Source organism: Mus musculus, chromosome 15 (genome assembly GCF_000001635.26).
Source record: "Mus musculus strain C57BL/6J chromosome 15, GRCm38.p6 C57BL/6J".
Classification (NCBI taxonomy): Eukaryota; Metazoa; Chordata; class Mammalia; order Rodentia; family Muridae; genus Mus; species Mus musculus.
This window is the reverse complement of record NC_000081.6, coordinates 88,400,056-88,544,234: the sequence shown is the minus strand read 5'-3', so window position 1 is coordinate 88,544,234 and position 144,179 is coordinate 88,400,056. Positions and strand designations below refer to the sequence as shown.

The 144,179-nt window shown below is 46.3% G+C and overlaps 1 long non-coding RNA gene across 3 annotated transcripts; it reads left to right on the top strand.

The window, feature by feature from the left end:
• Positions 1–29,815: 29,815 nt before the first annotated feature.
• On the top strand, positions 29,816–123,003 carry Gm35831. Of its 3 annotated transcripts, XR_001781737.1 has the most exons (7): positions 29,816–30,016; positions 83,637–83,714; positions 114,177–114,229; positions 117,278–117,404; positions 117,617–117,682; positions 122,006–122,153; positions 122,634–123,003. It is a non-coding gene; the product is annotated as a predicted gene, 35831 (long non-coding RNA). The 3 variants fall into 3 exon arrangements; XR_875559.2 differs by lacking the exon at positions 122,634–123,003 and having other exon boundaries at positions 122,006–122,210; XR_384327.2 differs by lacking the exons at positions 29,816–30,016; positions 83,637–83,714; positions 122,634–123,003 and having other exon boundaries at positions 114,088–114,229; positions 122,006–122,210.
• Positions 123,004–144,179: the final 21,176 nt, after the last annotated feature.

The window sequence follows — 144,179 nt, the reverse complement described above, 5'->3', positions numbered from 1 at the left end:
TGCAGCTCTTGTGCTTTGTGGTTATTGATGTATTTTCTTTGGAGGAATTACTGTTTGGATGTGCTGGTTTGAATGTGTTTGGCGCAGGGAGTGGCACTATTAGGAGGTGTGACTTTGTGGAGTAGGTGTGGCCTTGTTGGGGGAAGTATGTCATTGTGGGCATGAGCATTAAGACCCTCATGGTAGCTTCCTGGAAGCCAGTATTCTCCTGTTTGCCTTTGGAACAAGATGTAGAACTCTCAGCTACCCCTGCACCATACCTGCCTGGATGCTGCCATGCTCCCGCCTTGATTAATGAGCTGAATCTCTGAACCTGTAAGCCAGCCCCAATTAAACATCCTTATAAGAGTTGTCTTGGTCATGGAGTCTCTTCAGCAGTAAAACCCTAAGACATTGGGTCTGCCATAGTCTTCTTGGGCCTCTGTACCAAAGCCCTATGGCCCTACAGGCTGAAGCTACTGATAGTCATTTTTTCATAGCTCCGGAAACTGAACTCTGAGGTCAGGCACCACCAGTACAATGATGCTGCTTGTCTGTAGATGGTTGCCTTCACAGAGTCTTCATGAGAAGCAAACGTCTGGGCATCTCTTCTTCCAAGAACACGGGTCCCATTTGAGAGCCTGGCTCTCATGTGTTTGTCTCACCTGAGTCACCTTCCAAAGGCCTATCTCCAAATATTGTCCCATGGGAACTGTGGCACGAGGGTTTGGGTCTGCAGCAAGACCCTCTGCCCATGTCTGAGTCGGGATGTCAGTCATTCTAAACTGGAGTTCCTGGTGTAGTCAGGATGTGAGCCCCAGGAGACATGCACATGACTTAACCTTTCATCTTTCACCCTGTTGGCAGTGCTCTTTGATGCACAAAAGATTTTAAACTTTGGTGATATCTAATTCAACTAATTTTTCTTTTGCTTTTGGACTTTTGGTGGGTGTTCCAACTGAGAAACCGTATCCTGTTCCATGGTCACAAGGCTATCTATTCCGTTTACTCCTGAGTTTTGAGCTTGGGGCCCTTTGAGTTTGGATCATTGGTCACTTTGGGTTAATTTTGCTGTGATACCAGTGAGAAGGGTTTTAAAGAAAACCAAGAATCTCTAACAGACATTTCACCCTGGAAGTGTAGTCAGGGCAGGACTGTCACTACTTTTTGCTGAGATCCAGGGAGCCTGCTGATCTTCGGGGTACAGGATGCAGGGAGCCAGACTCCTGTGAGAATGGTTGTTTCTCTTAAAGCCAGGGGCCTTTCAGACCACAAATGCCTAATATTCTCATCCTAACCCTGGCTGTTCCAGGCGGCCATTCACCTCAGAGCACAGCTGGAGCCAGGTGGGGCCTGGATACTTCCAGGGATGTTCAGAGCAGCAGACTCAGCAACTTTTACATGAGCAGGCCCCAGACATGACTGTTGCCAATGGAGACCAGTGTTACAGCTGCTTTCAGCCAGGGCTTGAGGGATACAGGACACTGTGGCAGATGGACATCTCATTGGCAGGAAGCCATGACACAGATGGCTGGTTCCCAGGGCCCATCAAGTGAGTTTCATGTCCTCCACTCCCATTTTCCTCTCTTCTAGGAATCTGATCTCAGATTCCAGCTCAGGCAATGATGCAAATGATCGATCACTCCATCCATCCATCCATCCATCCATCCATAGAGCCTATAAGCAGATGTCTAGATGCTAGAGTTGCTAAGAGAGAGACTCCTCTCCCCTACTCCTGACACAGAAAATGATCAGAGAAAGTTTTAAGACTGAATCTACAGACAGATATGGTGGTTTACTAGTCTCAGGACTTGTCAGAGTGAGGCAGGAGGATTGTTATGAGTTCCAGGTCAACTTGGAGTACATTTGTGGCTGTGTTTTTTTTTTTTGTTTGTTTGTTTGTTTTTGTTTTTGTTTTTGTTTTGAGACAGTCTCTCTGTGTTTCTCAGACAGCTTTTAAACTCTTGGTTTAAGCTACCCTCTGCTACAGCCTCCCATGAGAGTGAATTTGTAAACAGATTTTTAACAGGTGAATCCTTCCGTATGAGGAAGCCAGAAGTTCTGCCTGGGGGCTGATACAGAACTTGAGCTCAGAGGGCCTTTCATGGTAAATCCTTGTACCTGTGTCTTAATCAGGGTTTCTATTCCTGCACAAACATCATGACCAAGAAGCAAGTTGGGGAGGAAAGGGTTTATTCAGCTTATACTTCCAAATTGCTGTTCATCACCAAAAGTCAGAACTGGAACTCAAGCAGGTCAGGACGTAGGAGCCATGGAGGGATGTTACTTACTGGCTTGCTTCCCTTGGCTTGCTCAGCTTGCTTTCTTATAGAACCCAAGACTACCAGCCCAGGGTTGGCACCACCCACAATGGGCTCTCCCAACCTTGATCACTAATTGAGAAAATGCCTTACAGCTGGATCTCATGGAGGCATTTCCTCAAGGGAGGTTCATTTCTCTGTGATAACTCCAGTTTGTGTCAAGTTGACACAGAAAACCAGCCAGTACAACCTGGAATGAGAGCCTGGTCACTGGGTACTGGCCTCAGGCTGGCCATAGAGCTATAAGAGGAGAGAAATCGGAGCTGTCCTGTAGGGAGGAGACTGGGTTATATGAAGCCCTCAGCATGGTCTTCATTTATTAGATGGGGCTTGGGGGTGGGTAGGGCTTGCTGTGACCCCAGGCTGGGGCTCTGAATCCGTGGATGGAATGATGCTGGCCTGTTGCTGGGTATGCTCACTGAGGCATGGCCAGGAAGTGCCCCCCTTCCCTACTGTCTCTACCTCTAGGTGCTGTTTCCCTGGTGAAAGTCATTACCCTTGTTCTATTCAGAGTGAGAAGGCAGACCCTCAGGGAAACAGCTGGCTTACATGAGACACTGGGTCTATTTGTTTTTTGGAGGTCCCCTAGCTCTTCTAGTCCTGAATTTTTTGCACCCCCCCCCATTCCAGCAGCTTGATGCCTGAGAAATAAAGCAGAAAGCCCATCATTTCTTTGACTGGGGTGTGTATTTGTGGAGGGGCAAGGTTGGCTGGCTGTTTCCTCTTGGGTAGATCTTCTATAACCTCCTGGTGTCCACCACTAATACACGGGGCAGCTTCTCTTGTCTGTAGTTGGCAGCCCTGTCTAAGGTTTTTCTGCTTCAGTGAGGGACCCCTGGAAGCAGCTCATATGTCACTGAGCACAATGCAGCTCTCAAACAGGCCATTCTTCTACAGCTGCCTTGTAACTCTTGACTTTTCTTCTTCTGTCAGGGTACTTGGTTTTGCAGGCAGGTCTAGGCATTGGGTTGTGGGCTGTCTCCCAATGGTCCACATTCAATATGGGTGTTGGAATTCTGCCATCCCCGTCTCCAGCTGCACTTAGGGCAACTTCCTCTGCAGGTCAGAGAAACAAGGCCAGAATGGGACTGGGGAAAGAAACTGGGTAGGACATGAGAATTCGTCCTGACCATGATCCCTCCAGAGACAGTACCACTCTCAGCTCAGCCCAGTCCTGGCTCTGTACCATTGACTGGCCTCTTCTTGCTGAAACCTAGAAGTGAGATTCCTCACTGTCCATTTAGTGACAAGAACTTTAGGGCTCAGAGTGTAGCTCATCTACTCAAGGTCACCTCTGTAACAGTCATGTGGTGAGTTTGAAATTAGATTACTTACTCTGGCTTTGGGATTCTAAACACACTCCAGTAGGACCATATGTTACTACTCCACACTCACTCTGCCTGGGGTACTTCCATGGCAAGTGCCTTTTTGAAAGCAATACATGGATGGATATGAGGATGGTTGGAAGGGGAAATGGAGTAAGGATGAAGTAGGTGGGTGAAAAGATGGAAGGGCAGATAGATGGATGAGTTGAAGGATGAAGGGTTGGGGTTGATGGGAGGATGGGTGGATTGAATGAGGGAGCAAAGGACAGAGAGATAAAAGGATGGATGGGTATTGTAGATGGTTGGATTATGGAAGGCAGGATGAAGAAATGGAGTGAATGGAGGGTGGGTGGGTGGGTGGCAGGGTGGGGTAGATGGATGGATGACATGTGGTGGGATGGGTGAGTGTGTAAGTGTCAGGATGAGAGATGTGGTGCTGGAAGGTGGAGAGGTGGGGTGGATGGACGGATGGGAGGGTGATGGAGGTGTGTAGATGGCATGATGAAGGGACGGGATGGATGGAATGATGGGTAGATAAATGTCAGGATGGAGTGGATGCCTGACAGAGTGGATGGAGGCATGGCTGGGTAGGTGGGTGGCAGAACTGAGGGGTGGGGTAGGTTGGATGGAGAGATGGGCATGGAAATGCCCACGTTCCTCTGTCTTTAGTGTTTGGCTGCGGCCTTGTCCTTAGGACCTGCAGAGCACCTTCCTTGAGAAGCTGTGCCATCTGCCACCTTGTCACTATTTTACATGAGGGCATGGAGGCTTATTTACGGAACTGAATGATGGGTGAGCCACAAGGGCCAGCGCTAAGGTTTGCAAAAGGCATGGATGAGGGAGGATTCCAGTTGTGTGTTGTCTTTTCCTTTAGGCATGTCCCAGTTACACTCAAGAACCCATTAAAATTGAAGACTTGGATTTTGGGGTGGCACTGTTGGTGGGTTCTTTGGATCCTTTGGGAGAAGAGGCCTGGTGAGAAGTGCTTAGGTTACTGGGGGGCCACTCTCTCCCTTGGAAGGTGATCCCAGAAGTTCTGTAGAGGCCAAGCTTGCCTCTACATTCTCTTTCTGTTCCTGGATCAAGATGAGTCACCTGTTCTTACCACATGCCTCCCCCTCTGCCATCCACCATGAGCCATGATGTAATGCACTCAAGTGGTAGTGGCCATCACTAAGCCTGCACTGTGCCACGTGGGCCTTGAACCTTTTTCAGTGGGAGGAAAAAAAAACCAAACCAAACCTCTCTTCTTTTTATAACTTGGATTCTCCTCTACCATTGGCCATGAAGATCTGGCTGGAACACTCGGCTTTCTTACACCTTGGAAGACCTTGACTTGCTCTCATGGGCCTTCTATCTAGAGCACATTACAGGTGAGGGTGGGGGTCATCTCCATGAGTAGTATGGCTTACTCCATCACTTTGTGTCCCTGGACCTCCCAGCTCCCTGCCTGTATGTGCTGTTTGTTAATAGGGAACAAGGACAGGAAAGAGAAAGAGAAAGAAGCAGAGAGAACCCAAGGACAGGAAATGAGTCAAGAGTGAACCACCGTGTTTGCACGTAGAGTCTTAAGATGGGAAGCAACCGGTGATCAGGAGACAGGATGCACGTACACTTGATCAACCACAGGCCCTGAGGGTTGTTTTTGGAAGCGAAGAAACAAGGCTGGGAGAAGGAGGAATGAACCCATGGGTCTATGCCACTGTTTGCTCTAGAACAATATCTAACTAGGTGTATGGTGGGCAGGCTTTGTTTTGTTTGAGACGGGATCTTTAACTTGCTATATAGTTGAAGATAAACTTGAACTTGTGGTCTTCTGGCATCCACCTCCTGAGTGCTGGGATCACAGCAAGTGTCATTTTGCCTTGTCACTGTGTGCTGATTGAACCCAGGGCATTGTGTTCATTGGCTAGGCAAACACTCTTCCATCTCCTGACCATGTTTGTTTGTTTGTTCGAGACAGGGTCTTGTCAACCCAAGGTGACCATGAACTCAAGATCCTTTCCCCTCAATTTCCTTAGTGCTGGCTTCTCTGGATACTTTTAATTGGTGGGTCTGCATCAGGCAGGCAGAGTTCCCAGAGATCATACAGCAATAAGAGGTGGGCAGTCTTGCTTGTCTGCATAGTCTGGAGAGTTGTGAGGGTCAGTAGGGCCAGCCATGCAGACTGTATCTAGGTGTGTCACAGGGAGATGGTCACTTGGGGAGCAGCTGAATAGGATAGAGCACTGGGAGAGCCGAGACCCGGAAGCTGTGGAGGGCAGCTGTAAGAATATTCTGCTTCTGCTGTGAGAAGGTCCATCTTGCATTTGGATGGACAGAGAGACAGTGGAGAGTCATCAGAGTGCAGTACCGTTTGCTCTCCGTAAAACTGCCTCCTGTCTTAACTGTCAGGCGGCCACAGTCTAGAGGTGGCAGTCTAGAGACTGAAGGTGTGGCTGGTGAGGTGACAGGTTGGGCTAGAACCTGAAAGATGTCAGGATGGGGCCTTTATCCTCCTAGGGGCTGGTTGATAGGTGGGTACCTTCTGGTAAAGCAGTTTTCACTACTGACTTTGTTTGGAAGGCTGTTTTCATGTTCCCATGAGGTGTAATGTGTGGCATGCTCGCTTCAGCAGAGAGCAGGCAGAAAGGACACCGACGTGACCTACCAGAGGGCAACTTCAGGAAGAAAAGGAGATTGACCTTCTTCCTATCCCCCCCCGCACCCCCCCCAGAAGGGTGTTCATCAGAGAGAGCCTGTGGCCTTGGAGGAGGTCATCTCCCAGGTCAAGGCCTTGTGGAGGATCCTGGGGCCTGTGTGTCCTCGGACAAATTAGAATCTTTGCAAGTCTTTGTGGAGTTTGCAAGGACTGGAAAGAGACAGCCAGGAAAGCCGTTAGGATCTGTGTCTTTGTCCCAGCATGGACTCTTCTAGTTTCAGTCGGAATGGCCGAAGCTTCTGCTTAGGGAAGACTGGGTGGGGTGGCAGTACTCAACTTCCACACTACCCCTTTGAACACAGTCCCTTGGACCTGCAGGGTCTGTCTGTCCTCACTAGCTACTGAGGCTGCATTCTCCTAAACGAAGAAGTAGCTATTCTCAGAGGAGATTCTCACTGGTAAATCCTATTAATTTCTCACATTTGTGTGAGATCCTCGGGAACTGCGTGGTGGTTCTGCCCTGCCACCAAGGCTCCAGGCCCCATCCGGGCTGGTGACTTAGGTGTTACAGTCGTAGACCTGCAGGTGGCGCCGAACCACTGCCTTTTTCTCCGGCCTCTTCCTGACCTGTGTTCTCAGGCTTTGATTTTCCTCTTATATATACAAGGATCCACAGAAACCACTGTTGATTTAAGGATCTGGGAAGCCTAACTTAAAATTAAGTAAATGCACAAACACAGGCGTCATTGTCTTCCACGTATGAGCTGCTCTCTGGGACAAGTGGCTTGGTGGCAGCTGGAGTTTAGCTGCTGCTCAGTGATCATTTTTAAATATTTCATCTTACTTCAGAAGAACAGGGTCCCTTCTGTCCCTAGCCTGGGCTGGGGACGATGGACTGGGCAACCCGCAGCCAGAGCTTCCTCTAGATTGTCCCTATTGTGTTGCTGTGCTTGGACATGCAACCTGGAGCTCAAGGACACATGTGTTGTGTGCCTTTTGGGAACTGAGCTCATGGAATATGCTGGAATATGCCCTGCAGTTTGTAGAGACTGATGTACTAGGATGCACGTAAGATGATTGGGCAGGGTCCTGGCTGTGTGTTTGGCTGGGGACATGCTGCTGTGACCTAGGGGTCCCTGTGTAATAGCTAGTGAAGAAGTGTGCTCTCATACCATGCCTCCCTCTCCAGGTTTGTGCTGACCGTGGGGTGGTGGTGGGGGGAACACTTGGCTTTGATATGGCACCAAGCTTCTGGGAGACTTTCTCTGGGCACATATGCCAGCTCTCAATAGACAAGCATGTGTGGAGTCTGACAGAGTGCACAAGTTAGTTTATTAAGGTTCTAGAATGGCTAATTACAAGGGCATTTGGTCATGAGAAGCAGTTGTTTATATTTGAAGTTAGCATGTCCTGGAGACCCCCTGGTCTTCACTGTGACAGTGGGCATGATGCTATGCTAGGAGAGGTAAGTCTTGATGGGCACTGTTCAGACCCATGGCTATAGCCCAAAAGATAGGAACAATGTACTATCTGTCTATGGGCTATATCTTACCCAAGAGACACCATACAGGGGTCAGGGGTGGGAGGGGGTGACCATCCACAGGTCATAGAGCTAAGGGATTCAGATCCTAGCCTCCTAGACTGGCTTCCTCCCCAGAGCTGTGCCAGGATATAGAGGTGTCTCTCACCCCTACTTCCCAGAAAGCTCTGGGAAGAAAAGTAGGTAGGGTTAGGCCCCACCTAGCTTCTCCCTGAGATGAAGCCCACACTTCTGAGACTCACAGCCATCTACCATGGAGCTGAGGGAACGCCAGGCATTTCAGAGATGCCGTACTCTTCCTTGAGCCACGACTCTTCCTTGGCAATCATCTATAGGAGACCCAATGGGATGCTCTAGGAAGAGTCCAGAACCCCATCCAAGGGAGCCTGAAATACTCAGGACCCCTCTTACCATCCCTTGTCAACCTCTAATGTCATTTCCTCACCTCTATTTTCACTCTAAGCCAGTGTCTTCCTCCTTCGGCCACGGTCTTCTCCTGTCATCAGTCACTTCAGAGGGAGTGTTCAGTGGCTGCCCATCCCTGGAATCTCTCTCCTGCCATGGAGTGATCAACTCTAACTCCACACAGCCTTCTTCCTGGTGAGGTTCCTGGTGCTCTTTCGTGCTGCCTGTACTCTCTGGCCTTGCCCCATGGCCTTCTCCCACACAGCTGGGCAGCCATCCAGACTGGAGTCCTCAGCCCCCTTGGAGGTTCCAGTTACATATGAGGCTGGCCAGGTGCCCCCATTTCTCTGTGAGCTCAGCAGTGCCCTCTAGGGCTCGGCTTGGCCCTGTCCTCATGGGTGGTGGGTTACAGTGGCCTGAGAAGAATGTTTTTGTGTGTTCCCTGATGGGGTTGACCTGCCCTTGGCCCTTCCTACTTCTATCTGTCACCTGTATCTTTCTCAGCTGTAGTGCGGAGACGTTCAGCAAGACTTCCTTACACACTGGGAGCACAGCTATGAAGTTCTGGTGATGTATTTGGGGTCCGAGATGTGGCTGCTGGGGAGTCCCCGGGTTTTTATCTGGACAGGTATCTTTTTGTTTCATGTTGTGCACTGTGGGACACAAACACGATGAGACTCCAGTGTCTACCCTAGCTCTATGTTCTGGAAATGTCCAGCTAGGTGGCTCTCCCTAGGGATATTAAGAGTGTGCCTTTCTCCCTGAGGGAAGGACCCCCATGGCTCCAGCTGTGTGCTGTGGCTAGTTATCTGTCTTGCTCTTATGCTCCCAGGCCTGCCCAGGGCAAAATGGGGGACACTGTGCTGTGTGCAAACAGGACAGAGCTCAAGGCATCTAGAGGGTGCTACTGTCTACCCCCTCTGTCTGGAGGTCCTGGGCTCCATCCTTCCTGGCCACGAAAGTATAGGAGATGTGTCTTCACAACTTGACTATGCTCTGGACATGTTCCTGCCCAAGTGAGGTCATCTGCTATCAGGACGAAAGAGAAGAAGAAAAGAAAGAAAGTATAGGCCATCATTAACATTGGAATGGCCATCTTGGATGTGGCTGTTTCCAGGGGAACCTGGCCCGAGTCAATGGCTCTTCATGCTGAGGGCAGGGGGTTGGTTAAGAGTATCTTTAGGACACCCAGAAACTTTGGTGTTAAAGGTGGAAGGCCATTCTGTGCTGGTGGCCTTCATGGATCTACCTAACAGCTCTGTAGCTCCTGCTTATTGCTCCGGAGGACCCCCACCTCCTCCATGTTCTCGTTACTTCTCATTTTAGATTGAGCCACCAGGACCAGATTGAGGGAACTAACACAGAATCGTCTGCATAATGGGCAGGGCACCGCCTGAAACTGCCCAGGTCTCCCTTTGCTTCCCGAGGTTGGAGAAATCCCTGTATTCTTGGCTCTCAAAAACTTTCCTGATCTGTCAAATGGGATTGAAGATGCAATTACTTATTTATGAACGAAATTTAAAAAGGCACATTAATAAATTATGTGAATCCATTTTTTTCTAAAAATACGATGGCAAAATTAGTTGACATATTAGAAATGCTGTGGTTTTTATATTGTGATTGCTTGTTCTTTTAAAGCGGGATGCATTTTAAATAGCCCAATGGATTGTCTAATTAACCACTTTGTTTACATAGAGATCATGCCTTGGAGAGCAGGGAGGGCCCCTCCACAATCAATGGGAAAGCTCTCCATGTCTGTGAAAGTGATTCCTGGCAACAGGAGCTGTGAGCTACAACTGAGTTCAGCCTGAGTGCAGACTGTGGGCCGAGTCTCACCAGGTGCTGAAGAGCCTAGGAGAGTGACCTGAGTTAGGATGTTTTTATTCTCCTTTGGGAAAAATGGTTAGACCAATGCTTCCAGTCAACATCACCGTTACAGCTCCTGTGGTGAGCACTGCACTGCCAGGAGCCTCCATTGTCTAGTTCTTTAATTCTTGTGCCTGTATGTGTGTATGTGTGTATGTATGTATGTATGTATGTATGTATGTATGTATGTGCACATGCATGCTGTATAGGGCTGCTTATAATTCCCCCAACACAACCTGTAAGGAGTGAAGAGACCACTCTTCAGAGAAGCCGAGCAAAGTGTCAACATGTCAAGGTACCAAGAAATCCCCAGGAAGCCAGCCAGCTGGCTTGTCTATGGATAGATGAAGGAAATATGCTATATATTCACAATGGAATACTACAGAGCCCCCAGAAGAAGGGAATCTTGCTGTGTGTGACCGTGGGTGAAGCTGGAGGCCTTTGAGCTCTGTGAACCAACTTGGCAAGGAGAAATGAATGCAGCGCCGTCCTCTTTATCCAAGGAAGCACAGCAGCCAGATATGCGCATGCAGAGAGCAGAAGGATGGCTCTCCTAGCTGGGGAGGGGCTGAGTGATGCTGGGTAAAGGGTACGGGCACTGGTCACAGGTGGCTGAGTGCCAGTGACAAGCCCTGCAGCACGCTGAGCCCAGCTGGGAATAGCACCCTGCAGCCTGGACATTTTCACACCGAGCTCAACTGTGTGACATCAAGTGTGTTAATTACTTCCCTGTGACCATTTAACAGTTACTCATGTAAAAAAAAAAAAAAAAAAAACCCAGAGATGTAACCCTTGAACAGAAAAAAACAAAAAAACAAAAAAAACAACCCACGTCGCTGACAGTACCCTATAAACTTGAAGAAATAAAAAACAAAACAAAACCAAAAAACATCTGGGTGAAACTTGCCCTACCACAAGGAGTTATTGCTGTTTGTTTGAGGGAAGTTGGCCCTAAAGCCTTTCTACTTGGCTCTCTATTGCTCTATGAGGAGGACCTAGACAAGCTGTGGAGGTCTGTTTAAGACCAGCCCTTCCATCTGCCCCTCTTCCGATGGCATAAGAATTGAGTGCTCACCTACCTCAGCTGGACTGTGCTCTACATCCAGGGCTGCTGGCACCAGAAGGGTCCTCTCCCTCCACTTGCCAGGCCTGGAAGAGGCCACATAGGATGTGCCCATGGGCTTGCTGTCCTTCTGGAGCCACACTCAAGGCTCAGGCCCAGCCTCCACAGAGCCAGGGGATAGTTCCTGCAACTCAGCATGCCGAAGTTGTATGTCTTGTACCTGCTCAGACTCCAAACGAGTGCCCAGGGGTCCGGGTAGAGACACTTCGGCATTTGACAGGCCCTGAAAGATATGTATAGGATAACAGCTAGTCTCACTGGGCCCAGAGCATTTCAATTAACAGACTTCAGTGATGACGTAGTCTCTAGTTTAAAACAAGGCTTTATTATAAAACAAAAACTCGTTCATTATAGAAGGTTTGGAAGAAGAAGAAGAAGAAGGAAAAAACGAATTGAAATGCACAAAGGAGAAAACTAAATCCAAGCCATCCATCATGACTGTCCAGAGACAATCCTGTTAATTTTTTTGATGGATTTCCTCCGCAAATTTCTACCTTCTTGGGATTGTTATGCGGCAAACGCAGGACTCACGTCTGGGTCTGCTCTGGATCTGCAAATAGGGATGGTAGACTTCCAATTAAAGGTTTGTTCATCATGAGAAGTAATAAATTTTAAGCAGGTTGCACATGTGGATTGTCTGTTCTGTTCTCTCCTTACTGAATTATTGATGCTGTGAATACAGATGCACGGCCGAGCGCTCCTCCATTGTCCCCTAATTAAAACAGAGCACAAAGCAGGTCCAATGTGCTGAGTGGTGGGACTTGTAAGTTTAACTTTTGAAGGATGAGAGGGAGGAGCCAAGGAGCCCCTGGGGAAGGGGGGTTGCTACAGTGAGTGTTTAATAAGGAGCTTCTGTGCTCTGAGAGATCCCAGTGGATGCTGGGAAGCCTCTTGGAAGAGGCACATTAATTATTTAAGTGTAGGCCCAGAGCTACAGGGTTGCCTTAGCAGGAGGGTAATTAGTGAGACGTGGCTCATAAGGCCCATTCCAAGATTCTTCTCGCTCCTTTTTTTCCCCCATAAGGCCACCTACCAGGAGTCAGTCCAGTTCTGGTAGCTGTAGTGAGCCCTCACTCTTGGCTATGGATTCCCAGTGAGTTGTCTGAGAGCACTGTCACTTGGTAAGGGCTTGGGACCTGAGGCTCCATCTGCTCTGAGGTCCTCCAGGTTCCCCTTCTTCCCAGTTTTGCTAATCACCTCTCATCAGCTGTCCACAGAGGACTCACCTGGAGGAGAGTTGCTACATGCACATCTGATCCTGGCTGACTCTTGTGCAGCCACACCTTTGTGGCCCAGCTTGATGTTGAGATACTGAAGAACTCTGGATCAGTTGGATGATAACATGCTCATAGAAGCTAGGGTGACTGTCAGAATTCATCAGCAACACAGATCTTATTAAACATGATCTTATTTAAGTGAGTTGTAGGTATGATGATGACCTTGGTAAATGGGACATTTCAAGGGGCTAAAAATGTGTTAATTCTAACTTCAAAAGTCACCACTGTACTTTCAAACCCAACACCACTCAAATCCAAAGTCTCTTTTGAGTCTTTTAATTATAAGCTCCTACAAAATGAAAGCAAATTAGCCATTTCCAATATGTAATGGTGCTGAGTCAGCATTCCTATACAAAAGGGGCAAAAACAGGGCATAGCAATGAATGATCTGACTAAAGCAAGACCAAGACCCAGTAGGGAAAATACCAGCTCCATGTCCAGCATCTGAGACTCATAACGTAATCACCTGGGCTCTATCTCTGTTGCCTGCAGCACACATAGCCTTCCTTCTCTTAGGCTGGCTCCATACTATGCTTGCAGCTTTCCTCAGTGGACATCCCCATGGTCCTTGCATCTCCAGCCTTCTTGAATCTCCACTGCAACTCAAGCATTAGCCTTTGTAGCTCCACATTATTGGCATCTCCTTATAGGCACTCCAATTCTTCTGCACACTGCCTGGACTCAGCTGTAGTTTGAAATCATGGAACAAGCCTCCATGACCCTCAGCCTTGTATCTTTCATGTCCAAAAAACCAGTACGACAGGAATTCTGCTGCTAAGTTTTGTTGACAGCTTAAGGTGCTTCCTAGTCCATTTGATCAACAGCTACACCAGCTTTTGTGTGTAGACCCTGAGGAAACATGTGCCTGGGCATGTACTTTTGAGGAGCAGGGCCCCACTTCCAACTACCCTGATGCTTTCTCCCTTCAAGTACATTTGGATCCTCACAAAATTAAGATGACAGTTGGGAGTTTTGCCCTCAAGATAACTTTCTTATGGTTTCAGGACAGCACATGAAATTTCTCTTCAGTGGAGCTGACTTCTCTTATAATTACAGTTGCTTTTTCAGCACCAGTCCAAATGCCCTTCTGTCTTAAAATTTCCCCATCAAACAAATCAGTCCATTGTTTTAAAGTTCAAATTCACAGAAGTTCTTAAGACATGGGCAGGATGAAGCCAGATTCTTGGTCAAAATATCACATTAATGTCCCCCATTCTAATTCTTGTTCTCCTTTAAAACCTTATGAACAAGCTTCCATTATTCACTTTTCTGCCGTCATTCTTGTTTTATAAGCTCTCATCAGAACTGCCCATTAAGGTCTGTGACCGTCATGACTGGGGGTGGGGTGGGGTGTGGGGGGTGTGGGGTTGGGGGGAACGGTTTCTAGCCCAAAGTACCAAAATCTTCCATATCCAGTCATAAAACAGTTCCAAGGACTAAGTGTTATCACAGCAACAACCCCACTTCTGACACCAATTCTGCCTTATTTCTTTTTCCTACAGCTGACAAAGACCACTGAATGGAGAAAGATTTATTTTAGATCACAGTTTAAGAATGTAGTCCATTATGGCAGGGAAGTAAAAATGGCAGGAACTTGATCATAGTTGGTCACGTTATATTCGTTATCAGGAAGCAGATGGAGCTGAATGAATGTGCTTAGCTCACTTTCTCTTTTTACACAGTCTAGGATTTCAGTCTAGGGAATGGAGCTACCCACTGTGGGTTGATCTCTCACCCAAACCAACCTAACCAAGATAATATCTCTTATGCATGCCCAGAGCTATTTCCTGGATGTTTCATCAAATTGACAACTGAGTTCTACATATGGATTGGCAGGCAACAGGCAGGCAAGAGAGAGTCACTTGACCTGGCTTGAGTATTTGAAACCTCAAAACCCACCCCCAGTGACACACTTCTTCCAACAAGGCCATAGCTGCTCCAACAAGGACACAGTTCTTTTATGTTTTTAATTAATTAATTAATTAACATCCCAAATTTGCCTCCCTCCCAGTCCCCCCTTACAAAGCTCCTCCCCTTCCCCTCCCCTCTGAGAGGGCAATCCCCCATATCCCCCCACCCTGGTGCATCAAATCTTTGTAGGATTAGGTGCATCCTTTCCCATTGAGATCAGGGGCCTCAGATCAGCCCCTGTGTGTACTTTGGTAGGTAGTTCAGTCTCTGGGAGCTCCCAGAGGTCCATGTTAGTTGACACTGTTGGTCTTCCTGTGGGATTGCCATCTCCTTGAGGGCTTTCAATCCTTCCCCTAACTCTTCTACAGGGTCCCTGACCTTCAGCCAATGTATGTCTGGGTATCTGCATCTGTCTCAGTCAGCTTCTGACTTCTCAGAGGGCTGCTATGCCAGGCTCCTGTCTGCAAGCACAACATAGCAATATTAATAGTGTGAGGGATTGGTGCCTGTCCATTGGATGGGTCTCAAAATGGGCTGGTCAACTGGCCAGCTATTCCTTCAGTCTATGCTCCATCTTTGTCTCTGCATTTCTTTTAGACAGGACCAGTTTTGGGTCAAAAGTTTTATAGGTGGGTTGGTGTCCCCATCTCTCCACTGTCAGTCCTGACTGGCTACTGGAGCTGGTCTCTTCAGGTTCCATATCCCAACTGTTGAGCATTTCTTCTAAGGTCACCTTCACTGACCCCCCCAGGAGCATCCTCAGGCCAGGTCTCTGGGACTTCTTAGAGAATCTCCCCATCTCCAATCCCCGGCAGCTGCATATTTCCATGAGTTCTTTTGTCCCTCTGTGACTCACTCCTGTCTCTCCCCATGCCTGATCCTGACCCCATTATTCCCTTAATCCTGCTTCCACCCACCCAGGTCTCTCCCTTCCTCTACCACCCATGACTATTTTGTTCCCCCTTCTAAGTGGGATTCAAGCATCCTCACTTGGGCCTTCCTTCTTGTTTAACTTCTTTGAGTCTGTGGGTGTATATCATGGATATTCTGAGGTTTTTGGCTAGTATGTACTTATCAGTGAGTGCATACCATGCATGTCCTTTTAAAACGACCATTTCACCAAAAGCAATCTGCAGATTCAATGCAATCGCCATCAAAATTCCAACACAATTCTTCACAGGCCTTGAAAGAACAATTCTCAACTTCATATGGAAAAACAAAAAAACACAGGATAGCTAAAACAATACTGAACAATAAAAGAACTTTTGGAGGTGTCAATATCCCTGACCTCAAGCTGGACTAGAGAGCAATAGTAATAAAAGCTGCATTGTATTGGTATAGAAACAGACAGGCTGATCAATGGAATTGAATGGAAGATCCAGAAATAAACCCACATATCTACGGACACTTGGCTTTTGACAAAGAAGCCAAAACCATTCATTGGAACAAGGAGAGCATCTTCAACAAATGGTGCTGGTCTAACTGGATGTTTGCACGTAGAAGAATGCAAATAGATCCATATTTACCATCCTGCACAAAACTCAAGTCCAAATTAATTAAAGACCTCATCGTAAAACCAGGTACACTGAATCTAATAGAAGAGAAAGTGGAAAACAACCTTGAACTCATTGACACAGAAGAAAATTTCCTGAACAGAACACTAATGGCTCAGGTACTAAGATCAAGAATTAATAAATAGGGGGCTGGTGAGATGATTCAGCGGTTAAGAGCTCCAACTGCTCTTCCAAAGGTCCTGAGTTCCAATCCCAGCAACCACATGGTGGCTCACAACCATCCGTAATGAAATCTGGTGCCCTCTTCTGGAGTGTCTGAAGACAGCTACAGTGTACTTAGAAATAATAAATGAATAAATAAATAAATATTAAATAAAAGAGAAAGATTGTTATAAAAAAGAATTAATAAATAGGACCTCATAAAACTGAAAAGCTTCTGTAAGGCAAAGGACACTGTCAATAGTCCAGAACAGCAGCCTACAGATTGGGAAAAGATCTTCACTAACCCTACATCTGATAGAGGACTAATATCCAAAGTATATAAAGAACTCAAGAAGTTAGACTCCAAAAGACCAAACAACCCACTAAAAAAAATTGGGTACTGAACTAAACAGAGAATTCATAACAAAGGAATCTTGAATGGCTGAGAAGAAATGTTTGACATCCTTAGTCATCAGGAAGATGCATATCAAAATGACCCTGAGATTTCCACCTTACACCAATCAGAATAGTTAAGATAAAAAAACAAAACAAAACAAAAAACTCAAGTGATAGCACATGCTGATAAGGATGTGTTGAAAGGGGAATATTTCTCCACTGATGGTGGGATTGCAAACGTGTAAAACCACTCTGGAAATCAACCTGGCGATTTCTCAGAAAATTGGAAATAGTTCTGCCTGAAGACCCATCTATACCACTCCTGGGCATATACCCAAAAGATGCTCTACCCTACTCCAAGGACACGTACTCAACTATGTTCATAGCAGTCTTATTCATAATAGCCAGAAACTGGAAGCAACCCAGATGTCCATCAACTGAAAAATGGGTACAGAAAAATGTGGTTCACTTACACAATGAAATACTATTCAGCTATTAAAAACAAAGACATCATGAATTTTGCGGGCAAATGGATGGAACTAGAAAATATCCTGAGTAAGGCCACATTTCTTAATAGTGCCCACCCCCTATGAGCCTATGGGGGCTATTTTCATTCAAACTGCCACTTTTTACTTAAGAAGTTGCATATTTGCAAACAGCAACCAGAGCCATGCCCTGATGAATAATCCACCTTGGCTTATGAAGAAGCAGAGTACCAGATTCACACAGAGAGATTTGTGTTTAATATCAAAGCTCTCCAAGGAGAGACTAGAAGGACCACGCCACACTGTTTTTGCTTGGGGACAGATAACTTCCATGTTATCCTGTGATTTTTCTTCTTATGCAGTTAACTGCCTATAAACATTATCTGTTTTTTTTCCATTAAAAGGAAAGTGTCTCGGATTCTAGATTGAGTCTCCCAACCAATCAACATTACTTTTTGGAGGCTTCCCCATCTTGGCATCTGTGCACACACAGATGCTAGGGCCACACATGGTGCTGGCCTGCCCAGCAAGGAGGGGTTGAGTGCGTGTGGGACAAGGACTCACAAATCTCTAGGCTGACTGGTTGCTGGAATGGGTGGGGCCTTTGTGTCTCAGGCTGAGTTGAGGAGCAGTTGCCCACCTGGAAGGAAGCTTCATGATTCTGTGCTGCACACCGAGGTCCTGGGCCTGACCAGAGAACAGAAAGAACTACTCCAGCCCCAGCCTCACCTGCACCTGTCCTGGGCATTCTCAGCTTTCTGCAAGGGCAGTAGGTGTTTTGGGGGCTGCTCACGGAAGCATTGTGGGGCATTGGCTAGTCTGAGTCACACCAGGGAAATAGCACCTAACCGATAAACCAATCTTACTCACCTGTGTGACACTAGAGAATGCTAATGTTTAATGTGATTGTACTAGAAAGAAAAAGTATATATACATGCATGTGCATGCACATGTGTGTGTTTGTGTGTGTGTGCGCGCGTGCCTGTTTTTCCATGGTCCCCTTGTGCTTGCCAGTCACCCCTTTGTGATAAAAATAACTGCAAGCTCCTTATGCTATGGCGTAGATGTCTAGGGATCATCTTGCTGATCATCTTGCTGCTTTCTCAGTTCTCACCACTTTTGGGGATGTTGCTGCAAAGAAGATGCTAAGTGCTGGTCTTTACTTAGCTTCTTTTAAAAATTATTTTATTTTATTTTTATTCTCCTATCATACATTTTGACTGCAGCATTCCGCCCAGTCTTCTTTCCTCCTCCTCCTCCTCCTCCTCCTCCTCCTCCTCCTCCTCCTCCTCCTCTTCTTCTTCTTCTTCTTCTTCTTCTTCTTCTTCTTCTTCTTCTTCTCCTTCTTCTCCTCCTCCTTCTCCTCCTCCTCCTCCTCCTCCTCCTCCTCCTCCTCCTCCTCCTCCTCCTCCTCTTCTTCTTCTTCTTCTTCTTCTTCTTCTTCTTCTTCTTCTTCTTCTTCTTCTTCTTCTCCTTCTTCTCCTCCTCCTTCTCCTCCTCCTCCTCCTCCTCCTCCTCCTCCTCCTCCTCCTCCTCCTCCTCTTCTTCTTCTTCTTCTTCTTCTTCTTCTTCTTCTTCTTCTTCTTCTTCTTCTTCTTCTTCTTCTTCTTCTTCTTCTTCTCCTTCTTCTCCTCCTCCTTCTCCTCCTCCTCCTCCTCCTCCTCCTCCTCCTCCTCCTCGTCTTCTTCTTCTTCTTCTTCTTCTTCTTCTTCTTCTTCTTCTTCTTCTTCTTCTTCTTCTTCTTCTTCTTCTTCTTCTTCTTCTCCTTCTTCTCCTCCTCCTTCTCCTCCTCCTCCTCCTCCTCCTCCTCCTCCTCCTCCTCCTCTCCGACTCCGACTCTGTTGTCTGCCTTTGGATCACTTTCCCCTAATTTGGCTGCCTTGTGTACCCTCAATAGAAGATGTGCCTTGTCTTACTACAACCTGATGTGCCAAGGCTGGCTGATCTTCATGGAAGGCCTCCCCTTTACTGAGAAGGGGTGGATGATGCAGAAAGGGGAGGTGAGAGCAACGGACTGGGAAGAGAGGAGGGAGGGGAAGCTGCAATCCAGATGTGTGTATATATATATATATATATAATCAAAAAGAACGATTCACTTCTGAAAGTGAGCTTTCAGGAGTATGGTTGAAACATTGAACACATAAAACCCTCTAAAGATTTAGATAAACAACCATTCACTGTGGAAATCACTGGAAGGAAAACAGAGTTGTTGAGCCCATCAGTGTAAGGAAATCTGGAAGTTCATGAGGGCCACGACCTCATGCATGAGTGCTGGTCACAAGGACCATCATGGGGACTCTGATGGGCCATAGCCTGCACAGAGCCCCCTGGGCACTTCCTCAGCCCATAGGGCACCCGCCCAGTAACTTTTTGTCTCATCTTGGTCAGACACTGTCCCGTTCTAATTCTGCTGCTGTGACAAACCATTCTGACCAATAGCAGCTTGGGGAGAAAAGGGTTTATTTGGCCTTTACTTCCAGGTCACAGATCATCATTGAGGGAATTCAGGGTAGGAGCTCAAGTGAGGACTCGAGGCTTGGAGGAACGTTACTTTCTGGCTTGCTCACGGGCTTGTGTTCAGCTGCTTTCCTATAGCTCAGTCATCTGCTCAGGGATGGAGCTGTCCACGATACTCTGGGCCCTCCCATGTCTGTCACCAACCAAGGCAACTCTCCAGAGACATGGCCACAGGCCAATCTGATCTGGGCAACCCTTCAGTTGAGACTCCTTCAGGTGATGCTAGGCTGTGTTAAGTTCAATAGGATAGACACCTGGCTTGTGTCCATCCTGGTAACCAAGGGTTGCTTCTTGAAATACCTAATGCAATCCTCTTTATGTGCTTTTAAAGCCTCCACATTGCTTCGGCCTCTTGGACCATCCCTTAGAGCACATGGTGCACCTGCTTCCAGCATGGCGTCCACTCCACAGCAAGCTTGTTCATCTTTGGCAACAGCCTCTGCTGCTTCGTTGCATCCCAGATCCTTGAATCTGTGCTTTAACCATGTGATGGGCTCTTCCCACCTCTGGACACTGGTGTTGTAAGCGGCCTCTTAGTTTATCATGGGGTTAGCACCCTTCCTCTAAGAGCTGAGGGTTTCTCCAGTGATGTGGGTCCCTGTGTCTACATGGTTGATTGTCCATGCCACCTGCCCATCTCTGCGGTCTGAGAACATTGAGCATCCTGCTGTACCATGGCTGTCCCATCTCAACCCTCCTCCTCCTCCTCCTCCCCCCTCCTCCTTTCTCTTCCTCCCTCCTCTTCCCTCCCCCTCCTCCCTCCTCCTCTTTCTTCCTCCCTCCTCCCCCCTCCCCCTCCTCCTCCCCCTCCTCATACTCCTCCTCCTTCCTCCTCCTCTCTCTTCCTCCCTCCTCTCCCCTCCCCATCCCCCTCCTTCTCCTCCCTTCTTCTCTTCTTCTTTTGGTGCTTGCCTGTTAACTTTTGTTCTGGTAGGATGACAGATGTTTTTCCACATAAAATTCACGGTCTTTTAAGGCAACCTCATCATTTTCTTTCCTTCCCCACATCTATTTCAACCTGAAAAGGATACAAGAATGAAAAGTAAAAACAGTGATCACCCTCATGGGATTAGAGAAGTGTTCAGTTCCATGAGGAACTGGCTTTGGGGAGCATCTAGACCAGCGGTTTTCAACCTTCCCATTGCTTCAACCCTTTAATACAGTTCCTCACGTTGTGGCAACCCCAAACATAAAATTATTTTGTTGCTACTCCATAACTGTAATTTTGCTACAGTTATGAACTATAATATAAATATCAGACAAACAATCCTTGCGACCCACAGGTTGAGAACCACTGATCTAGAGCCATTGCTTTTTGTCTCTGTTGTGTATGGCCATCTTTTATTCTAGTCAGAGGCCCCATTCATCCTGGGACAAGTGCTAGCCCATCTGATATCATCCTGAGCCCGATGCCATCTCTGAAGTTTCAGAACTCACTGTGCTGACTTTTGCTTCCACTTGCCTGTCTGGTCTGATCCCAGACTTCCTCTCTGATAGTTACTTACATGCATTCCCCAACCTGAGTCTATCTTGGTTTGGCCCCTATGGAGACAGACGGGTGGCTCACCTTGGCCATTATGCATGGTGTCTTAGTCAGGGCTTCTATTCCTGCACAAAAAACCATGACCAAGCTGGGAAGTGGTGGCGCACGCCTTTGATCCCAGCACTTGGGAGGCAGAGGCAGGCGGATTTCTGGGTTCGAGGCCAGCCTGGCCTACAGAGTGAGTTCCAGGACAGCCAGGGCTACACAGGAGGAAAGAGTTTATTCGGCTTACACTTCCAAATTGCTGTTCATCACCAAAGGAAGTCAGGACTGGAACTCAAGCAGGTCAGGAAGCAGAAGCTGATGCAGAGGCCATGGAGGGATGTTTCTTACTGGCTTGCTCAGCTTGCTTTCTTATAGAACCCAAGACTACCAGCCCAGGGATGGCACCACCCACAATGGGCCGGACCCTCCCACCCTTGATCAGTACTTGAGAAAATGCCTTACAGCTGGATCTCATGGTGACATTTCCTCAACTGACGCTCCTTTCTGTGTGATAACTCCAGCCTGTGTCAAGTTGACACACAAAACCAGCCAGTACAGATGGCTTTCACTTTAGGCTCATACTTTTAGGCCGCAGGTCCAAAGTGTGGAACACAGAGCCCCCCACCTCCTGGTTCCACAGTGGCCACTCTAGTGGGGACCACTGTGGTAGGAGCTACCAATAACCTATTCTTTCATATGCAAGCTCCTCAAGGTGGGGCACCCAGGGAACTGCAAAGGCTGAAGGACAGACAGCCAGGAGACAGATGCTGCTGTCCTGTCTCAGGCTGCCTGTCCTTGATTTGCTGATGGCCGTGTTGGAATCTACGGAGCCTGAGACATGGTGCTCACTGACTGCTTCGGCTCAATAGATCTCTCTAATTTAACCTGCTCCTTCTGAGGTGAGTTCAAGTGAAATTTCAGTTTGTGAGCCTGGGATCAATACACCAGTCTGAGATCAATTAGCTATCCTGGGACTAATTAGCCAATATAGGATCAATGTTACAGCCCAAGATCAATGTGCCAGGCAGGACTATGTCAGAAGCAGACGGTCAGGTTTTGGGAGTCAGCACTGGGCTGCATCCCTGGGGCAGGACCTGTGTGTCTGGGTGTCTCATCCGAGTGTCTCCTCTAGGACACCTCACATTGTCTTTGAAACCAACTTCATGTCTCTCTACAAGCCTCTGCTCTCTGAGACTTGGTTGGTACAGAAGATAAACTAATAGCCTTTAAGAAGAGATATGTGAGTTAGCCACAGGCTACGAGAGAGAGGGCATGTCAGGGCTAATGAGAGGGTTTGATGAGAGACACAGATTTGCCATGGAAACCAGGTTGTCAAGTCAGGGAGGGTTCCCAGAAGAGAAGGCATTGGACTGAGCTACCGGCACTAAGAGATGGAGATCTCTGTCATAAGGGGGATGGGTATGTGTGAACAGATGTGTGATGGTGGGAACCATATATCTGAAGGAAAGCTTGGGACTCATTCCCATTCACTGAGAACACATTTAACTTCTAAATAAGTCCCACAATGAGAAACTCATGATATCTTTCCTAAAATACAGAGTAAGCTCTATGAACAGCTGGCATGCAACAACCAGCTCAAGGGGATGATGTGCATGTGTGTGCATGTGCACATGTGAGTGTGCATGTGCACATGTGAGTATGCATGTGCTGTATGTATGCAGATATGTATATTTCTGTGTGCATATCTATGTGCATGCATGTCTGTGAATGCATGTTTATTTAAAGAAGCAAGTATATGCATGCATATGTGTATATATCTATATGTACATATATGCATGTGCACAGCAGTGTGTGTGCATAATATATATGTGCCTTTGAGTATGTGCATGTCTCTGTGTGTTCTCTCTCGGGTTGGTGAGGGTAGGACGTGAGATGGTTGAGTGCCAGCATCAGCTGGCAGCGGGGGTGGCTGTGTCTATCATATCTCCTGTGTGCTCTGGGGACTTGTACAGCTCGCCCTGTTGTCCTACTTATCTTCATGAAAGTACAAGTACAGATGAGGGGAGAAGATCAGCTGGTCACCATGGTGACTGCCAAGGCCTCCTAGCCAGGCCCTTCCAGGCTCTGTATCCTTGGTGGCTGTGGTCTGCTTCTCATGCAGATCAGCCCAAAAGGGTAATTTGCATCAGAGAATGTGAGGATGAGAATCATGAATGTTTCTGAAATAATGGAGTCCTATGATGGCTTGGCTGGAGTCTTGAGAACCCTAACTTTGACAGGGACAGTGGCTTGGATGGTTTCACCTCAGATCATAGTGAAAGTCATTTGTGCACAACGGGCAAATTGTCTTCTCTGGGGCCAGATTCCACCAGATGGGGAGGTGGCACACTATAACACAGGGACTGAGAGATTGATGCACCCAAGTGAGGCAGGGACCTTGCCCTTGGCTTCTGGCAGGGGTGAGGAGCTTGAGGCAGCGCTATAGCCTTTCAGGGCCCCTGTTTCAGAAACGGTGAAGACACAGTACTGGCCTTTCACAGTGGTTCTGAGAACTGGGTCATGTTGTTCATAGATACTTCTCTTCACTGGTGGAATGAGAGCTCTAGTCTTTGAAAAGGAGACATGAAGAGGGGAGGGGGCGGGGAGGGAGACCCGTTTTGTCCCTGGAGCTTTCAGCGTTGGACTTGTGCACACTGAAGATTCACCCGCCATTTCTTGAACAGATGGAACATCAGCAGGCCTGACCTCCAGGCCCATTTGTACCCCATTTGTCTTGGACTTGGCATCTCTTGAAGCAGGTGCTCCACAACTCAGCCTGGCCCCACACATCTTCTCCCACAGCAGAGCTTCACGTGGGATGCACTGGAGCCACCACAGGTGTCTGAGGCCATGGGGACAACTCTCGTATCCTGGGGTGGGCAAGGCCAGCTGCTCAGACGGGGTAATGGTGATCCTGAGTTTGTAGTGGTCTCTGTGTGGCTTGGAGACTCAGGCCTGCCTGGACAGCTTGCCCCACTGTCTATGGTTCTGGCCTGACCCCTGAGCAGCTCTGTCAACTCTCAGAACCCTCTCCTATCATGTTTTCTATGTCTGAGATAGGGTGTTTCATTCCATATCCCAAGAAAGGACCCAGAGCCATGGTGTGGGTTAGTGGCTCTGATGGGGGCCCTGCTGGGTAGCCACAAACTGGAGCCCCTCTCTGCATAGACAAGATAGAGTGGGAAACATAAGGATGCATTGTGGTTTCTCACCAAACATGGAGAAACGTGTAAAAACACAGCTCACCTTTCTGACATGTCCAAAAGTCATCTCATTCATTCAGGAATAAGGAGAGGCGTAGCCTGTCCATCAGCAGGTAGAAATTTGGCGATAATGACCATTTGAGAGCCAAGTATCTCAGCGGCTGTGTTGAATGTGGCCCGACCCAATGGGCTGGGATGTCACTTGTCTTGCTCAGCACACAATACTGGGTTTCCAGATATCTGCTGCTCACAAAGATGGCTCGACTAAGCGGCACCTGACAGACTCAGCCTAAAGTTCCCACCCCCCAGCAAAGCAGCTGAAGGGCTGCTCCAGCCATCTCCATGGAGGTCTGTCCTTACAGGGGCATTCTAAGTAGAATTGGCAGGTGTCTGGGATGGGCTATGTCAGGCGTCAGCACACTTCCTGAGCTCTCTTTGGTTCAACCTTCCAGGCTCACAGACTTTTTGTTTGTTTGTTTGTTTGTTTGTTTGTAGGGAAGTAACTGTGCAGGATCTCAAGAAGTCTCACGGAAATCCTGAAACTGGAACCTGCAAGCAATCAGCCATGTGCCTGTTAACCAAGACACTGAACTGTTCTTGGGGGGGGGTGGACAAGCCCTCCATGGGGTCATAGGACACGCCCACTCTGTTCACACACCTGTGGGTAACTGTCATGTTGACAACTCTTTAGCTAGGGCAACTCCTCACCCACTTAGAAAAAGGATACGTACATATGTCGATAGATGCCCAGAGCTCCGGATTTGGAAACACCAGCCAGGCGCATAATTGCACTTGGAGACATCCAGGGTGATAAGCTTGCCTCTATCTTCACATATCAAAGACAGACATGGATTCCCCCAGCATGTTGCTATAAAATATGCACTTAATTATGCTGTGGGAGGATTTCTTTTACAGGCATCTTGCGATTTGTTATTTACGCTTCGCTGTCATATGTACAGGGGTGGCAGTGGGCCTGCCCCCTGGGGGACCTGGAGATATTCATGGAACCAACTTCTTTGTCAGTTTTATTTGTTAACATGTCACCCATCAGCACGTTGCCAGCAGAACACAAGGACAGGCCACACTGCTTTCCGTGTCGCCCACTGCCTTGATTCCAGGAGTCTATGACCCACTCGGTCAGGTGGGTGTTTCAAGAGTTTCTTGTGGGACCTGGCTGTGCACAGTCCTTGGGGTGAGCCTTAGCAGAAGGTGATGGTTCCCAGGCAGGTGCTTCGCTCCCCATTATTGTGCTAGATTTGATCTCTGCAATAGCGGAGGGAAAGCAGCTAGTTGATCGTGTGCTTCTGACAGGTTGTGCATTGCTAATGGGTAAGTCAGAGAGAGCACAGGATGCTGTTTAGACAGGGTCTTGAACACCAGTCACAGAAAGGAGGACACATAGAGGCTAAACCCAAGCCCTGCTAACCTTGGGCACTGTGGCAGCTTTCACTGCTTCAGGGCCTTTCACAGTGAATGGACAGAATTGGAATTTGGCAGCTGATGCAGAGGGCAGTTATTGTCTGTCTGCCTTCCTGTCTGTCTGTTTTTTTGCTCATAGTCTTGATGGTTGACAGTGTCCTCATTCCCTCCTTTGCCGTGTCTGGGTCACACCTTATCTAAGTTAGCCAGTGATCAGTCCTCTCTGCACAGCAACCCACAGAGCTCCATCAACACACTCTTAACTTCATCTCTGCCTGACTCAGGGCCTCCAGGAATCCCAAGACTTATTGCTCAGTCTGTCCCTATAACCCTGCAGGGTTAATGCCCCTGAAAGCACCTTCTCATCCTGTCCTGTCTCTGTCACCCATCTGGGGGATGTAAAAAAGATAAATGACTCAGATCCAAGACTGTCTCTGATAAGCCCCTGAGTGTGAGACAGTCTGTATCCGTTAATCATGAAATAGGTGTGCAAACTATGTGTGTGCTGGTGATAGGCTGGATGGAGTCTGGAGTCTGTCAGGGATAGGGGTCCTCTGGACTTTCATCATCTTCTCATTTACGGATGGAAGCACATTTTAATTCCAGTGCTTTCTTCTCTTTGCAGGTTTTATGAAATATGAGCCTCTGACTGGCAAAGGATAGGAAGGGCCAGTGGGGGGAGGGGCTATGTGTGATTGACACCCTAATGTCTTACTGTTACATACCCATTGCCCAGTCAAAGTTACGTTTCAAACTGCTTCAGGAGCCAGAACAGATCTGTGCTCAGAGAAAGAAGGCACTGTTGTGGTCAGAGTTGGGATTTTCTGGGCTTCCTGCTCTACAATAGATGCTTAATGGAATAAGAAACCCTAGCCTACTGCTCCATTCTGCCTTGTTCCCTCTTGGAATTCTTGCCTGGCAGGATCACAGATCACATCCTTCTTTGTTTCTTTCTCTTAAAGATTTACTTACATAGGAATCATGTGTATATGGATGTTTTGTCTGCATGTACATCTTCACAGCAAAAGAGGATACCAGGTCCTGAGACTACAGGTATGGATGGTCTCGAGCCACCAGGTGGGTACTGGAAAAGCATCCAGTGCTCTTAATGGCTGAGCCACCTCTCCAACCCCTTAACTTTATTTCTTATTTGCCTCTGCCCTGGTGTACAGATGCTGTCATGTGGCCGCTGGGCTCACAGACCCCAGAGCACAGTGTGTGTGCACGTGAACCACATGCACTGCGGCTGGGAACCCTGTGTATCGAGACAACGGAGATAGGTGGCTACTTTCAAGGGCTTGCTTTCTGCGCTCTCACACTCTGATTACGGTGTACACACCAGTTCCCATCCATGTACATTGTATGACTTTACTTTTAGTTTTTAGACATGGCGCTGTGTCACCAAGGCTGTGGTCAATTTGCCAAAACAACCAAGGATGACTTGAATTTCTGATCTTTCTCGCCTCTACCTTGCAGGAGCTGGGATTACCTGGTTTGTACAGTGCTAGGTCAGGCTGATGGCTTGCTAGATGAGCCTCCTAGATGAATGCTCTACCAGGTTGATTTACCTTTACCCAGGACTTGTGTAACTTTTGTTGTATTTACTCTCCCATGCAATTTTGCTTAATATCCTAGAAGTTACTTGCTCTAAACTTTAAATTTTCTGTTATTGGGATGCAAGAAGAGAAATCTGCTTGGTCAGAACTGACTTTCAAAAGACTGCAGTAATGAAACATACTAATTTTTAAGTACTGTATGTGCTTTGAATTTAGGTCCTTGTATAATCTGTAAATGACTAGCTTTCCCCTCCCATTGCAATCCTTATGTTTGTAATTTTCCCTCTAAATTTACAGACGGAACACAGAACTTATGAAAGAAGAGTCTTTGTCTTGTTTCAGATTTTAAAGAAGAGCTCAACAAATAATACATTCAGCACGGAAAGGAACCTGCACACACTTCGCCCATTTCCCCAGTGCTGGGGTACAGGGCACTCAGCCTGTCAGTGACACCCACGTGATGGAGCCAGGCTGCATCACCCAGGCTTGGTCTCCTTCACACCTCACCAGGTCTGACTCATTGAGGTCTTGATGTAGCTCAGCCTGACTGTGAAGTCCCATCAGTCCACAGTCAGACAGTGGCATCAAACACACCCACACCTTGGTCCCCTCCATCTATCCCTAGAGGGACACCTTCAAGTCCTCTTTCCTTCTTTTTAGCCAGCAGCCACTGCTCTTTGTAGAGTTGGGTTAAGATGGTCTGTCTGTCTGTCTGTCTATGCCTATCTATCTGCCATTCATTTATTGTGCTTGAGACATATCTGTGGTTATGTGCATTCACACAGCTGTGAACATCTGTTTCATGCAGATGCCAGAGGAGGGCATCAGTTTGTCCTGTTCTATCCGTGGAGACTAAAGTCTAAATAAGGAGTCCACCTTATTCTCTTGATACGGAGTCTCTCACTGGACCTGGAGCTAGGCGTCCTCCATCAAGTCACAGACATTCTCCTGCCTCTGCTCCTCACAACACTGGTGTTCCAGGCAGCATGGGCACACCTGGCTTTTTACACATATGCTTGGGGTTTTAACTCAGGTCTTCACGCTTGCATATCTGAGTCATCTCCCAAGCCACATGCTTCTGCCACATGGCGTGTGAGCACAGCATCACATATTTTCAAGGACGATGTCTGCTGTGGCAGGCGTCATTGGTGTGCATTTTTTTGTGTGTTATTGATTTCTTATTTATTGGTTGTTTTATAGAGGTGAGAATCAATTACAAAGGCCTTAGTCTGACAGGCAAGGGTTTTACTACTGAGTTATCTCTTTAATTTCACTCTCCACTCTGTAAATTTCTGTATTTTCTTGGAGTCTGTTCTGTTCCCTGTGTCAGTTCCTCTACTGGATGTAAGGGCACTTTATTCTCACACTGCCTGTGTTCTAGGTCCAAGATTCAGCTGTCCTATGAGATGGCACTGGTAGATAACTTTTTAAGTGTCCATATGTGCACTTGACCGCGGGTCAACTGAAGTATGCTTGCATTTGTGACGAACTAGATTTAGCTCTGAGGTCAGCTTCCAGCAACTGCCTGAGACCTGAGACTCCTTGAGACTGGAAGGAAACAGGCTGCCACCATTCCATATTTAGTTTTGTTTGTTTTTGTTTTTCTTTTTCATTTCGAAACATGTGGTCGTTTGAATAAATTTGGCCTCTGTAGACTCATGTATTTGACTGTTTGGTCTATGGGGAGTGACGCTATTAGGAACTGTGGTCATGTTGGAGTAAGTGTGATGTTATTGGAGGTAGCGCATCACTTGGAGGAAGTAGGGGTGGGGTTTGAAGTCTTCTACGTTCAAGCTTTGCCCAGTGTGGAACACAGACTTCTGCTTCCTGCAGATCAAGATGTAGCACTCTCAGCTCCTTCTCCAGCACCATGTCTGCCTTTATCCTGCCATGCTTCCCACCATGATGATAATGGACTGAACCTGTGAAACTGTAAGCCAGCCCCAATTAAATGTTTTCCTTTATAAGAGTTGTTTTGGTCATGGTGTCTGTTCACAACAATAAAACCCCAATTAAGATAAGACAGGATCCCATTATGTAGCCCTGACCGCCCTGGAACTCACAATGCAGACTAGACTAGCCTTAAACTTATAGAGATCTGCCTGTCCCTGCCTCCCAAGTGACTGGGATTAAAGTTGTGCAATGTTCAGGTTTGATGGATTGAGTTATGGGTAGCCACTCCAGCAGAGCTGAGATGCTCATGAAGCTTGCAGTGGATGTTCCCTTTCTTTGTTTTTGGTCTAGGTTGTGAATTTACTTTGAGCTGTGTCACAGAATTGTTTTAGTTGTGGCCATAAGATAATGCGTTTTTAAAAAGACTTTTAAAGAGACTATAAAAAACAAAGCAATTTGCTTTAACATTCAGACAGCATTCGAGTGCGAAAGTGAAAGTGGACCGAGTCCTTTCAGTTGTTCTATTGTATCTCTTTCCAGATAAACAAAGTAGCAGAATACTTCCCCTCCTAGAGACCAGTTAAACAAGGCGCTTACATTTTAAACAAAAATGCAGCCGCAGGTTGAGATACAGTTCAGTGGGCAAAGTACTTACCGTGAAAGTATGAAGACCAGAAGAGACAACCCTCAGAAGCTTCCAGGCCTGCACTCACAATTCAGTGGTACAGTCGATCCCAGTGAAGAAGGCATGGTGCAGGAGAGTGGGGTAGCTTTCCTAGGGCCTGAGGCTCTCAGCAGGCTGTACAGGGAGAAAAGACATTATTGGATGTGATCAACACTGGACCCTGAATGCTGCAATGTGGACCAGCCCGGCAAGATGTACCCACTGGTGCAATAGCGGGATGGCTGTTGTGAGGTAACCAGTGCCTCTGACTGGATTTAAGATGTGTTTTAGAGGAGGGAATTTCATGCCTGATACTGTAATCCTGGCTAACAGCCCAAGGCTTGGGAGCTCATAGGCCCTAGGGTAGAACCGGCTATTGCTGTTTAGCAAAGCTAAATGTTCATTCTATCAGATTGTTTTCTACATATTCATACTTGTACCCCATTGGCCTCTGCTGCTCACAGTTTTGGTCAGAGACACTTCTTTTTGCAGTGACATTGAGAGATGCAGGACTAACGAAAGTGCTGAGAGAAAGGGTTTGTGTGCTCAGTCCTAAGTAGGGCATTTGTTTTAACCCCACCACTGCCTAAACTCAGGGAACAGAGCAGAAGAGGATGTGGGAAGAACGGAAGAGCCAAAGGATGGAGAGGAGTTCTGGGAAATACTGTCTTCTGGATGTTGTGTGTGTGTGTGTGGGGGGGGTGGGTGGGTGTGGGATGGGGTGGGATGCTTATTGAATCAGGAACTCACATTACCTAAGGTTACTTGCACAAGGTCAAGCTGGCCGAAATCGTGGCATAGATGATACAGACGGTCCCCAGGCCTCACTCAGACCATAGCAGTTCCCACCCAGGACTGAGGCACAGTGGCTTTCTAGCTGTCAGGCCCAAGGTGTACACTGAAGTCCCAAATATGTTCTCGGCATCTATCCTCAGTCTTTCTTTCTCTCCTGGTCATCAGCATGACTGCTTCTGGGTGTCCCACTGAGGGGTCCAGAAGACAGGAAATATGGTATTCTGTGTACCTCCTCACCATTGTGGAGCTGAGTGGGCTCTGTACTGAACACAGGGGCCACACCATACTGCTTGGGCTAATTGCCTGGATGGTACGGCTACATCCCCTGAGTGATCTGAGAAGGGAGCGGATGCCATGGCGATAGGGACAGCAGGGTCCAACTGTCGTGAGAGTTTTGGTTTCTTAAAAAAAAAAAGAACAATTATGTTATGTGAATGTTTTTTTGTTTTAATCCCAGGTATGGGATATGGGGCTGCTTCAGATTGTCCACAGCTGCTAACTATGATTTGTCTCATGCTCCAGGAGGGGCGTGACTTTTGCCAGCTGTAGATGGTTTATATTGGGAATTCTGGGGACTCTTGGGAGGGTATAAATGTGAGAGGCCTAAGGGGCCTGGGGTGGCTGCTGTTTCCACTGCTGCTGCTGCTGCTGCTGCTTTTGCCATTGCCATTGCTGGGTTGCTGGATTGCTGGGTGCTGGGTTGCTGGATTGTTGCATTGCTGCATTGCTGCATTGCTGGATTGGACTGTGGATTGCTGGTTGGAAATACTCTGCTGATGAAGATTGGACTTGCCACAAAGGAGCTTAAGAAGTAGGCTAAAGAGGTCTATGTCTCCCTTCCTCTCTAACCTTCTTCCTCTCCTACCTAGTGTTGGGGGATTGGAAGGGATCAAGGTTGGAATAAGGGTTGGAAGGGTGGTAGAGATATAAGAACCTAATAAAGGAAACAAAAAAGCGTGCCCACACCCCACCATCCTGCCTTCTCTCTAGAGCTTGGAGAACTAAATTATTTGAAAACCGTCACGTTATAAAGTATTTAAATAACTGTAGCATTCCTCATATTTTATTTTTCTCCTCTTGGAGCTTATGACAAATAACTCAGATTTCATGAAATATATATTTTAAATGTCTTTCCCCACCAAAAGAGCAATTCTCCAGCATGTTAATTAGACTGGAGAGATGAAACTCGATGCACACGAGAGTATTTGTAATGTGCCGTATTAATCATCGACGGTTTTCAAGAAAATAATTATGTTGGACAAATGATAATATTTTGCTCTTGTAACTGTGTCTCCACATTTATTCAAAACTCTTGGTGCTTCCCATGCGGCATCGATTAATTATTCGTCTTGGGGAGATGAATTGTTGTTCACTTCTGTTGTTGACAGTTTTTATTGGTTTGTCTCCTTGAAATCCGGTGAAGGGAGGGGGAATCTATGGGGGTAACAGTGGCCAGTTGACATGGTGTATGGCTTCCTTGAGGACAGACGTATGGTCAGTTGTATGGGAAGGCAGGGTCCCAGGGACCCCCTTGCTACTTCTGACAATGGTAGAGCAGCACCAGATTCTTGGGGGTGTCTGGAGATAAGGAGGTGTACGAGGTGGGCTGGGTGGAGGTAGGCTCCTTGTAATCAGCTTCTGCTGACTTTGGATTGCTGGATTGCTCCTTGGTCCAGGCGGTCCAGGAGGCCAGTGGTACTTAGATCTGGGCACAGATGTTGGCTGCTGCTGTCATTCACCAACCTGTGGCCCTACCCCTGAGCTAGTGTTGCTTGAACCTCTGCTGGGAGATGAACAATCTGTTCATCCCAGACAGAGTATCAACCATCTATCAAAGCAAAGATGCATATTGTTTGCGGGAGGAGCTATCTTGATTGTGACGTGACATAGGGGAGCCTAGCCCACTATGGTGGCGCCATTCCTTAGGCAGAGATAATTCTGAACTCTATAAGAAAGCTAGCTGAGCATGAGCCTAGGAGCAAGCTTGCAAACAACGTTCCTTCACAGTTTCTGCTTCAAGTTCCTGCTTGAGTTCCTGCCCTGATCTCAACCATAGGCTATGACCATCATAAGCCAAGTGAACCCCTTCTCTCCTGTGTTGCTCTTGGTTAGAGAGTTTTATCACAGCATCAGAAAGAGAACAGGAACTGTGACTCAATGCTTTTAATTAGGACAACTCACAATAGCTTAGCTTAGGAATGGTGATACCATTGAAGGACTTATCTCTGACTCTCTCTGATGCCGTTGACTGTCTCTCAATGCTCTCGAGGGGTGGCCTCTATGAACTCCTCTGCTCCATGATCGTGCCATTCATTAATAGGCCCAATCTTGCGCAGTTCTGTGGGCAATCACAGGTGCTGGGATGGAATAGGTCATGTCATGCTCAGAGGACAGCATACCGCAACAGGGCATTCCCAGCTCTGCACCTGTGACTCCTCCCAGCCTTCTGCTCCCAATCTAAGTCTTTCATGTGCAGGGCATGTCCCCACTTCCTGGCCCTTGCCAATCTCCTTTGCCTTTTAGACCTGCAGCCAACGTGGATTCTTTGCCCACGGTTCCTCTGTTAAAGATTGAATGGAGGGGGTCTGTCAGTACTTTCTGGACCAAGTCTTAATACTTGGGTAGCTCTTCCATTACTCAGTGGGGCTGAATAACCCCACTGAGTATTCAGGAAGTGGAAGACCCTGGCTGTCAAGCTGAGGGGACAGCTGGACCTGGGTTCTGCAGAGTGGCTGAGAATGGAGACTGCATGGGTGAGGAACAGAATACTCTGATTTTCTTTCTTTCTTTTTTATTTTTTTAAAAAGATTTATTTATTTATTATATGTAAGTACACTGTAGCTGTCTTCAGACACCCCAGAAGAGGGCATCAGATCTCACTATGAATGGTTGTGAGCCACCATGTGGTTGCTGGGATTTGAACTCACGATCTTCAGAAGAGCAGTTGGCTCTCTTAACCGCTGAGCCATCTCTCCAGCCCTACTCTGATTTTCTAAACAAGGCCACAGGAGATGTGCAGGACCAGCGAGGGGGATGGTGGTAGATGGGGCTATCCTGAAGGGGAGAGCTCGTGAGGAGGGCTTGACTCCAGGAGGGCGGGGTGGGCCTTCTATCTCTCAGAGTGGGCATGGCTGCCCTCTCTGACTGGCCCCTTGGGAGATTTGCCACCGAAAGACACATGGAACCAGCAGGCCTTCCATGTCCTACTGAGGGGCTCTTCTGAGGTTCTATGTTCTTGGAAACAGCAGCCCCTCAAACCCTGTGAACCAGGCACCATGGTCTGGGGATTGTCTGGATGGCCTTGAGCTCCTGCCCCACACGACCCCCTAATAGGGAAGGATTTGAACATGCTCAATACACATGGGTCTCTTAGAGGACTGGGAGGCCTCTGGAGCCCTGTTGATGAGCTAAATTCCGATAGTGACTTTTCTAGGAGGCTCCTGAACATGACTGGAGCTTGAGATGGAGGCCCCCAAAACTATCCCTGAGGTGGCTGTCCCCTAGCCTCTTTATTAGGTCAACTTGGGCTGGGTTCGGGGGAGTGGACTTTGTTGGTCTCATGTCATTTAAGTAGACACAATCACTCCATGCTGTTGTTGTAAGTATGCACTTGCTGTTTACACAGAGATGACAGTAACTACACAGAGAGATACGGATGGAGAACACAGCAACTGTAGAGCTTCCAAAGGCTGTGCACTAAGCCCTAAGTAAATACAGAGTAATAACACGGTCTGCTGTGCACTTTGAAATGAGAACTTCCCTGAATAGAGAGGCTGGTGTCTCTGCCTGTTATGGCTGGCAGTCAGCATGCCTCTTGCCTGGCTGGGCCTCAGCCAACCCTGCCTGAGGGATGCCATGGAGATGGGAAGAGTTTTTTGCCAAGGAGAATCTAGTCATTTAGTTTCAAAAATCTCCCTCAGAGTTGGTGGGGTGGTTCAGTGGGTAGAAGTGGCTGAATGCATACCAAAAGATGGATGTTTGACTTTCAGATCTCTCATGGTGGCAGCTGGCATGATAGCAGGAGAGAGCTGATTCCTTAGGGCTGTCCTCTGACCTTCATATGTGCACCATGGCATCTGTTTGAGAATATTCAAAAGAAACAAGGAATAAATAGGCAATAATCATGTCCCTGAGGATCTTGGATGGTGGGGTCTGTAGAAGAGATACGTGTGCTTGTGCATGGGTACACACACACACACACACACACACACACACAGATCTCTGGCCAACTCCCAGACTTTATAGTGCTGAGTTCAAGAGGGTCTGAGGCTTGTTTTCAGAGGAGGAAAGTTTGAGGGTGACAGGAGAGAACCTTGGTCACTCAGTAAGAATTTGTTTCCTCTCTAGCTTGGCAGTCACCTGCTCTAGAAAGTTCCCTTGCTGATAGCTGCCTGGTTGTCTCTGGTCATCTGGTCAGAGGAAGCCGTCCAGTCATTCTGGACCCGACTGATGTCCCGTGGCCTTATAGGAAGCACGCCAGAGAGCTGGCAGCCTTTTCTCGAGGGTGCCTTACACAGGCAGTTCCTCTCACCCTGTGGCCCATGTCCTACCTTCCTGAATTCGATGATTCATGACAGAGGACACCCTCTTCTGGACTCTGCAGACATTTCATGCACATGTGCACTCCCCTCATAGTCACACAATTCAACAAAGTTCTGAGCCTTTCTACAGAGAAAGACTTCAGTGTTGGGTTGAGCAGAGAGGACTCAGGCTCGGTTTTGTGTGGGAGATTATCCCTACTGTTCATCCCGTGCTTCCCAGGAGGGTGGTGAGAGTGTGCCTAGGACATGGCCCTCAAGCCATTGACCGTGGGTCGGTAGATCTCAGAGTCCTGTGAGCTTGCTGTGAAGGGAGCTGTGGGCTAAGGAAGCAGGATTCTGTGGAGCTCCAGAAAGAAACCAAAGGTTTGTGAAATTGCTAAGAACGTTCTGGAAATCTTGCTGGTGGTCCATAGATGTTGCAGACAGGAACATCACACCCTTCTCCCGTGCAAGGACCAGTGGAATGGCTTTATCTCTGTTACATAGTCTGTATTGACTAGATTGTGTAACTATAAGAAAACAGAAACTGGTGCTCTCTTTTGACCTGAAATTTGTCTAGGTAAAATGTTTTATGTTTCAGAATTGCCTTTAAAACCCGGCATGGTTTCTAGAAGGCTGCTTAACAAAATGAATCATTGTTTAATTAACTTGATTAAATAATTTGGCAGAGAAGGCAGGAAAAGAAGGAAAGGAAGGAGAGAGAAGACGAGGAAGGGAAGAACACAGACAGACCCCCAAATCCTGGGGCCTCCAGAGTTAGAGCCCCCATCTCTGCTGAGAAAAGAATGGCAACATTAGACATAGCAGAAGGCTTCGCTGGTTGCTGTGGTTTCTGTCCCTCCCCGACACAGCTGAAGACAGAGGTTGGGGGTATTGCTCAGTGGTAGGGCTGCTTGTCCAGCATGCCTAGAGGATGCATGAGAGGGACTCAATACAACTTAAAACTTAAAATGAGCTGCTGTTTCCAGGATCAGCTTAGCTGACCTGTAGGTTTAGCAGGGCTGCATTGGGTCTCATTCTGCTGCTCCCCTCTGGGAGTCTGGAGTCCCTGATGTTCCTGGCAGTTCATCCTTGCAGCAAGGTCACTACCCAGGGGAGGAGATAAGCCAGGGACATGGGCAATGTAGGCACAGTGGGGCATAGATGGAGTACCTAGCTGTTTCTGGGAGCAAAGGGTGAAAATGTTTTGCAGTGGCCCCAAGAAGCCAAGTTTCACGGTGCACATCTTTTTTTTTTTTTTTCTTCTCGCCTATATTACATCCTGACTAGTTTCCTCTCCCTCCTCTCTTTCCAATGCCTCCCCACTCCCCATCCACTCCTGCTTCCCCTCAGAAAAGGGCAGGTCTCTGGGGGGATAGCAACCAAACTTGGCATATCAAGTTGCAGCAAGGCTAGGCTGCTTCCCTCTTATTAAGCTTGAACAAGATAACCCAGCAGGAGGACAAAGGATCCCAAAGCAGGCAAAACCATCAGGAACAGCCTCAATTCCAGCTCCCTCTATTAGGGGTCCCACAAAAACACCAAGCTACACAACTATAACACATAGACAGATGAGACCCAGGCAGGCTTCCTGACTGCTGGTCAGTCTCAGCCTCAGTCCAGGCTTGCTGATTCTGTGGGTTTTCTTGTAGTGTCCTTGACCCTTCTGGTGCCTATAGTCCTGTCTCTCCCTCTTCTTCAGGATTCCCCCCAAGCTCTGTCTAATTTTTGGCTTGGGGTCTCTGCAGCTATTTCCATCAGTTGCTGGATGGAGCTTCTCTGTTGGTGATTATGTCAGGTTCCTCTCTTGTGTAGATCTTTTAACCTGTGAATGGCAGTTGTGTTAGGATAGCATCGTATCCCAGGAGCCTCTTCTTCCTGCTGGCTGCTGGCTGTTCATCAAGGTCAGCTCCTGAACTTGAGTTCTCAAGTGAGCCTATGGCCGGAAGGCGTAGGTGGTGTCTAGGTTTCTGGGTACCTCCTGGAGTGTCCTAGAATGGCTTCTTTTACAATATGTGTGTTGTATCACCCTCTGACCTTAACTCTGGGGTGAGATTGAGTGTATCTCAAAGGCTGCAGATCCTGCCTGTATCTCAGAGGCAACTGTCAGCTGTTCCCAGTGTAAGCTTAGTCTATGTATGTATGTATGTATGTATGTATGTAATATATGTAATGTATGTAATGTATTTTTGCAGTACTGAGAACTGAATCCACTGCATGGACACACACTCTGTCACTGTGCACCATTGTCTTAGTTAGGATTTATTTCCATTACTATAAAGAGACACCATGACCAAGGCAACTTTTACAAAGGCAAACATTTAGTTGGGTTTTGCTTACAGTTTCAGAAGGACAGTCCATTATCATCATGGTGGGAAGCATGGCAGCAGGCAGGCAGACTTCGTGCTGGATGAGCTGAGAGTTCTACATCTTGATCCAAAGGCAGCCAGGAAAGAACTGACTTCTACAGGTAGCCAGGAGGAGGATTTCTTCTACCCTGGGCAGAGCTTGAGCATAGGACCTCAAAGCCCACCCCCTACAGTGGTGCACTTCCTCCAACAAGGCTACGCCTACTTCAGCAAGACCACACCCACTCCAACAGGGCCACACCTCCTAATAGTGCTACTTCCTGTGGGACAAGCACATTCAAACCACCGCATCTATCCCCTGCTTGTTTTTATTTTAATTCTTACTAAATTTCCCAAGCTGGCCTTAAATTCATGCTGTAGCCCAGGCCTGGCACTTGTGATGTCCCCTGCAAGCTCCCTGACCAAGCTTCCGGAGGTGGCCATTGTTTTACACTGTATTTCTGTGATGAGTGTCAGTGTGTGTTTGAGGTTCTGACTAGAGATCAGTATCCACAAACTCTAGGTCCTTGTGCCTTGTCTACTAATTTCTCTGGGGTGTCCTGGGATCTGGACCCAGGCCATTACTGTCTGGTGTGAAAGACAACAAGTGGAAGAGACAGTGTCATACCCTCTGTTTGCCCCCAACTGAAACAGATACAGTTGGGTAGCTGGGTCACTTTCTGTGTCCTGTGGAGATACATCTCTGGGTGTCGTATGGCTTCTGAACCAGGAAAGGATTGCCCACAGCTTCCCCTCTGTCACATCCACAATCACCTTGCCTGGGTCTGCTGTTCCGGCTTCCAAATACCACCGCCCTGGCACTAATTATAGCCCAGATTGTGCGGGGAATTCTCAGCCCGCGCCGTGGCAGTCCAGATTAAGCAATTAACCTTGGTGTCACTGCAATTATCGAGACACGCTAGCAAAATGAGCTAATTTCCCCCCAGGATGTTGAACTGAAATCAACTTCCACTCTCTTTAAGATGCCAAAATAGGAAATGTTAATGGAAAATTACGTTTGGATGTTTAATAAATCTCTTGGGCCCGTGGCTCCTCATCAGTTTGGGCTATGGCACGTCACAGAGGCACTCATTGGTTAGACAGAGGGGATATGGTCCAGAGCCAGCACCCTGTTGACTATACATGTAGCTTGAGTGACACTCAGACTGGAGTAAGAGAACCTATCGAAGCACCAGTCAGTTTCCTGGCCAGGAGTCTTGGAGAAGGCTTGGCCTGGCTCTGAGGTTTCCATAGCATTTGGTAGGTGCATTTCTGTGAAACACCAACATTTGCCACTTAGAAAGTTGCTGCTGAGGTCCCTACCCAGGTCTATAGTGTCTCTTCTGGCTCCTCACAGACTAGGGTGCAGTTAGCCAGCAATGTTGGCTTGATGCTTCCCAGGGCACCCTCAGCACCACTCTTTGAGGTGCAGGCTCTGTGCTTGCTTCTGGGGAGTCACAGGTCACCTGGAGACCCTGCCCCACACTTCTCCTTTTAGAGATACCAGGTATGACCTTAGTGGAACTTCCTCTTTCGGCTACTCAGAACTGAACCCTTTGCTTGCCCCACATAGTTTGAAAAGGCAGGAGTCACTTCAGGTTGCTGGCTTTGCTTTTGAGAGCCCAGAATGGCTTGTTAGAGCACCTTTGAGGTCTTTTCCTACCTTGTGTGACTTTTGTCAGGAGTCCTAGCCACAGTCTTTATGGGCTGCTGAACTCCTGGCCCACTTGGGTTTGGCATTGCCCAGGACACTGTGTCTATAGGAGGGCCTACTTCTCTCTCTGGCTTTCAGAAGTGCACTTAAGTGGATCCCCAGATATGTTCCAATCTTTTCCACCTCAACAATCACCTTGACTTCAGGGTAGAAGACCCTACCCTGACCTGCTTGAGGTTAAAATATACTATAAGGTCTGCAGATAGATAGACCACGAGAGGCCTGGCTTGGCTGGGCTGGACAGTGAGCATGGCTCACTGGGTTGTTCTCTAAGGGTCAGGCCTGCTGCTGGCCTCTGCTCATAGGGTCAACGCCCTCCATAGCTAGAATCACAGGTCCCACCAAGACAACATCCCAGCACCAATTCCTAGACCCAAACTTTAAGGCAATCTTGTCTTCCTTCCCAATGATGAGGTCACCTCCACTCTGGTAACTGCCCTTGGGGCTCAGGTCCCTCTCCTGTCTGCAGACTGAGCTCTTGGACAGTTTCCATGGCCTCTGCGTGGCTTCTAGCAACTTCCAGGGTCTCTTCCCTCTGCTAAGACTCTACCTTGGAAATCCCTCACAGTGTGAAAGCCACAAAGCGAGGAAAGCATCTCATTAAATTCAGAAGGGAAATATTTCATTTCAACTCGAGGTATCAAAACAACTTTCATAGATTAAGAAAAAAATCCACAGATCAATCAAATGTTTGTGTATACAGAGGAGAGCGGCGTGGAGTGAATCAAGACTTATGCTGATTAAAGAGGAAAAGAGGGCTCAGGGGTCACAGACTGCACCCTCCCTGGCCATTTTCTGAGGGGTTTGCTCACTGCAGGGCACTCAGCGGCACTGTGCTCAACAACACGGAGAAGCAAAGCTTCAGAGAGTAGCTTTTCCTTCGCTTCAGAAGGGAGAGTGGTTTGAAAACCTGCCACCAGTCAGCCACGACAGATAGACCGTCCAGGGAGATGCTGTGGCTTCAGGCCCTGCAGGTCACCTTGGTGTCACAGAATTTAGATTTTTGTGACAGATGGCAAGAACCTGGCTAGGAGTGGGCTATGATGGCCCATCTGGCTCTCTCAAATGAAGGAGACTGCTAGGGCAAGGGAGGAGCCAGGCATCTGGTAGGGGTGCCCCCATGCCCTGGAGCCACTGTCTCTCCAGGGGAGCCTCATACGGATTGATCTCTTCCTGCCTCAGTTTCCCCTTTACGCCATACAGGAGATCCTGCCAGCCTGCCTGGAGCTGAAAAGAATCACATAACCGTGGGCGTTAGAATGTTAGCTGTCTTTCTCACCTTGCAGAGACTTGAAGTGCTGTGTGTGTGTGTGTGTGTGTGTGTGTGTGTGTGATAGCCAGAGGGGCTCCCAACCCGATCAGAGAAGAAGGGGAGAGGGGTTGGAGGAAGGACTATGGGAAGGGGTGACCTGGAGGGAGCCAGTGGCCAGTAAAAGAAAAAAAATGTAAAGTGACTAAGTAAAAGAAAAAAAAATGTCAGCTGCTACAATCAAGTGTTCACATCCTGTTATGCTGTCTCTCCAGTCCCCAAATTCCAAGTTCAGACATTTCTCCATGTTTCTGCTCTCTGGAACAGTTGCCAGGCTAACCAGGTTTCGTTCAATCCCACTGAGGTATGTTTTAGGACAGTCCTGGGTCAGACGTCCTGTTTGCTTTCCACTGCTGTGGTAAACATCATGATTGAAAGCAACCTGGTGAGGAAAGGGTTGATTCAGCCTCACCATCTTTAGCATGGTCCATCGTGGATGGATGCCAAGGCAGGAGCTGAAGCAGAGGCCACAGAGAAACGTTTATTGGCTTGCATTTGTAGCTTGCTTAGTTTGCTTTATTATATTATCCAGCATCGCCTGCTTAGGGATGGTACCACCAACAGTTGGCTGGGGCTTCCCACATCAATCATTTAAAAAAAAAAAAAAAACAAGCTCTACCGGCTAGTCTGGGGATAGGGCACATCTTCTCAGATGAGGGTCCCTCTTCCTTCGGGCTTGACTCTAGTTTGGGTTGAGTTGGCCACCCCAGATGAAGGGCCTAGGCAAAGTGACTTGCTGTGAACTCAGGCCTGGGGCTTCTACTCACAACAGACCCACAGTGGTACCTTAGTAAATATCCTGAAAGGCACAGTTTCTCCCTGTACACTGACCACTTTGAATTCCTATGTACATTCTCTTGGTTGGGTAGCCAGGTAGATTTCAGGGCAGTGCAGGAACTTGGGCTGAGGGTGCTCAGGTGTATATCAGAAGTGGCCCAGAGAATAGAAACTGCAGGATGTGTGCAAGTAGGGACAAATAGACCAAATACAGCGGTCTGTTTGTGCTTGGGTATTTAAAGGCATTGCTTTGGGTGATCGTGGTGGCCCCAGCATTTTCGGACAGGCGGCAGGCAGGAGAACTGTGTTGGTGCCCCTGAGCCTCTGCTGGTTCACTCCACCCCTCCCCCGACTCTGTCTCTTCTCCATTGCTTTATGAGCAACTGGTACCATGGAGGTCCGGTGGCTTTGTGGAATCACCTCAGATATGAATGCTAATTTCAGCCAGAAACATACCCCCACAGAAACATTTAGAATCATGTTTGACTCAATATCTGGGCATATAGCCCAGCTGGGTTGACTCATGATTCATCTGTCAAGTTGCCCTCACCAGGGGAGGGATAACCTTCCCCTGCAAGGCAGTGGCCCAGCACAGGGGAATCTGGAAAGAGGCTCTGTTCTCTCCAGAACTGGCTCTTGCAGGTGGTCTTCCCACAGCCAACTGTTAAGTGAGAAAATCAGCTCAAGAAAATGTTTCCTTAGCCAACGGAGTGGACTTTTAGGACACGCAGGCTTGTTTTCAGTTCTTCAGCTGTAAGTACTGCTGTTGTCTCCCGACCTCAGTAGCCACTAGCATTCCTTCTTTATTTTGTGACCTATACACGCTCTCCTCTCAGTTTTGATTGGTAGTAACACCATTAGTTATTAAAGAACTTTAATATTTCAAAAATCATGCCCACTCTCCAATTTAAACTGTATTCTAAAGAAGAAGTGGAAAATTTGCAGGAATTTGCCTCATTCGTCCAATTGCGACTGCTGGGATCCAGCTGCAGGGAGTCTTCATGATGAGAGTTTCATTGGCTAATGGCCACTGTGCTGGTCACTGGGGGCCAGCCTCTAGTACACCTTGAGGAAAGGATGGGCCAGGGTCTCTCTTAGGTTGACAAGTTAGGAAAATATTCCCAGAACTCTCAAGGCCAGAAGAGTGCTCTCCACCCCCGCCCTGTTTTTCCCTCCCTAAAGAGCAGGCCTAACACATAGAGCTAGAGAATGTGACCTTCATTGGAAAAAGGATCTTTGAGGAGGTAATTATGTTAAGGGACTCGAGATGAGATCATTATGGATGTGGGCGAGGCCTAAATCAATGACAAATGTCTTTCTTTACATGAGCTGTAGGGAGAAAGCCACGTGAAGGCAGACACATAGATTGGAGTGGGGTGGCCAGAAGCCAAGGAACTGTAATCAGAAGAGAGAGGTAGGGAAGGAGTGGATGGGCTTCTTGAACCTCCAGAAGGAAGTGACTCTGCCATATCTCTTCACGGGTTTCCAGATTCTGGGATGGGGGTGGCTGTAGACACTGCACAGAAGCTCAGGGTTGGTTGGGTGACCTGCCGGGTAGAGGGACAGGTCACCATGCCCTCGGTGTTGGGGACAGCACCGGGACATGCTTTATCCTTCTCTGATTTCCATCGAACATGGGTGGGGTGTCCTAGGGATGCTTCCCTTGCCCCTCCCCGATTGCTTGGTGGAAATGCCTAGTGTGGGGGTTTGAATGAGAATGGCTTTCATAGGTAGGCTCTTAGGTTTGGATACTGGGTCCCCAGTTGGTGTCAACTGTTTGAGAAGGACTAGGAAGTGTGGCGTCGTTGGGGAAAGTGTGTCACTCAAGGTGGGTTTTGAAATTTCAAAAGATGTGTGCCATTGCTACTGTGCTTTCTGCCTCCCACGGGCAGCTCAAGACGTGACCTCTCAGTTGTTCCTGCAGCCATATCTTTGCTCTGCTCCATATCACGGACTCTAACCACTTGAATCCATAAGCCACACATTAAATGCTTTTTCATAAGTAGCCTCGGTCATGGTGTTTTATCTCAGCAATAGAAAGGTAACTAAGACACCTATCAAGGCCCTGATCTTGCCACTTTAGGTGACTTAAAAATTGTCAGTTAGGGGAGCTTAAGATCACATATTGCCTTTTTTTTTTTTTTTTTTTTTGACAGAATCTGAAGTAGCCCAGTCTGGCCTTGAACTTCCTCTGTAGCCAAGGGTGACCTAGAATCTTTGATTCTTGCCTCTACCTCCTTAGTCCTGAAAGTATGGGTGTGCACCACCATACCTGGTTTATGAGTTTCTGGGGATCCAACCCAGGGCTTCAGAATGGCTATGCAGGTACTCCACCAACTGAGTTATAGCTCTAATGCTTCATCCTGTTTATATTTTATAAACTGGTTCCCAGCCAGGAAGAATGTCTGCTGAGTCACTCCTCAATGTGCTGGTGCACATTGCCTGTTGTGGCCCCTGTCTCATCCCAGCATATTCTCAAGTTCCCAGGAGGCACTGGGGCATAAGAAGTCAGGGATGGCTGTCTTCCTCACATAGACTCCTTGACCAGGCTCCTCAGATGTCGATAGCCTCTTGGATAGACACGAGACGTTCTGCAATTCATCTGGCCACAGGTGGTTCAGCACTTGGCCTGTTTTAGGGCTGCAGAGAAGACTAAGGCTCTGGGACTTGCGCTAATTACTGAGCTCACAAGTAGCTGTGCTCTGGACTAGTCAGATGGTGGTTTTCTTCCATTATCTCTCCAGGATAGGGGATGTATGTCCTTGTGTCAGGATGGGACAAACATCCTTCTATTTAGGATCAGTCCATAAACACTCCCATCTGGCACACTTCACTTCTAAGCCCAAAGGGCCACAAGAGGAAGTGTGATGCTTTGGAAGGGGCTGTCTTAGCCAGGAGTTGTATTCCTGCACAAAACACCATGACCAAAAAGCAAGAAGCAAGTTGGGGAGGAAAGGGTTTATTCAGCTTACACTTCCACATTGCTGTTCATCACCAAGGAAGTCAGGACAGGAACTCACACAGGGCAGGAACTTGGAGGCAGGAGCTGATGCAGAAGCCATGGAGGGGTGCTGCTTACTGGCTTGCTTCCCCTGGCTTGCTCAGCTTGCTTTCTTATAGAACCCAGGACTAGCAGCCCAGGGATGGCACCACCCACAAGAGGTTGGGCCCTCCCACCCTTAATCACTAATTGAGAAAATGCCTTACAGCTGGATCTCTTGGGGGCATTTCCTCAAGGGAGGCTCTTTTCTCTGTGATAACTACTCCAGCTTGTGTCAAGTTGACACACAAAACCAGCCAGCACAGGGGCCGAGGTGTGTCTTCTAGGTTCTTCTGGATCTTGCCAATTTGACAATATTAACCATCACACCAACCCAGGCCAGGTCTCTTGTGCCCTCTGAGGAGGAGCACACTGTGAGTGTTACCTGTGTCTGGCCCTGAGGACACAGCCATCCCACACAGTTAGCTTTCATCACAAGCTGAGGTATCAGTGGGTCTCTTTGTATCCCTTGGCAGTCGCTTCCTTCTCCATGGCTCTCTCAGTGTGCCGGTGCTCCTGGCTGCTGGCTGTAGACGTTAGGTCTGTTTCTACCTCCCAGACCCAGAAATAAGACTCAGACCTGTTACATAGTTCCAAATACCTTGGCCATATAGCTAGGCTCTTCTCTGACGGGATCATAACTTAAAACATCCCATTTATGCTGATCTACATTCTGCCACATGACTGGTTGGTTACTTATACTCAGGCACCATGCATTTGTCTCAGTCACAGCTTTCTGGGTGAATCTCTCACGCCTCGCGCTATCCCAGAATCCTCTCCCACCTCCTATTTCTTGCCTAAGCCACAGGCCGTCAGATTTATTATTGACAGGCACCACATCCATAAAGACATAGGATATTCTCTCTTTACAGTGCGTGTTTCACAAAGCCTATATATTTTAGCTGATGCAATATCCCTGGGAATTCAGCACAGGAGTGGTCAGAACAAGGTAAATTCTATGGTTTACCTGGTTTTCTTGCCATCAGGGTGGGATGATGTCTCCCCAGTCTCTGCTAATCTGAGGGGGAAGCAGAACTGAGAGTGGTCTTTAGTGCAAAGCCCTCTCATCTTCCAAGACGCCACTAAATCCAGGCAGCCTGTGACACTTGGCAGAGCTCCTTGCTTCTTGCTGCCATCTTTAAGCCCCCAAGCCCTGAAAATAGGCAATGCAGGATAGAAGAGACCAAGCAGACAGGAAAATGGCATCAAAGCCCAGCCACGGCTCAAACGCCTGTCATGTAGTCAGACCAGTTGAGAGGATGATGTATGGGGGCAACAGCAATCTTCATCAGCAGGAAACCCCTGAAGACGTGTGCCATGACTTCTTTGGGAAGAATAAGTTAATAGTAGGTAAGAAACTAGGAAGAAATAAGACAAACCCAGAACAAAGACACTTTTGCACTGTTTTGCACAAGCTTTTTGACAAAAGAACCAACTTGTCAATTTTTAGTAGAGCCAGATTGCTGGCCTGTGCTCATAGCAGCGGGCCTGCAAGCACTGTGGGGTCCTTTCCCAGAAGTTCCGTGAAGTGAGCGCTGATGCAATCATCCCCAGAGATAAGGAAAGCAGGTGGTAAGGTGATGGTCACCTGGTGGTCTTCTGGCTCCCAGGAGATCTATCCCTGAACTCTAGCCATCTGTGATCCCCCCTGCACCCCCGTAATGGTGGCACCTGAGCAAACTTGCCACAACCAGGCTCCCCTCATACCCCCACCCCCACAACTCCATTTTCAGGGTCTGAAAAACGCACAGCTGCTGATTTGCATTCTACTTCTGAAAACCTGTTTGATTTGCATGTATACGTCCCAGACAACTGGCTGAGAGTCAAGGGGGAGCCATTGCCACCTGGCCCTGTATATGGCACATGGGGCGACTTAAGTGTCTGCATCAGCAGTGGGACACAGAATCAGAAAGTTCCTTCCGGGGCTGGGGCTGCACCACAGGGATGAGTGAGGAGAGCGGAATGTGTGCGAGGCTCACAGGAGACAGCATATCCACATGGCAGTTATACACACATGGCTACACCTAGCCATTGCAAAGTTCAGCCACTTTCTGAACAGGCCGAGGCCTTCCTTAAACATGACCCTTCTGCCTCACTCAGCTGAGAATCTGTCCACAGTGGGCCCTTTATGAAGGTCTGGGGGATGCATATGAGAATAGATCTTGTCTAGGCTTGGGGTGGGAGCTGCTGCGAAAGCTGACCTGGTCCTATTGGTTTTGTGATGGCCTAATAGTGATAATAGTGATCATGAGGTGATAATGATGACGGTGACACCAGTGAGGTTAAAGTCAGAGACTGAGGGCCACAGAAAGTCATCTATATTCCTCAAAATTACCAGTAAAGTTACCTGCATCTCTTACTGGGTATTAAGAAGGTGTCTTGGTTTCTCTAACTAGATACTGACACCCTCTGCAACCATTCTCTTTCCCAACCATGCCTTGTCTCCCTAGATGTGTCTTCCACAGCTCAGAGAACAGCAGGTGTCACAGCAGCAGGCAAGCATTGCACAGTGGCTAGGTCACCTTGCTCTGACTCAGCAGTGACCCAGCACTTACTGCCAGTGCCCCCATACCTTACGGTTTATCTTCTACGGCTAAAAACGTGAAAATTTGCATGGGGACCTAATTTTTGAGACACAAACATTTATTTAAAGAGAAATGAAAATAACAGCCTAGAGAATAGCCTGCTCCCCGACTTTTAGATGCCTTTGCCACGAGACTGGGGCCGTGTAATTACGCTTGCACTGATTTTGTGGCTACTGTCAAATGCTTCTGTGGAGATGCCATTTTTTTTAAAGACTTTATAAAGCAGCAGTCACATTTCTGCCCAAAGCTAAGTTACTGTAGAAAGTATCATCCCAGGAGCAAATGAGATAGCTTTCAATTAATGTCTCTACGCTGTGAGTGGGGAGCTATCATGAGGGAAGGGGTTCACAAGCCATGGAAAATCCCTCTGCCTCCAGATTTAGTGTTATATCAGTTAAGACTTCAAAGTGTACCAGGTGGCATATTCAACTGGCCACAAGCATTTCCTTTTGCAGATCTGGTGCCTGTTCCTGTCTCCTGTCATGACTTCTGCTAACCTTGAAGTCACTGGGTATTACCACCCTTCCCCCTGCCCCCTGTCCCCCCATCCTGTCCCCGCTACCCGTTCCATCCAGCCATGATGACCTCACTGAGACTGTGCTGGCTTCAGAGCTCATCACAAACCTGCCATGACAGGCCACAGGCTCTATGTTCCACCCTAAGGAGTTCCCCCTATACCACACACAGCTATTCCCCCACAGTTCCTGTTAGTTAGAACCCAGATCATTATAGGAAGTCCAATTTTTCTTACCTGGATATGTACTGTCTTCTTCATGTCGATACCAATCTGTCTATGCTACGTGCTGCTATCATAAAACACTTTAGACCAGGTAATGAGCAGAAAGCAAGAATTTACTTCAGGTTAGCAGGTTCCAGGTATGGTGGAGGCTTCTCTCGGCTCCCAAGATTGTATCTTCTTGCCATGTTCTACAGAGAAGATACCACAGCCTCAAGTGACAGAGGAGAGTGTGTTGCCTCTGTATATACAAATATAATAACAGGTATTTTAAAAAGGAAAGCAAAAGTAGAATCAAGGGATAAATTGAGAAACCTAAAATCAAAGTTGGAGATTTTAGGGACCTCTTTAAATGGTTAATAGAGCACACAGGTACATCTGAGACACAGTAAGTACAGACCCTTTGTAGAGCCAGAGAAGGGCAATATAGCTGAAGCAGAAAACAGGGACCTGAGCATAGCTATTATGAATATTTTCAAGGACCTTAAAGAAGAACTGAGCAAATCCACCAATGAAGTCAAACAGTGGAATGAAATGGAAATGGTTCATGGCATGGAAGTAGAATTAGAATCACTAAAGAAAATCCAACGGTGGAAATGAAACATTTAGGAACTCAAACAGAAACCCCGGAGGCAAGCCTCACCAACAGAATCTACCGGATGGAAGAGAGAATCTCAGGCACTGAAGATGACATAGAAGAAATGGTTTCTTCAGTTGTGGAAAATGCTAAATCAAAAAAAATCCAAACCAAACTAAACCAAATCAAACAACCAAACCAAACCAAATAACAACCCCCACCCCCTGAAACCTATACACAAAACATCCAGGAAATTTGGGACACCATGGAAAGGCTAAGTCTATTAATAATAGGAATAGAGGAAGGAGAGGACTCCCAGCCCAAAGGCTCAAAAATATTTTCAACAAAATCATAGAAGAAAAAAAAATTCCAATCTAAAGAAAGAGGTTGCCTATAAAGGTACAAGTATACAGAGCACCAAATAGACTGGACCAGAAAAGAATTCCCTCATGAAATATAATAATCAAAATACCAAATGTAAGTGCCTACATAAAAAAAATTGGAGAGAGCTCATCTTAGTAATTTAGTGGCATAATTGAACACTTTGGAACAAAAAGAAGTTGGAATACCCAGGAGGAGTAGACAGCAAGAAATTGTCAAACTCAGTGTTGAAATCAATAAAATAGAAAAAGACAAAAATTACCAAAAAATCAATGAAACAAAGGGTAGGCTCTTTGAGAAAATCAGTAAGACTGACAAAGCCAAATTAACTAAAAGGTGGAGAGAGAAGATTCAAATTAACAAAACTAGATATGTAAAGGAGGCCATATTGGCAAACACTGAGGAATTTCAGAGACTCATACAGACATACTTGAAAAAAGCCTATACTTTCCCAAATTGAAAAATCTAGAAGAAATAGATATTTTTAAAATATGTATACCACATACCAAAGTTAAAGAAAGACCTGATAAGCAATTTAAACAGGCCTAAAACCCCTTGTGAAATAGAAGCAATAATTAAAGGTCTACCAACCAACCAATCAACAAACAAACAAACAAACAAAAACCCCTCAGGGCTAGATGGTTTTAGTGCAGAATTCTACCAGACTTTCTTTTTCTTTTTCTTTTTCTTTTTTTAAAAAATTACGTATTTTCCTCAATTACATTTCCAATGCTAGCCCAAAAGTCCCCCATGCCCTCCCCCCCCCACTCCCCTACCCACCCATTCCCACTTTTTGGCCCTGGCATTCCCCTGCACTGGGGCATATAAAGTTTGTGTGTCCAATGGGCCTCTCTTTCCAGTGATGGCCGACTAGGCCATCTTTTGATACATATGCAGCTAGAGTCAAGAGCTCCGGGGTACTGGTTAGTTCATAATGTTGTTGCACCTGCAGGGTTGCAGATCTCTTTAGCTCCTTGGATACTTTCTCTAGCTCCTCCATTGGGGGCCCTGTGATCCATTCAATAGCTGACTGTGAACATCCACTTCTGTGTTTGCTAGGCCCCGGCCTAGTCTCACAAGAGACAGCTATATCAGGGTCCTTTCAGCCAACGCTTGCTAGTGTATGCAATGGTGTTTTCAAAGAAGAATTTACACCAATACTGGCTATACCATTCTACAGGAAAGAAGCAGAAGGATCATTCCTTTTTTTTTTAATGAGGCCACAGTTACCCTAACACCCAAATTTCATAAAGACCCAACAAAGAAAGAGAATGACAGATCTATTTCCCTTATGAGCATAGATGAAAAAATTTTCAACAAAATACTTGAAAACCAAATACAAGAACACATCAAAATGATCATCCACCATGATCACCATGAAGTAGGCTTCATCCTAGAGACACAGGGATGGTTCAACATACAAAAATCAATAAATGCCATCTGTACTGGCTGGTTTTGGGTGTCAACTTGACACAGGCTGGAGTTATCACAGAGAAAGGAGCTTCAGTTGGGGAAGTGCCTCCATGAGATCCAGCTGTAAGGCATTTTCTCAATTAGTGATCAAGGGGGAGGGCCCCTTGTGGGTGGGACCATCTCTGGGCTGGTAGTCTTAGGTTCTATAAGAAAGCAAGCTGAGAAAGCCAGGTGAAGCAAGCCAGTAAAGAACATCCCTCCATGGCTTCTGCATCAGCTCCTGCTTCCTGACCTGCTTGAGTTCCAGTCTTGACTTCCTTTGGTGATGAACAGCTACATGGAAGTATAAGTCGAATAAACCCTTTCCTCCCCAACTTGCTTCATGGTCATGATGTTTGTGCAGGAATAGAAACCCTGAATAACACACCATCCATCATATAAGGAGAATGAAAGGTGAAAAATGCATGATCATCTCATTAGAGGCCAACAAGGTCTTTGATAAGATTCAACACCTCTTCATGATAAAAGTCCTGGAGAGACTATTGATATAAGAGATATTGATATAAGACTATTGATATAAGGACATTGATACATAAGATAATAAAGGTGATTTACAGCAAGTCCACAGCCAATAACTTAAATGGAGAGAAACTCAAAGAATTTCCCCTAGAATCAGAAACGAGACAAGATTGTTTACTCTCTCCGTACCTATTATGTATGGTACTAGAAGTCTTAGCTACAGCAGTAAGACAAGGAAGGGATCATACAGACACAGATAGGGAAGGAAGAAGTCAAAGTATCTTTATTTCCAGGTGACATGATTTTATGTATAAAATCCTTTACAAAGCTATCAGGAAACGTCTACAGCTGATAAACACTTTCAGCAATGCAGCAGGATACTAAGTTAACACACAAAATCAGTAGCCCTCCTATATACAAATAACAAATGGACTGAAAAAGAAATCGGGGAGACAACACCTATCACAATAGCCTAAAACATATAAAATATCTAGAGGTAGCTCTAAACAAGCAAGTATAAGACTTGTATGATTAAAAACTTTAAGATGTTGAAGAAAGAAATTGAAGATAGCAGAAGATGGAAACATGTTTTACCTTCATGAGTTGGTAGGATGAATATGGTAAAAATGGCTATCCTACCACAAACAATCTGCAGATTCAGGGCAATCCCCATCAAAGTTCCAACACAATCTCCACAGGGCTTGAAATGACAGTTTTTAGTTTTGTATGGAAACATGCACTCAGAAGGGAAAAAAAAAAAAAAACTATGACAGCGAAAAGAATCAACCAATATTTGATTGGATTTAAGGCCCACTCCATGAGATGGACCCCATACCCAACATTCTTGGGTGGACAAGAACCTGAGACTACATAGGGTGGGGACACAGCGGAAATACTACTGTTCTGCTAGGGGAATTTAACAATAAAATGATTCCTAATGCCGTTTAGCTAGACTCACAGATCAGTACCTCACTCAGCCATCACTGGAGAAACTTAGATGGGAGCAAACCAGAGACCCACAACAGGACAACATCGCAGAGAGAACTTGGTACAGTCAACTCTAAATGGAATGTCTCCATGAGCCCCACCCTTACCCAGGGCTCCCGAAACCTTTAAGAAGAGGAGGGAGAAAGACTGTAAGAGCCAGTGGAGATGGAGGACACCAAGGAAACAAGGCCTTCCCAACATAGCAGGACTGAGGCACATGTGACCCCAAAGACATGGGGGCAGCATGCACAGGGCCTGCACAGGTCTAAGTCAGGTGGGGTCCCAGACCTGAGGGGGAAAGAGGACACATAGGCCACCTCCAATTGATAACTGCTGCAAAGGAATAATTATTTTTCTCCAATGGAGTCTCACTGGGTATATGAATCACTCTGAAGGTCAGACTTCCGTGCCCAGCGGTACGAGGCTAACGCAAAGCAAACACAGCGGTGTTTTGGGAGTTTCTTTGCCTCATAATGCTTTGTCTGGACTTTATTTTTTGTTGTTTTTGCATATATATTATGTTGTATGTGTGTGTTGTGTTTCTATGGTATTTTTCTGTGTGTGAATGAGTGTGTTTCTGCATTTTATGCTTTTTCTCTGGCTCTTTTTCTCCTGGTAGTTGTGAGCTTTGCCTCATTGTGTTTAGTTTTTATTTATTTATTTATCATTATTTTTAAAAGATGCTTGTTTGTATTCTAATGAGACGGGGGGGGGGGTTGGGTGAAGGGAGAGCTGGGCAGGATCTGAGAAGAGTTGGGGGAGGGAAAACCAAAATCAGAATAAACTGTATGAAAAAACTATTTTCAGTGATAAATAAACTATAGTGGTAAAGAGTAAAGTGGGGCTTCCTAGCGTGTGGAAGGCCCCAGTTTGAAATAAATAAATGAATGCCTAAGTAAATCTTAAAAGTATGAAGTCCATCTTTTATGTCTAATTTGAAGCTCCATAAAATAAAAATTGTAAAAACGTCCTGATAAACATTAAATAAATAAGTAAGCAAAGACTCACATAATATGTAAATTATTGGTAAATTGGATCAAGGGATTAAAAAAAAATCCAGTCAAAGGAAAAGTGCTGAATTCCCTAACTAAAGCCTACCAGGGTTAATTCCTCCTATTAAATCCTAAGAAATAATAAGTAGAAGTAACAAGTAATAAGGCTTTTGAAAAACACTCACCAGGCAACGGACTGTACCTTTGATGACGGAATGCCTAAAAGTTGAACACAGAAATATTTGTAAGGAAAAAATTTCAGTCCCAGGTGGCTACTAGAACATTCTATCTAATATTAAAGAAAGAAATAATGTTGGCAGTACACAATGTCTTTCAAAAGATAAGAAGGGGAGTTGACCCTCTCTTAAAGGCCCCTGTAACAGCAGTAACAACCAGAAGTAGCTTCATGATGGCAGAGACCAGTTCGTCCAGTATGCCCAGAGGGGTCAACAAAGTTTAAACCGGTCAGACCCATTCTCAACAATGTTATACACAAGCAGGGCTTCTCTCGGGAAGCAAACTTGTTGTTGCCATTCAAAATCAGTGTCATTTGCCACCACAAGGGCAGAAAGCAGAAAGAGACATCACATTCATAACCCGGGGTAGACACAGAAAGAGAATTTCACGTGATTTGATACTCTGTAAAGATAGGGATGCTTAGGGAACTAGGTCAGGGCTGTCTGTGTAGACTTGCAGCGAGAATCCAGTGCAGACTGCCAATCACACTGCTGAGCACGGGGTTGGAGCGTGGATTTCTGCCTTATTGTGGAGCTTTGTCGGGGTGGGGGATGGGGATGGTGGTGGATGAGTGGGGGGATGGTAGGTGGGGTGTCCCGCTTGGGGATTAATAATAAAACCGTCTCTATAGTTTGAGTCTGCTGTCCCCCCCCCTTTTTTTCTTTTTGCAGGACAATGTCTCAGCCAGCTTATAACTTAAACCCACTTCTCTGCCATTGCGTCCCTGCCCCGTGGCTCTCTCTTTACCCCTCTGCTTAGTTCCGGGTCCTTGCTTCAGTCTCTTGCCTCTCTTTCTTCCCCATTGTTCTGTGGTTCCTTCTGCCCCAGCTCCAGCTGCCAGCTCTTGATTTACTTTATTTATCAAGAACCACACTCCTTTCTCATTTAAAAAATCCGTTAGCATAGTGAGAGAGGCCCACAGTTTACTCATCCTGAGCCAACCTGCAGTGAGACTATATCCAGTCCATATCTTAATGTTGCCTTTTGGCGAGATTGAGGGTAATGTGACCTTTGGTGACCTCACCCACCACAGCTTCCTATTTCCTCTTTTTGTGCAGATGAGGAAGTGACAAACATAGCAGTTATCCTGCCTGCACTTGGTGATGTCAGCACAGCAATTAACCACTGAAAATTCAGGTGCACACCTACAGAGCCATTCAATAGGATATGAATGGTGTAGGTCATCCCAACAGTTTTCGATAACTGTTCTGCATTCCACTGGAGGCTCACACACTCCGGAGTGTGCCATTGGATGGTCAGGGCTTGGACCAGGTGGAGGATGTGAGCACCAGAGACTCAAGATGCATCTTTGACACATTTGAGCCAGTCTCAGTAGGGCAGCTATGTTGGTTGCACAGGGCTCTGTGGAGGGAAGGAACTGGGGGTTGCTTGCTTCATTAACTTGTTTGTGTGTAGCTTTTTTTTTTTTTAATTGTGCTAGGGATTGAACCTAGGACCCCATTATGGGAGTCGAGTGCTCTACCATGGAGCTAAATTTCTAGTTTTGGCTTGTTTTTTAAAGCTGTGTTTTACTACAGTCCCTGGACCGAGGATCGGTGGAAAGAGGAGGTACAATGGGTGACTGGAGCTCTAGTCATGCGAGGCCTGTCTCAGTGGCCAGGATTGGTCCTGGAATGACGGTGTCATTTGCTTAACAAAGAGTCTCAGATATGAGGTCCATTGTAGGAAGTCTACCTTAGAAATGAGTTCCTTTCAGTTCCATAGGACGCAGGTTTGAAGTACGCCAGGGTGGATCCCTTTTAGGCTGGCAGGGCTGGCTGCTCCTGGATCCTCCTCTTGGCTTTGGAAACACATTTTGAGTCCTATGACCTTGTCTCTGTCTGTCTAAGGTTCTCTGATTATCAGTCCCATTGGAGTAAGATCTTCCTTATCCCAGTATGACCTCATATCTTGCCTGGTTTATCTGAATAATGTCACATTCTGCTGTGAGTGGTGCACATCTTTGCCTACCTCCATGTGTGTGTGTTTTGTGGTGTATGTTTGTGTGGTGTGTTTGTGTGGTGTGTATGTGTGTATGTGTTGTGGTGTGTGTTTGTGTGGTATATATGTGGTATGTGTGTGTGTGTGTGGTATATATGTGGTGTGTATGTGTGTGTGTGTGTGTGTGTGTGTGTGTGTGTATGTGTATGAGTGTGTATGTGTGTGTGCATGTGCTCATGGGACCTCTGCAGGAACAGGAAATAGTATAGAAGTCTGCAAAGACTGCATGAACCTTGAGGACCAGGACTTGGGTTAGTCTTTGTCTGAATGGCATCTGCTGTTAGCCTCACCTATCTCACAAACCCCACAGATGTACCCTACCAGGACTGATGCATGAAGGCTTGTTACTTGTAATAAGTGAATAATTTACGAAGACCTATACTATGTCTAAAATAAAAGGGACGATTGGAGTTTCATCCATTTTCCTTATTTCTGATAGAAATGAATTCTAGTGTGGTAAGGGTCACATTTATACTTTTTGCTTGTTTTAGTGAAATGGTCTTACGTTTGCTGCTCTTTCACACTAGCCTTTTTGTATGTACTGTAAAAACATAATTCAGTCCCTCCTCTTCCTCAGCTTGACCCCCACAAAGTGTGCCAGGTGTTCTGCAGCATGCAAATGCAACATGCATACACAGCATGGTATCTTGGAGCTGTTCCCATACACTTCTCTCAGGAAGAGTGGACATGAGTTCTTTTTCTATGGGTGTAGGTTGCCTTTATTACAAGCTTACAGCATCAGTGGAGATGGGACAGGGATCTCTCCTGCCACATTTGAGCTCCGGTTTCTTGCATGACGAGGCTCTTGCTGAGGGTTAGGGAAATTTAGAGAAGTTTGAAGAGGATCTGGTTATGTTACTCATGGACTCATGGGAAGCGAGATGATGGTGATTATGGAATTGATGCCAATGAGGACTATGATGATGGTGGTAGGGATGGTGATAGTGATGATGGAGGTGATGACAGTGGTGATGGTGATCATGGTGATGGTGGTGATAGTGATGGTACCTATGGTGAGGATGGTCATAATTATTATAATGATGACAGTGATGATGGTAATGGTGATGATGTTGATAATGGACATGGTGACAATGGTGGTGGTGGTGGTAGTGACTATAATGGAGATGACAATGCTGCTGGTGAGGGCTTTTGGATAGGCAGTTGTAAGTTTCTGGGAGTATATCGGCCAGAAGGAACTGATTAGAGTGATATTTAGTAGATTCAGCACCACAGCCATGTGTTAGACTCCTGGCAGAACCAGTGGACTTTCCCAGGTGGCACTGGACCAACCTCTCCTACTCCAAGGCTTCTTGGGCCTTCTAGGAACCTGAACGAGCAGTTGGCTTGCAGGATGCCCTTTAGGGTAGGCCATTCCAGCAGGCTTGCTAGTTTATAGGGCTGACTCTTGGCAGTGGTTGATTTCCACCTCCTATCCTTCTTTTCTGGCTTTGCCAGATACTACACACATCTAGAGTCACAGAGCTATCTAGAAGACAGAGATGCTGGAGATCTGAGCTGTGCCAACATCGCTGGCAGCCAGGAAGCAGCCTTCCATGCTACGGACTACCTGCTGGCTGTTGGCTGAAGGGGAAGAGGAGTCAGTGACTATTTCTTATCCAATATGGTATTTTTATTGCTTATTTGGGGGGGTTCACTTAGTGTACCCCAGTCACATTCACTTCCCAGAAGTTCTTCCAGGTCCACTCTACCTTGTGACCTCCTTCCCCCAAAAAGAAGAAAGAAAAGAAAAATCAAGTCCGTTTTGCGTTGTGTTCATACACTAAATAGAGCATGGTCAAACTCCCAGTGGCCAGTCCCATAAAGGAAATTGAGTTCTCCCCAGCCCCTCCCCAGAAACCATCATCTGTGAAGACCTACACTCACTTCGCATGAGTCCATGAACAACATGACCAGATCCTCATCACAATTTAAAGACTTCTCTTCAGTGACTTCCTGTCTAGGCTGTTTCTTGTGTGTGTGTGTGTGTGTGTGTGTGTTGTGGGTGATGGGAGAGGTTGTCACAGAAGCTTTCTATGTCTCTCATTCCCAAGTATGAGTCTGTGAGTCTGCAGCCATCGATACCACTGAAAAAGAAGCTTTCGTGCCCTTTATAGTTAACAGCAGCATGGATTACGGGCTTCCATTTGGTTTCTGGTGACAGCAAAGACCAGGGACATTCACGTGAGCTCTAGAGTCAGCTCAGACCACAACCTCAGCATGGTTTCCAGTGACAATACAGACCATAGACATCAACATTGCCCTCTGCCGCAGCAGGGACCTTAGACACTAGCACAGCCCTGGGCAGCAGTGTGGCCTTCTGTGGTATCATGGACCATAGGCATCAATATGGCCTCCTGTGGGAGCAGAGACCATGGACATCCACACAGCCTCTGGCCATGGCAAGACCAAGGATACCTGTTGCATGGAGTTTTCTCTGCTCCCACATTATGCTACTAAGTGGGCCTCACTTACAGCCACCTGCCCAGGGAATCTTTGGATCCTCAGATGGAACACACACACACACACACACACACACACACACACACACACACACAAGCTTATTTTCAGATGTCTTGGCTACCTCAAAGTCTGGGTATTTCTAAAACTTCCCCTACTACCCCAGGCCCAATCGGAGAAGTATCCAGTGGCCACTTAGCAGAAAACTCACATGGCTGGTTGGCTTTATCTCCTGCCTTTACTGCACCCTCTTCTTCTTATCCCAGACCTTACTATTCTCTCTGTATCTTGCCCTTGAAACTCTAAGTGTCCTGCCCCATGTCCAGCCATTGGCTGCTGGCATCTTTATTGATAGATCAAAAACCAACTGGGGACCTTTAGCACCTGGACAGGCAGATTCAAAGCACTAACACCAATCTCCAATAGATACCAACATGGCCCTTGGAGGCAGCAAGGACCACAAACATCGACATGGCCTTAGGTGGTGGCACAGGCCACACTCAACATAGTGGCAGCACAGACTGTGAGCATCCACAAGGACCTTGGCATCTACGTGGATTCAGGGAAGCATGGACCACTGAGGTCTTTTGAGGAGGCCCAATCTGGAAAACGAACTGTTCTCCATCTCAGACATCCTGTTGTTACTCAGAGCCAGGGTGATGATGTGGCTGAGCAGAGGGTTGGGGACAGAGCCTGTGAGATCTCCAGGCTGCTGGCCCCACTCAGTGACTTGCTCCTCAGTCCACTGCAGCCTTTTCCTATGCCCTTCACTACCATCATATGTCTAGTCTGCCTCTATCCACTTTTCCCACTCCATCACATATTTCTACCGCAAAGTGGCACTGCAAACCACAGTGTGTTACACATTACACTCATCTGTCCGAACAGCTGTACATGCAAATATTCATTGAAGCTAGCCCTTGGTTTGGCTCAAAGTTTTTGGATTCTGAAGCACCGTAAATACCTGGCAGTGTCTGAGACTTGTCTCAGATATTCTGCTGTTGTCCAGAGTCAAGATGATCTTGCATCTGGGCGGGAAATAAATCCAGGGGCAGGATTTATGCCAGCTCCTGTCAGCTCACACCTCTCTGCTCTTGATGCAGGCTGCCCTGAGGTTTACCAGGCACCATTGTTCTTGTAGCCTGAGGGCAGTTCTGTGGCCCTTGCTCTCTTCCCAGCAGGGTGAGCAGAAGTGGCAGCTCCACTCAGCGATGCCATGTTCTTTGTCCACTGAGGCAGTGTTTCCATATCTCTCCCATACCATTTGTCGACGCCTCTTGTAGCTTCGACATTCTCCCCCGACATGGCTCTGCTCTGCCATCTTTCCTTCTAATTGTGTGAAGCCATTTTTTAAAAGCATCTTCTGTGTCTTAGTTGTTCCGGGAATACGGATGGCTCTGCAGACTCCTCCTCCACTCTGTGGTCCCAAGGCAGATGCTGGCGGGTGCTGGCGGATGCTGCCGGATGCTGGCAGATGCTGGCGGATGCCGCCATCTTCCATTACAGCCATGCTTCAGGCTTTCATCTTCAGTGTGTTCTCTGAGCTGGTTTGGCAGGACCAGTTCCTCCACACACCCCAGCAGCCTGCAGATGGAGTAGATGTTGGGGTTAGACCAACTAAAACGCTGCATCTTAGCCTGGAGGGTACTGAGTTGGCCAGCTCCTGCTGGTAGTTCATGGTGCAGACGGCACCAGTGACTATTGATTTGATGTGTGAGAACCACAGGGCATGAGCAGGAGAGAGCAGCAGGTCAGAATGGGCAGCTTTCTGTCGGCAAGCCTGTCTCGTCGTCAGGGTATCCACCAGCTCTCTCTTCAGAGACAGTACTGTGATTCTATGGACGTCGTTGGGATGAAGCCAGTGGCTCCCAGGCTCTGGGACTTTTCTCTTCTGGTTCTACTTAATATACTCTTAATATAATCTACTCTTCCTGAGGGGTTCCTTCAGACATGCTGTCTTAGTCAGGGTTTCTATTCCTGCACAAGCATCGTGACCAAGAAGCAAGTTGGGGAGGAAAGGGTTTATTCAGCTTACACTTCAACATTGCTGTTCATCACCAAAGGAAGTCAGGACAGGAACTCGCACGGGGCAGGAACCTGGAGGCAGGAGCTGATGCAGAGGCCATGGAGGGATGTTACTTACTGGCTTGCTTCCCTTGGCTTGCTCAGCTTGCTTTCTTATAGAACTCAGGACTACCAGCCCAGAGATGGATGGCACCATCCACAAAGGGCCCTCCCACCCTTGATCACTAATTGAGAAAATGCCTTACAGCTGGATCTCATGGAGGCATTTCCTCAAGGGAGGCTCCTTTCTCTGTGATAACTACTCTAGCTTGTGCCATGTTGACACACAAAACCAGCCAGTCACCTGCCTACAGAACCACACCTTGCTCTCTTCTGTTAGACTTGGATATGCTTTCTCCATGCTCATGGCACAGTTCAGAGTTCCCAGGAAATGGTGGTTATAGAAGAGGACCCCCTGCTCATATCCTGGGCCTTGATTGTCCCGATTAAAGTGGGGGCAGATTGATTCTCAGGTTTGAGACAGGATGAATCCCAAGTGTATTTGATCCTGAACTACAAAAACCCCCTATCAGTGGGGGAGGCTGTGGACTGTGTCTGTCTGATGCTTTGAAAAGCCATGCAAGCTGTGTGCTCTTTCCTCTCTGCCTCTGTGCTCGGCTTCTGTGTGATCCTGCCCCAGGAAGGAGGAGGGCTGTGAGGAGGACACCTGCATCGGAGGCTATCCCTGAGTTTACCTGTCTTGCCTTGTTTTGTTTTTTGTTTTTTCTCTCCTGTCACACAGAAACAGTTTCACAAACTAATTACTTTGTGTCAGTCACAGGGGAGGCAGCCTCCTGCCTCCTCGGATGGACGTGAGTGGTCAGGGGCTTTGAGGGACAGCAATTTGCAGCGGAGTTCCAGAGCATGAAGACAATTACTCCAGTGAGTTCAGGCAGAAGAGGAGGTTAGGGCCGTCATGGGTTACAATTCTTGTTTCAAATGAGAAGAAACAAAGATTTGTCCCTTAAATAAGGTGAGAGAGAGAGAGAAAGAGAGAGAGAGAGGGAGAGAGAGAGAGAGAGAGAGAGAGAGAGAGAGAAGGCTTTTGATTTTGAATGTAAGCTAAATTATGTGAAAGAGAAAGTAATGGAGTGTTGGAGGCTTGTGCTTCAAAGCCAAGTCTCTCTTCAAGGTCATTAGTCCCCTAGCTGCCGGAGTCCTTGTTGGAGTGAGGAGAGGGAGCTGTAGTCATGCTGCCTGAGGCCCAAGATCCCTTTATAATGGTGGACATGCAGGGACAGCTCTGTCCTGAAGACACATGGAGTCCATCCAGACATACCACGCTGGATAAACCCATGCACTCTCCAGCTGCCCACGGCTCTGGATGTGGTTTGAGATCTCCCTTGTTCTCACGAGGCTGGATCCAGAGTGTGTCAAGATTTTCCAGGTGATGTCTGTCCCCCTGGGCATGCCGTGAGATCTCTGAGACACTGGACCAAATGCCACCCTGAAGGCAGGCTACAGTGCTGGGCTCGTCAGTCCAGGTAACTATTGCCCTGGGCAACAAACAGCTGGGAGAAAATGGGCAGATGAACTGGCTTTGAACAGTAAGACATGATAAAAGACTACTGTAGGGTTTCCAGAAAGTTTCTTAGAGCTTGCTACCATGCGGGATGATAAGGGCTCAGGTATCAGAGTGGGGTACAGCTGCTTAGGAGGCCTGAACATTCCATGGCCATCATTGCTGAGGAGGCCCCTCCCTGGCCCAGGGATCTGTCATGTGAAGGGAGAGGGGCCTGGGGACATGAAGGTTGAACTTCTGGATGCCGGAAGCAACCTGGAGCAGTGTTGATGATTCATAATGGCTCGGTGCTGTGAATCTGTGTTCCTTAGCACTGAAGGGCAAACAGTGCTTCTCTTAGTCTGTGGTCAGGCCAGAGCCCTGCAGGCCTTGAGACACCACTTGCAGGACATCCTTCATACTCAACACAAGTCTTGCTATAATATATATTCCTGAGTCAGGCAGGCCACACTTTCAGTAGAGTCTGTCTTAGCACTATCAATGTACTACTGATAGAGTGGCCTAAAGCTGAAAAGCAAATTAAATGTGTAAGATTAACTTCAAGGTGTCCTCAGCTATGACCAGTGAATGGAAAAGTCAGGAGTTGCGTGTGTGTGTGTGTGTGTGTGCACACTTGTGTGCATGCCTAGGCACGTGTGTGCCAGAGTGTGCACATGCATGCCTGTTTAACTACTCATGTGGGAGTGTGTGTATGTGTCCACGTGGGGGTAGATGTCCGACAGGAGCCTGATCTCCTCTGGCCATTGGGATTGAGGGCCTGGTTTACACTGTGTACTGAGTGAGACTTATTCCAAATGCTGCTTTCAAGTCTTAAGGAACAGTTGACAGCCCCTGGCCATGGTGCTGTTGAGAGCTTTGCGCACTTCATTTCTCCATCTGTCACCATTTGCAGGACCATTTTTTTCTGTTCCTGTCTGTGCATGGCTAGGGCAGGGCAGTGGGAAATGATCCAGAATTCTTCCACTGGGAACGTGGCAAGGTGGGAGCTTTGTGGAGTGAACTGTGCCTCAGGGTTGCATATTGGAGCACCAGCCCCTGCTATGATGGTGTTAGGGGGTCTATGCCTAGGAGGAGATGAACAAGTGCCCGTGAGGTTGTCATCCTTGGGCCCTGATCAGGGATGCACAGATACTGTCTTCTCATCAACAGAGAGGGAAACAGGCACCAGGCTGTCCGGTACAGAGGAAGGGCCTGGTGAAGACACAATGAGAAGGTAACCCTCTGGAAACCAACACGAGGACTTGCAGAGGTGGCCTGCTCACATCTGTATCTGGGTTTTGCAGCCTCCAGGCCTGGGAGATAGATTTCTATGGCTAATCCACCAAGTGCCATGCTTGGAAATGGAAGCCTCCACACATTAATACCAAGATAATTATGGGGGAGAAAGAGAGGCTGGATTGGGATTGAGTCTCAGACTCGGACTCAGGAGTATCGCAGTGCTGGATCCACGTTCTGTTGTGCCACTTTGAAGGACGGTCTAGTGTACCACAGCTGCCCACAGCTTAGCATGGGCCTGCATGGCATTTGTGTTCTCAAGACGCTGCTGCTGGGGTTAAGTTCCCTCAGAGGCCCTCACTGCATCTTGCTTCACCAAGTTGGGCATAGCTGACTCTGGCATTACAACCATTCCTGTGTTTCATGACAAAGGGCTCTGAAGACATGCCCTCCATCTGAGACTCCTGGGGCTCTCAGAATCCACTGACGAGATCCCCTCCCTGCATTTGTCCCCTGTCACCCCAGGTCTGACTGCTGCTTCTCCTGCTGGGACCGAGCCACATCACTAACTGTCAAATTGCCTAAAACTAATTGGCTTAATTATCAATTTGCTTAATGGTATGTTTAACTGAAATCTATATTTATCAAATTTACATTTCTCACATGGCAGAGTGATTCCGGCTCTGTCTGAGGTTCTCCGTTGATTCAATTGTCTTTTCTGCATTTGCCTGTTCTTGGGGAATGTCAAGAATTTTTAGTTAGTGTAAGGATGTGCCAATCTTACTTCAGTATCTCCAATGAGAATCAGCCGGATCTGTATTCAACGCATAAGCTTGCGAGAGGCCTCTGTGCTCATCCATCTCCGTCATCAACTGTGTAATCAGTCATGTGCAAGATGTGAATGCCTCATTCTGTTAATGACTGCCTTGGTTGTTCCTACCCCAAGTACTTATTCCAGGCAGTGACTGTCTTAGGTTGGGGCCTCTGGCTAAGTCTGAGGTGGAGATGCAGGTCTGAGAGGTTCCAGGTACAATGGACCTTTCTCCTTGCTTCTAGCAGGTTCTTATATGGATAACATTGGCTTCTGTGTATAACAGCACTTTCTTATAACCCAGGGTTTTGTTCCCAGAACAAAATCCCCAGGGACACAAAATTCTCAAGATCCTAATGCCCTTACATGGAACGAGACATTGTTCACAATCATGCCTGTATCTGCCTCAAGTACCAACCATCTTTAGATGGCCTGTCATGCTAATATGGTGCCAATGTTGGGCACACAGTGTTATCCTCTTTAACCTGCAGAATATCAACAAGAGGCAAGATTTCTGCCTAGTGTTCAAGCTGGGGCTGGTAGACTCCATGCCAGTTGATTCATTTCTGTTGGAAAAATACCAAAGAAAACCAAGCTAGGGACCTCTGGGAAGAGGGAACCCCTGGGCCCAAGTTTTATAAGAAAGCAGGTTTTATAAGAAAGCAGGTTGAGCAAGCTATAGGGAGCAAGTTAGTAAGCAGCATCCCTCCATGGCCTCTGCCTCAGTTCCTGCCTCTAGGTTCTGCTTGTGCCTCTTCCCTGACTTCCCTTCAAGGTAGCCCCAGGAGTAATACTGTCCACAATGAACTAGACTCCTATATCGATATTCAAGCAAGACAATACCCCACAGACTTGCTTATGGGACAATCTAATGGGCGCATTTTCTCAGTTGCGGTTCCCCCTTCCCAGATGACCCTAGCTTGTGTCAAATTGAAAAATAAAATTAATCAGCACAGTGTAAAATTCAGGCTGTCAAATCCTTATATGAAATGTAGTGTTTTCTCTTTTAAAATATGTTATACAACATATTTTGATCATATCTTTCCCATCTCTTCCTTCTGACTCCCCCTAATGCCCCTCACCTCATCTCCCTCTCAATTTCATCTTCTCCATTTCTATTATTAATATTCCCAGAATCCTGTTGATATTGTATGGGTGTGGGGCTATCCATCAGGGCTCAGGTGATGTACCAGAGGCCATGTTCCCCAAGCAGAATGACTCTCTCCCTCAGCAGTCCTCAACTGCAAATAGCTCCTTTGCCAAGGGCGTGGCCTTATGGGCCCCGCCCCAATTCAGGCTGGGCATTTGATTGGCTTAATCTTGGGCAAGTAACCATAGCAGCGGTGCTTTGATGGACATGTGCAACAGCCATGCTTTCCTCTCCAGAAGCCGGTATTTCACAGCTCTCTTCCCCACCCTCTGACCCTTTCATTCTTTCCAACTTCTTTTCTGAGATATTCTCTGTTGGTGAAGTGTAGTGTTTTCGTCTGACCTGTGCATGTGTCTCTGTGTGTTTTAAATCACCTTTGACCTCTTGTAAGGCTAAGTACTATCCATATATTCTGTCAACAGCTTCCAGATTCTGTTGTTTAGGGAATAGCACAAGAAAAAGTCCAAGGTTCTTGTTTAGTGTAGGAAAAAAAAATGCATGAAGTGTTTCCAGCTCACAGTTTTGATTGGTTCTCTGGTGGCAAGGACTTGCGTTGCAAATGGTGACCATGCTCTTTGTGGTCAGTTGAGAACGACCTGGTATTTGAAACTTTTTCTGCTTAAGGGTTTTCTCATGTGCTAAGGGTTAGTTTTGGTTTAGTTTCTTTTAGGTCTTAGATTTGCCCCCAAACGTGGCTTTTTCAGGTTAGTGTCCCCCGCCCCGCAAGCTTTAGGAGATCAGGTCAAAATGCTACAGTATTAAAAAGAAGCCAGAATACAAACCTACAATGATGGGAGATGAGCTTGTATAGTCTATGCTTTGCAGTTACTGCCATCCTGGCCACAGAGCAGCTCCCGAGGCTGTGAGGGTTAGGCCTCTCTCTCTCTCTCTCTCTCTCTCTCCTGTGTCAAGTCTTTTTTTAAAAAAGATTTATTTATTTATTTATTTATTTATTTATTTATTTTATGTATATGAGCACACTGTAGCTGTACTGATGGTTGTGAACCACCATGTGGTTGCTGGGATTTGAACTCAGGACCTTCAGAAGAGCAGTCAGTGCTCTTAACCTCTGAGCCATCTCTCCAGCCCCAGGCTTCTCTTTCCTCTTACTACCACCAAGCACTCAGTACCTGGTTAATGTCTAGTGCTATAATAAACATTTTCTTTTGAAGTCCATTTGGTTGTACAGTTTGGAGGCAATAGCACCACCTAGACTCTGGATGCTAGGATGCTATGGATACCAGGACTAGATGACTGGTACAAAGCCAAGTGTCCCCCCACCCCCATCCCCCGTGCCTGTCCTGAAGATAAGCGGGATTGCAGTGGCTCGTTTCCAGGGGCTTGCATTGATGAGCTCTGTCAAACAGCACACATCCTTAGCAGAGAGGAATGTTCTAGCTGAGAAGGGCCAGCAAGGTGATTGATTGCTCCCCCTTGTAGGGGAACCTCAGCGAGATCAGAACAGAAGGAAACTGAAGAGAGGAGCTATATTCACTATTTCTTCTCTGCTCCTCCCAGCTGCAGGTAGAGGGCCCGTGAAGCCCGCCTTCCTGCAGGGTTTCCATCAGCAGTCTCTGGGTTGTCACAGACACACTTATGTCCCATCCAGTTCTCAGTCCCTCCCTCTGATGCCAGGGCCCTGTGATCTCCACAGACTGCAAGACTCTGTAAGCATGTGTGTCTACATATGTCTAACTTGGTTACTGTCTGATGTATATAAATTAATTCCTTCATAGTTCCACACCTGGCCTTATGCAGTCCTTTAAATGTCATGCTGGGTGACAGGCTCACCAGGCAGAGGGGTTGCGTGATCACCCTGGGTCTTCGGTGGGAATGGGTCAGCTGTGCCCAGATGCAGAGCAGCCAGAAGGCTTCTACCAATGATTAACCAGGATTCTCGAGAGGTGTCAGGGCCTCTGTGGACACGACACTTGAAGAAGTAGAGGAAATATTTTTTTCCCCATAAGAAAATATTTACCATGGCAGGAGGAAAACTGTCATCACACATAAAGCAACCGGAGAAGCCGGGAGAGTGCTGGCTGCAAAATAGATAGAAAAATGCAAGATTTTATTTCCCGATGATAGGAATGCAAGGGAACACTTTAAGAGGAGAAGGAGCTGGGTGTGGTGGCACATGCTTTTAATTTTTAATTCCATTTAATTTAATTTCCTAGCATGCAGGAAGCAGAGGGAGGCAAATCTCTGTGAGTTCGAGGCCAGCAGGCTCTACATAGCAAGTTCCAGGACAGCTAGGACTACATAGAGAAAACTTGTCTCAAAAAACAAACAAGCAACCCCCCAAATGCATTGTTGTCTGTGTCCAGCAGACACAGATCTAGGGTACATTCTACCTGAGGGTGGTTAGGGCTGGACCAGGTTTGCAGGGACAACATACGGGATGAGAGACTGGCATTGAGAGAATATCAATCCCAGCATCCTCTGCCCTCTCCTTCCTGAGTACTATTGTCCAGGTCCTCTGAGGTCTGGGGAAGGGAGTATGGCTACTCTCAGCCTCAGCTTTCCTCTGCAAGCCTCTCTCTGTCCTCCATTTCCTGGCCACCGGCAGGAGGGTCCAGCATTGGACTCCAAGATTAAGGGACAGACAGGATCCTTAGATGCGATATCTGCACACTGGTCACCGTTCCTTCTGGAAAGTCACATTATGGTGGCAGGCACGGTAGGAAGGAGTCATAACAACTTGCAGGCTTTGCCTCAGTGGATTGTTTTCCCCTCAGACTCCATTACTAAAGCCACATGGTGACTTAGTTGCCAGTGACGCACGGAGCCTCACATGTGACCTCTGTAGGAGGCCACAGGGAGCTTTCATTCTGTATGCCGCAGCAACAAACTAACCACAGACCGGAGAGATGCGATGCCTCAGAATACAAATCTCAAGAATGCGGAGTCTTTCACATCTGTGTGTGAAGGACAGAGAAGTTTTCAAGGGATGAGAGAAGAGATTGATTTCTCGGACTCCGCAGGCGACTGGATCTAGAGACTCTAGAGGACAATAAAATCGGTGGCTCCCAGCTGTAAACTGGCATAGTGTTTGAACATGGCCTGAGCACCCCTCCTGGGAACCTTGTCTCCTTTGGATGACATGTGGTATGTCATCAACATGATGCTGAATACATAGTGATTATAGTATACTATTTAGAGGATAGCCTAGAAAAGATTAAAATGGACATTTTCAGCAGATTTTTTGGGGGGGGGTTGTGGGGAGTGATTTTGATCCATGCTTGAATTCAGGGACATGGAATCAGCAAAGGAAAGAGGGTTGAATATATAAACATTCAACTCACCTCATGGATGGCGTTAGCTGCCATGGTGGATGGGGGGGGGGTTGTCATGTAATATTTTAGAGGGCAATCTCTCATTGACATTTCTGAGCATGCGGTGAAAGGTTGCCCAGAGAGGGAAAAAGAGTGGAAGGGACCATGACTGGCCCTGTGCCCTAGAAAGTCTATGGCAGTAGCAAGAAAGTTAGCTGGGGTTAAGTTAACATCTAGAAGGACCCCTGACCAAGGGCTAACCTGTAATGGAGCATTCACAGAAAATACGTGCTGGCTAGGAGTTGGTGGTTTGCCACCTGGGATGAGCTGCTGCCACAGGGAGTTTGGTTTTTGCTTAACACAGCTCTGGATGCTCAGGGACCTTTCTTTCAGTGACCTTTCTTTCAGATGCTGCAGAGAGCCAGGAGTCTGGTAAACATCCTGCCTCTGACTGCAGAGTTGTGTGCAGCACCAGCTACACCTGAGACCCAGCCACACCCTCTGTTCAAGATGGCTATGAGTCCCAGAGAGAAATAGAGGTGACTGGTGAAGGGCCTTTGTGGTCTTGGGAGACTGACATTCCAAGCTGTCCATGGGTCCCTGGCCTGCTCAGTTCTCTCTCACTAACATGAAGTGAGCTGGCTGTGGATCAGGACTTGGGCCTTTGCGTACCAAACAACACGAGAGAGAGAGAGAGAGAGAGAGAGAGAGAGAGAGAGAGAGAGAGGCCTGGCTAGGCTGGGAGGGACTCTGTACGTCAGCCGTGTGTAGAGTCCTCTGGAAGCCAGGGCTTCAGGCACAGCAGCAGAGCTTGGGCGCCCTGGACCTGCGCAAGCGCTGAATGGTTGATCTGGACTGCCAGCTTGATTGGCTGAGAGATGCTCCTGTGACGAGTGACATTTTTGAGGGTGCCAGAGGATTAGATCCCAAGGGCTCCAGTCTAATGAATGAATCCAGTCACAGTATGACTCTGTCATTATTTGTAGATGGTGACAGTAGGGAGTGTGGCCTTGAGGGAGGATATAGGTTTTGGGGCATATCCTGGAGGGATGCTACATTTTGTCCTGGTCCTTTTTTTATGTTCTCTTCTCTCTCCTTCCTGTCAGAAGTGAAGGAATCTCCATTACTTTACTCTACTGCCACTATGAGCTTCTGCTCAAACACAGGACCAGGCATCCGTAGACTGAGTCCCCCGAGACCATCGGAGACCATGACCCCAAAGAAGTTCTTCCTCCCTTCAGTTGTCTCTGCCTTGTGTTGGACCTCAGCGATGAGAAAGTGACGGAACACATTGAAATAAGGACACAGATGTTAGCGTCGGATGACATTTTCTCTGAGTACCAGAATTCCCCATGAGGGCTTTAGCCTGGACCTGCAGAGGTCACAGGAGGTCCTACAAGGTTGTTTCAGTGCATTCACAGGGACATATGCATGCCTGTGTGTATATGTCTTTCTGTGTATGCACGTGAGGGTCCCTCGGACAGCACAGGCTCCTTGGAAGTTGCCACTGTGTAAATCCCAGAGCCCAGCTTGTCTTGACCATCGCAAACACCTGAGCATCTACAGTGTAGACCCACATGTCCTGAAACCATGCCATTATCTGACTCTGCCTGTCTTGATCCACCCTGAGTTACAGAATGAATTTGTTGTTGAATTTTAATGCCAGTCACTATTATTTAATTTATACCAAGTAATTCCGGAAAGAAAAAAGATGCCTGTCCAAAGAGGTGTAAATCTGATACCTGACTGATCTTTTAAGAGGCGATAAATAAAAATATCCTTCCTTTTGGCATTTATAAATTATTTGCTTCATTAGGACAAAGAGCATTTGACATTTTGGTGCTATGTGATGTCTGCCCAGTGTCAGGGTACATGGCGAACAATTAGGTGGTGTATGTAACACACACTTGTACACGCTCACACACACACACACACACACACACACACACACACACACACACACAACCTGAATTCTGACCTTAGGACACACATGATAAAAGTAGAGAACTTCCCCTTCAAGTTGTCATTGACTTCCACATATACTATGACACCCATGCCAAAGACAAACATAAATAAATAATAATAATTAAAAAAAAAACTTTTCCCAGCCTTCTGCTGGGGTCAGGCCTCCTGCAGCTCTTCCTTAGTCTTTGTTTCTTGCTTTCACTAGTGTAGTGTAATAGTGTAGTGAGTATAGTATAGTGTTGTGGTGTAGTGTTGTGGTGTGCTGTAGTGTAGTGTAATAGTGTGGTGTAGTGGTGTGCTGTAGTGGAGTGTAGTGGTGTGGTGTGGTGGTGTGGTGTAGTGGTGTGCTGTAGTGTAGTGTAATAGTGTGGTGTAGTCTAGTGGTGTGGCGTAGTGTAGTGGCATAGTATATAGTATAGTATAGTATAGTATAGTATAGTATAGTATAGTATAGTATAGTGTAGCAGCGTACTGCAACAGTGTAAGGTATGGTAGTGTAGAGTAGAAGTTGACCCTGGGGTTGGGATGGGAGCTCAAGTTGCTCCTAATCTTCTCTGAACTTCATCTTACCCTGGGCATGACAACTTGCAAAGAAAGGTACACTCTGATTCCCCCAAAGAAGCTCTCTTGCGTTTCCTCCCAGAATCCAGAGCTCATCACTGTAATCCTGGGCCAACACTGCAGACTGTTGTTTGGTTCATCTTCTAGTGTTTCCAACAAATTCCCGCCACTTTTCTCAAAAGTTAGGCCAAACAGAAGCACCCTGGACCAGTCCTTTAGCCAACTTGGGCAGGTGAGGCAGGCATGCCACCATCTGTCACTGTGTCTCCTCTGCTCCCTCAGAGTTCAGGAACAGAGGTCTCGGGCAGCCGGCTAAGGCTGCATCTTCTCGGCTGGAACAGAGACGTTTCTCAGGCTTTTTCGGGCTTTGGGTCTCAGCTTAACTGATTGAAAGCGGTTTTGTATTTCAAGGCTTAGAACTTTGTTTGATATGTGTGTGTGTGTGTGTGTGTGTGTGTGTGTGTGTGTGTGTGTGTGTGCTTCAAGAGATGGGTTCTCGTGGTGCCTGCCCTGATCTGATCTGTGTAGCAGCCTACATCCTCAGAATGCTGCACACATCCTCAGGAAGTTGCATGCACCCCCCATGGACACACCCCCTCCTGCTCCTCTCAGCATCTGACACAAGGTCCAGTTTTGCCTCTTTGATGTCCTGGTTCCAGGCCCGTAAACTTTGTCTCTGATGCCAGACTGCAAACTAGAGGCAGGGACTGAGTGTCTCAGGGAGAGCTCTTAGGGGATGGGTTTCAGAGTCAGTTTAGGCCTCTGGAGGCTGTCAGCACACAGTTAATGCTGGGACCGTCTTCCTAGGGCAGAGTGTGTGAAGAACAGAGCTCAGAGCCCATGGCCAGGAGGCTGAGAGGGAGCCTGGGTGTGCTTAGCCTCAGCTACACCCCCTGTCCTCTTGCGTCTCTGATTCTTCCCACCTTAGATCTGCTTGAGCTGCCTTCTATGCTAGATGGTACGCTGAGTTAGAATTAAGTGCACGAGAGGCTGGGGAGGGAGGGGGCGTGCCACCACTGCCCGTTTTGAGAACCATGTTTCTCTGTGTGTGTGTGTGTGTGTGTGTGTGTGTGTGATGTAAGCCTTAGAAGCAAAACTACCAGAGGCAGCCTCCTCCTGGGGAGGTGGATCTAACCTTTGCTAGAGAAGGAGCCAGCTGATGGCAGTGGCTGCCTCCCCAGTTCTTTGATGTGTTGATGGCAGGTGCCTGTATATCTTAAGCCAGAGTGTGATGTGTCCTTTCCAGCTGTGTATGCTTGTGCTTACACCTGCATGTGTGTGTGTGTGTGTGTGTGTGTGTGTGTGTGTGTGTGTGTGTGTACTACAGCAGCACAGCCCTTACATTTTGTGTGTGCATTCAACCCTGAAGCCCTTTTCTGTAGTGAGAAATGATCTTAGAAAAAAGGATAGATGAAAATAAAACCCTTAAACTGTCTCTCCTTCTCTTTTCTTTTTAGCATGCTAATCTACCTGAGAGGCTTAGCGGGACCCCGGGCATAATCAAACCTTTAGCCCAGCGAGAGCTCTGCGCCACAGAGCCAGAACAAAGTGATTTATTTAAGTGAATGACCACAGCTTTTGGGCCTCGATGATGTCTGTTTTTAAGCCCAGTCTGCGATGAATTGAGGTCTATGAGGGAAATCGAAAGCTTTTATCCCGGGTTGAGAGGGGGCTCGCTCTCACCTTGTTAAGCTCGTCTCTCTAAAAGCCCATAACTTACTTTCAATATTGTCCAATCGCCTTCCCCTGGAAGTGGAGCGATTTCCATTCTGTCCCTATGACACGTCCAAATAAACACACTGCTTCGGCCATTATGGCAGTTGATTTTGTTGAACCAGAGAGAAAAGGGAAGAATAAGAATGAGGTGTGTGGGTGTCCTGGGTTCTTGAGCTCCTGGTGTATTGATGTGCTTGTCCCCAATCGGTTCCTGAGTGTCCCTGGGGACTTTGCCTCAATCTGGATGGACAGTTGGGAGCCCACACCACTGCATCTGCCGCTCTGAAACCTGTTCCATGTCTGGGGCCACATCACAGGGACATGCCTGCTGACCCAGCACTCACCCTCGGAACTCTTCATAGGTCTGATCCCAGCTCGACACTGGTGGGCAGTGTACCTTGTCTTTAAAAAAAAAGTCTTTGTGTATAAAAGTAGTAGACAAGCTGTGAATCTTGTAGGCAGCTCCCTGGAGGAAGAAGATGGGGAAGGAGAAAAGTCAGGCCTTTTGAACGAGAGCAGGGAGGTCAACCACACGGCAACAAGCAGCCACACCTTGTGTTGAGAAAGAATCTCAGAGTGTCAGGGAAGCTTAGAGTGTTGGAGAAAACATGCTTAGGAGAGAGATGGAAGAAAAACAAAAACTATGAATTACTCACAATTCAGAGAAGTAGGGTGACTGATGAGCTTGCTGAGGCTCTAAGTTAGCATGCTAGAGGCTAGGAATTCTGGGAAGGAAGAGTGCATCATCTCATTAAAGGGATAATTATTCCTTCCTACTCCTCAGCATGGATTTAAGATGAACCCACCTTCCCGATGGGTGGTCCCTTGGCTAGATGATTAACCTGTCCAACCTGATTAATCTTGTTACGCCTTGGGTAGCTTGACTTGTTAGGTCTTCCCCAGGCCTGAGAAATGGCTTTCCCTAAGGCATCTCCTCAGAAGAGATCCCTCTTGCTTTTTAAGAGCTAAGCCAAAAAAATCATTAGGATCAGGGATCAGAGTCACCAAACACTTCTGGCCTCTAGCCAGGACAAGGGACACAGATTGAGTCCTCCTCCTTAAGCTACCTGTCTCACCTCTATCTCCTGTCCTCATCATTTAGATCGGAAGGTAACCCTAAGGTTCAGTTAGAGAATTGAGGTGATGATGGAATCTGGTACCTTGTCTTTGAATTCCTCGTGTGTGGGGGCATTGGGAGTATAAAGGTTCCTTGCAGGGCTGAGAGAGAGAGACACACAGAGAGAGAGAGACAGAGAGAGAGACAGAGAGAGAGAGAGAGAGAGAGAGAGAGAGAGAGAGAGAGAGAGAGAGAGAGAGAGAGAAGCAGTAGTCAAGGAAACCTTTGAAGGACAGGGGCTGATGCACAGGGAGCTAGCTGTGGAGCCTAGGAAGTCTCTACATCCACAAGGGGTCAGAATTGTGGCAAATGCCTTCAGGACTTTAGAAGTTAACTAAAGCCTTATAGCTATCAAGACACATTTATTCCGGGACAGCTGAATTATGGTCAGAGTCACAACTGAGATGCAACGGGGCTCCTGACCTGGTGCAGTGGGAGATGGATAAACACACTTTCAGGCAGTGACTGAGGCTTCAGTTCTCAGGAATACTGTTCCTTGGCGGTAATCTTCAAGGTCTGATGGTTGCTCAGTGAACATGAAGACAGTTACACAGTCTGAGAATGTCAGAGGCCCAGAGCCCCTACCCCTCTGCTGAGAGAAGCCTTATCCTGCAGGAAACCTCTCGGCCTGAGGAACTTTCCAAGACAGCCCAGGAAAGGTAGAACTGAGGGTGCCCTTGAACTGAGTGTCCATGTCCTGGCACCCACAGATACCTCCCAGGGAAACACAGTAAAGTCATTTACTGTCCCACCAGCTTTGATTTCTAGGATGCCCATATTCAAATAAAACTTTTATATATCTCAATAATTATATCGCTAGATCTTAATCTGGGTAATTAAAATTCAATAGGATGCGCTCAAGTACCTAACAAATGCCCACAAACCATTTTAATGGCCGCAAGCTGTTCTCTGCAGGGAGACACCTCACCAGGAGCCGGGAGAGCACTTCTTCAGGGAGCACTCAGACACCTGAAGAACTTCTGCTGGGAGCACATGGTCTGCCAAGGGCAGTGCTCCTTTTGTGAGAAGGACAGTGCCCACAGAGGAAACAGCCTGAGTCAGGACCATCTGTCCTGCCACTAGTAATGCCTGTGTCAGTGCTGGGTGGAGATAGATGAACACAGGGCCACTCACAGCAGGACACAGGAGTCTGAGGAGGTGGGCCAGCTCTGGGTCAAATGGCTGCTCCAATACCTGCAGTCAGGCCTAGGTGTGGACTGAGCGGGCAGCCTTGATGTGAAAAGTTCCTCACAAGGACTCAGAGCACATGGTAAGGAGGTATGGGATTCTTGTCTGGACAAGGACTCAGGCCAGGGGTCCAACAGGATTCAAGGTCAGCCAGAGGTGTGTTCACTTTCCCCCATGTGGCTGTGTGGAATGAGGATTCGTGGACGGGGCCAGGGACAACCCTGGGCCACGCCTGGACTCTCATGTCTACAGAACACTCAGGCCACACAGTATTCAGCCAAGTGAAGAACTGCAGTGGAGCCCATCTCCCTCAGCTGTTAGAATTGGAGATGGTCAGGGCTCCCTGGGCGGTTCCCTTGCCAGCCTCAGTGTCTGCTCTTCACAGCTCTGTGAGGGCAGCAGCCCCAGACATACCCAACCCAATACTCTCCTTGAACCAAGCCGATCCCACTGGGTCCTCTTTGCTTCCGTTCCCTCTGCCCTCAAAGTCCACCTGCCCAGTGCGACACTGCAGGTAAGGAGAGACACGTGAGTGGCTGGCGCCTGCTGGCACGTGAAGGGCAGGCGCTGCCTTTGCAAGAGCATTCCAAACTGTGTTAGTTGTGTGCTGTCTCTTTGTGTGAACCCTTGGAGCATCCACAGGGCCCTAAAGTGTGTATGAGAAGCCCTGACAGCTGGGTGCACAGTGAATGCTAAAGATGCTTTGTTTACTGTATTTTTTGTTGTTGCTATGGGATATAATACAGTGTTACTGATGGTGGCATTTAATAGAGTAGTGTAGCACTCTGTCAGGACCATTGCCAGCACTTGTATACTACTCTGCAGTCTGCTCTAGCAACCCAATACCACAGACGGAATAAGTTACAAAGGGTTAAAGGCTTGTTTTGACTAAGGCTCTGGCTTCTTTCCAGTCGAGTCCAGAGAAGCCACAGGGCATCACACGCAGAGTCCTGTGGTTCCCCTCTCCCGTCTCATAAAGCTTCCAAGATATATGCATGAACTCCACTCTGCTGGCTTTATCCACATCCCTGAAAGCCCCATCTCCAAACACTATGGTTGGACCCAGTTTCTATACCCCCAATAGCTAACTCTGAGGATTAGCTTAGCACATATACTTCTCGACATTCAACCATGTCCAAGAAGACAGGGCCTTGAACTTTGGTCATCAATAGGGTGTCAGTTGTAGGTAGCTTCGAGTAAGGCATACCTGCACAGGTATTGCCATGGAGCCAACAGGCTCTGTGAACCATTTGGGTGAGACTCCTGAACGCAGGAAGAACTGTAGGAGGGTCAGTGATCAGTCAGCAAGGGGAGGCGGTGGTCCAAGGGACCTGCAGTTGTGACAGGAAGCCACAGTGGGGATCTGGGAAAGTGGGTTGGACAGGAAGGGCGGTGGAGGGGTTGAGCATTGAGCTTGGTGATGGGTATTCTTGTACTGCCAGGCTCACACTGTCCCCAGCAGGGGGAGACAGTGTCACAGCAGGATCCCACAGTCCTTTCCACCCTCTAGTTATCTGAGGCTGGGCTTTGCAAAGCCTTGTGCTTGTGGTGAAGTGTAAAATGCCTGGTGGAGTTCCTGTCTCCAGGGCTGCCTTCAGTCAGGTCTTTGGGGATGCCTCCAGATCACCTCCTGGGAGCCATTAGTGTCCCCCTGTCCTCCTGTGCCTAGACTTTCTCTCATTAAATTGTCACTCCTCGAGGATCCCAATGCCATGATATTTTTTTGCTTTATTTACATGAAAATCAACAGATGTTAGCAAGTTAATGTCATTTATTATATAAGATGTGATGACAATACAATTAGTATTTTTTAAACTGTAATTGTAAAATTGACCTTATTAAAATTCTACTTCCTCCATAATTAAAAAAACTAATTACTTCTAGTAATTGGACCAGAAATGACATTTTCAGTTCATTAATATTCAGCAAATTGTTTTTGAAGATGTTCTCGCATGGCACACTGTCAACCTCTAGCATCTCTGTTCATTTCTTATTTAAAAGTCGCCTGGAAATAATAGTTAGCATTTTAACAAGGCGTGTACCCACGGATTGATTTTGTAAATAAAGTTTTTAATTGCTAATTAATTTGTGGAGCTCTGTTCCCTGTAACGCCTTCCAGGCTTAAATGTGGTAGGGCCTCAGGCTGAGCTCAAGCTTGGGCCTGGCAGAGCTTGTCAGCAGCCTCACCAGACTGAGCCGGGTCACGCTCCACCGCTCCTGAATGCCACAGTCTAATTACTCGGTGCGGAGGTGGCTGCAAACCAAAATCACAAGTGCGAACTAGTTTTGTAATTAACTGAGCTCAGTGCAGAGGAGTTTTAAAGAATGAAAATCAACTGTTCCGCGGGCCTGGGTGCTGCCCTGGGCATCTGGGGGTTTGACTAGGTAGGGGTTGGGATGAAGCTTTCTGCTGGAGAGAGAACATTTCTCCTGCTTTGTGGTCCTGATGTTGCCACAGAGCAACTCTTTCTCGACACACACTGGTTCTTCCAACTCCGGGATGGTTTCCTTGGGCAGAGGAGGTGCTTCCTTTGGGAGGCAGGTAGTCAGAACAGGGTTGGGTGGGGTGGCTTCAAAGCAGGGGGCCTGTGTACTGGTAACAAATGCATCTCAAGGTACCAAAATGAGGCCCCAAAGGACCTGAGATCTGGAGCCATGAAGAGGAGATGGATTCATGCCAGACCTGGTGCACAGATGTTTCTAGAGTTTCAGCAAGTACAGGAGTTTAGGAAATGCCAGTTGTCAGGATGTAGCTTCTTGAACTGGTCATTTATGTGTTGCCAGATTTCTCCCTGGCTTTGGGACTCACATGGCTTCTGGTGGAGAAATCTCTTTTAAAGGAGGGCTTACAGAGGTGAAGAGATGTCATCACTGTTGTGTTTTATAAAAAGAAAAGAAGGCAGGGATATGTTTGATGGAGGCATGGTATGGAGTCGGGGAAGGGGGTGCCTCTACAGGCCCATGCTGAGGTGTGAGAGAGAGAGAGAGAGAGAGAGAGAGAGAGAGAGGAAGAAGAAGAAGAAGAAGAAGAAGAAGAAGAAGAAGAAGAAGAAGAAGAAGAAGAAGAAGAAGAAGAAGAAAAGGAGGAGGAGGAGGAGGAGGAGTTGGCCATGAGCACATGGAGAGAGAGGTGGGAGGGGAATGGGGAGAGAGGGGGAAGAGGGCAAGGGAATAAGAGCAAGAAAGAGGAGAAGAGAGTGAGGAGGGCCAAGCAGCCTCTTTTATAGTGAGTCAGGCACACATGGCTGTTGCCAGGTGTATTAGTCAGGGTTCTCTAGAGTCACAGAAGTTATGGATAGTCTCTAGATAGTAAAGGAATTTATTGATGACTTACAGTCGGCAGCCCAATTCCCAACAATTGTTCAGTCGCAGCTGTGAATGGAAGTCCAAGGATCTAGCAGTTACTCAGTCTCACGAAGCAAGCAGGCGAAGGAGCAAGAGCAAGAGCTAGACTCCCTTCTTCCAATGTCCTTATATTGTCTCCAGCAGAAGGTGTAGCCCAGATTAAAGGTGTGTTCCACCACACCTTTAATCCCAGATGAAAGGCGTAGTCCAGATTAAAGGTGTGTTCCTTAAACTCGGAGATTCAATCTTCTGGAATCCATAGCCACTATGGCTCAATATCTTCAAACCAAGATCCAGATAAGGATCTCCAAGCCTCCAGATAAGGGTCACTGGTGAGCCTTCCAATTCCGGATTGTAGTTCATTCCAAATATTGTCAAGTTGACAACCAGGAATAGCCACTACACCAGGTAACTGTGGGGTGGAGCCTAGATGAAATGCCATCAGTTACCATGGACAGGGACTAGAGATGTCCTGGGCACTGTGATCTAGTCTGGGGCCCATGTGAGTCCGTGTCCTATCCAACCTCAAGAGTGGTCTTGGTGGCCACCTGGGACTTGGACATCATGCAGGTATGGTGAATCCCATGAGACAGCAGGTGACCGAGCCTCCCTTCTAGGGGACCATGCCTTTAATCCAGGGGCTGTGGAGAAAGGCTTCTCAGGGCTCAGCCACCTTCAAAGGCTGGGAATGCTTGACTGTTACCATTCTTTGACTGCCTCCACAGCTTCCTTCTTGGCTAGGCAGGGCAGAGAGTAGGAGCCCAGGTTTTCTCCAATCTATCCCAAAATAGAGGTTCCCTGGGCTAAGAGATTGTATGAATTGGTGCAGACATACCAACTACAGCCGGCCTGAAAGTTGTCCTAAGCCAGCACTTTCGAGCAACTACAGAAGGAGCAGGCATTCCACTGGCTCTGCCCACAGCAGGTTCTCAGTGGGTAGTGTTGTCCCTCACCCATTGCTCTTCACTCATGATGCATGGGTCAATCACCATTTCCCTGGGATAGGGACACTCATGACAAGGTGAGATAGAGACCCAGAGCAGGCATCCCACGAGAGCAGATGTGGGTTTGGAGAAAGGGAAGCCCAGAGGAACACAGCATGAGCATATACATTCCCCTACATATACATGCACATGTCAGCATATACACGTACGCACTTGCACACACACATGCACACATGCACACATGCACATTCACACTTTCCATTCCAACATATTCATGGAAATGCTCATTCTCGCACATGCACATCTGTATGTGCACACTCATGCATTCACACACAAGTGTGCATACCCTACATCCACACTGGCACAATACCCAGATTGAGACTCATATGCGCACTCATTTAATATACATGCTGTTTGTAAATATCTATTGCGATTTGATGCTCACAGGCATGTCAGCAGCTGCGGCGGCTGATTTTCTGCATTCAGCTGCGGTGTACACCTGAGACACGGAGCACACACCAGTGTGAGCTTCTACTCCTCTGATGTGCATCCCCAGGTGAGGATAGCTCTTCTGCCTAACAAATCTCAAGAAGCCTGCGTTTCTGACAAGCAGCCCGATGTAGTTTTCCTGAGGGCAGACAGGGATCCAAAGATCAGGACTGGAAACCCAGAGATACAACTCTTATAGCACTAGGTGACCTAGGAAGTTTTGGTAGGTGAGGCTGGGACCCATGTGTCCTTCATACCGAGTGCATGCGCAGCCTTCGTGGCCAGAAGGTTGGCACTTGCCTTTGACAGGAAGCAGAAGAAGTGGTTTTACTCCAAGCTATGTGGAATGAGTATGAGGGCAAACAGACACAGTGTTCTCTCTGAGAGTTAGGCTTCTGAAGGACAGAAGCCTACAGTCCTCTACCTAGAGAAAGCCCCTCAGCTTTCTTGAAGCCACTGAGCTGTGGGTGAGAGAGGTGTATCTCCAGGCTCACTGCTCCTTCCCTGCCTTCTTCCCAGCATTTGTGACTCAACCTCCCCTTGCACTGTTGGGTCGTGCAAACTTTACGTCACCCGAGCTTCTCTGCGTAATCCCAATGAGGCCGCTGTTTTACTTGCTGCCCTTGGAGAGAATCATTCCTTTGGTCTGCTGCCCTCTCTGGGGTGTCGAGGAACAAACCCACTGAAAAGTCACACAGCAGCCAGGCAGTAAGCAACTCTCTACTAGGGGGCCCTGTCACCGTAGTGTTCTTGTCAAGGACATGGGGCCAAGTGACCATGGCCCTAACCCATCAAACTGTGAACCAAATAAAGAAAATTCCTCTTCCTAAGTTGCTGACAGTGATGCCAAAGCAATTAGTGCACGTTTTCAGCTCGTCGATACATTTTTATGTATTCTTCAACTTCGTAAAACAGAACCATGCAGCATTAAAGGGAAACAGCTCTAAGGCTTGCCTATATTATAGAGCTTATTATACATTTACTGATGTGTCTCCTGCTGCTGAAGTACATTTTCATTAATATGGAACATTTCTTTGTACACATACATAAATGTGTCCCATTTATTTATCCCGTGACAGATGGACATCTAGTTTTGTGCTTCAAGAACAGGTTTCTTAAAGCATCCCCGTTGGCATCTCCTGATGCCCACAGACATGGGAGTGTAATATTCAAACCTAGACACAGGGTTGCCTGGACATAAGTTATGCCCGAACTTACCTTGTTTGACAAGGACGAGTTATTTTTCAAAGCAATTGTTCCAGAATTCTCCTGCCAAAGGCATACACACACAATTCCAGTTGCCCTACATTCTTGGCAATGCTTTACATGTTAAAAGTTACATTTTGATCTGTTCTTTTCATAGACAAGTGTGTTGGCTAGACATTTGACATGGTAAGTTAAATTGGCCTAAAAATTTCATTGCAAGATATCCCTTTCTTTCTTTCTTTCCTTCCTTCCTTCCTTCCTTCCTTCCTTCCTTCCTTCCTTCCTTCCTTCCTTCCTTCCTTCCTGCCATCCCTTCTTTTCTTATTCCTTTTTTCCTTTCTATTTCTTTCCTCTACTTCTTGGTATGTGTTTAGCAGTTGACTTGTAGATCACAAAGTAAACATTTATGGTGTAATAAATGCCTGTATGAAATTCCTGTATCTTCCCAGGGTCGTAGAGGGATTTCGTGTTTTCATTAGAGTGTTTGGGAACTTTAATTGCTGCCAGTTTTGCCCGTCTGGTAGTGAGTCTCTGCTGTGACTTGTTAGCTTTAGATTTTCCTTTTTTCTTTTGCATCTCTAATGAGACTAGCTCTCAGGACCTTCTAAAGGGCTGCTGGCCATTCACCCAGCTTCCAGTATAGAGTGCCTGCCAGTTAGACTTTTGTCTGTTTCCTTTGGGTTGTTTGTCTTCTTATTCTTAAGAGTACACACACTTTATCCTGATAAGATCCTCCAGCATCCTTTGTCAGCTTTGTATTCACGAGCCTTCTCTCTGCTCGCCCGTGTGCTTTGTTTGCCTCATCTGCCGATGAGCAGAAATTCTTCATTTCAGCAATTCTCATCTATCAACCTTTCCTGCTGTTGTTTGTGCTGTCTGCACCCTGAGTAAGAAATCTCCGCTTGCCCCATCGTGATGATATTCTGCGTGTCTTCTTGTGTTACATCTCAAATGAATCTTTATGTGTTGTGTGACATAGGGTGAAGGTGGATTTCTTTTCCCCTTGCAGTTCGGTTTGTCTTTGCCTTCTGTATTTGATGCTTCATTATGGACATAAGGGATCCGCTGGTTTCTGCATGAAAGTGATGCTTCTATCATTGTGCAGTGCCTCACTGCCACGAGTTTGGTTTTTTGCCGTCAAGTGTGCTCTGCTTAAAACTAACTTATGTACTCTACTCCAGTTTTCTTTCGATCAGCATTGGCATGGGATGGCTCCCACCCCAAGTGTTTGTTTAATCCCCATCTCTTTAAAGTGGGTTTCTTGTAGACAACATGTAGTTGGGTCTTGCTTTTCATGGTTGACTTTTTATCCATCTACTCTGTAAAGTCTGTTTTTTAACTGGAATATTTAGAGTATGGACATATAAAGTGATTATTGATGTGTTAGATTACAATTTATTAAATAGCTAATGTTTTCCGTAAGTGCCCCCATCCTTCCTCCTCCTTCAGTCCCTTTCTTCCTCTCTCTCCCCCTTTTTCTTTCTTCTTTGTCTATGACTTTTTTTGGGGGGGGGGTTTCCTGTGGGTTGAACTGAGATGTTATCAAATTCTACTCTCTTTTCTCTCTTTCTTTCTTTATTTTAAAGATTTATTTTATTTATATAAGTACACTGTAGCTGTCTTCAGACACACTAGAAGAGGGCATCAGATCCCATTACAGATGGTTGTGAGCCACCATGTGGTTGCTGGGAATTGAACTCAGGACCTTTGCAAGAGCAGTCAGTGCTCTTAACTGCTGAGCCATCTCTCCAACCTCTTTTTTCTTTCTTAATGTGTTGGTCATATACATTTTTCTTAGGGATTGAAATATTTTTTGTTTGAAATATTTGTTTGTAATTAATTCAAGTCCACTTTGAAGTGACACTATTTACTATTATACAACGATATGTGATGGCTACTCCTGATTGCCAACTTGCTATACTTAGGAAGAGGGAACCTTACAAAGGAAAAACTCCAGTTGAAATGATTCTATCAAGTTGGCCTGTGGAGATGTCTATGAAGCATTTTCATGATTGTCGATTGATATGAGAAGGCTTAGCCTACTGTGGGCAGTGCAGTGGTATAAGAAAGGTAATTAGTTGAATGTCCTCTTGGAAGCAAGCTACCAAGCAACATTCTTCCATGTTCTCTACTTCTGTTCCACCCTGCAGGTTTCTGCCTTGACCTTTTTTCAGTGATGGACTGAGAACTAGGAATTGTTGGAGAAAACAAGTCTTTTCTTTCCCAGATAGATTTTGGCCAAAGTGTTTATCACAACAAGAGAAACAACCTAGAGATAGTACAAAAGTCTTATCTAAGTGTCTCTGTTCCTTCCTCTTTGAGTATTAATAGCAACTATTTTACTGGTGTGTGAGCTAAACTAACCAGTTATTGATAATATTTTGAACAAGTTGTTATCTGTTAACTTATATATTATGAAAAATAATTTAAGTTGATTAATAATTAATGAATTATTAATTGATTAATATTGATTATTTTTTGAGGTAGAGTCTTATATTGCCTAATCTGGCTTGGAACTCTCTATGTTGCCAAAGATGACCTTGAACTTCTGATCCTCCTTGCTCTACCTCCTCAGTACTGGGATTACTGTGTGCACCACCACTCTAGGTTTTATGTGGGGCTTAGCATCAAACTCAGTGCTTTGGGAATGCCAGGCAAGCGATTTATCCAGTGAGCTAGATCCCTAGCCTCGTTTATTCTTTATTAATCCTCTTTATATCAATCCAATTTCTGGCCTGTGTAATTCCCTTCTCTGTGAAGAAATTCTTTTGTGTAAAATGTTCTACATTTTTGTGTAGAATAGACTATTGGGAACAGATTCCCTCCATCTTTGGGCATACAAAAAAGTATTTATTTCTCTTTCACTTCTGAAAAAATACAATGAATGGGATCTCAGTTCAAGGTTGGTGGGTTTGCTCCTTACTTGAACCTCCTCTCTGGGCTTGCATGGGTTCTGAAGACAACCCTGACATCATCTGACTCTCCTTGCTCTGTTAGGTTCCAACCCCTTTTAAAATCTACCTCTGTCTTTGATTTTAAGTAATTTGGATATGATATGATAGATGTAGACTTTTTGGGTATTTATCCTCTCTGGTGCTATTTTGGCTTCCTGGGTCTATTTTTTGCCATCTGTCATTAATTTTAGAACATGCTCAGTCATATTACTTCAGGCTTTTCTGAAGCTGAAGCCTTATGAATCAAGGAAATGTCTACAGATTTGTGTATGAGCCATGTCCGTGGTCTGTTAGAGACCGTCTTGATTGATGATGAATGTGGGAGGGTGCAGCCCACTGTTGGTGGCACCATTCCCTAGGCAGGTAGGCCTGGACTGTATAAGAAAGCTAACAAAGCATGAGCTTGGGGGTGAGCCAGTAAGCAATGTTCCTCCATCGTCTCTGCTTCAGTTCCTGCTTGAGTTCTTGCCCTAACTTCCTTCAATGATGGATTGTGACCTGGAGATATAAGCCAAAATAAACCCCTTCCTTCCCTAATTTGCTTTTGGTTAGAGTATTATTTTTTTCACAGAACCAGCAAGCACACAAGAGTAACAGGCATTGCTGGGAAGAGGATGTAGCAGCCTTCTTCATGCATGGTAGCCACCTCCCACCCCTGATGGAGCCATGGGAGCTTTTCTTCTGGTCCTTAGTGGGGTCACAGAGGTCAAACTCACAAAAGTACGGACCCCCCACACTATAATGGGACCTCCCTGGGGTTTTACTCCTGCATGTGTCTGAATGGAGCCCCCAATAGTGTTAAAATTACAACTGGAATTCAGGTTCCTGTGACGGTTTCTGCTGTGGAAATCAGGGCTCCCTGTACCACTGTCTGTCTCTCTGGTTCAGGAAGCAGTTGGCCCCATGGCAAGAGGAGTTTTTCATTGTTGATTTGCTTCTCTGATTTCTCTCTTTTTCTACAACAGGAGTGGTGACATCTAAGTTCATCACACAACAGATTGGAAACTAGAAGTGTCTCATTGCTTCTACATGTGTTTGTCCAGGTAATTGAATATCATGTAGTTCCAATATTTTCTCCCTTTTAATTGCTTTGATGACTTTGTCAAAAAAAGAAAATCAATTGACACTGTAATTGTTTATCTGTTTCTGGATTCCTGTTCTATTGACATATCTGCCCATCTTCATATTCATGTCTTATTTATTTTAGTATTACTGTAAACTCAAAATCTGACATGTGTAAGTGTCTCAGTTATTTTCTACTGCTGTGAGGAGGCACTATGGCCAGGCCAACTTAAAAGAGACTGCATGTGTGCTACTCACAGTCCTAGAGGGTTAGAGTCTATGATATCACGGTGGGGAACATGGCAGCAGGCAGGCAGGTATGGTGATAGAGTAGGGGCTGAAAGTTTGCATCTGATCAGCAAATTGGAAGCAAAGAGACAGCTAATTGGGAATGGTGCTTTTTATTTGTTTGTGAGTGTTTGTTTGTTTGTTTGTTTTTGTTTTGAGATAGGGTCTCACTATGTAGCTCTGGCTGTCCTGGGAACCACTTTATGTAGATCAGCCTGGCCTCAACCTCACAGAGATCTGCCTGTCTTTGTCTTCCAAGTGCTGGGACTAAAGGCATTGTGGCCTTTAGTCTGACTTGGTGTGGGCGTTTGAAACCACAAAGCCTGCTCCCAGTCCATACTTCCTCCAACAAGGTCACACTTCCTAATCCTTCACAAATCATTCCACCAAATGGCATCAACTATTCAAATATATGCACCTATGGGAATCACTCTGATTCACTACAATAAGCTCCAGCATTGCTTTAAAAAAACATTTGTTTGACCATAATAGGCTCTCTACATTTATATATATATTTCTGAGTTAGGTTTTAGACTTTTATTTTTAAAGTTGTCCAGACACACTATATGTAGCTCTATTAAATCTTGAAGTCAAATTAGGGGAAGTTGACATCTTAAAATATTTAGCTATTCAATTAAAAAAATGTAGTTATGTTTTCCCACTTAGAGCTTCAGCTTCTCTTATTTTTACATTTTTAATGTGTTTTGGTTCTTTTGTTGAGACTTAGCCACATGTAACAGGGTAAGAGTCCTTAATGAGAGCCTGGTAGAGGCTATTGGTGAAAGGGCAGCCCAGTTTTGGTAGAGACCCCAGCGTTTTAGAGATGCAGGCACCATGAGATGATTTATCAGAGCAGCAACAACAGAGCTGGCCTGAGCCCATAACATCTGCTATGTGTCTTGTTGGTGGCATAGCCAGAGAGGTGGAGCTGACCAAGTTCTTTGGAGCCCAGAGGTTGGTGAGTCCCAGATGTCTGACACTGGCCTTTATCAACACTGTTAAGATTTGCTTTTGCTTTGACTTGATTGTGACTGTGCTCTGATTTTCCTTCTTGGAGTAAAGAATATGTAACTTATTTTTGATTGTACAGGAGCTCCCAGCTGAGAGGTGTTAGATGTTTTAGAGATATTTTGAATATCTGAGGAGGACTTTTAGGATATTTTAGAGACACTTTGAAGTTTGAAAGAGATTTTAGATGCTTTAAAGAGACTGAACTTTTAGGTTGAAACCTTTAAAGACTTTTGAAGTTGTAATAATTTATATTTAGATGTTTTTATTTATATGAGAACTCGAGGGTAAACAAAAACTAGGGAAGGTTATAGTTTAATAGTAATGTATTAGCTTGTCAGTTCAACAAGGGGTCAGTTGTCCTGGTTAGTATTTTTGTCAATAAGACACAAGCTTAGAGTAATTTGAGAAAAGAGAACCTCAATTGAGAAAATGTCCCTACCAGATTGGCTTTTGGACAAACATGTAGGGCGTTGTTTTGATAACTGGTTGATGTAGGAGGACCCAGGTCGCTGTAGATGGTGCTACTTCTGGCTTAACTTTTACAATAAGACAATGCTGAGAAAGCTTCAAGGAGCACGACATTAAGTAGCTCTCACTCTTCCATGGCTTCTGCTTCAGATGATGTCTAAGGGCTCCTGCACTGACTTCGTCATTGATGGACTGTTGCCTGGAAGTGTAAGAGGTGACATAAAACCTTCTCTTCACAGGGCTTTTTTGGTTAGGGTGCTTTATCATAGTGACAGAAGCTCTAAGACATTCATCCTCTGGGAACAGGGTCTTCTTCTATAGTTTGTCTGTAGCAACTAGCATCTAGTTTCACCACGAGTGATCTGGAGCTAAAATACTGGCTCTCCTGCTCACCTCTTGCTTTCCCCTCCCTTCCTTCCTTCTTTCCTTCCTTTCTTTCTTGGTTCCTTTGTTCCTTTCAGTACATGAGTGCATTTTATATGTTTTAAAGGGATGCTATCTTTGGGAGAGACCCCAGTGTTCACACTATCAGGAGGAGACTCTGGAGCAGGGATGGTAACAGCTGGGTCATAGTCATTTACTAAGTTATGAGATTAATTTAGAAAGCCATAATCTGCATATTTAATTTTTAATTAATTAGCTGATTAATTAATCAATCAATGTTACATATACATGTAATAAATCATGTACATGTTTGCCTGCATAAATAAATGTCTATGTTCTACATGCATTCCTGGTACCCATAAATGTCAGAAGATGGCATGGGATCCCTAGGAACTGAAACTTCAGTGGCTTGTGCCACCAAGTAGGGAGCAAAAACCATAGCTCCCTCCTTAAAGGTAGCAAGCTGTATGTGAACCATCTCCTGAAAAGACGCTGTAAATAGAGAATTATTGACAGAATTTTAGTACTGTTCAGAGTTGGAATGCTGCACTCCCAGAAGTTAGTTTCCTTATCTTAGGGTAGATTTAGTCTCTAGAACAATCATTTCTTGACCAACATCCCGTGTCAATAGATGAAAACCTTTGGGATCTCTTGCCTTAGATGCACTGGCTTTTACCAACCCAAAAAGAATGTCATCAGAGAACATTTAAGGCCTATAAAAAGCCTCACCCACCTCGTTGTAACCACCTATGAGATGTACCCACCAATGTATTTTAAATTCACCTTGATTTGATGGCTTTCCTTGTTCTGTAAAACTATAAAACATCACACAAGAGCTTCCATGTTGGGATGTAGAGTTTAGCGTAACCCAAGTCTGTGCTCCCAGGTCATGATCACTCAAAACAGTTTCAGAACAAGCTCTTATTTTCTTTAAGATGGGAGCTGTGTTTTTTTGCGTTAACAGATAGTTTATTATGAAGCCATATTTGAGAGACAGTGTCCCAGGAAACACAGGTGGGTCACTTCAGATTCCATGATCCATTGTGGAAGCAGCGGCATGATATTTTACAGTAGCAGGACAGTAAAAATTGTAAATGAAAGCAATTTAAAATACACTGGTCTGTACACGGGAGAGGTGGTTACAGAAAGACTGCGGAGTCCCTCTTGTAGGTCTCATAAGTTATCTTATGACATCCCTAGGGTTTGTGCAAGCTACTGTGGTCTGCTTACTCAATACATTTTTAAAAAGGTGTATTTTAAAAATCTATTAATCTCAGGATGTTATGCAAAGAATGGTCATTTTGTTGGCTAACACTAGCTCAACATTAGGCTCTGAACCTGCAACCTTCTAACCTCTCCACATCACTGCAGTTATAATTCTAATCAATCAATCAATCAATCAATCAATCAACCAATCTTTGCAGACACAGCCTCTTTCCAGGAATTCTCACTTATACTGGAAACCAAACCTAGATCCTCCATAAGATCAATGAATGCTCTTAACTACAGAGCCATTTCTCTCTCTAGCCCTGCATCGAACATCTTTAAATCTTGAGGAAGGCAGCAAAGCCATAGGTCACTTGACAGAGTCACTCATCAGAGTAGCTAAGGATGTGAACATGTGCCAACTTACTCAGCAGTTTCCCTAAGATGAGTGTGCAAGTGTGCAAGAGTTTGTCTGTGTGTGCATATGTGTGGGTGCATGGGATTTGCTGAGACTGTGGCCCAGCCCCTCATGCTCAGGAGGTGGATGATGCTGGTTGTCCTGTACTCTGGGGTAGCAGGCCTTCTGAGAACATCAACACCACTTTCTTCACCTGCCAGGTTCCTGCTTCTTGTCTGGCCAGGGATGGTAGGTCAAGAGCACAGGTTGTCCTTTGCAGAGTCTCATGAAGCTCAGAGCAGTGGACTGGACTCCCACTCTTGAGGGTCACCAGTTCCATGCATATCAGAAACACCCTGTAGATTCCATCACGTCACAAGCTTGTGCCCCTGAATTGCCCACTCGGCTGTGTCTGACTGGGCTAATGACATGCATCATTGTGCACGTTCTCGTTGCTCAGGTTTTCTCTTTATAAGTCGCACATAGTGAGCTTCAGAACTCAGCCACAGAAGGTGAATAAAAAATGCCCAATAAATCTGGAACACACCTTCCACCAGAACACCATATGCAAATGACAGCACAATTGCATTGTCACCCTGGAATGCTGGCAGCAGAGGAGCTATTTAAACTGAGGTCTATATAACTGCTGTGGTGTTTTCTGGAGGCAAAAAGGCAGTAAGCGGGGATGTGTGTGCCAAGCTGTGTTATCCAAAGCAAACCACTAGCGTTACGATGTGCACTTCAGTTCAAGCTTCCTTCTGCTTGCAAGTGAAATCCAGGGACCTGTCCAGTCCAGGGATGGACTCTTGGGAATAATTTTCCAAGCCATTTGTTTTATCCTATAGCTCCCAGCATTTGGGCTGCTCCAGCCAGAGCCAGTTGCTCAGCCTGGTTCAGGAATACTGATGCCTACCATCCAACCTGGATCTGTTAGATAAGAAGGTGGTAGCTTCCAGAATGGCTGTCACATCACAGACATCTGGGCATCGAAAGAAAGACAGGACTGATTGTGTGGGCCACTAGGGGATGCTAAAGTGGATCTTAAAGCTGGCTCTTTAAAAAAGAGTTTTAGAAATGGCACATAGCATTCTCTTACAGTCGAAGGAAACTGTGCTTCTGTGCAATGTGCACAGCTGTAGAGATGTCTTGGTCCCCTCAGCTGACTCTGTAACAAAATGCCATAGACTAGAAGTATGTTAATACTAAATTTGTGCCCCCACCCACCCAGTTCTGGAGACTGAAAGCTTGGGTAGTCTTGGTGCAACAGAAAGATCTAGCTCTTGGTTGACCAACAGCATCTTTCCTTGGTAGGAGGGGTAGGCAGCTCTGGGAACACTGGCCCCATCGTTGTCCACCTCGTGGTAGAATAGGGCTTGGAAGGAGAGGCAATAAGACTATCACAAAAGAAGCTAGCTTTCAGGAAGACAGAAAATACCTCTCCACTGGGGCTACCTGGGAGGGACAGAGCATCTGTGAGAGAAGCCATGTAGCTGCACACATAGGAGTAGTGTGCCTTGTCCACAATGCTCAAAGGCTCACCACTCTGACCATGAGAGCTTGCAGTCTTTCTAGCTCTCTGGTCCACTTTTTCAGGACCACCTTTCTCTTTTAATAGATCTGCTCAAATACTACCACTTCTCCCAACGCTATTCCTGGTCCAGTTCTTTGGATCAGGACACAAGTATATGGAAATCTTAATGGTTGCCTTCTGGATTCCGAATCACATCTCAAAAAAACCAGGATCCAGCTTCCAGACTCCATCAGCTCCCATGCCTCAACCTCCTATGACCACTTCCACAGGTCCTAGGTTTTGATATAAATTTAGCTGGGGGTGGGACACGAACATTCATTCCAGAGCAGCTCTCATGTTCAGGGAGGAGGGAGGGCAAGCCTAGAAAGTGCAGAGAGAGTCACTTACCGCTTGTCTGTTGACAAAGACATCTCTCCTATGAGAGAGCCATCATCCGTCCATTCCCTAAATGGCTCTAAAATGAAGTTAGAAGTAATTGTAGAGGCAAATGATGTGTGAAATGTCAGAATGACTAAATAATAATAAAATGCTCGCAATTAAACCCTCTGCTGCCCTCTGTTCCCACCTGGTGCGGTCGCACCAACACTCCCCCCCCCCCCACCCCATCTCTGTTGACGTCTTGTGATCGGAGGATCTCATCTGTGAAGGTCCCTCAGATAAACATCACTCTGTCTGGCAGCCAAGTGAAGTGTTTCTTTGTTAGCGTGCTTAGAATCACCCCATGATTGAATGTCCGAGCCAGGAGGACCCAGCACCATCTTGGGGCTGCGTGTGGCAGTTTTCGGTAACAGAAGCCCATGGCCAAATATTTGGCAGTAGGCTGTGATGTCATGGAATGATGGTGGTGACTCCACACATTCCTTGTGGCAGGTCTTTCCCATCCTAGACCGAGAGCATATTTTTGTCTTCCATTTTAAGTCATTTGACATTTGCCATGGGATATAGAACTAACCAATTGTGGCTGCCTCAGCATGGAGCTCCGTGCTTCTTAACTGCTGGGTTCTAGAAAGCAAGGGGAGCAGGGAGGCAGCTATGGTCCATATCAGGAATCAGACACAGCTGGAAGTATTATGGGGCATAGTCTTCCAACCAAGGTCTTCCAGGAAGGCCTGGGTGGAGCAGGATGGATATGTGGTCATGTGCTTCCTCAAGATCAGTGGCCTAGCCCTTCTCAGGGATGTTGGCCCGTTTCATGACTTGCTAACACTGGATGCTGAGCAGATTCATAAGACACATCTAATCTAGCTTCAGTGGAGATGAATTCATGTTGCCAACTCTTTGGGGGAACAAACCACATCTTAAACTTTTCCCACTCTACTATTACATCATGAAAAGCTTCCATGTTGGGCTGTTGTCTCTTTGGTGGTGCAGAGGGCATTAGCATCTAGGCAGCATTCAAGGAATGTGTGGCAAGGTGACACCCTGGTGGCTTTGGTGAGAGCTGATTTTGGTGCCTTTATAATCTTATTGGGTCACAGTGATACAGCTGATCAGGTTTGGACTGGAATATCATTACAGGATGTCTTACAGTTTCCACTTCTGGGAAGAGACACTATAATCAAGGCAACTCTTATAAAGAACATTTAATTGGTGTTGGCTTACAGGTTCTGATGTTCAGTCTATTATTCTCATGGTGGGAAACATGGCAGCATCCCGACAAGCATTACACACTGGAGGAGCTGAAAATTCTACATCTTGTTCTGAAGACAAACAGAAGAAGACTGTCATCCTCGGGCAGCTAGGGGAAAGCACTCTAAGCTCATCCCCACAGTGACACACTTCCTCCAACAAGGCCACACCTCAAAATAGTGCCACTTCCTGGGCCAAGCATATTCAAACCACCACATGGGACATTTATGAGAAAATTGGGTGAAAACCTAATTGAACTCCATGCGCATACACTCCACTCTAACAGCCAGATCTGGAAAACTTCAAGTTACCTGTTGACTCTTGCTTCCATTTCCTCTGATGACTTTGAAGAAAACGAGAGACATCAGATCATTGGATGGTCCTGGAAGTAGAGCGTGGGACTGCAGTCTCTTTTATCATGTGATGAAAAGTTGTCCTCTATCATGTGTTCCCACCAAGAGGTATTGAGGTGCCTCAGGGTCAAAGCAAAGGAATCAATATGTTGTATATGGAACATTAAAAATGGCAAGCCAAAGTAAACCTATCTTCTTTTTTAAGTATCCTAGATATGTGTTACAGTCATGACAGTCAAGTTAACACACCATTTTACATAAGGGGAAACTTGAGTTCATGATCATAAGGATAAAGAGGAGATCTGAGATTAGAACTTGGGTGTCAGTCTTGGGTAGATCAAGGCTATGTGGTCAACGATGACATCATGGATAAGCTGGTATTCTCTAAGCCCTTGGCATGGACTGCTTTACCTAGCATATAGGCTTGCTAAGGGAGATGCTGAGCACCAGAGCCTCTGCTGGCAGTGGAGATGCTGGCTTGGACCCAAGACTCCAAAGCCCAGGGGAACAGATAGCTTAAGGAGCCATTCTCAGGATACTGGATTCTCAGCACTGCTACCATGAGGCACTGAGAAACAATGTTGAAGCCCTCACTGTAGAGAAGTTGGTGTGGGCGGTATACTTAGGGACTGTAAGTGATCTCTGCTGAGAAAAGCATGGAGCCTTAGAGTGTTTCATTCATTTCTCATGGATGCTCTGTGTCTGGATAGGCTAGTGTATAACTTAGAGTATCCTTGTCTGAGCTGCCTCACAAAGGTGTGAGGGTGTTCTTGTGTCAGTTCATAGAAATTTAGGGTATCAGTCTTGGTTAGGTTGTGATAAAACACCATGACCAAAAGGCAAGTTGGGAAGGAAAGGGCTTATTCAGCATACACTTCCACATTGCTGTTCATCACCAAAGGATGCTAGAATAGGAACTCAAACAGGGCATTAGAGACTACATCTTTTGGATTCCAGAGCATACCAATGACCATGTGAGGCATTCAGACTTAAGGACTGAACAACTATTGGATTCTTAGACTTTCCATTGTTGGAATAGTTAGACCAGTGGAATAGTCAGACCACAGACTGTGAGCTTCTCTAATGAATTTTATTTAGATAGGTAGATAATAAATGATAGATGATTGATTAGGTAGATAGATGATAAATAGGTAGATAGATAGATAGATAGATAGATAGATAGATAGATAGATAGATAGACAGACTCTAATGCCAATGAAGGATTGAACTTGTTAGCAAGAATGAGGGCTTCCCTTTTCCATGTCCCTTATGTAGGCTGCCACCAGACGATGTAGCCCAGGTTTAGGGTGGGTCTTCCCACCTCCAATCCAGAAAAGCAATCCCTCACAAGTATACCCAACAGCTTGGGCTTAGGATATAATTTGAATTCCAGATATAGTCAAGTTGACAACCAAGAACAGCCGTCACAATCACCACTGTCATGACTATCATTGTCTCTACTGCCATATCACCATCACCACCATCATTACCATCACTGCCAATGAAACCAAGACAACCATAATCATCATCGTCACCATCAGCACCATCTCCACTATCCATTGTCACCACCCTTCATTCTCTCCATCACCACATCGTCTCCATCACCATCATCATCATCACAAGCACCACCACCATCATCACTGCCATCTTTACCACCACAACCACTACCACCACCATCATCACTTCCATAATGACCATCATTATTGTCACTGTTAGAGTTGTTTCTCTTGCCATCAGATTCATGAGCATCTGCTATACTGTCTGAGCATATGTGCGCTCGCCATCCATCTGGTGTGAGCCATATGATTCTGACGAGTGTCCATGGATTCTACAGGTTGTAAGCGCATGCTCAGTGACTTCTAAATTGAATTGAGTGTTGCCAAATACAGACCATTTGGAAAGGGAGATGACAGCCTGTTGAATTGGCGGGGATGGTGGAGCCAACATGTGAACACGGGCTCCCAGTTCTACCATGTCTCAATGGTTGAACTTTCATTTCTGAGAAAACCTCGGGATAATTAACACTTCAAGTATCATGGATAGAGGAACAATCTGGAGCAAGTTGGTTTGTTATGGTGGTGGCCCATAAGGAGATGGGGTACTGGGTATGGCCTGGAGATTCCACAACACTTGGTCAACAGATGATGTTTAGGGAAAAGAGAATATAAATGAATGCTGTTGAGGGCTTAACATCCCCAAGGGCTGACAGATTGCAGGGCATCTGAGAAGTGCACACTGCTAGAGGGAACCGGAGCTCTGCAGTGTAACATCACATTTCTCCATACTCAGTTTTTTTTCATCTGGAGGATGGGACTCCAGAGAGCATTGGATCAATAGGTTCACCATGGGGATGGGATGAGTGGGACATAAGATATTGATCTGGATGCAGTCAAGATGGCCCAGGAGCATCACAGGGAGGAACAACCTCGGTGTCTAGGGCTGGTGATCAAAAGCTTGCTTCTTACTCAGGCAAATATAGTTCCTACAATCTGTATCTCTGGGCACCAAGCCCTTATGTGTCAGCTCAGCATTCCTGGCTAAGTTTGGCCCAGGGTGTCTTTGTTTCTGCAGTGAAAAGCAGCAGGAATGAAAAAGTTCTCTTAGTAGATAAATGATCTACCAAGTGGCCTGGTTTGTCAAGGCCACTTGTCCCCAGACACTTGGTCTTATTTACAAATAAGAGAGCTAAAACAAAATGGATCCTTGAGCCCAAAGGGACCAGAGTTGTGGGTGCTGGGACAAAGGGGAGTTCTGCCATGTGCCTAGATCATATTACGTAGAGATTTTAATTTGTGTTGTTCCACTTATAAAAGAGATGGAAAATGCAAAAATCTCATTTGCGAAGTGATTAATATCAAATGTCCCACTTCAAACTGGCTGTGCCTAAGTAGCTTGACTCCATGGTTTTGCAGCAGTGCTCAGTTTCTGAGGCCAAAGGGAAGTGGGGCAGGAAAGCTATAGAGTGGTAGAATATAAAGAAAGGTTACATTTGGGTAGTGGCCAGAGGGCTCTGCAGGTTCTACTGGTGGCCCAGTTAGTGTGCAGGGTCCTCCTCAGCCAAGTCACATACACTAGGTGTTCTAGGTTTCTGATCCACTGACTACACTTAACAGTATGCCTGGGTTACAACCTGATCTTAAGATATTATTTTTTTTAAACTTGACAAGAAGTGAGACTTGTTATCCAAAATGAACAGATGGCTTTGATCCTAAGAGGCCAAACCAAACCTCACTGAAGTCTGATTATAACTCAGCTTCAAAAAATTGGCAGGACAGATTTTATAAGATTATGTAGATAAAGAGTTAAATAGGTTGCTTTTCAACACTGTCAATCTATCTATCTATCTATCTATCTATCTATCTATCTATCTATCTATCTATCTATCTATCTATCTATCTATTTTTATCATCATCATCATTTACCTAAACCATCTATCTATTATATATATATCAATCATATATCTATATATTTTAAAATAATTTAAATTGGTATAGCTCAGCTTATCTTAAGAGGGTTTTTCATATTCTTTTTTTCTTCCTCCTTCCTTATTTCTTTTTTTTCTTTTGGATACAGTAAAGTTAAAAAAAATCCTACAATCAATCACAGTGTCTATGGCTTGGGCTGCAATGTGGTAGCCCATGTGTTGTCATACTAGAAGCATTTCACACATAAGGCCATGAGTCCTGAAGTTTGACCTAACAGGGTGGGTTCACTGTGGAATTGAGAGGGGCAGAAGTTCAAGCTCCAAGAGGAAGAGGGACAGGGGGGTGAGAGGGGGTGAGAGGAGGAGAGAGGGGGGGAGGGAGGAGGGGGAGAGGGGGGAGGGAGAGAGAGAGGGGGAGAGAGGTGAGGGGGGAGGGGGAGGGGGAGGGGGAGAGAGGGAGAGAGGGGGAGAGGGAGAGAGGGAGATAGGGAGAGAGGGAAAGAGAGGGAGAGAGGGAGAGAGGGAGAGGGAGAAGGTGGCAGCAGGATGTGGTGCCATAGAGTTGAAAGCTTGCAGGTTGGGACCAGAATGAGAAAAGGAGGCTAGCATGCCTAGAATATAAAGGAAACTCTGGGAAATGGAAGGTGTGCCTCCGTGTGCATCAACCCAAGTCTTAGCTTGTAACCCCAAGTTATTGCTCTTTCTGTCCATTGTCTACAGCCATGCTGGGGAGCCCCAGAGGCTTCGAAAATGGCTGACCAGGGTATCTCCTTCACTCAGGGAGGGAGCTGCACCTTGCTCTCAGCTTCTGTCCTTATCTGATGTGGACATACCATCTGTTGAACCATCTCTGCTCACTTTCCCACCTCTCCTCACTTGGATGAAGGTAGACTGGACACAGGGGTGACTTGATGAAACAGCTAGGTCAAGGGAAGGGAATGGCTTGATGAAGGACACCAGGAAATCTCGTGTAAATTAATCACGACAGATGCAAGTGGGTGGAGAAATGAAAAGCTAATCAAAACCCAGACCAGAGAAGTGGAAAATGAAGATTGAGGAGCCGAGCTCCTGCAGACCTCCCAGTGGGTTCTGATGTTTGCGGCTCCTCAATTTTCTTTCCTCTGGTTTAGGCATGTCTTTTAGGATAGCCTTATCCCTACAGCACAGCCACACCATTTCACACACAGTCTCCTCCCAGTCAGGGAGTAGGGAGACAAAGCTGGTTAACTCCCATCTTCTAAACTGCCACACACCAGGGAGGATGGGTTCTGTGTAACCAGAGGCGCCTGTGGAGCTTGGCGGTAATACTGAAGACAGGAGCATCTTGGGACATCTGAAGGGAGTGGAGGGGAGGGTTTAGTGTGAGTGTGTTTTTAGAATTTGCGTTTGGCATGTGGTTAAAATGAATCTTTCAATTCGTCAGTTAGAGTAATGAAAAAGGAGACAAGTCATTACAATTTTTCTGTCCTTTGAGCCAGCCTGTGTTGGAGAATCTGTCTGGGTTTTTCATGAGGTGTCATCAGGATTTACATTTTCCAATTTCAATGTACATGAAAAAATAATATATGTGATGTTTTCGGCTGCACGATATCCCTGGTAAACTACATAAAAGCCCACATTAGTCATGCGTCTGCTCACGTGAACACCACAGGCAGACAACACAACACAAATTTTGTGATAGGACACGAGGCTATGAGTGCTGGCATGGGACTGAGTTTGTTGCAGCATCCAGTGGTCCTCAAGCAGTAGATCTTAGCCAGCTGCAATTCTGCTTCCTACTCAAACAGGGCAGTGCTGGAGAAAGTATTTATGCTTATAACCGAGGCAACAGTTGCTACTGGTATCTGTTGGGTAGAGGCTAGGGTTACTGTTATATGGCCTATAGTGCACAGGATGGCACCTACAACCCACACAAAAAAATCCAGCCTCCAAGTTTTAATGGTACTAGGGTTGATAAATGTTGTAATGAATAATTATGATTACCCACATTTATTAGAGGAAAACCTTTTTATCCACGGTGCTAGTGGAAGAGGTGGTGATGATGTTGATGCTAATGGATACAGTGATAGTGATGATGACGGTGATGGTGACTAAGATCACTATGGTGGTGGTGGTGATGGTATTGATTACGGTAATGGTGATAATAATAATAGTGTTAGTAATGATGATGGTCATAGCAGTGTTGATGATGACAGGGATAATGTTGATAGTGGTGATGATGGTCATGATAATGGTGAAGGTGATGATGCTAATCATGGAAGATGATGAAGGTGGTGACCATGATGGGGCCATGAGGATGGGGATGATATGTGATGATGATGGTGATTATAATATTGATAACATTTAATGGTGGCAATGTGATAATGATTGTGATGATGGTGTTGATGGTATTTGTAATATGTACCGTGATGATGGTTATCATGGTGGTGATGGTAGTGGTATGATGGCTATTCTCCGTTGACAACTTGATTACATCTAGATTTAACTTAACCCCAAGCAGGTGGTTACATCTAGATTTTTTTTTAATCTTAATTAAATCATTTAAAGTGGGTGACCCACTCTTTTTTTTTTAATCAAGGTGGGAAGATAATACCTTTAATCCAGAGCTTTTGAAGTGGGAAGATCCACATTTAAATATGGGCTACACCTTCTGATGGCAGCCTGCCTTAAAGACATGGAAGAAGGAAGCTTGTTCCCTTTGCCTGCTTGCTTTGACTCTCACTAACAAGTCCTTTCCTTCACTGGCATCAGAGTCTACTTCTTTGGGATTCAGGAGAATACAGAAGACCAACTGAGACATCTCACCTCATGGACTTAACAACTACTGGGTTCTTTGACTTTTCTTTGGTAGACAGCCATAGTTGGACTTGGTAGATCACAGCCTGTAAGCCACTCTTATAAATCTCCCCCCCCCCATACACACACACACACACACACACACACACACACACACACACACACACACACAGTAATTTCTGTTCCTCTAGAGAACTCTGACTAATACAAGTGGTACTGGTGATGGTGTATGACTATGGTGACTGTGATGATGCTGTGATTATGGCAATGAGCATGGTGGTGCTGCTGCTGGTAGTGGTGGTGATGATGTGTAATGGTGGTGGTAGGGATGGTGGTTGTTGATGCTACTGATGGTGGTGATGCTGATGATCATGTTGATAAAGATGTATATTTCAAGGTAGAATAATCTTATCATCTGTGATTTGGATGTCAAAAGCCTGATACATGCACGTGGAGCATACTGTAAGTCCCCAGACGCACTGTGCCCATTGGGCATACTTATGCTTTTTTTGTCCCTGAAACAAGCGTGGCGAAGACATGTGCTACCTACTGAGTCCACATTTCTTTTATGGTGAGCACCATGGGCTAGGCCTTTCTGTTTACTATCCTCTTGGCTAAAGGACTTCCTAGGGTCTCTGATCTAGCAACTATGCATAGTATGCCTTGACTTTTTCCTTAGAGCTTTTGAGGAGCAGTCTACTCTGTTCCCTGGCATGTTTCTTCCTGCTCGTGGGGCTGGCTGCTGAAATGTTGAGACTGCTGGCAGTCTCAAATGTTAAGTGTATCTTCCAGGATCTGTAGATCCTGGAAGCCATGGAAGTCTTTGCCAAGAACTTCAGTGGGATATCCTGTAGGCTGAGCAGCCAGTCTCCAGGCCCTGAGTGGCATGCTGGCCTTTGGGCTAGCACCTGACTCAGAAGCTATGTAGTCTCTTCCATCTCTGTGTGCAGCTACTGGGAACACCACATACATTCTCTGCTCCTTGAAGTCTCTCTCTCTCTCTCTGAAATGATTTCTTTGCTTTCTCTAGGACTGGGTTCTGGGTTGAAAGCTTCAAGCCAGGTTCCCACAGATGATTCCAGTTGTGAAAACTACACCTTTAGCTCTTTCCCTAGTGAACGTTTGACTCAGGTACCACTTCCGTGTCACCCTTCAACTGACTGTTAGCCCACATATGCTTCCTCACTTGCATATCTTCTCATAGTGACTGTAAATTGGATGCTCTTAGCCCAGTTACTCAGTGGGAACCTGAGGTTCAAGGTCTGGAACCTGTGCATGGATGTGCACTTGGTGTCTGTGAGGGTTAATTTTGTGTCAACTTAAGTGGACTGCAGGGTGCACAATTGCACAGTGATGCTGGGTGCTTGTGGGGATGTTTCCAGGCTAAATCAGCATTTGGGTTGGTGGATTCCATGAGGTAGATGACCTCCCTGTGAGGATACATCATCCAATCTGACAAGGCCTGAGTCAATCAAGGGAGGAGGGGATTCACCTTTTCCTTTCATTCCTGTTTGATAAGGTCATCTCATCTTCTTTTATCCCCTTAAACTAGGACTTATATCATCTTGTCCTATGATCCTCAAGGCTTCAGATTAACCAGATCACCACATTCTTGGTCTTCCATAGGCTGACTACAAACTAGGACTTGCCAATTTCCCAAATTTTGTGAACTAACTTTATCTATCTATCTATCTATCTATCTATCTATCTATCTATCTACCTACCTATCTCCCTATCTATGCATCTATCATCTATCTATGTATAGATGCCCCAAGCCCCAATTCTTGAATAATGACTCAGAGGCTTAACTAATTAATTAATTAATTAATTAATTAATTAATATATTATTAAATGCATAGATCATAAGCTTTGGCTTGTTCACCAGCTAGCTTGTAACTTATATTAATCCATACCTATATCTATCTATCTATCTATCTATCTATCTATCTATCTATCTATCTATCTCCCTATCTATGCATTTATCATCTATGTATCTACCTATATTTATGTATCTATGTATCTATCTATGTATCTATCTATGTATCTATCTATCTATCTATCTATCTATCTATCTATCTATCTATCTATCTATCTATCTATCTATCTTCCACATCTTTTATCATCTGTTCTCTTCCTTTCTCCCCCATCAGCTGTCTCTCCAGTTCTCCAATTCTATCTCCTTTTCTGGACCTGTGCTCCAGAGAATCTGCCTCGCACAACACATCTGAGAGTCTGACACTGTCTGATGTAACTATGGTCTTTTCCACTCATGCCCCAATTCCTGAATAATGACTCAGAGGCTTAATTAACTAATTAATTAATTAATACATTATTAAATGCCTAGATCATAAACTTTGGCTTGTTCACCAGCTAGCTTGTAACTTATATTAACACATTTATATTACTCTGTCTGTCACAAGGGTAGTTACCTCTCCTCAGTTTTCTATGTCCGACCACCTTGAGTCTAGGCGGGGAAATCTTCCTATGCTTGACTCTTTCCCAGAGTCCTCCTCTCTCTGTCCATCCCACCATCTAATTCTTCCTCAGCTCATTGGCCATTAGATTTTTATTGACACAGTGTATATGAGATTATCCCTATAGTTTTGTCTCCGTTTCCCTCTTAGGCCTTTGTATTTTGATTTTTTTCCTGTTGCTCACAGCCTTGTGTTCTTTTTGTCTTGGCCAAGCATGGATGCTCCTGTCACATCCTTCACAGAAAACTGGATACTACGCCAGCTCGGGGCTTCCTACCGCTTCTGCATACCTTTATAGACCCTCTTGAATGACAGTCAGGAGACCGTGTTACCAACTCCCATGAAATCAGATAGCAATAGCCAGGGTGTTAGGGAGAAGATTTGGATTTGGAGCACTGGACAGTGTTTCCAGGCCTTAATCCTGTTTGGCTAGCAAAAAGCCAGCAGTTTCCTTAATCCTTAGCTCTTTGCACCCTGGAGTCCATCTCGTTACAGACATGAGCTGGGCGTACTGAAACTGTGTTAGTGACAGTGCTGCATGCAGGTAGACTTGTCTGCTTATGGAGACGACATAGGCAGGTTTGTGAGAAAGTCACCATGGTTCGAATCTTCACATGACGATGAGTGAAATTTCCAATTTTTTAAAAAAGTGGAACAAACTATATACAGGAATGAAGTTGTCAAAAAAAAAAAAAAAAACCAAATGTAATCCAAAACAAAAGTAAAACAAAGATTCCATAGGATTTTCCTACCTAGTACAAGCCACTAATAGTCCCATCCACGTATGCAGGCCTGCTAACTGGACCACACTGGTCCCGATCTCACCCAGGTTGGAGAATGGTGGCCCTAATGCTTTTTGATCAAGGGATCAAGGTCTTCTTAATCATGACCTGGGAGACCTGTCATAGCACTCTTTTCTGTCTGTCCCCATCTGAGGTAGCAGTGAGGAACTTGGAGAGAGGCCCCTCCTAGCGGAGCTAGGCAAGATGTGCTGAGAGAGCAGCCTGAGACCTTTGCCCTGACCGTGCTTTCCTGGAAAGCTTGAAAAAATGTGCCCAAACAAAGCACAAAAAAGTGAGGACGTTCCACAGTAGAGCCTGGCTCTCTGAGACAGCCCGTGCCCGAGGACAAGGCTTCTCATTTAGTAAATGACTAGTCCAGTATCCCGAACCCCAAATGACTGCCCCATTCCTTTGTCACTGAGGCCGTAGCAACGAGTCCACCAGACTTTTTGCCTAAAGGTCACCCCTGATGTTCCCAAGCCACCTTTGTAGAAGGATAAAGACATTAAATATGTTTTTCCCTCTTTCATTTTTTGTCAAAGCAAATCATTTTGTATTAAGTTCATTATTTCACTTGTCACCGTTTTTCAGCTAGAAAACCAGCTCCAAGCTAAGACAAATTTCAACCCAACACTGGAATAGAATCCAATTTAGATGTTCCACTAATTCAGCAAAGCTAATTAACTCCGTTCTGCTCTTTGCGTCAGTTTACTGGGACGCGGTGTTTCTGTTTGGTGGGCGGATAAGGAGATAAATGGGTCACTGTATTTATGACTGCTCATTACTGTCTTTAATATCCACACTGGAGAGGGTGCGTTCTGATTACAATTAAAATGCTTTTATACCATTTTAGCAGTAATTGAGCGAACCCAGCAATTTGTACTTTGATTCTCTCGGTTAAGTAATTGACGATCACCAGCCATCATTGGATAATGACACATTCAATCACGGGGCTTCTGCCGGTATGTTCAAAAATATCTCGGGAGCATTCTGCTCGCCACCATGCCTGGGAACAGTCTCTTAGGACAAGTGGGCACTTCGTTACTGATGGCGGATAAGAGAGATCCTTGGTTTGTTCAAAGCTTCTGGGATCTGAAGATTTGAAACTGTCTCACAAAGACTGTGGCTATTGTGTGTGACAATGGAGTCCACTTTGAGACCAGGCAGTGAACAGTCAGTCCCTGAAGAAGCCCAGACAGCCCATAGCTTGTCCATCCCTAACCTATACAGCTAGTGTCTTAAGTTATCATCACTGTGTAAAAAGCAGTTCCTACACAGGTGATGGAAGCTATATATGTTGTTATTCCCCCATGATCTTGTGGATAGCTATGAGGTTCTGCTGGTGCAGGCTGACGGCTGAGGAGGTCTCTTCACCATGTCTGACAGTGACTGGTTGGTGGCTGGACACCTCAGGTCTCCAGTAGGCTGGTTCAGACTCCTTCAGCAGCAGGCTACAAAGGGCATGAAGACTGTACAAGTCCTGAGGTGCAGGCTCGTAGTATCTACTTGAGTTATACCACCTAATGTACTGTAGTTCCACAGTCATACAGACCCCACAGGACGGAGAAAGACATCCTCTGCCTTTAGATACTAGTTTTTATTTATCCGAAAGTCCACAAGGGTCAGAGCCAAACCTCTCCATAAGACCTCTAGGGAACTGCTCGCCTCTCTTCACATTGGTTTCCTCACCTGCCAATCAAGACAGTAGGCATACCTGATTGGCTGCCACGACATTCTGCTGGCAGTGGGACTGTCGCTAATGATGGTTGCTTATTTTTTTTTTTTTTATTAACTTGTCTGAAAAAGCTTACAGTGCTGATATCCAGGTATAATAATAATAATAATAATAATACCATATGGGACATTCAGTCTCAATGTTTTCTGTAGAGATGGCTTCAGTTAAAATTCAAGTTGCGTAGGAAAGTACAGTACAAGGGGATAGAGCAGCTAAGATTTCTACTGTGGTCAGAATTATTTGTGTGTGTGTGTGTGTGTGTGTGTGTGTGTGTGTGTGTGTAGGTACACATGCATGTGTATAAGTGTACATGTAGAGGCCAGACAGCACTTTGTATGATGTTCACTTGTTTTCTGAGACAGAAATTCTCTTTGACCTGGAAACCATGAACAGATAGGCCAGGCTGAATGGCCAGCCAGCTCTGGAGATTATTCTGTTTCTGCTTTCTCAGTGCTGGGGTTACAAGTGTGTGCCACCCATGTTTTTATTTTTTTAAAATTGTCTAGTGCATCCTGTATACACACACACACACACACACACACTGGTCTGCGTACCGAGTGCTATCTGAAGGGATCTGCAGGGCTCTGACCTGGTCAGAGTGGCCAATGAATTGTGGCTTTCTGACAGGGAGTCTGAGCAGTGGGCTGCCGCTGTCCTGGAGTCAATGTCAGGTAGCAGGATGCAATGGGCCTATGACAGCTACTCTCAGATGGTCTTTGATGAAATAATTCATGTACTTTATTCCTTGTGGGTAAGGTCTTATATACGTTTTGGGGGTGCATTGGGGTCTAAAAGCAGATGCTTTCTATTGGGTTGATACGAGATTTTAGGGATGCCTCATCTGCATGTGGAGGGGCTCTGGGTGTTGCCCCTACATGACTGATGGTCACAGTCCTCTCCATGGCCTGTTGTGGTCATGTGCTCCGGGACAGGAATCTGGTTGGGAGTAGATTAAACACCTACCATTCTTAGATATGAGAATTACCAGGGTTTCTGAATCCGCTCAACCTTACCAAGTTTTCTGTCTGGTGGCATGGTCTACTGCCACCCCCATACACATATACATATGCATACACAAACACAAACACACACACACACATATACACACATACACATACATACACACATACACAAACACATATACATACACACACATACACACACACAAACACAAACACATATACATACACACATACATATACACATACACACACAAATACACACACACACACACACACACACACACACACACACACACACACATAGTCTCAATTTGACACAGAAAGGAAACTAGAATAGTATAGGTCCTGGGATAGAATTTAGGTCTTCATGCTTGCTAGATCAACACTTTACCAACGAAGTCATCTTTCCGTTCCCCAGAGATGTTGTTTTTGACAATGGGATGGACTCCAGTCAGGTCTTCTTCAATGGCAGTCCCCTGTGGTGGCACCGTGCCACTGACATTGTGGTGAATGAGCTTCATCTTCAACAGGCTCAGCACACAGTCCAGGGGGCCATGGCCCTCACTGGGAGTTTGGTCATTTGGTGTCACAGTACAGTGTGGCTTAGGACGGCTGTTTGCAGATTCTTGAGGGGAGCTGGATGCCGTCCATTAACATATGGGAGACTGTGAACGTATTTTACGTTTCCCAGTGGGCCCCAGGAACTGGTGTCTGCCTTTGGTTCTGTACTTAATGAATTGGGTCCTATCTTGTTTTCTGTTGCTATGATAAAACATCCCTAAAAGAAAGACGTCTAGGAGAAAGGGCTTACTCGGCTCACTGTTCTAGGTCATAGCCCATCACCGCAGGTAAGTCAAGGAAGCAGGACCTTGAGGCATCTGGCCACACCACATCCACGGTCAAGAGCAGACGGAGAATGGACATGGGTATGCATGCCAGCACCCAGTCCACATTCTTCACTTTTATTGGGTCCAGGACCCAGGGAGAGGTGCCTTCTAGTTTTAGGTTAGGTCTTCTTAGCTCAATTCATGCAATCAGGATAATCCCCGCAAACACACCTAGGAATAAACCTCTCTATGCCCCATGTGAAACACATGGCTGCATCTCATCTTCTCAGACTCCAGCATCTGGGCTGAGGCTCAGTATCACCTGTAGATCCAAGTTCAGACTTCCTACCTCTTCCCGTGCTCCAGCTTCAGGCCTCCTAGCTCCATGAGCCACGATAGTTGTTGAATGAGGTGCAAAAGACAATCCTTTGTCTATAGACACGTTGTCTGCTGCGTTCAGAGAGTCTTGGCTGTGAAAACTGTCTAGGATAACATTATGAAGAATTGTGTACACCCGCCATCTCTGGCTTCTGTGTCAGGCTAGGTGTCATCCCAGTGCTTGTAAGTAAGTAAGCCTGCATGCTGCAGTTCAGGCAGAAGAAAGAGAAAGGTCGTTGTCTTCGCTAGGATTTCCAGGTTGTGATGACACACCACAACCGAAAGCATCTTGGGGAGAAAAGGGTTTGTTTGGTTTACACAGCATCACAGTTCATCACCAAAGGAAGTCAGGGCAGGAACTCAAGGGAGGAACCTGGAGGCAGGAACTGATGCAGACGTCATGGAGGGGTGCTGCTTACTGGCTTGCTCCTTATGCCTGCTTTCTTATACCATCCAGGACCATCTACCAGTGGTGGCGCAACCCACAGTGAGCTAGGCTCTTCCAAATCTATTATTGATCAAGGTTACATTCCACAGTCTTGCCTATAGGCCAGTCTTATGGGGACATTATCTTAGTTCCTTCTTAGATTTCCAGACATGTCTAGGATTATGTCAAACTGGTAATAAACTAACAAACAAATAAATAACTATCAGCTAACACAATTACCTAGGCCAAGGCACACACTTGTGGGTGAGAGGGCTCCTTTTATGTCCTCATAGCACTGGATGGGGAGCACCGATGGGGAGCACTGCCTGCTCTTTCTCTGTCAAACCTCAAGTCCTCTCACTGACCTGCTTCCCCAGGATGGACTCCGACCCCCAGAGCCAGTGGAAGGGAAACACCAAGAGAACTTGGCTTCAAGTCCAGCTGCTCCCAAGAAGGGACAACTGAGTCGTCCCTGAGGCCCGAGGGAGAAGCTCTGGGCCAAATGCCATGCTGTCACTTAGAAGCGCCATGATTGCCAGCTCTGCAGGCAAGGACCCACCTTAGCCTTTTCTGGAGACTGAGATCTCCCTGTGGTGCAATTACAATTTTTACCCCTAAGGAACACAGTTATATGTCAATTATAAATAAAAACACACCATTGCTCAGATAACAACTTATATATTAAATCATATAGCTTGGCGTAGAAAGTATGTTCTTTTAATAATCTGATTAAGTAGGATAGCCTGTGTCAATTGAAGCATCAGAGTAAGAAACACTGGGCACCCTTTTCTACTTAAAATCTGGGTGAAGTGTGGATTTCCAGAAAAAAAATGCAAATTGCCAAATGACCCCAATCAAAGTGGAGCAATAATTACAGAAGCAATTGAAATCGTTGCTGGAAACCATTAGTTCCAGAGCGTCACCGGGTCCCTGTGGTTTCATCCACAATTGCCTCAAACTTTCAATCTCCTGAGAATTTTCATCATCTGATATTTTGATTAAAAAAAAAACTATTAAACTATAACCCACATTCAGTTTTCCATAGTTGATTGTCTCATGCCGGAGTCTGACAAATATGTCAGAGTCTACGGGATGGAGATCACATCTGTGAGACTTCTGACAGGCATGTGTTGAGTGAGTGATCGGGGACAGCAGTTCCTGTTGGCCTTGGGGGTGTGTGTGTGTCCTGGTGGACAAAGCCAGCCTGGGAACATCCTGGGGAGGTTGGTTAAGTCTTCCACTTTGCTTTTCCCGTACAGCTTCTTGTGGCTCGAGAGTAGTGGGGGGTGGGGCTGTGAGGGGCTCTGTTATGAGTGACAGGGTCCACACCAAGCTGTGAGGAAGACATGAAATGGGGGAAAACCTGCCCAGAAAACCAGTCTCCCATCTGTGACCTAGCCTAGAGAGACAGTCTTCAGAAATGGACCTGCAGGAAGCCAGAAGCCTTGCCCAGTGATAGTCAGGAAGGTAAGCAAACGACTTCTATGACAATTCCAGCAAAGCCAAGATGTATTGCATAACTACTTCCTTGGTGCCTGATCTGATTGCCTCTAAAGGCGGACGGAGAGGGTCACGTGTGCTGTCCTTGAGCCTGTGAAAGTCTGAGAGTCACTCAGATGCGCATGCTCTTCATAACCATCTGCATATGCTCCCTCACCTCTGAGTGAGCATTTCCGTTTCCTTCCTGTAGGCCTTGCTGAGTACCCCAGGATTGACCAGAGGCTGCTAGGCACGCGTCCAGGGCCCAAGTGATTATTCTGAACTCATCTGCACCCAGGACCATCCTCTATGTGGGACTAGAGTGGGGGTACCAAATGTGGGAGCTGTTCTGTTAAGACAACACTACAGGGGCATTGCTGTCTCCAGGAGTCAGGAGAGAGTAGAGCCAGAATGCCCAAGTTGGCTGCTGTGATCCAGAAATGGGCATTGGCAGGGCCACGAGGCACCTTTTCAGAGATGGGAATATTGCTGGGGTGAAAAGCCAACGGGATACCACACCTGCTTCCCATGAACTCTGACCCCATGGAGGGTGGTGCAGCCATGGGTCTGGATGCTTTGTGTCTCTAGAGTTTTACCAATAGCCCCAAGCACAGCTTTGTCACCAGAAAGTATGGGGGGGGGGGTCCTTGACCCTGTAATTTTGCTTTTTTTTCCCCAGAGAAATCCCCTGCTCCCCCAGTCCCAGGTCATCTTCTCACCTCATTTCTGTAACATCATTTTATAACTTAACCGACAAGGAATCAGCACCTTAAGTAGGAAGCAGAAATAAACACAGTGATCTCAGATGGATAAGCCCGTAGATGCTTCCAGCTGTAGCCGTGTCCCCCGGGGCTGTGAAGATAGGATAGAGTGAGTGAGCCTACGCTGTGGAGTTTGGGGGTGGCCCAACAGGAGAGTGGTCTGAAATGTTCTGGAAGTTCTGAGGGCTAATGACATCCAACTGGCTTCCCAGTATCGATGGTTGTAGCACAGCTAGCAGGGGACTGACCGCGGACCCTGGCTCCCACCCTAGATCCTGTTGGGTATGGAACCTACTCACCACACACTCCTCCCACCCAGAAGAGGGCATTGGATCCCATTACAAATTGTTGTGAGCCACCATATAGTTCCTGGGAATTGAACTCCGGACTTCTCTAAGAGCAGTCAGTGCTCTTAACGGCTGAGCCATCTCTCCAGCTCCTTCCTCCTATGTTTTTTCATGAGCATTCATTGTGTGCAGGTGGATGCTGGGCTTAGAGATGCTGCTGTAGTTATGGAAATGATTCTGACCCTGAATATGCCCCAGCCCAAGCCATGCAGAAAGGGAAGATGAGGAATGGTAATGGCCAACAGTAGGTGGTACCTGAGCAGCAGGAGTTGGGACCTTACCCTTCCCTGATGTAGGTCAAGGCTGGTAGGGAAGGAGGGTGGTGGTTACCAGCTTTGGGCTGCTCAGAACCCACCAGTCTCTAGGTTCAGAGTTCTCAGATATAGCACAGCTATTCTCTTTAGCCTGCCCCACACCATTGGCAAATGCTGTAGTCTGAAGTACATCCACGTGTAGAGAATTCTCTAGTTAGAGAGAGCTACAATCCCAGGTGAACTCAGTGCTTTCTTCCTATTTCCCTCCTCCTGGGGTCCACTCTGCTCCTTTCTGCCTGCTGAGACATCACACCCACATATGCACATTAGATGGAGGGTAAGAACCAAAGACCTAAGTCCTGGCTGTTACTTTAGAGGGAAGCTGGAGAGAGACAAGACACTGCCTCTCTGCATCTACCCCATGAGGCACTCCCTAGCACTTGTGGCTTGGTGGCTATGTTTACCTTTCAAATAGGGGACCATGGGAGCCTGCCGCTTGTCTTTTCTCTAATCACCTGGCTGAATTTGCTTGCTGTATAGATGAGGAAGCTGAACTGTGGGTTCCAGAAAGGTGCCCCAGCGAATGACAGCTGACAGAGTAGGGACACAGCTGGTCCCCAGTTTTCAGATTCCTATTTACCATTCCACCTGCTCCATGAATGGTCTGTGATCACTATGTATCCTCCGAAGGCTCTGCATATGTCCAAGGCTTTGTTGAAAACCTTTGCAAAGTGTTCTTGACCTAGGCATGGCACATACAGAAGCAGGAGCAGAATCTCATCATATTATTCTCTAGTTCAGTGGAAGCAAGGGGTGGGAGTTTAGGGGAGGGGAGAGGTCCATAAGATGAGTGGACAGTTCAAACTGGGACCACGTACAGAAAGATCTTGGCATAGGGATGCTAGGCAGAAAGAGGTGAGTGGGTAGAGGCTCAGGTTGATGTGGGGGGCATTGAGAGTACTGATCAGGGGACTTGTGATAGTTAAGGTGGCCAAGACCTTGGGCTTGCCAACATGTGGGAGTGGCCCTGGTGCCTGTGTGGTGTTAGGGTAAGGGAAGTGAGATCAGCGCATGCTTAGAAGTGTCTATACCTGGGGAAGCCACCAGGCCTGGAGACTCTGGATTAACTTCAACATGTGAGATGGGAACAGCATAGACCAGTGATGCCCAGTAGTTACCAGAGGGCATCTGCCCAACATCACCAGTGCCACACACACAAAAATTCCCTTGCTCATATGCGGCCCTTGGCTAAGCATAGCCTTTTCTCTTCCTCAAAGCTGAGAGCCTCTCTGACTCCAACTCCAGACATCACATGCACTCTGAAATCCCTCGGTTCTTATCCATATTTCAGGATTTCAGATGGGTGTGCTGATGAATGCCTGCAGAAGGGTGTGCTCTGTATTGAGGTTTTGTGTGTGGGACCTATCTGTTCACAACCCCCCAGAACCCACAGGATCCCAGGAAGGCACAGGCATGTCCTTGGCATAACTAGTAGTCACTTGGGGATGGCAAAATAGCTTCTAAACAGTGTGGTTCTTTGGAGGGTCCCTGGTGGCCACAGGTTCTCAGTTTGGAAGTTGTACCAGGAGGAGCTCAGACCTTGGCCTATTGGTGCCAAGAATCTCCTGAGGGCTTTTCTAGAAAACTGACACCTCACAGCCATTTGGAGGCTTTGAGCCAAGCATAATCTTAAACTCGTACCTTTCTTGTGCCTAAACGAGTGTTATCCTCATTCAGAAAAAAAGACCCAGTAAATAAATTTGTTGACTTTCGGAGTCCAGTATAAATCCCTTAAGCCCTTAAATCCCAATCAAATATTCTCGAATGGCCTAAATATAGCTTAGATGGGGCAGCGATGCTGTGAATTACGGGTTACAAAGCTGTGACTATTCCATTGCTTTGATGAAGCTGTAAATGTCAAAACCAACTCAGGCCTGGAGTGAGGGCTGCCTGACCAGGCACCTGAGTGAGAATTGATATCTCGCTAATTTTCCATGTACAGACAAGAAAGAAAGTGTTTTTCTTTGAATTTATTTTATAAGCAGACTGTAGAATTGATTTTTCCAGTAAGGTCTTTGATGCTTAGGCTGTCAGAGGACAGTGGAAAAGGCGGGTGATTGGTCATGTCGAATCGAGTGGACAGTGTATTGGTCAATTGTTGCTGCATGTGGCTATGCAATGAGCAATGGAGATTTCTCAGTTAAGCGTACAGGGCACAGGGCTCTCTCTGCCCAGTGAGGTGCACATGGGCATGTGAATTTCCCCAGTGAGGTGCCTATGTGGCTCTGCTCAGGACTCTAGGTTAGCAATGTCGATGGTGCTGTGTTTGTGGTTCTCATTTGAACTAGACTTAATTGCCTGTCTAAGGCCAAGGGGTGTCCAGCTAACACTCCTGGTCTAGGCAGGTGAACGCATCCCTCAATCTCACATCTTCCTTAATGTTGGCCCAGACCTATTCCTGGGGACACTTGCTCATAACATGTGGTCAGCATGGCCTGATAGAGCTCTCTCTGGATTCTCAAATCTAAACGAGACAAAGATAATGAGGAAACACTTGGTAAAATATTAGAGAAGGGGTGGGGGCAGATTACCAAAACCTGGGAGTTAATTAAAGGAGCACAGAGAAAGAAGTTAATCAGGAATATGGAAATGACTTTAATGCAAATGGAGTAGTAAGTCCTACTTTAAATGACAGATGGAGATCAAGTGATTCACCAAGTCAGCCCTGTATTACAAAGAACACTTGAAGTGCAGGGATAGGGAAAGAGACTATGCAGATGTAGTCGTATCTTGCTAAGTGTTCTTCCATGATCTCTGTTAGTCTTCCCTCCTTTACTTCCCTCCACGATGAACTATAACCTGTTTGCTGAAATAAACCCTTTTCTTCCCAAGTTGCTTTGGTTATAATTTTTTTATCACAGGAAAAGAAAAGCAAACTAGCATACAATGATAAATTATCCAATTTATGGGCCTAAGGAGATATCTCAGTGGTTAAGAGTGTATTACCCTTGAATAGTATTCAGATACGATCCCCAGAACACATATCAGGCTCTGGAGAATCTCTGTGGGCACCTGTATGTACTGCACCCCAATCCTGGAATCTTACTTAATTTAAAAATACTACAGGGTTGGAGAGATGCTCTGTGGCTAAGAGCATTGGTTGTTCTCCTAGAGGACCGGAGTTCAATTCCCAGTACTCACATGACATCTCACAACCATCTGTAACTCTAGGTACAGGCATAGGATACCCTCCTACAATCACATAAACAACAAAAACACCAGTGCACACAAAATAAAAAAAATCATTAAAAAAAACCACCTAGTTTATAAGAAATTTGAGTTGACTTAAAATGCTAAGCAACCAACAATATGACAACTGAATGCATAAAGCAAAAACCTCTAGAAAAGTGAGAATAGCAGGAATCAGAACAAGTATGAATGGAGTGTTTAAGAACACAGCCTTTCGAACTACATATTTTTGGAAGAAAATAAATAAAAATCAACACAGAAAAAATACGAACAATAAGCAATTATACATGATTCATGTTACCCAGAAGGGAAAACATATTGTAACACTTATTAAATTTGCAAAGTAAATAGATTGCTTCTGGCCACCAAGAGAGCCTTAGAAAACACAGCATTTGAAAAGGAGGGATATTCCAAACCATAAAGTGTTTCAAATCTAGTAATACAACATGCAAACATAGACGCTGGAAAACCCGCTAGCCATATAGGTTAACACAGTTGAACGTAGAGAAGACAGGACAAGGCACCATGATGATGAATGTTGATTATCAACTCGGTAGGATCTGGGCTCACTTAGGAGACAAATCTCTGGGCACACTTATGAGGAATTAATCTTTGGGCATATCTTCGAGGGATTTTCTAGACAATTGAAATGGGAATATACACCCTAGATACAGTCAATGCCATCCCACGGGCTGGGGTCTCCGGCTATATGAAAAAGAGAAAGCAGGCTGAGCGTCAGGATTCATTGCCCACTGCTTCCTGACTGCACAAGCCTCCAGCTCCTGTGGCCGCATCTTCCTGCCACGACAGACTAAGCTCTTGGAGCTGTGAACCGAAATAAATCCCGAGTTGCATTTGTCACATATTTAATCACAGCACCAGGAAGCATCATGCAGATACTTAGTGCAATTTCGAGGTTTTTCTTTCTATCAATCAAACATGGTTGCAAACAGCCATGTTCTGGTCCTGAGTCCTCTTTTGTCCTTCCCTATGTTGGGCACCTGCCAGGTATGATGGAGGAAAGGCAACTGCTACCTGCAGTGTGCCTTAGCTGCTTCTAGGATGATGGTAGATTTATAAATTCCCTTGTTGGCTTTAGGAATACTGATCACTCTCATGGTGAGGACCAGGAAGCCATAGAGCAGAGTGTGGTGATATTGAGTCAGACTTGTCCCTGAACTAAGTCGTGAGACATTTTTGAAGCTTTCTTTTCTTCTTTGAAGGAAGAGCCCAGGACACCCATGTGTGGACCGTTCTTTCCTGATCCCATGACTTTTTTTCTATCCCAGCATAATATGGCTTAGACCTGTGTGTTTCTTGTGAGACCACATGAAATCTTTTCTTGCCCTAGAGCTCTGACTAGGGTGCAAGGTCCCTGTCGTGCTTCAGCAGGGTGCACACCGTGTTGTGTAATCAAGAAGATCAGCCCACCAGGGCACGGTCACAGCTCTGCAAGAAGAATCCTTCGTGTCAACGTGTCCCAGACTTCTGTATATGTAAAAGCTGTTGGCTTCTCAGAGAGTTCTGATTCTGAGAACTTGGGACCCCATCTGGGGTAAACACCTGGGAGCTTCATAATTGTGACAGTTTTGGTGATTCTGATACTGTCGGCATGGGAACTGCTAGCGGGCACAATCTAGCCAGTGGGAGAGCCGATGCCCCTGCAAGGCATGCTGGGACTAACTACATGCTGCCACCCCTCTTGCTGACCTTGGAGAAGTGTGTCATCATCTGTACTGCTAACAGAGTCTTTCCACGGTGTCTGCCGTTAGACAGGCAGATGCTTGGAAGCTCATGACTGATAGACTGAGAGGAGGAGGAGTAAGATAAACTTTTTAATATATGCCAAGTGCTAAAAACCCAATGCGCACTTGTATACACTGCATACTATGTGTATCCAGTGCTGTGCACGGTAGATGCCAATGGAGAATTTGTTCATTAGCCCAGGAAATGGGGTGGCTCTTACAGGACCTCTGATTAGTAGGAGGTGTGTGTCAGCCCTAGGATCTTGGAGAAAAGTCTTTTTTTTTCTCTCTCACAGAGCACACATTTATTTTCCAGTGAACTGCTGACCAGGGCGAAGAATCCACTTGATGCTCTATTCTGGCTCTAACAGGTTTGCGAAGCCCTGGAGTCCTGGAACCATTCCAGTACCAGATCTGAGTGGAGCAGCACGCCCTGTTTTGTTCACACCAGGGAAGGATCAGGAGCTGAACACACCTGCGCCCCCTGCACGTGTGTGTGTGTGTGTGTGTGTGTGTGTGTGTGTGTGTGTGTGTGTAGCCACTGGGGCAGCATGCCGAGTGCAGAGAGATCATTGCTTGGCACGGAGTTCCTACAGCTGCTCCTGGGTTCTTCAGATGTCCTCTTCTTGCCACTCCTTCTTGTCACTGCTGCTTCTGTCCTCATGGCTCTATGCCCTTCTATCTTACCTATACATAGTATTCAGTTTTCACACGCTGTGAGGTATGTGTTTGGCTTTCTTTAACATCTGTTTGCCCTTCCTGGCGATGTAGTTTATAGCAAGACAGGGATTTGGGGTGGTTTCGTAATCCAGTGTGGACCTTCAGCAAATCCTCGTGGGATAAGCTGCTGGACTGATATGTAGGTGGCTGCCCATGATGGGATAGGTCCACCTTAGACTTGTGTGTACCTGCTCCACAATGCCTAACCTTGGTCACCTGGCTGCTTTGCTCCTTGTCATGCTCTGAGATACCAGGACTTTTCTTATCCTGCTATCTTGCAAAATGACCCTTCACAGTTCTCAGCCCAGAAAGGGAAATGCCAAGCACAGCATTTGGTGTCTTGGAGAGGTCAGCTGTGTACCTACTGCACATGGGGTGCCAGGGTGAGGGCTCCATCTGGTCTCTGCATCCAGAATGAGTCCCTGTTGCTCACAGTGGTGACATACTTACAGAGAGCTGCTCTTCTAGACTCTTTATTCCTGGTAAAGGAGGCCTATGTCTGGTTTTCAGTATTTTAGAAATAGTTTCCAGGCCCAAGCTTAGCCCCTAGGTAGGTCCCAGAATATGTGGTGAGGTGGCTACATCCTTGGCTGGCTGAAGGATGAAGACTGAAGCAGCTGCTCTGAGAAGCTACTAAGAGAGTCAGGCAGGGAGCAGGTCAGAACAGAGGGAGGTGGGAGGTGGTGGGAAGGGGTGGGTAATGAAGGGATGAGAGCAGAGTGGGAGGGGAGTGTACAGAGTTCTTTGGTTGGGGCTGTAGCTACTGAGATCAAAGGCACAGATGTTACCAGAAGTTATTTGTCTCTGTGTCAGTAGGATGAAGAAGCAGGTGTGAGTCTTGCCTGGTTGACAGCTTCCTCAGACCCCAGGTGAGTCCTCTTCCACTCTGTGTAAACCAAGAGCCTGACAGGAGGTGTGGTACTTATGTGTTATTTGACTCCCTGTTGTTTGATGAGTGGCTGAGTGAATGAACGAATGGAGACGGAAAGTCGTACCCTGAGGTTCTTACTTAATATAAGGTCTGAGCAGAAATGCCAGTACTTGGAGAGATACTTTCCACTCTATGTAGATGTCGATTCCCAGAGGACTCCACACAGAGGGGGTGGAGTGCATTCTCTGCCTTTTCTACCACATTTTCTACTGGATCACTGAAGAGCACTGGGAACACTGGGTGTGGCCCCATAGATTCATCCATTCCTCAGGGCCTATAATTATTCTTGCTTCAGTCAGAGGACTCTGCCTGGCATCTGCATAATGAGACCCCAGGTGGTTGCCTCATGTCAGTAGGCGCCTGACAAATTCTGCTGACTGACACTCGTGAGAAAGAGAGTTATCAGGATAGAAAGGCATTATCTGAGGAAAGACGACTGGAGGATCAGTCACTTGGCTGTGTCTTGTCTTTGAGTGTAGGCTTAGTACAGAGCTCCTGGGGCAAAAGATGGTCCAGAGACATGCCCACGTCCAGTTTTGAGTTCTGCTCACTGGAGAAAGTGATCCCAGGTGTGGCTTGTGGAACCTCTCCTCCCTCTCTTGCTCACAGTGATGTTGAGCAGCCCGTGAACCTCAGTGCCCAGAGTGGACATCACTGATTAATACAGTTTTAAGCTGGGATTTCTTCTGATCATCTATTTTTTTCCTTGCATACATCCTCTGAATGACATGTAGATAAATTCTTGAAATTATGAGTGTTCCCTCGAGAAGGGTTTCATCATCTAACCTATTTAACTAATTTATTAGTTACAATTATAACTCAAAATGGCACCAACTTCAGTATAATCAAAAACTATGTTTCAATTATTCATTGAGCCTTTAATTAAGAAGCCCCACTAAATTAATAAACGCTTCAGGATGGATGTCAGGAAAAAAAACCTCTCAGAAAGTCTTGACCAACTTTTCTCCATTAGTCTCCAAATCACTTCAAGGCTCTGCTTCGCCACAGGAGGCTCTGAACGTGGCGATGTATGGAAAGGGATGATACCATGAAATCCAGCCATGCCTTCCAGCCGTGTCTCCTGCCTGGAGGAGAACCGATTCTTGATTGTTCCTCCTGCCAGGATGATAGACGCGCATTGAGGAGAGTGAAATAGACAGAGCTGAACAGTGTGTCACATGGTACTAGCGGAAAAATTCAAATGTGTGTTACACTGAGCCCACTTTGTCCTTGATTGGGAAACCCTTAGCTACTAGCCATGTAGCTTGTGGGGAAGAGTCGAAGGGGCCGGAGGCGTTGTCCATGGTGCTGATGCATCAAACTCTTGGGCCTCACAGGGACAGTAACCTTCTCTTGGGAGGCAGGTCACCTCCCAAGGTAGTTTCTCCAGTGGTCAGACTTAAACTAGGCAAGGAAAGTAAGGTCTTGGCTCCAGAACACTGTTGGCTAGTTCCTAGCTCAGACCAGGTAGCTACTTCACTTCCCTCCCGGAACACCCATGCTGTCTTCCCTTCCCTTCCCTTCTGCTAATGGCCAACAGCAGCCTCATTCTCGATAGGCACCTTATAGGCAGCATAGCTGGCTTCCCTCCTTCCCAAAGCTGCTACTTTTGTAAGCTCTGTCCCTACTGGGAGGTTGTCCAGTAGGGTGTTAACTGGCCAGCTGCTGTGGCAGGCACTGGCATGACACAGACTTCAAAGGCGCAAACTTACAAGGATAAATGGACTTGGAAGTTTTGCAAATTCTTAAGCTCAGGAGAGTCTGGTTGCAGCTCGCAAGGCTGAGTGTGATCCCACCCCAAGTCAGGCCAGCAAGGGGGGGCTTCTTCTCTCAGCCCAGCTCTCAGACCCAGAGACCCGGGGGGGGTACAGGTTGTCTACAGGAGTCACAATTCCATAGTTGAAGGGACCTAGGACCCCAAGATGGAAGCCTGGGCAGGATGTGCTTAACCAAGCAAAATCCTAGGAAAGAAAGACTCAGGCTGAGTGTTGTTTCTGAGACTTTATCAGGAGATCTTGAAAAATTGAAGAACAAAGAATTTATGTACGATTAATTCCTTGCACTTTAGTGCTTGTCAGAATATTACTGAGCTAGTAGCTGCCAGTTAATAATGCATCTGTGGGTAATGCCGCTCACTTTATTATCTTTAGCATTAGGGATTCCGGTACTGAAGCCAGAGCACTGTGCTCAATTATTTATTAATATAACAGACAAGAAACTAGATGACACTAGCAGCGTTTACCACCCAAAAACCAGTGGGAAACAGAACACGGCACCCCAGATTCCCAGAGAGGAAGAGGGACCTCCTTGTGGTTTCTTCTATGGAGCGTTTGAATTATGTGTCAAAGGGCCTTCAGAACAAGCCTTGGGTTTTATCTGTACAAATTGATCTTTTCTTGTCTTTGGGCCTCTGGTGCAGCTCTCCACGCTTCTCTTTACATATCAATATGGGGATTGTGTTAACAGACTTACTTGACCAGAGAGCACAAAGAGATAATCCTCCTTCTCTCCCCCCCCCCTTCCCCTCCTCTTCCCCTCCTCCCACTGCCTATGCATACAGATATATACAACTGTTACGGACTCTGATTTTGGGGGAAGAGTCTCAGAACCTCAATCCAGAGAGTCTGACCTACTCTTGAATGTCAGTGTGGAATCTGCTCTGCTCAGCGTCTGCTTCTGAGGGCTGTATGCCCACACGGGGCAGCCCTGTTACCACTGTGTGGCTACAGTGATCAGAAACAACCGCTAGCAACACAAGTTTTTACAGAGAGAAGTGTCTTCCTGTGGGGGTTGTGATTTTCTCTCACTCTAGTTGCTCCTAGATCTCATGTTATCCTCTGGAGAACACACACACACACACACACACACACACACACACACACACACACGGGAACATGCGCTCAAAAACTGTTATTTCTACTTGAATGTTCTTCAAATATTTGAAGGGCTCTTTCCACGTGTCCTCCTAATCTTTTCTTTTCTGAAGAGAACAAACGCAGCCCCCCTTGACAGAATCCTGGAAATCTGCAGAGTCCACACACACCAATGGCTACTGCAGCCTTCAGTGAATGCTACTGAGCACCTCATGTGAGCTGTGAGCAGGGGAGACTGTGGTAAGAAACCGGGAACCCTGCCCCTGCTTGCTCCTGATTCTTGCACACATAATTTCCTTGGTGCTCCCTGAGCTGTCACTGATTTGGAGGGCTGGATGCCTTTGGAACCCAACCCCATGTCAGAAGCACAGGAGGCTGTGCTAAATTCCTCACCCAAAGCTTTAACATTTATTGTATGGCCTTAATTTACCTGTCTTTCCACTTCTACCCAGGCTCCTTGAAACAGCAACATCTTCTATTTGCAAGCTGCAGATTCGATTCTCTTACAGTTAATAGAGGTAAATCCTTGAAGCGCCTCCTGGCCCCTTATATTTACAATCAGTGAATGAATGATGAGAAATAAAACGACTCGGTGTCATCGAGTCCTGCACACAATATGATAGGAAGTCCTCTCTCCCTCATGTAATAGCTTTGTGTTTGTGTACAATAATCTTTGTCCCTTTCTCATTTTTTATTTAATAGTACAGTTTTAATGACGTAATACCCACCAATTCCCGAGGCTTTGTGTTCAAGGTGGACGTTCCAGTGCGGAAATTCATCAGTTTGTTTTTTTATTCATCCAATGGTTTAGCCTTTTATTATAAAAACATTTCAGAGTAGAGAGGTATCATAAATGTCAGTGTATACTTAAAAAAAAAAAAGACAAAACCCCAACATTTCACTAACATTTCTTCATGTATTTGTTTGAAGATTTTCTTCAAATATTTTAAAGCATATTGCATATGTTAAATCATTTCAACCATGAAAATATCAGAGTGCCTCTTCACCAAAGGGATACACGGGGAAATATATCTATATAAAAATTTCTGCATATCCACCATTTACCATCTATCTACCATGTATCTGCCATCTATTAGCCATATCTATCTATCTATCTATCTATCTATCTATCTATCTATCTATCTATCTATCATTTATCTATCTTCTATCTATCTTCTATCTATCTATCTATCTATCTATCTATCTATCTATCTATCTATCTATCTATCATCTATCTATCTTCTATCTATCTATCTATCTATCTATCTATCTATCATCTATCTATCTATCTATCTATCATTTATCTATCTTCTATCTATCTATCATCTATCTTCTATCTATCTATCTATCTATCTATCTTCTATCTATCTATCATCTATCTATCTATCTATCTATCTATCTATCTATCTATCATCTATCTATCTATCTATCTATCATTTATCTATCTTCTATCTATCTATCATCTATCTTCTATCTATCTATCTATCTATCTATCTATCTATCTATCTATCTATCATCTATCTATCTTCTATCTATCTATCTATCTATCTATCATCTATCATCTATCTATCATTTATCTATCTTCTATCTATCTATCATCTATCTTCTATCTATCTATCTATCTATCTATCATCTATCTATCTATCTATCTATCTATCTATCTATCTATCTATCTATCATCTATCTATCTTCTATCTATCTATCTATCTATCTATCTATCTATCTATCATCTATCTATCTATCTATCTATCATTTATCTATCTTCTATCTATCTATCATCTATCTTCTATCTATCTATCTATCTATCTATCTTCTATCTATCTATCATCTATCTATCTATCTATCTATCTATCTATCTATCTATCTATCTATCATCTATCTATCTATCTATCATTTATCTATCTTCTATCTATCTATCATCTATCTTCTATCTATCTATCTATCTATCTATCTATCTATCTATCATCTATCTATCTTCTATCTATCTATCTATCTATCTATCTATCATCTATCATCTATCTATCATTTATCTATCTTCTATCTATCTATCATCTATCTTCTATCTATCTATCTATCTATCTATCTATCATCTATCTATCTATCTATCTATCTATCTATCTATCTATCATCTATCTTCTATCTATCTATCTATCTATCTATCTATCTATCATCTATCTATCTTCTATCTATCTATCTATCTATCTATCTATCTATCATCTATCTTCTATCTATCTATCTATCTATCTATCATCTATCTATCTATCTATCTATCTATCATCTATCTATCTTCTATCTATCTATCTATCTATCTATCTATCTATCATCTATCTTCTATCTATCTATCTATCTATCTATCTATCTATCTATCTATCTATCATCTATCTATCTATCTTCTATCTATCTATCTATCTATCTATCATCTATCTTCTATCTATCTATCTATCTATCTATCTATCTATCTATCTATCTATCATCTATCATCTATCTATCTTCTATCTATCTATCTATCTATCTATCTATCTATCTATCCATCCATCCATCTATCTACCTATCTATCTCTCTTCATTATCATTACCACCACCACCATCATCTTAGTTATGTTTCTCTTTCTGTGATAAATTCCATGACCAAAAACAATCTGGAGAGGAATGGGTTCATTTTATCTTGCAGGTCACAGTCCTGTATAGAGGAACGTCAGGGTAGAAACTCAAGCAGAAAACTTGATGCAGGACTGAAGCAGAGATCCGGGAGGAATGCTGGCCACTCGCTTGCTCCTAGGCTCATCTTTAGCTGCTCTTCTTATACATTCCATGTTTGCCTGGCTATGAGTGGTACCACCCACAGTGAGATGGGCCCTCACACACCAGTTAGAGGTCAAGAAAATATCCATAGAGATATATGTACCTCATAGGGCAATATGTTGGAGGAAGTTCCTCAGTTGAGATTTCTTCCCAGGTATGCCAAGTTGATAGCCAAGATTAGTCATCATAAGAATCTATCTTTCTTTCTAACACTTATGTCTTTTTCTGTCTATTAATTAGTCTTTCCATGATCCATATTTATTTCTATCATCTATTTACCTACCTTTCTTTTTCTTATCAGCCAATCAACCATCTGGTTTTCCCCTCTGGAACACTAAGATAAAGTAAACTCTTTCTTCCTTGAGTTGCTTTTATCAGGGTATTTCGTCACAGGCATGAGAAAAGTAGCCAGTATAGACAATGTGGCACTGAGAAGTGGGACCATTGCTGTAATTACCCTGAGTATGTGCTACTTAGGCCATTGGGACTGATTTCTGGGAGGGATGTGACAGAGTGTGGAATTTGGAGTGGAAAGTCCCGAGGATGTTTTAAGCAGAGCTTAATGAGACTCAGTAGGAGTTTTGAGGATAGAAATTCTGAGATTAAACACAAACAGGCTTTCATTATTTGCTCTGATTAGATATTTTCTTGTTTATATCCTCACCGCTTACTTTTGGAACTGGGCCAGTGGCCATTCTTGCTACATTCTAGCCAAGAAGCTGGTCGCATTCTGTCCATGTCCTGAGAACTTGCATGAGGCTGAATTAAAAATTCTAGATAGGATAGCCTTAGGTTTGACATGGTTATTAGTCACTGATTTCATCCATCCCATCCAGAGAGCATTTCATGAAGATATGGAAGACATTTGGTTTCATAAGAAAGTAGCTGTAACTATTGAAGTGATTAGTACGCTGCACTGGGACAATAGGAAGAGTGCCTTTGAGGCAAGACCCCATCCACAGAAGGGTTCATCTTATGAAAATGCAAATTATTTGAAAGGAGAGACTCTGAACACACAAACCTTCTGAATAGATCCCCTGGTGGAGAGCAGACACATAAGGAATTGCTTCCCCAAGGTCCCCAGAGGCCTCTTAAACTATGGTGTGAGGAGGCTGAGTTATTTCTGAGCTGGCAACATTGTGTTAGTTTTTCAGGCATGATAAAAAGTGTAGGAATAAGTGGCTTGTGGAGGCTTTCACCAAGGTTAAAGAAAACCTCAGAGAACAGGCAATGTGAAGAGGATTTGGATTCCTTGCAGAGGAGTCCTGCAAGGTCATGCATGAAGCTGTACCGTTGAATCCTAGATCGAAATAGAGACCCCAGGACACTGGAGATGATTGTCAGATCTTAAGATGTTCACTGAGGAAAGACATAGGCACAGAATGAAGGCAGCTGAAGAGATGCTATGTATGCTGCAGGAGACAGAGCTAGAGAGGTGGTTCTACTCAAGCCCTTTGGATTCCCAATGATTCCATCACAAGCCCAAGGTGTCAGATATAGAGATTCAGGCTTTGCTTTTGCCCTCCTGGATTTCATTTTTTGCTCTGGTTGGATATTTCCTTGTTTACATCTTCACCACTTCCTTTTGGAATGGGAATGTTCACTCTGTCTGTTGCTCATCATTGTTTAATGATGTTATTACAGGAGTCACGGTTAAGAGAGTCTCCAAAGAGACTATGGACCTGAACAGTATTGGGATTTTAAAAGAAGGTGGGGACTTTTGACGCTAGAATGAATATGATTTGCATTAGGAAATGGCTGTGAACGGATGAGGGCCAAGGGCAGGGTGTTGTGGTCTGAATGTGAAATGTCACCTATGGGCTCAGAAGATAAATACATGATACCCAGTTGGTGGCACTGTTTAAGATGCTTGTGGGAGGAGTCTTCCGGTTTCCATCTGTGCCTGGAGCAGACCCTCTGCCACAGGGCTCCATACCCAAATAGCATTAGAGAGAGCTAGCCTCCTAGGAGTGCCTACAAACCTGTGAGCACAGGTAAAACTACCACTGCTGCTCAGAGGAACCCGCCTGGAACCCTCAGGTCACAGGAACGAGGAGTGACCTGGGACAGGAGCTTTCTGGTTTCCAGTTTCTGTCCCAGAGCTGATCCTGTGCCATAGAGCTACATACACAAATACCGCCAGGAAAGAGCTAGTTTCCCAGGAGTGCCTAAACACCTGCAACCACAGGTAAGACTACCACTTCTCTTCAAATTCCTGGCCCAAGAGGGACCCTCCAAGACCCTTCAGGACACAGGAACCAAGAATCAGCTGGGGACAGGATCCTTCTGGTTTCTGTTTGTACCCTAGAGCTGACCCTGTATCACAGCTCTCCATACCTAAATTCCTCCCAGAGAGAACTGGTCTTCCAGGAGTACTGACACATAGGCTTGCGGGAGGGACAAGCCACAGTCAAAGACAGAAAGACCAGCTAACACCAAAGATAACCAGATGTTGAGAGGCAAGGGCAAGAACATAAGCAACAGAAACCAAGGCTACTTGGCATCATCAGAACCCGGTTCTCCCACCACAGCAAGCCCTGGTGACCCCAACACACCAGAAAAGAAGCCTGTGGAACCTTTAGGAGGCAGAATCTTGTTGCAGGAGGTGGGCCTAGAGATTGTAAGGGGAAGCCTCACTTCCTATCCACTCCCTGTTTTGTTTTTTCAGATGCAGCATGGCCAGCCAGCCTCTTATTCCTGCAGCAATGATGTCCTCACCATGATGGACCCTGCATCTTTGAACCACAAACAAAAAGCTTCCTTGCTTCCTTGAGTTTGCCTTTGTCAGAGATTTTTGTCACAGCAACAAGAAAAGCCACTGATTCTCATAGTGGCAATGTCAGCAGCACCAAGTGTGACCCCTGAGAGCAAACATCAGGAACAGAAACCCTCCAAAGATCTGAGTGCAGATATTGGTCCCGAGAAGAAAGAAGCTTTAAGAGGAGAGAGTGGTGGAGGTGACTGGTGCCTGGCTCTCTGCCAAGAAGCTGTTCACAGATCACGTCACATGGACACACCAGGCCAAGTGTGAACATGCAATGTTTCTTTGAATCAATAAAATAGACAATAGATAAATAACTCAAAAATTGGCATGCATAATTGCATTGGGAATCTTTTTATAAGAAATGTCCTTCGCACAAGGAGGGGCATTTGTTCTGGGTCAGAGGCTGTTCTTGTAAAAGGGGAGTGGGAGGAGATGAGTCAGGAAGGCTTGTAATAGCTGTGATTCCAGGATAAGTAAAGGAATAAAACAACATTGTAGGTTTCAAAGTACAAAATTCATCACATGTCCCCGGGCCCACAGAACACTGGGGGAAATAAAGATTAGAACACTCCAAAGAAAAATCTCAAGTCACACAGATGGACATTTTATGGAAAAAGTTTTTATCATAACGAAGCAAAGCTTTATAAATATAGAAAAAAAATAAGGTTGTCAGAGAAGACCACATCAGACAGAGGCCCCTCACCCCTACAGAATGCAAAATCAACACCTCATAAAAAATTGCTAGATGTGGAAAGCTAGTCCACACCAGCCCCAAGGACTGAGGCTCACAGAGATGGATCTGCTATCAGAATCCAAGCCTCCACCTTCATCTTGGCCCAGCTTCTAGGATCAGCTGGATTCCCTGGCGTCCACCTTAGCTGAGCTGGTGTCCTCAGGGCCAGAGGATGGGAAGAGAAGCCTCTTCGCTGTTGTGAGACTCTCTTTGGGGCAGGAGTTAATATGTCTATTTACACAAATATGTCTTTGGGGAACAAATGTCTATTCACCCTGGAGAGAGAGTATTGATAACAGGGCAAAGAATAATTGCACTATTAGTTTAGTGAACCAGTAAGTTTATTGAGGTTCCATGCAAATGATTCCTTATATAGGTGATGTCTTACCTATGGGAACGTAAGAGACTCAAAAGCAGCAACAGCACCTCCCCAATCATGGATGATGTCTCCCAAACGATGCTGCTCTGGAGCTCCCTGCACAACTTGCATGCAGCTTGGCTGGTAGGAGAGTCTTTTAATCTTGGGGAAGAGCCTGTGTATCTTGTAAGTTTCAGGATCTTCCTGAGACGTCTTATACACCACACACCAAGTTTTATGTGTTTCATTTACTTGTTGAGTCTTGTGAGCCTCTCTCCAGGAGGGAATGTTGCAATTTGGAGGTACCAGCCATGCAACACTCCTATACTGATGTCTGTCCCAGAGCCTGCTAAAAGTCTGCTTCTAGTCATGTGCTTCTTGAAACCTGCTAGAGAAGGTATCACATTTTCTTCTGCTCCTGGAGGTACCTCTAGTGTTTCCCTGGAAGACCGAGTTGATGGACAGTTCACCCAAGCCAGATCTAGATAATCATGGTGATACCTGTTCCTTTCAAAGTGTGATTGACCTTCGGATGTTAAAGGTGTGAGGTCCCCTCTCTTGGGTGAGAAATCAAATCTTCCAACATCTCAGCTTTCAGGAAAAAAACCAAAACGAAGAGAGAGCTCAGTATTGAGTTAAAGGAGATGGAAACGGACCAAGCCAGATCAAAGAAATGAGGGTTCCCGGGAAATTAGACTAAAAAACTGCAAACAGCCCATGGGAAGAGAGGCATGGAGAGGATTTATAAATAAGTTAAATAACGATTTCTTTTAATAGTCTAATAAAATAGATGAATGTCTAGCAAATCTAATCCAAAGAAAAGTGAGAGTGAGACTGTACATGTTTTATGGATTTCAGAAGGGTTGTAACTGTGTAAAGTGCTCTCCAGTAGAGGCTGCATAGGATTAATGAAAAGACACTTTAACATGGAATTCTCTCTGCAACTGTACAATACCCTAACTTGAAATCTAGACAAAATAGTTGATGGTGGGGGGAAATACAAATTACCTGTATTGACTCAGAAGGAAATGTTCACAATGCACTGGCCAGACAGCTAGACACAAGTTAAGTTTACAGAAATCAATAATTTGCTTACAATAGGAAAAAAATATGCAGAAGTGAAAGGAAAGAAAATACTTTTGGGCGAAGTAGTACTTCCCTGTGGAGGCACAACCCTGCCTGGTAGGTTATCTCATCATTCCATCAGAGGATGGGAGTCATGCGCTACACTCACCTTGCAGACACCAGAGCCAGAGACTCAACTCTGCCACCCAACCCTCACGGGACGGCTTGTGAATGGTCTGAAAGTTGGCAGGAAATGACAAATTCCTAGGAACCGTCAGGGAAACTGGGAGCCAATAATTGCAACATCACTTGGTGCCAAATGGCAGCTCCCTTCTACCCCTGTTTGAATAAAATCCACATGGTTCTGGCCCACGGCTAGAAAAGTATAGCACAGAGATGTAGAGAGCTCAAAGCCAGAAGCTAACGTCGGGGGTTCTGACCCAGGAGGGCTGGTACCCAGACAAGGGGAGAATGATAGTCATCCCTCTCCCCACTTTTCTATCCTCCCTCGCTCCCTCGCTCCCTCCCTCCCTCCCTCCCTCCCTCCCTCCCTCCCTCCCTCCTTTCCATTCTCCCTCCTCCCTCCCTTCCATTCTCCCTCCCTCCCCTTTCCTCTGCCCCTTCCCCTCTCCTCCTTCCCTTTCCTCCTATCTTTCCTCCCTCCATTCTTCCTTACTTCATCCCTCCTTTCCTTCCTTTCTCTTCTCCCTTCCTTTCCTATCCTTCCTCTATCCTCCCTCATTCTTCTCACCTCTCCTCTCATCCTTCCTCCAGTCTACCCTTCTCTTCATTCTTTCCTTCCTTCTTCCCTCCCTCTTTTCCTCCATCTCTTCCTCCTTCCCTCTTTTCCACCCTCTCCCCCCTGTCTTTCTGCACTTCCAAATTCCTTCTCTATTTTTTGGGGGTGGGGTGGGGAGGAAGCCTTGGCTTTCCTCAAATTTCTGATCCTCCTGTCTCTGCTCCCAAGTCCTGAGATGAGAGCTGGGACCCACCATCCCCAGATAGTATGACACATGAAGTTGCTGCCAGCTCAGCAGTGTCCAGTGTGGATGGAAGTGGAGCCTCACACCTGACAGAATCACAAATCCAGATGGAGCATCAGCCTCTGAGATGGTGGTCATCGTAATGACAGTTACACAGGGGAGCCAGTCTTGGAGGCTTGTATGTCATCTACAAATGAGGAAGTAATTCTTAATAAGGAATTTGGAATCCATAAAAGGAAGTCATTTGTGTCCAAATAGAAATTAAAATATTTTGATGATCGCTATGAAAGTGATATATGGGTGATTACTCTTACTGCAAATGGCAGACTGTGATTATTATTTACAATATCCAAGAAACACATCATATTATTTAAAACGTTGGCAAAGGAGGAAACCAACCATCTATCAAATGTTTGAAAAAGGTAGTCCAGCACCTGACTGCTTAGAGATTTTCAAATAAAATCAGCCATATGCTTCATTCTTCTAGACTAAGATAAGTAAGAGGAACAAGAAAACTTGTTGGAAGGGAACTGTGTCATCTACTCTACTCACCCAAATCCATGTTGTCAGAGGATTCTTGAAGGATCTGGACAAATCCACACTACCCTGTGATGCTCTTAGACTTTAGCATGTTTGCATTTGTATATGCCTTGGGCAGGCAGGGCTTGCAGAATGAGCTTCATCATCTACAAAGGCAATGCTGACAGAAAATGACTTGATGTGTTTGAGTATTTGGATCTTCTTTCTCTTCTTTTCCTCCTCCTCCTCCTTCCCCTCCTCCTTTTCTTCCTCCTCCCCACCACCTCCTCCTTTTCCTCCTCCTTCTTAAATGATGAACACATTTTACTGGAAGAGTCAGATGGACCATGGTCACCATGGTCACCATGGAGGGAGAAGATGCAATCACTGTAGTCTGACTCCCATCAGTACATCAAGATATCAGACAGACACATGCCTGGTATCTTCAGTCGGAGATTCTGGATCTTCTTCATATTTTCCCTATATTCAGCCACAGGAGGCAGCTCCTTTCTGCTGTCCAATTCTTAGCTGAGGACATTGGTCCCAGGTCCTTACTGGCCCAGTCTGTAGGGGCTTTTCCATCTCAGTCACTCTGATGCAGCTGCCCATTTGCTCCATCAGGAGCCAGGGCTGTGTCCTTTCTTTCCCCTCTCTTGAGCTTTACACATTTTTCCTTTTCAGAGTTGTTCTCCTGTGTCCTCTTTTCTGCCCCACAAGAATCCAGAAACAAAAGGAAGGTCGTCCTTAAGTGGGTTGGTGCCAGCTTGCATTCCTGTCAGGTGGCGCTGGGTGGAGATCAAGGTCCCCTTGATAGAGGTACTCTCTAGCCTCTTTCTGGACAATTTAGTGTGTGTGTGTGTGTGTTTGTATCCCTGTGTGGACGTGTGGACATGTTTGCACCAACATGTGGCTAGCCTCATTGTGTGAATCAAAAGGCTTTGCTAACTGAGGCATGGGCAGGAATCTTGGCTGCTCTATTAATGCATTCCTTTTCTTTCTGTACCACACTATCATGGCCCTGGGTCTGGCCTTTGAGAACTGTGTGTCCAGACTGAATCCTTCTCTGTTGGCCTCAAGTCCTAGAGGATTGGAGGGACTACCTTACACATCTTTGTTTCTCTTACTGCCCTCAGCACTAGCTGGCTACAATGGACCCACATCCTCCCTAGATACTGAACACACCAAACACAAGTCTGTGTGACAAAGTATTTGGGGTGTGCGCATATGTGTGTGTGTGCACACATGCACGTGTGTGTGCTTATAGGACCCAGGAAGTGGACAATAAGTTTCCTGTGCTATATGGATTTTAAAATCCAAATTTCAAGGTGCTTCTGCCTTTAAGCTGAAGCTTTGTATTCCACTGACAGCAGCCAAGCGGATCCCTCCCTGTGTCTTGCCCAAGAATGTCTAGGATTCTGTCTGCCTGAGACCCCTCTGAGGATGCTCAGGGTATTTACCAAAGCCTCGTTTACTGTAGAGTGTTCTGACTCTTGTCAGTCTTGACCTACTGTGAGGGGCCATATTACCTGTAGGGATGTTCATTCCTGTTCCCACAGTCCCACTTGTCTTTTTAATGAGACATAGTCTCATACTATAGCTCAGCCTGCCTTGTTGCAAAACTCCTTCCACCTCTCCTAAGTGCTGAGATTATAGCTATATCTTACCACACTGAATTCATGTGGTACTTGGGACTCAACCAGGGCCTCTCACATGCTGGGCAAGCATTGTCCAACTGAGATGCCTCCCCATATGTACTACCACATTTAAGGGCCAGGGTGTGGACTGTGAAGGCCCGGGTCTCCTGCCAAACCTGCTTTTCCACACTTGGATGCTGGACACAAGGTGCCTCACTGGGTCATGAGAAGAAGCTGCTAGTTAAAGCAGCATGCATAGACACCAAACCAAGATGGAGACTCTCCATCTCTGAGATGGGTGCTCAGGGATGGAACCTGGGGCTAGGGGACATCTGTTGAGGCCCCACAAGTGCTCTGTGGTGGGGATTCTGTCAAGACACCCTGATCCTTTGTCTCCTAGAACCACCACTGAAGGAGAAAACCAAGTCCACTGGAGGAATGGGCCAGGCACCCTTGCCACCCTGAACTAAATGGCCTCAGGAAGATACCCCTGTAACTAACCGGGAGTTAGTTCAGCGCTTTTTACTTTTTGTTGTTGTTGTTAAAGTCACCTGCTTTCTGACTATTAGAAGGAAGGTTCTTGCATGTTGTACTTCGGAGTGTTACCCTGGACATTATTCACTGAGTTTTACTGGGTAGCGGGAGTGTTGTCCATCCCTCAGGCTCCAGGGGCACCATCTGTCAAGTACTGAGTGTGTCTTACACATTAACTGCGGGATGGGGATCATCTGCTCTATGTGTGGAATTTCTGAGACTGATGGGAATTTGCTGTTAGACACAAAAAGATCTTAAAAAAAAATCAATGAAAACCCAAGCAGAGACACTGGACATGGCATTGTTTGGTGGATTTGCATATTTATGAATTTCTGTAATTTGAAGAGATATCTTTCTTTGCTTCTCTCTGGGAATATATTGCCATGTGTCAAAATCAAAGCAATCAAAACCAATCCTGCCAGCCAGCAGCGGCTGCGTTCATCACCCCATGTTACAGCACCCAGATAACTTGCTTATTCACACACGCCTCTGAAGATAGAATTGAAGTAATTCATCTATATTGATGTGCGAATTGTGTTTATTTTAAAAGCCACCACAGAGCAAACTTAAACACGATGGCAAATTGTGTCAGAGGGCATTTTCTCCTCTCTCCAAACCCATGTCTTTGTCTTTTAAACAGCTTTTTTGAGCTTTGTGTTTTCACACCATTTCAAGATTGCTCTCTTGCCAGAAGCCTCCATCCACCCGCTGGTCTCTTGTCCCCTCTGTCTTCCTTTCCTGACCCTCATAAGGCACAGGTAGGCACTTACAGTTTCATCTCTTACTTTGAAGTGGATAGAAATAGAAATGCACTTTGGGGGGTGGGGATCAAGATGTCATAGTGAAGAAATTAAGCCCCACAGGTATTCTCTCTCTCCTGGGCTCCTTCAGTCCTCTCTCTTACTGTTTGTACACAAACCCAGGCACAAGTAGAGTAGGTTTCTTCCCCTACTCTCAACGATCTGAAAGTGAAAAATCAATGCTCATCACAAGTAAGGATGGAGTGGAGACCGCGGCAGCCCGTCCTTGCAGGGAGCCCCTGGGCTCTCTTCACTGGGCTCACCACAATCAGTTGCAAAGCAGACTCCATGCCAGTAGCCTATCTGCTTTTCCTATTGTCAAGAACTTAGTTTTTATCATTCTAGGGGACACTGATTTTGCGGGGAATGCCAAGGAAGGATGCCTTGTTGGCTAGACATGGGGGGCCAGTGGTTGCAGGGAACATAAGAGAGGTGGTGAACCTGAGACAGTTATTAAAACGTCCTCCAGAGGACCTGGCCCCGCCCCCTAAGCAGAATCCAATGATGTGATGGTCTGATATGACATGTCTGATATGGGGTTGTCTTTGCGGATGGGGGTGTGTCTTAGTTACTTTTCAATTGCTGTGATAAAATACTACAACTAAGGAATCTCATAAAAGAAAGAATTGGCATTGGGGCTCACAGTTCCAGAGGGTAAGAGTCTATGAGTATCAGGGCAGGGAGCATGGTGGCAGGCGAGGCAGACATTGTGATTCACAAACACAAGGCAGAGAACCTGAACCTTCTGAGTGCTGCTGGCCCACAGCTCATGGGTAGACAGGGACAAGGGCAGGCTTACAGGTCACACGGGTCTGCCTTACAGCTGTGAGGATGGACCCAGGATACAGGGTCTAAGGTGGTGTGGCATGATGCTGTGAAGATTCTTGCTGGCTCTTTCTTTTCCTGCTATCAATTCTTCATGCCTTGACCATGAAGCCTAATGCATCATCAGAGACCCTGGTCCCTCTGACTACAGTGATGGCAGCGAGCTGTGGAGCCATGGGGAGCAGCCAGGGTTCCCTATGTGTACTGTGTCCCTCAATCACTGAATCTGAGGATGTTGCCTGGTATTCTCATCACTTATGCTACAAGGATACAGTTTCAGGTAGTGAGGTCATGTAATACCCACAGGGTGGCCAGTAAAATGACGAGAGCGTATAAGACCATCAGGGAGAGAGGAAGAGGACTTCCAAGTCATAGAGGGTGACTTCTAGAGTAATCCAGAGGTAACTAGTGCCTCATTCCAGAATAGGGAGTCTGGAAATTGCTCATCAAGAAAGCTGCTGCTTTGAGAAACTCCCTCCTTTAGCTCTTTCAAATAGGAAAAGAGACTTTGTTGATGCACAAGGTTTTGAACCACTGGTGAACCTCTCAGCTGAGGAAAGCTAGTGACACCCTCAGACGAACACATAATTAAATTACAGATGAAGGAGGAGAAAAATAGAAAACAAAGCAAGACCCAAATCACATGACAGTCTCAATGGCCCACAGAGATGTGGATCTCCTGTCTCTGGCTGGAGGAATGGATGCTGTTTCTTAGATTTTTGTTTTTGTTTTTAAACCCAAGTTGGTTAAAGTTTATGTTCACACAGAAGCCTGGAAGTGGGTGTTCTGAGGAGCTTTTCCCACACTGCTCTCTTCAACAGAGAAGCAGCCTTCATTCATGCAGCCTGCGGGTTCCAGCGGATAGGGGCCAGTTCCGCAGGGCTCTCACCTCTAGCGGTTCACGTTTCTGGTGCGTGGGAACAGCAAAGCACAGGAAGGGTGGGAGTAACTGGGCTTCCACGCTAGAGCCAGGCTGTGACTGCCTAGAGAGGGAAGCCTGGTGTCCTACACCGCTTCCTACAGCTGTGATAAGCATCGCGACCAAAATTTACCTGGGGGGAAAAGGGTTTTTTGCATCTTACAGATGAGAGTCCATCATGAAAGCGAAGTCAGGGCAGGAACTCAAGGCAGGAACACAGAGGCAGGAACTGAAGCAGAATCACAGAGTGCCACTGTTTACCTGCTTGCTCCACATGGCTTTCTCAGTTTGCTTTTAAAATATAACTCAGGACCACCTACTCAGGTGGGGCCCCGCCCACAGTGCTCTGGCCCCTCCCACATCAATCAATCAAGAAAATACTCCACAGACACGCCCACAGGCTAGTCTGATGGATGCTTTTTCTGAGCTGAGGCTCCCTCTTCTCAGATGACTCTGGCTTGGGTCGAGTTGGCAAAACTTAACTAGCACAGCAAGCGACAATGTTGAATGAGCTGGTGTGTTCCTGGAAAATCTGAGGACAAAACTACTGCATGAAGAAGGAAGTGACCAGACTGAAGGGGTGGGGCCAGGAGGAAACCCAGGCAACAGCTGATGGTCAGGCTGTGCTGGATACAGGTGAGCTGGAGTTCAAAATCAGAGATTGAGCCATAAAAATGGTGCAGGTGGACGGGGAGAGGGGGTGTCTATCCTGAAGTAAAGAACCCATCTCACATCTAAACACTTGGTGACAGATCACTGAATATGCCTTCTATAATAATTCCAAATACACAAAGGGACGGGAACAAGAAGAATAGAAAATCATCACACTGATCACACAGTGTTGCCTTAGGGGTTCCGTTGCTGTGAAGAGTGGTCGTGACCAATGCAACTCGTATAAAGGCAAACATTGAATTGGAACTGGCTTACAGTGTCAGAGGTTTAGTTCATTATCATCATGGCGGGAAGCTTGGCAGCAGGCAGGCAGACATGGTGCTGGAGGCGCTGAGAGTTCTACATCTTGATCTGAAGGCTGCCAGGAGGAGCCTGTCTTTCCCAGGCAGCCAGGAGGGGACTGGAATTTCACATTGGGTGGAGCATGAGCACAGGAGGCTTTAAAGACTCCCTACATAGTGATGCATTTTCTCCAACAAGACCACACCTCCTAATAGTGCCATTGAAACCCATGAATCAATGAGAATCAAACTTATTCAAACCATCACAAACAGTCTCTGCAGAAGAGACTCCCGGGCAGGTGTCGAGTTACCTTGTCTCCTGCCAGGTGCTCAGTGGTGGTTTCCATTTCAGTACAATCTCTTCTGCTCCCCCTAAGTTGGTGGCTTCACCTCCAAGGGTTGGCTCAAAGGATGGCAACAGAAGCTCAACTGGACTGATCAAGTGGGAAAACTGTGTGCTAGCTACTTTTGTGTCAACTTGACACAAGCTAGAGTCATTTCGGAAGAGGGAACTTCATCTGAGGAAAATTCCCCTACCAGATTGGCCTGTGGACAAACCTGAAGTGCCTTGCCTTGATCAATTAGTGGTGAGAGAGCACCCAGCCCGGTTCACTGTGAGCTGTGCCACCCCTGGACATGTGGTCCTGAGCAGTATAGGAAAGCGGGTTGAGAAAGCCATGAGGAGCAAGCCACTGAGCAGCACCCCTCCATGGCCTCAGCTTCTGTTCCTGCCTCTAGGTTCCTTCCTTGAACTTATGTCCCATCTTCCCTCAGTAATGGAAGTTACTGAGACCTGATAACTGGAAGCTGACACAAACCCTTTCTTCTTCAAGTTGCTTTTGGCCAATGTTTCATCACAGAAATGGAAACCCTAGCAACTCGGCCAGGCTGACTCTTGGAGGCTCAGCAGTGCATTGTAGGATGGATAGGAGAGTCGATAACCTCAGAGGCATCCTCCTCAAGCCCAGGATGGGAGGCTAACCATGTAGGCACAGCATAGCAGTCCATACAGCACAGGGGCAGAGCACAGCCCTTCATCATCCCTGACTTTCCCCTTTCTCTCCTTCTATTTCTATTCGGATGGTCCACCCACTGCTGAGAAATGGAGGAGACTCAGGGACATTTGGACCAGGGTAAAGAGCTCATGACATCTGAGTGGCATCGCTCATTTCTACTAACAAGGCAGGTCAGAAGTTCCTATGCAGGTATCTGGCATATACGCCATGTGGCCTGTCACTTGAAGCAGAAGCTGGGAAAGGTTCCAGGGGCTCTGCTGTCTTTCAGTTCCACTGAAAACCTCAATGATCTCCAAGTACAAAAACATGACACTGCAAAATATCACTTATTGGCTGCCTCTGGGGCCTCAAGGACCCAGTAGGAAAAAAATAGTGATTAAGGGCCAGCTATTGGACTTCTTTAGCTTCGGAGGGAGTTGAGAGTGACTTACTAGGTATCTTAAGCTCTAGGAGATATGGAGGCAGGTTGAGGAGTCCTGAAGCCACCTGATGAACCTCTAAGGCCATAGGCTTCTATCCCACCTTGGCTTCTGATACAGGCTGTATGGTCATATGCTCTGTCCCTGAGCCCTCAAGAGGTTTACACTGTGAAGAGAGACCGTGGTAGCCACAGGGTAAGCGCACCTGGGTTAGAATCCCTCCAACTCTGACTTCCATCATGGTCCTGATTCCACAGTGGCTCTGGCTGAGTCTGGCACTAACCAGGAAAAGGAGTGTCACCACAGATAAAGACTTCAAGGCCTTTTCCTGCAGCCTGGAGACCTTATAAACGGCAGGACACAGGGCTGTGCTTCCAAAGAGCCTTTAATCTGCTGGGTGTTTATTTTAGAGAAGAATCAGTGGGAGCCATATTTGTTATTTTTCTTGTTGCTGATAAAAACCAAGCCAAGCCAAGCCAAACCAAGCCAAACCAAACCAAACCAAACCAAACCAAACCAAACCAAACCAAACCAAACCCAAACCCAAACCAACAAAAGCAAATTAAGACCAGAAGGGTTCATCTCAGCTCACAGTTTGAGGGTATGGTCCATTATGGTGAAAGTCACAGTAACCTGGCCTTCAGGCATCCAGCCACATTGCATCTGTGGTAAAGAAGCAGATGTAGTGAATGCTGATATTCAACTGGCTTTCCCTGTCTTAAGAAGTCTAACAACAATATGAACTAACCAGTATCCCCCGGAGCTCGTGTCTCTAGCTGCATATGAATCAGAAGATGACCTAGTCGGCCATCAGTGGAAAGAGAGGCCCATTGGTCGTGCAAACTTTATATGCCTCAGTACAGGGGAATGATAGGGCCAAGAAGTGGGAGTGGAGGAGTGGGTGGGAGAGCATGTGGGGGACTTTTGGGATAGCATTGGAAATGTAAATGAAATAAACACCCAATAAAAAAAAAGTTAAAAAAAAAAAAAAAAGAAGTCTGAAAGTCCAGCCTATGGGATGGTACTGCAAACACTCAAAGTGGGTCTTCCCACCTCAGTTAATCTATTCTAGAAACTCCCTCATAGACATGCTGAGAGGTTTGTCTCTTAGGTGAGTCTAGCTCCTGCTAAGCTGCCAGTCAATGTTAACCACGGTGGGAGCCCAGGCCAACCCGGAAATGTTTGCCAGGGAGTTTTGCCTGTTGCATCAAGATTCCTCCTGGACATGAAACCATTCAAGGTTTACACTCAAAACAGTGGCCAGAGATGGTCAGAAGTGGTGGCAAGGAGGACTGCGGGGCTGTGTGAAGGTGGGTGGGGTGCGTTATCCACCAACAGCAAACAGCAAGTTCTGCTGCGTTGAGAGCAAGGAGATGCTGCAAGTCCTATGGCACTCCCTTACAGGAACCTCTGGAAATCAGAAAAGATTTTCTCATAGCAAAGGGAACTAGGAACCAACCCAAAGACTACAGGGCTGGCTGGAATGACCTTTGCAGGGCACGGTGGTGATGCTGACATCTTCCAGCCCATTGGTTGCTGACTGTAGGTACGGCGTGGTTGAAGACACCCTGTGCAAGCCTGGTAGCCACAATGCTGACGATCTTCTGAGAAAGGGATGCTGCCCCCCCACCCCCCGAGATGAGGCGCTATCAAATGCCATCTGCGCCGCCTGTAATTTTAGCCATAAATCCTGCTTGTATTTATCAGAGATTTGTTTTCCAAGATGGCTAATTTTAGTCTCCGATTAAAGTACACACTAATTTCCTTGTTTCTTCCTTGCTGAGAAGTCTGACAGAACAACCCCTCGTCGAAAGGGGCTGGCAGGTTCCCAAGGCCCTGCAGCCTCATTTGCTTAAAAAGAGGTTATTTTTTTTCCCTCTCTCCCTCTTGTTCCTCGCACTCTGTTTTGGCAATGTGGGTAGAATTCAGAGGAGCTGAAATAAAAACAGCATTGTCCTTGTGGAGACAGAGAAGCGAGCCAGGTGGAGCGGCACTGGCCAGGGCTATACTTCCATCAGAGCAGCGGGTCCTCTGGCCTGAGGGTTCTGGGAAGGGGTCCCCATCTGCGTGCAAGAAGGAACATCAGAGCCAATGTGGGAACTGTGTTCTCTAAGCCTGACCCACAAAAACGGACACCACAAAAACACTAGAGAATGCTTGGAACGTTCCTCGGTATTTCCAACTGATGAGTTGGGTTGGCTGGCAGTCTGACTCTAATTGTGATGGATAATTTGTGTCAGGCTTTGATGGGGGAGGTGGTGATGAGTGTTTTGGAAGGGCGAGTAGTCATAGCATCTGCAGATATCAGTAAATTGTAGTTAGGGCAACCGAAATGTGCACCTCTATCCTGTTCCAAAAAAATCGAGAGACTTCTTGGGAAGCAGAGAAACTGGGTAGAAAATATTCAAGTCGGGAGCAAACAGAAGGATATAACCTGGAGGCTAGATAGATAGTTTACCACTTAGGAGCCCTTGCAGAGACTGGGACTTGGTTCCCACCCCTCATACATTCTGACCTGTATCTCCAACTTCATGTGATCTGATGCTCTCTTCTGATATCCAAGGATACTCAACTACACATGCATGTACACACACACACACACACACACACACACACACACACACACACTACATGTTCATGCACGCATGCATGCAGCTCACATACACATACATGCATAACATAGGCATGTACACACTCACACAACACTGGCATGTAACACACAATAGAGGCAGGTATATATACATACACATGCATAATACAGGCACATACACACACATACATAATACAGGCACATATACACACATACACATGCATAATACAGGCACATATACACACATACACAATACAGGCACATAACACACACAACAGAGACACACACACACACACACACACACACACACACACACACACACTAAATTAAACCTTAGAAAAAGGATACTGCAATTAAGGGTGGTGGTGTAGGTCTTTTAAATGTCAGCAAAAGCATTGGCCTCTCGTTCTTCATGGGCACAGTTCACCCGAGTGGGGGAAGGTAACAGAGGCGCCTAAACACTGTGTAGGGAGTGCTCGGGACTCGGAAGTTAGGCTTCTGAGAGATTCTAGACAGCACAAATGTGATTATGGGGAAGTCACCACAGCCCCAGGTGCTGGGACTGTCATCACTGCAGGAAAGCTGCTGTGGACCCTGGTGCCATTATGTCATGAGGCCATCAAGTCTAGAGCTGATGCTGTTCCCCTAGGAGACTGTAGAGCCTGTGTCTCTGCTGTCTACCACTGTGGGTTCTAAGGTAGCATCTCTGTCCCTACCCTTACCCTGTCCCTAAGCCAGGCAATGGAGTAGATTCTCAGCAACTTATTATTGCACGCATTAACAAGAAGGCCTTGCTGGACCCAGAGAACAGTAGCTCAGACATGTATGCTCTAGGGCATTTATGCCAGCACTCAATTCAGAGCTCTCTTGGAGGACTGAAAGGCATGAACAGAGGGGTCACATCTGCTGAACAGCACAGGAAGAAGGTTCTGCTTTGCCTTCCTCTTCCTCTTCCTCTTCCTCCCTCTCTCTGCTTGCCACGTCTGTGCGTCTATCAGAGCTGATTGGACACACGAGACTGGTCAATCTCACAAGGGCAGAGAGGCATCATTTATCACAGGTGTCACTCTCTGCATATGAGGCCTTCTGGGAATATAAAGGAGGAGCGAGAGTCCCCCCTCCCACATTGTAGATTGAAGGGTTTGATACCATCAGCACCATGGTGGCCAGACTTACTTCCTGCCCTTGTTCCTGTCAAAGACAGGAGACAGAGCATCGACAGTCTCAGTCAAGAGCTTTGGATCCTGAAGTTTAGGGAACCATATCCAAAAGAGCAGTTGGCCCTGGGGCTACATCATAGAAGGTTGTCATGTTGCCTATCTGAGGAACTCCTCAGAAGGACTGCAGTGCCATCACCTAGACCTTGCTGTCTTGTTCTCACTCATCTCTCTCATGCTCACAGTTGTGGCTGACACTGTCGGCTTTAAGTAAACCTAAGCTGACTGCAAACCTGGCTCTTGGATGGGCTCTGCATTATCCCAACCAGAAGGCCAAGCAGCAAATGTATTATACCATTTTGTGCCATCTTCACTTCAAAGAAACAGTCCATGAATGTGTGACCAGGGCATGGGGCAAGAGGCTTTGGTTGGCATGTCAGGACTGCTCAGATGCCTCTGTTAGGCTGCCCAGGGTTCAGGCTGTTGCAACAGGTATTAGTTCCCTGTCTGTCCATCTGCTCACCAGGGCAGCATGCATGTCTGCTAGGGTAGGCTTCAGAGTGAGGAGCCTGAGACACATGGAGATGGACAAACAACATATATAGAACCGATACATACACAGCATAGAGATACATGTATATAGATTCCCCACTCCCGATACATGTAGAACCCTGACACACATGACATGGACACAAAATGCATATAGACCCTTCAGACATATACACACACAATATATGTAGAACCCTGATAAACACAGCATGGACATGCAACACATATAAAATGCATGGGCACATGTGTGCCCATGCACACACACACACACACACACACACACCACATACAACATGGATGTACAACACAGTCACATAAAACACAGCTATAACATTGATTTACCACACTCTCTCAGGTTAAACACGCAGAGCACAAGTACAGTATAACACGGAACACCACCGGTACATTGTGATGATTAGAGTTAGTGTGTACATGACAAAATCTAGGCTCATTGGGAGATGGGCTTCTGAGCATGCCCATGGCAGACTATTGTGATTGTACTAACTGGGGTGGGAGGAGTCTCTCACTGTTGGCAGTGCCTCTCTCCTGCTGAGATCTCTGACTGCATAGCTGGAGTAAGGGGGATGCTTAGCAGCAGAAACTCGCCACTCTCTGCTTCACAAACTCCTGCTGCCTGGGCTTCTTTACTGTGATGGATGATAGCCTTGAACTGGGAACCAAAATAAACTCATTCTTCCTTAAGTGTCAGGGTATTTTTATCACAGCAACAGTAAAAGAGCCTAAGACATACACACCGCATTGTCTTCGCATCAGACACACACAAAGAAATGTCTCCAGTCACTGGCATCTTAATGGTGAGATGGCTAGGGACACAGAGGACAAGGTTTATGGTGGGTGAAGTATTTTTCAAGTTGCAAAGACTGGCAGGCATAAGACTCCCATTCACCGACGTGGCAGGGGAAACAGGGTTTTGTTGCCATGGTGACGCCTGTGTTTTTCTCTGGGCAAGAGTGGGTCACCTGTACCTGTTCACATATGTCTAAAAGCACAGTTTTATTCAAGTGGCTCAGTATTCTATGTCATGATGGTCATCATTTAATAACACATGCTGAGTGTCTGCCCAGAGCAGTCTGTGTAGACTTGTCATGGCTCACAACTGGAGGTATAGACAGAAGTTGATTTAGCAGGCTCTCTATTGGTGGACGATGAAGGTCCTTCCTGGATGGAGATGCTGTAGCAAGGCCTGCCTTCATGAAGTTTTGAGCACATGTGCAAACACATATAAAGTAAACTGCTAGCAGTGGGCTTGTGTGTCAAGGGCGTCTTCATTTTAAGGGGATGTTGACTCTAGGCTGGCAGTATGGTTAGAGCTTGTCTCCATAGAGCACCCAGCCTGGGGCCCCCATGGCTCTCCCATTGTGAGAAGACTTCCCGTGTGCCAACAGAGCCTTCTGGCTTCAGCTTCCTCAAGAGAATCTTGCTTCATATTCTTTATCTTCCTGTGGTGTGTCTTTGTTCTTGTGTTTCCATTAAGATTTGCAGAACACCTCCCAGGTCAGTGGCATTGATCCCTTTGCATGTGAAACTACAGTCAATCTGCTGTCCTCTTTTCATTTTTATAGCGTGTGACTTTGTGTGAGCACAAATGATGCTACGGCTTTGGGTCTGACACGCATCATACTATCCTACAAGGGATCCTGAATGACTGGCTACTTTTCTGGTCTTGTGAGCCATCTCATGGACTACTAAATCCAATGCACTTTGGTCCCTCCCTGGATGCTTGGAATCCCTCTCTACTTACTGTCATCCATCCTTCAGGCATGTAGATGTGCATCAGTCATGGCTTCCAGACACCTTAAGCCTAGATAGGACCAGCCTTTCCCAGCCTCACTTTCCATGGTCATACACTCATTTTTCTAGACAAATGTCAGGATTATGGGGTAGAATTTTAGCATTCCCCCTCCCCCGACTCAGCTGAGTCCACAAGGGTGTGGGGAACTCCTGAAGCTTGGGTTCTAGGAATGCCTCCTTGGATCAGGAATGCTGGCCTGCTGGTCTCACTGCTGCAGTTCAGCAGTTGAGATGTAGGTACCACAGACCTGTGCTATCTGCTGGTCCTGAGGGTATAAGCCTGCTTTCTTAGCAATCTTACTTTTGTCATCTCCATCAGCGTGGAAGACATTTTTAGGGGTTGTGCATACTTGAGTGCCTTCTCCTAATGCAACTGGAGGGGGTCTCCCCTTACTCATCAGCCTTCCTGATGTCCTAAAACATAAGCAGCTGTAGCCCTCTGCTTGCTGCTGCCTGTTCCCAGTGTCAGGACTTTCTCCTTTCCTGTTAGAGATGTCATTCTTTTCAAGGCACTTCTTGATCAAGCCACATGAACTCAAGCAGAGATGTACTCACAGGCACACACAGATAAGTACACATGAATGAACCCAGACATGCATGAGTACACGTGCATACAGATAAGAGTGGAAGAGGTGGGCACAGCATCTCTGACCACAGTGACCACCACACATGAGACTGGTTCTGCTTAGAATCTCAGGTGGAGAGGGGCAGGAGGCCTCTGAAAGGGAGTCTCTGGCTAAGCCTAGAGTACCATGCCAAGCCCTCCATCCTCAAAGCTGCTTGGGTCATTCACTCTCTCACCTCAGTTACATTCATTACAATTTCTTTCATAACTTCCTAATCACCTTCCTTCATGCGCTTTTTTCCTTTTCTTCCCTAGAAAAGCAATTGGATTGCTTGGGAACAATAGAAAAGAATTTTAAAAGTTCATTTGCATGCATAAACAGAGCTAGTGGCCCAGTCTAATCCAAATACACAAGAGCAACTGAGCATCTCTGTAGAGGTATGTACAGAAGAGAATTAGAAATAAAGAAGATTGGGGGATGTCCATGTCCCAGCCTGTCCGGATTAATTGCATCCCTACTCCTTCCTGTGCCTCCCCTTCACCAGCCAAGCTCTCTCCCTTTGCCCCGGCAGTTGCTGACTGGCACTTGGGTAAAGAGAGCAGTGGACCCTTCGGCAGATCCCCATCTTAGATCAGAACTCCAGGATGCTTAATTAGAAATGCAATGAAAGACCATTTTGGGTAAGGGCAAACAAAGGCCACAGAAATCATCAAGAATCATGATGAGCAGAGATGAAACAAGAGACTCAGGCAAAAGGAAGGGATGCTGTGGAGAATGGTGTGGAGGTTCTCAGAAGTCAAAAACAACAGGGATAAATGTCTTCTATGAGTCCCCAACCACATCAAGGAGGATCAAAGAACCCTCTGAGACCGCTACAGAAAGTAATATCTTCTCCCAGGGCTAGTAAGGAATTATTCTCAGTCCAGTCCAGGAACAGGGACTGTATCATCGAACCTTCTATCTACTATCCCACCCATGCACCTGTTCTTCTATCCATTAATCTGTCCATGTACCACCATCTGTGCACATAAGTCCATCTACTCACTATTACATTTACTTACTACTCAACACACTATCCACCCACCCATCCATCTATCTATTTATCCACAAAACCACTCACCCACTTACCCAGCCTACTATCTATCCATCCATCCATCCATCCATCCATCCATCCACCCATTCATCCATCCATACATCTGCCCATCCATCCATCCATCCACCTGCCCATCCATCCATCCATCCATCCATCCATCCATCCATCCATTCATCCATCCATCCATCCATCCATCCATGCATCCATCCATCTGCCCATCCATCCATCCATCCATCCATCCATCCACCCACCCACCTACTCATCTACCTAAATATTCACTCACCTATCCAGTTAGCTATTCGCCCAGTTCACCCATATAGTTCCTCATCTCCATCTTTAGCTTAGCAGAGTGCACTGGAAGGACTGCCAGGGTATGGATTCAGCATCATGATATAACATGTGTACCTATGTGCCCTCCATTTCTGTGTCTTTTTCTCTGTCTTGGTCTCTCTGTCTTCCTGTCTCTCTGTCCCTGTTTCTGTCTCTGTCTCTGTCCCTGTCCCTGTCCCTGTCCCTGTCCCTGTCCCTGTCCCTGTCTCTGTCTCTCTCTCTGTGTGCGGGCATCACCGTGCCTGCCTCTCTGAGGTATTTCTGAGTGGGTATCTGTGGATCCCTGAATAGCAACTTCTGTCTCAGCTGTTGGTCCCATTCTCCTCCTGCCCAGAGCCACCTGGCAAATACTTAGTGACCGCCTGGCCTGTTGACTATGAAATAGCTCTGCGTTTGTTCATGTGAACATACCTTCCTCTTCCTCTCTCCCTATCAAAATACTTTTGTGGTTTGCCATTCTGTTTTGGTAACTGTCTTTGTTGGGAGCTTGGAAGATCTTAGGTTGGTTGGAGTCACCTCCTTCCACTCCCTGTCCCTGCTGTGAGGTTCAGCAACTCACCTAGCAGCAGCACCGGATGTGGCCCTGGTGCGCCTATGCATTTATTTATCTGGGGTCACGGTGCTTCCTGCACATGGCTGATGGCTTTGGCACTGGGCTCTGTGCTGTCCCTGTCAAATGCCCACATTTGAGTTTGGGCTCGGGACTCTTGTCCTTAGGCTCTGCCGCCCTGGTTTTGCATTTCTTTCTTCCCTTGATTCACTGGGGGTGACTTTTTTCTCTCTCTCCAAGTTTGGTGACTTTTAATTACAGTCTAATGTTCCCTGAACAACGGGTAAAGTGCAGGCCTCCAGGTGAACTTTGTGTGGCCTCTGCTAATTGCTTGGTGGCAGGGCCAGCTCAATTCTCTTTGCATACCTGGTCTTTGCGGGGGTGAAGAGTAGGCTGTCCAGTGAGTTCTGGGTTCAACCCGCTTGTGCCTGGGCTGCTGGCATGTGGCATCTCTGTGAGTGGGAACCTGACAGGGAATCTTTGTATTCTGTTCTGCCCAGAGCCTTATTGGAGAAGTGGGTCTGTCCTGTGAGCACCGTGATTCTCTGGCTCTCTCACTAACCCCTTGCCCTGTGCAATGCCCTAGCTCAACGCGGACAGCTGTGTTCTGATTTTCTCCCACTGTCAGGGTCCTGCCCCTGCCCAAACACTGCAGCTGAAACCATATGGCTTCAGGGCAGAGATGACCCTGACTTCTGTTTCCTCCCGCTGGGCTGACTGTCCCCAGTCTGGTCTCTGCAGGGACACCTCTGTCACAACTCTTGCGTGCACTGCAGTGACACACGGAGTTTTCCTGTTTTGTTTCCGTTCCACTGTTCTGAACCAGGAGGTCCATTTCATCCCCCTGCCTCTCGCCACTGTGGCCATTTAACATTTTCTTTTATTATTTTCCATGTATTTGTGAATGAAGCTCACTTCCCCAGGATTGATCCACCCAGGTCAGCGGGTCTAGGTACTGACAGAGCTGCTATTCCTTTGTGTGGTATTTTTGCAGGTTCTCTGGGGAAAGAAGTTCAAGTAACAACACCAGGAGCCTGGGCGGGAAAGGTTCCTGTCTGTCCCGGAACCTGAGCATCCCCGGAGTCAGACTTGGGCACCACCAGCCTGAGCGATCAAGCAGCGGAGGTAGATGTGCCCCCTGCAGGCCATGGCTTGGGTGGAAAGGAGGCGCCACTTCAAGCCCACAGGCGTGAGCCTCAGAGCTTCATTCTCATTGTGAACCTGCTGGCGTAGCAAGGACCCTTTCTTCTCTGAGCTATTTTTAGCTGTAATATGTTACCACACTCCACTTGTCTGCTAAATGAACTCATTTTTAATCAAAAATTGCTATCATTAATTATCAGCTGTGCAATCAATATTCATTTTAATTCAGTAGATAAAATCCACTCTTGTGTTCTACAACCCCTCCCTGCGTGCATTCACTCACTTTACAAAGAAATATTTTTCCGTCGGGGGTTCTCTTTATCATTAAGAGGTAGTCTGTCCTGTTACAATCTGTTATGAATGCTCCGAATCCATTTAATTTCACCTTTAAACGGCCACAGCGGTGAGGTCATCGGTGGTGTGTGTGTGTGTGTGTGTGTGTGCGTGTGCGTGTGCGTGCGCGTGCGTGTGCGTGTGTGTGTGTGTGTGTGATTGCATGTGTGTGGTCTCCAGAAGGGGAGGAAGGCGCTGACAGGAGGGTGTGACCTGGAAGGTGTTTATACATTGAATTGTTGGGGCCCTGGAAGGCTGGGCCCGGCACCTCCCTCAGGATAGACGCTGTGGTCATCTATACTTCCTCTCACCCTCACTTCCTGTTCTCTCGCCCCAGAGCCCACGCAGACGCAGATGGAGGAGAGGAAAAGATCAAACTAGCAGCTGTTCAGCCCTTTACAAGGTGGCAGCCAACTATGGCCATTGGGCAGGGAAGGATAGGGCATCTGCGCATGCTCACACTTGCGCATGCTCTTCACAGCTTCTCCCATTTCCGCTCCCATCCAAGGCCCCTGCCTTGGCCGTGGGGGTCGGGGTGGGGCATATGGGAACATCCTACCGCCTCTTTG